A 143,143-nucleotide genomic window follows, 5' to 3' on the forward strand; every position below is an offset into this window, starting at 1 on the left:
TAGCAGAGGCCCAGTGATGTTGGTCAAGGATCCAGCCTGCAGGGACTCAGGATGGCTCGCAGGGGATAGTTGGATCTCTGGAAGGGGCCCAGATCTCCAGTAGAGGACAGCTCCAGGAAGTTCCCTGAAGGTGGCAGGATTGTTGGCTCTACCCCCATTCCTAGTGCTCAACTATCATGGTGGGACAGTGGGCAGAGTAAGGCACAGGGTAGGGGAGGGCAGCCTCTTGGTGGCGGTGAGTGGGTATATATCAGAGCACCAGGAGCACTCTCACTGGGGACAGGACACAGGGGTAGCGAGATCCGGAACCAATCCAGGGATTTCCCAGGGAAGGGTGTGTGTGTGTGTGTGTGTGTGTGTGTGTGTGTGTGTGTGTGTGTGTGTGAAGGGATTCAGCCTGAACTAGTCCCAGACTCACCTCCAGCAGAGGCCTGGCAATGGGGGTCAAAGATCACATAGGCTGGGAGTCAGGATGTTCCCCTGCAGAGAGGCAGATCTAGCTGTGGCCTCTCCCGTGAGGCCTCTTTAGCCAAGACCCTATGATGGGGGTCAAGGATACAGCATGCAAGGACTCAGAATGGCCACGAAGTGATAGGTAGATCTCTGGGAGGAGCCTGGAACTCCAGTAGAAGATCGGTATAGGGGGTCAGAGGCCAGGCAGTTGGGGATTCCAGGTGGTTCAGTGTGGATAGACAGGTCTAGTGTGCTCAGAAAAGCTCCAGGAAGTTCCACCCACAAATTTTTCTTATACGTATGAGATTAGACTGACATAGATGCTTCATCTTCAATTAAGTCATGGACCTGCAGAACATGGCATTTAAATGTGGTCTATTGACAAGAGACACTATTGCTTTTGAAAGCACCATGCACTTTCCTGAAATTATGTTGGACACTATTGTTGCTTTTTCTGGAGTCCAACCCTGCTTCAGCTTATGGCTTTTTGGACAAATATCTGCCCCTACCTCGACAACTGATTTGGACCTTTGTGATTGCAGGAGACAAACACAGAGGACAGCTGAAACTTGACAAGTCATGGTGAGACAGCCTTTCTACCTCCAATCTTTTGTTTTGGTCTGTCAGGTACCATTAGGCCTTAGCCAAAATTGGCTTACCAACATTACTGTTAGACCTTGAGTGACTGTCCAGGTAGGCTACTATTTCTGTCCTCGCTGTACTTCCTGTCTACCCTAGTATTATCTTCCTTTTCAGGTCTTTGATGAGGTTGAAGATTAAACTACCACAACTATTATGCTCTATTCCTAGTTACATATATTAGGTACTAAACTTAAACTTTCCAGCATAGGAATACTCTATTGTAAACTCCATTATTCCTTCACCCTAGTACTAGATATGTAGGACGTCTTAAGTTTGTATGTTCTTAATTACCCTTTCTTATAGCACACTTGTTTTTCACTGTTTTATATATAGTATTGTATCAAGCCTTGTTTTCAGTTTGTTTTTCCTTCTGGCCTGGTCCCACAGCTGCGCTAGCCCCAAATAACACACAGCTATGCTGTATTAGATAAAATGCTGTTGGCCTGTTACCAGCATTTCTTATTAGTTAGCTCTGTCTTAAATATCAACCCATTTATATTAACCTAAATATGTCCATGTTGTCTCATCTTACCGGAGAGAGACAGCCTGGCGTCCTACCCTATAAGTCCTCTATCTTGAATCCCCCCCTCCGCATTTATTCCTCTCTTCTCCTAGTCTCCTTGTCCGGCCAATCTTGCTTTCCTATTGGCCAATAGTGCTTTATTTATTAACCAATAAAAGAAACATATTTACAGAATGACACCTCCCATCATCTCCTCTTTTCTGTCTAAATAAAAAGGAGGATTTTAACTATAACACTGTAAAATATATAACAAAACAGCTATCAAATAAGAACTACAGTTAATAGTATTTAGTCCATTAACACTTAGCAAAATTAAGAGAAAACATTCCATCATCTATCCTATTTTTGTGAGTCTTAACTCCTATATGTAATTTATCTTTAGTCCTTACTAAGGAAATCTCTAACCATACCTAGCTATCTTCAACTCCCTCAAACATGACAGAAGGATAATATATAAACTCTAGAAATGACATTGACAACTTGCCTGGAACCCAAAGTTCTTCTGTAATGGTCCATCTTCAGCCCATATTCCATAGTGTGTTTGTCAGACTCCTCAGCAAAGCAGGAAACTTTAAACTGTACTATCGTATTGGAAGATTATCAGTCACTGTTGTGTGTGTCCTGCAGATGTGTAGCAGACTCTTCCATGAAGCATGAATCCAGTAGCAATTCCATCTTGTATCCACAGTCACTTTTCTCTGGGTCCTACATGTCCTGTTTATATAGAATAAAGTCAAACAGTCCAGACAAGAGCACTATCTTTCCCAAATGGCTCATCTTGCCATATTATAGGCAAATGCCATAACAAGTTTCTTTGATACGCATCTTCCATTCTGATTGCCAGGAGCAGCTATGTCTGTAGAAACAGAAATAGAAATCTGTTTCCTAAGTAACCTGTCCTTGGACTTAAATTTTCAAGTCAAAGCACTTTTAAAATACATGAATTGAATTAATCCAGCAGTATTTCTTTTAACAATTGTTGTTATTTTCTCAGGAGTCAAGCAATTTAAAGATGACATAATAGCATATAGAATCCAGAATCTTTTTTTGCTTTCCATCTTTACGTGGTTTTTTTTTATTACTCTATTTATTCTTCTTTTATATATTACTTTTTGAGACATGGTTTCTCTGTGTAATTTTTATCTGTTCTGGAATCAACTCTGTAGACCAGCATTACTATGAAATAACAGAGATATGCTTGCCTCAATCTCCCGAGTGCAGGAATTAAAGTTATGTTCCACCATAAACAGCTATACTCTTTTTATTATTATTATTATTATTATTATTTTAAACCACTTTTCCCTTTTTTCATTACTAAGCCTATGTATATTTTAAAATACATTATAAACCCTTATTGGTTTTCATTTTTTATTAATTATTTATTTTTTATTTTACATGTCTATCCCAGTTCCCTCTCCCTCTCTCCAGCCCTCCCTCTTTCCCACCTTCTTACACTCTCTGACCCCACACATGCACCCTGACCACCATCCCCTCCCATCCCACCACCCTAATAACACATGTACGGCAATGCCATCCAGGTGCGGTTATGTAAATCTGTCAAGTCATTTGAAGTAGGGACTAGGACTTCTCTCCTGTCTTGAGGTTAAGGCAGTAACCCTCCATGGGGGATGTGTTCACAAGGTCATTTTGTACCAGGGATACATCCTAGTTCCACTGTCTGAGGTCCCTTAGACTGATCAGTCCTTCTGGCTAAGACCCATATTCAGGGGGCCTGAGTCAGTCCCATGCTGGTTTCCCAGCTCTTCAGTCTGGGGGCCCAATACCTCCTCCTTGTTCAGGTCAGTTGTCTATATGTGATTCTGCAACCTGGTCTTGTCCTTTCCATATGCACCTGGGTTCTAGTTCAAATCAGTGTTTAGTTATGGGTGTTTGCTTCTGTTTCCAACAGGTACTAGGTGAGAGCTCCATGATGGTGGATAAGTTAGTTGGTGATCCCATTATCAGAGAAGGGCATTTATGGTAGCATTTCCACGGATGCTCAAATTGTCAGTTGGCAGCAGTTTTGTAGGTCTCTAGACCTTTCTTTATGTACAGTTTTCTCTTCAAACCAATAATGGCTCCCTCTTTTATGTTCATTATTTTTCTCTTTCTTTCTCTCTCTCTCTCAATCTCTTATATTCTCACTCTATCTTTCTTCTGTCTTCTACTACTACTCAATCTTCCTAGTCCCATGTGCTTTCCTCTCCACCCCTTCTCTTTCTCTCTCCATTCACTGCCCTCCCACTTCCCATGTGCTCTGGGGGACTTGTCCCTTCCCCCTTTTGTGAGGGACTTTATATGAATCTCTTAGAATGCACCTTGTATCCTAGTTCCTCTGGTGATGTGAATTATAGGCTGGTGATCCTTTGATGGAGGTCTAAAATCTAGACTACATACCATGTTCTTACTTTGTGACTGGGTTACCTCATTCAGGATGGTTTCTTCAAGTGCCATCCACTTGCCTGCAAATTTCAAGATTCCATTATATTTTCTGCATAGTAATATTCCATTCTGTAGATGTGCCAAAACTTCTTTATCCATTCCTCAGTTGAGGGTCATCTAGGTTGCTTCCAGGTTAGTCATATTACAAATAATGCTATTATGGACATAGTTGAGCACATGTCTTTGTTGCATGGATGTGCAACATTTGATTATATACCTAAGAGGGTGATTGCCATGTCCGTGGTAAACTAATTCCATTTTCCTGATTAACCACCATACTGATCTCCAAAATGGCTGTACAAGTTTGTACTTGCACCAGCAGTGGAGGAGTGTTCCCTATTCTCCACACCCTCTCCAGCATAAGTTGTCATTAGTGTTTCTAATTTTAGCCATTCTAGCAGGAGTAAGATGATATCTCAAAGTTTTTTTGATTTTCATTTCCCAGATATCTAAGTATGTTGAGCACTTTCTTAACTGTCTTTCAGCCTTTTTGACTTCCTCTATTATGAATTCTTTCATAAGTTCTGTACTCCTTTTTTCAAAAGGGTTATTTGATGTTTTGTTTACTGGTTCTTGAGTTCTGTGTATATTTTGCAGATCAGCCCTTTGTCAGATGTAGGATTGGTGAAAATCTTTTTCCAGTCTGCGGGCTGCCATTTGGTCTCGTCCACTGTGTCCTTTGCCTTACAGAAGGTTCTAAGTTTGAGGAGGTCCCATTTATTAATTGTTGATATCATGGTCTGTGCTCCTGCGTTATATTCAGGAAGGAATCTCCTATACAAATTTGTTCAAGGATCCATCCAAAATTCTCTTCTAAGAGATTGAGTGTGGCTGGATTGAGGTTGAGGTATTTGATGCATTTCAACTTCAGTTTTGTGCATGGTGACAGTCTTCTATACACCCTCATACAATTGTGCCAGCATCATTTGTTGAAGATGCTTTCCTCCCCCCATTTTATTCTTTTAGCTGTTTTGTTGAAAAATCAGGTGTTCATACATGTGTGGTTTTATAACAGGATTTTCTATTCGATTCCATTTGTCTACCTGTCTATTTTTGTGCCAATACCAGGCTGTTTTCAGAACTGTACTCTGTAGTAGAGCTTAAAGTCAGGTATGGAGATGCCTCCAGAAGTTCTTTTATTGTATAGGTTTGTTTTGGCTATCCTGGGTCTTTTGTTTCCCATATAAAGTTGATTATTATCCTTTCAATGTCAGTGAAGAATTGTGGTGGGATTTTCTTTATTTTTTTATATTCCAATTCCTTCTCCCTCCATCCCTACCTTCCTCCCTCCATCACTTTTACAGTCTCTGCTCTCTCACATGCACCCTACCCACACTCCCTTCTGTCCCCCTACCCCAATTCCACATGTAGGGTCATACCATCGACATGGGGTGATGCAGAGCTGACAGGTCATTTGAAGTAGGGACTGGGGCTCCTCTCCTATCTCTAGATTAAGGCAGTAACCCTCCATAGGGGATATGTTCACAAGGTCCTTTTGTGCACCAGGGATACTTCATGGTTTCACTCTGAGTGCCACAGAATGACTGTCTCACTACAATTCCCTTTTTAGTCTAAAGAAAAGATTTACACTTAATACAAAACTATATACAAAACTGAATATCAAGTGGTGTACTCTAAGAAAAGGAAAATGAACAACAAAGTGACCTACACATTTAGTCCTAGGGTGAAGGCGTAACGGAGTTAACAATGCAGTTGTCCTAAGCTGGAAAACACAAGTCTAATACTTTGCATATCTAACTAGAAAGAGAGAATATTACTTGTGATCGTTTAATCTTCTAACTCAATAAGACCTGACAAGGAAAAATAACGATACCAGAGTAGACAGGAAGTATGGAAGGGCAACATCCAAAAGGTACATCAAGGACAGAAATAACAAGCTACCAGGACAGTAACCCTAGCTCCCACAGCAACGTTGGTACATCCAGTTTTGGCTAAGGCCAAGAGAACTTGACAGAACAAAAACAGGGAGGTAGAATGGCTGTCTTACCCTGACTTGGCAAGGTCTAGCAGTCTTCTATATTTGTCTCCTGCAAGCACATAGGACTGCATTTCCAAATCAGTGGTCAAGGATCTGTTACCAACAGGCCATTAGCTGAGGCAAGAATGAACTCCATCAGGAGCAACAACAGTGTCCAACATATTTTTGGGAAAGTGCACGGTGCTCTCAGGAGCAACAGTGTCTCTTGCAAATGCAGTACTAATGTTAAAACATTTAAATGCCATGTTCTGCATGTCTATGAAGTGATTGAAGATTAAGCATCTATATCCGACTAATCTCATAGGTACAGGAAATATGAGTGAAGATAATATGTAATACTCAGGAACGTAGCTAAAAAACTGACTAATACTTCCCTGAGTAAAGCAGGAACAAATACTTAAACAATATAACTATATACATATACATACCTATAAATCCCTAAAATAGAGGTAGAGTAGAAATGTCAAGACAAGAGGTAGAACTATAAAGGGCAGCATGATAAATATCCCAAATTTTATCAATATACAAAATGTCTTGAATACAATAAAATAATACATACCTAGAATATGGTAAAAATAATGTCCATAAAACATCATAAGTGGAAATATTTCACACAATATAACAAAATATAAATGTAATTTTACATAGCTTATCACATAAAATAATACATAACAATGTAAGCTGTAAAATACTATCTCATTCTTACTCAAATTCACAAGAAAATAGGCTAATCTTCATATATTCCATCCAAACCATACCTTTCCCAAGCATTCCCTATTCCTGTCTAAAAGATAAAGCCGAGTGTAGCATCACCTTCCATATCCAACCCTAACTAAAAGCAACCCAAATAAGATGACTATTATCCCAAAATTCCAAGAGTAGAGAAAGGGGCCATCGTTATCTTAAGGTTACTTGCTGCTGAAATGGGATGATGTATGCTCTAATGGATCCTGTAGGAAAAAAATTTTTAGTAACAAAATTTCTCAATAGAATTTGCTGTGACATATGTAGCTAGTGACTGAGTGGCAGAAAATGCTTGACTGTAGTTCTATTTGAAACTCTGGCCAGGGTGTGTTAACAAGGAGCAGCATTACAGCTAGCTAGTCATGAGTTGTCTTGAGCAAAACAGTCTCAAACCGGTTTTAGGGTGATATTTGTATTTCAGATGCATCAGGTTGAATCAAGTGGAAACGATGATGTAGGGCCCCATCTTCTTTCCAGAGAGTTCAAAGACTGCTGTTAGGAATCGTTATTATTCCTTGTGGAAAAGTTACACATCAATATTAAAGTAAAATTTTCAAGTTTTAAGGTATCCATTAGGGAAAGACAACAATAAGCATTAAAGGGTATGTGAGAAAATAAGGATTTCAAGGAGAAAATTGCGTAGAAGAAATGAGTCCCCAGATTTTGTTTTCTTCTGCCTTACAACAATTGGCTTCTTGATTTAGGCAGAAACCATGAATTTAATCTTAACAACATGCTTGAATTTAGAGAAGGAAAGCCAATCCAACTCCAAAGCCAGCATTGGTTTACATAAATTGGGACTTCAAGAATACTAGATAGTAGAAAGAAATAGATTTCTGTATAGAAAGAGTTTGCTACAATTAATTTTTTTTAAAACCATATATCAGATTCTGCTTCCTTAAGTGATTGTTTCTGAAGAGCCGTCTTCTCTTCTGTAGGTACCTATACATTCAGTGTCTTTTGGCTGTTTGATGACAGGTTTTCTCTGTTTTCCTGTAAGAACAAGAAGAGAATACTTCCCCTACCTTTGAGAGGTCACCGCACATCTCATGGGACCTAATTTGCTGGATGAATTGTAATTTCTCTGCATTAAGATGTTTCTCTTGTTCAACTTGGATCTTGGTTATCTTAGATGGTATCCATAGTTTTTCTTCTCCTGTAGATACAAATGCAAAACCCCTACCCCAATGTAACATATATCCTGTTTTCCATTCTGAGGTCAATACATCCTTGAAGTACACTGTCTGATTTAGTTCAAAAGTTTTTTCTATTGTCCAGTGTCTTTCTGCAGCTGTTTTTCCTTTTTCATCAGCATTAAGAAATTTTAATGTTAATAAAGCATTATGTAATCTGTATTTGGGTGTCTTTGTTACTTTTACTTGTTTATGGAGCATTTCTTTTAAAGTACAATTGGATCTCTCAACCACTGCTTGTCCTGTAGGATTGTGTGGTATACCAGTTATGTGTTTTATGTTATAAAACTCAAAAATTGTTTCAATTGGCTGGAGACATATACTGCAGCATTGTCAGTTTTTATTTGCACAGGTATGCCCATAATGGCCATCACTTCTAACAGGTTTGTGATAACAGAATCAGCCTTTTCAGTGCTCAGAGCAGTGGCCCATTGAAACCCTGGAAATTTATCTATAGTGTGATGTGCACATTTTAATTTTCCAAATTCTGCAAAATGAAAAACATCCATTTGCCATATTTCATTCCCATGTATACCTTTAGGGTTACTGCCTGGTGGTAAAGGAGTTTGCTAATAGAATGAGCAAGTAGGACATTTCCTTACTATTTCCTTGGCTTGTTCCCATATGATAGAAAAATCCTTTTTTTAAACCTTTGCTGTTCACGTGGTGGTGTTTCTTATGAAATTCTGAGGCTTTTATCACACTTCCTATCAATAAATGATCAATTTCATCATTGCCTTGTGCTAGAGGACCTGGCAGACATGTATGGAATCTGATGTGATATATATATATATATATATATATATATATATATATATATATATATATGTTGAGTCCTCTTTCTGTCAGTAACTTGTAATTGTATAAAAAATGAAGTTAGTTCTGTATTGGCAGGAATAAATTCTGCAGTCTCAATGTGTAAAATGAATCTCTGCACATTGATAGTCAGTAACTATATTGAGGGGATCTGTAAAATCCATAAGTACCATTAGAACGGCATACAACTCTGCCTTTTGTACAGAAATGTAAGGGCTTTGAACCACTTTGCTAATTTTTCCTGATTTATATCCTGTGTTACCTGATTTGTTTTTTTCTTACAGTGCATGAAAGGATCCAGATCGCTTTTTTATGAATTTGATACTCTAAGTTTTGGAATAGTTATTGCTAATCATTCCCAAAAAGTTACTGCAATCTCTCTGCCAATATTCGTTATTTTTCCATAAGGAGGATCTTTCCTCATTAGTTAAAGGTACTATAATTTCTAAAGGGTCCCTTCCTGTTAGCTGATGAAGTATTAATTTACCTTTTTAATCAAATCAGAGATCTTTTCTGTATATGTTTTTCGTTTTTTATTCTGTTTATGTGGTAGGAATATCCATTCTAATATGATATCTCATGTCTGCATCAAAATCCCTGAAGGACATTCTCTAGATGGTAATATAACCAGAATACAGTCTAGGTTTGGATCCATACGGTCCACATGTGCTTCTAGTATCCTCTTTTCTACGCATTCTAATTCCTTCTCAGCTTTAGTTGATAGTATTCGTGGACTGTTCAAGTCCTTATCTCCTTTTAGGGCCATTTTCAAGTTCTTCAAATCATGCCCTTCTACTCAAATAATGGTTTGTATTAGAGAAATCTCTCCTATAATTTTTGAAGATAATTAAGAGTCTGGTAGCGATCTCTTCTGATCTGTACTTTTTGTGGTCTAATTTTGTGTAGACATATTTTGTATCCTAAATAGTTGATAGACTCCCCTTTTTTATTTCTTTAGGTGCAATTTGTAATCCCCAGTGAGGTAAAACTTCCTTTACCTTCTCAAACATTTTTTTCTAATATTTCTCCTTTAGAGTCAGCTAACAATATATCATCCATATAATGAGAGATTACGGATTGTGGAAAATGTTTACAAATTATTTCTAGCAGTTTTTGTACAAAATATTGGTACAGGATGGGGCTATTAACATTCCCTGTGGCAAAACCTTCCATTGATATCTCTTCACTGGTTGAGAATTATTGTAATTAGGTATCCTGAAGGCAAATTTCTCTTTATCTTGTCCTTGTCAATGTATAGTGAAGAAGTAATACTTTAAGTCAATAACTATAATAGGGGATTCTTTGGGTGTCAAAGAAGGCAAGGGCCTTCCATGCTGTAGAGTGCCCATTGGCTGGATAACTTTATTGATGGCTCTCAGGCCTTTAAGCATTCTCCATTTACCAGATTTCATTTTGATCACAAACACATGAGAATTCCAAGGGCTGGTTGATTCCTAGATATGTCCAGAATTTAGCAGTTCCTGAACCAGGCTTTCTAAAGCTTCTAACTTTTCAGAGGTCATAGGCCATTGTCCTCCCCAGACAGGTTCCTCTGTTAGCCATTTTAAAGGTAGGGCTTTTGGTTCCTCTTTTTGTTCAGCACTTGTATTCTGTTTTTGTACAGCCTGGATATTTGGAATCTGTCTTGTATAGTACTTTATAATATTTTTCCACAGTCATGAGGCCGTTTATGGTTACTATCTAATACTGGAGGAATGTTAATCTGTGTATTCCATTTTTGTAATAGATCAAGACTCCATAAATTTATCACTACATCAGCCACATATGGTCTCAACCTTCCTCTCTGTTCTTCTGGTCCTATACATTCAATCCATGTCGTGCAAAATTTTACCTGAGATAGGGTTCCAATCACTAAGTATTGAACATTTACCTCATGCAGGGGCCATCTTCAAGGCCAAGATTTATTAGATAGAATAGTTACATCTGCCCCTGTGTCCAGTAATCCGTCAAACAGTCTATTATTGATCTTAACTATCAATCTAGGCCTATGACAATTTATAGCAGTTTGCCAAAATATACATTTTTTTATTTCCTTCTGTCATGTTTGATCCAATTTCAGTCACTAGTTTGTCATCCAGAGTGGTATGAGTTTTTAATATAGGCACAGAAATTTCTACTTGTCCCGTGGGAGATGTTCCTCCACTGTGAATGGCAATGTTCAGATCACCTGTGACATTGGGGCCATGAAGTCATCCCCCAAGGAGTTTCCTGATGGTAAAGGGATTCCTTGCTAGTCTATGGTCGATCTAAACTCATTTGTCCAGTGTCTGCCTTTGCCACACCTTCTACATAACCCAGCAGGCTGAGGTCTTCTGTTTGATTCATTCCTGGGAGTGTTATTTCTAGGGAAGCTTTGACTACAATATCTTTTTAGATGTCGTATCTTAACACAGTTATAACATCTGACATTTTGATATCTCCTCAAATGTTTAGAGATGGCTTCCCCTACCCAAGCTTCTATGTCACCATACTTAAGACCTATGTTATCTTGATGTCTTCTCAGACCATTAGGTTTGGCTTCTCCTACCCATGCTTCAGTCTTATTGTCATTATATTCAATGTTGTCTGTATATAGGACCCATTCATCCAAGGATGCTGATCACATTTTTAAAGGCCAAAGCACCTTTTTGCATTGAGGATTCACATTCTCATAAGCTAAAGATCCAATGAGGATTCACCTAGAATCTATGTCTGCTACCTCTAATTGTACTGCCCTAGATAATCTTTCTAGAAACACAATAAAGCTTTCTCTAGGTCTTTGCCTTATCTTGGTATAGGAATCTATCCTCTCCCCTAATTCATGAACCTTATTCCAAGCATTCAGAGCTGCTGTAGAGACAAAATATGTTCATCATAGGCAGCTTGGGTTTTTGGGTCAGCATAATTTTGTGTCACCAAGAATTTTATCTTGAGGAGCTTTATAACCATTCTTTAAGCTCTGAAGTTCAAGAGCTTTTTCTTCCTCTCTCCATAAAGCCCTCTCTTTTAATTGAGAGGAGTTTTCAAGTACAGCTGATATCAATTGATCTCAATCCTTAGGGGTTACCTTGTTATGCCTTGCCCATGACTCTACTAATTGCTTCACATATGGTGAATGCACGCCATGAGAGACTACTGCTTCCTGTATGCCTTTTAAATCTTTCATACGTATTGGTTCCCACTGATATGCAATGACACTTTTTGGGTGTTTTTTCATTGCTGGTTTTTCATTAATAGATACAGGGAAAGCTCCCCTGACCGTAAATGGCATGGAAAATTTTAAGTCTTTTTCATGCCCTGTTACCTGTATTTCTTCTTCTTGTTTATCAGACTGAAGGTCTTCTAGAGCCTGAAATCCATTCACCATTGTTTCTTTGAGTGTCTGAACTTCTTGAATCAAATAACTTTCTAGCGCCTTCATTGCATCAGTCAGTTTCTTACTTTCTCCAACTAGAAATGATTCCATGTTTTTAATCTTCTCATCCTTAGATATTATCTGAATGGCATGTAAACTGCCTTCCAGAAACAATGTTCTATATGCTAGCTTGCCATTATCCTCAGACATGGCAGAGGTTCTATCATCTAGTCTTTCTGTCTGATGTTCCAGTTTTTTAAACTTATTAGTAGCTTCCTTCGATCAGGAACGAGTTGTTTCTGCTAGCGTGTTAATGCATTGCATTGTTTCTGTTCTGGTTATTGAGGTATCAGACATGAAACAAATTCTGTTTTCAATATTTTGAACCTTTCTTTCTATGCTTTTTATTCTGTCATGTTCAACGTTTTGAATCCTTGTTACTAAGTCTCCTATGGTTTGTACAAGTTCCTTATTGTTTGCTGTAATCTCAAAACATTTCTTTAAGAATATCATGTTAATGATGAAACTGTTTACTATTACAAAACAAAAGTACATATGGTCCAGTCATAAGATTCTTCTGCTATAATCTGTTCTATATACGAAGTAAAAATAATTCCTAAAGTCCTGTAAAAATATCTGCCATCGTTATTGAACAATTGATCTCAGATAGTTTATCAGCTTAAATTGCAAAGGATGTTACAATTACCTTAGGTGTAATTCTACTCTCCTGGAACTTTGATGCTTTTAGTTGTAGATCTCAGCTTGTGGTAGGTATGCCTGGAGTTATACCACAAAATAGCGCCTAGCCACCGAGGACCATCTTATCCCGGTTCTGCCCGGAAGTGTACTGCCAAATATCATCTGGCAGCAGATGATCCTTCTGATACCGGTCCCTGTAGAATAGCTCTAAGCAAACTATGGTAATCGAAATTATGTTAGACCAATGAGTAAAAGGATTCTTGTGGAATTGATGGGACCGAAGGCTAACCTCGGAAAAATGCACAAGCAGGGCGGGTGCCAATTAGATTTCTGTGAATACAGTGGGCAGTGCGGAAATGGGCAAGTATAAGGATCAGGATAAACAAATAGGCCGAATAGATGTTTATTCAGGGAGAAATAACTTACAACCTAGACAGATGAACACCAGCAAATTCCACCAGATGCTCTCCTGTCTGAGTTCTGCCTTCAAGAGAGCTTTTCCTGGCTCTTCCTCTAACTTCCTTCCACAGGTCACTTCTGCCCATGGCTCCACCCCCTAATGGGCGTGGTCAGTGACACAGAATGACTATCTCACTACATCAGTGGAAAAGCATTTATCATGTAAAAGGCTTGGGACCAGAATTAAATCTCCAGAAAACATATAAGAACGAGCAGAAATGCCGGGGATTGGTGACTCTCTCATCCCAGCACACAGAAGACAGAGGCATATGGATCTCTGTGAGTTCAAGTCCAGCCCCATCTACAGTGTGTGTTCCAAGACAATCTTGTTATCTATAGAGAAAATCTGTCTCAAAAAAAGAATTAGTGGAAACAATCAACATCATAAAGCTGTCCCATGACTGCCATATGCATAGCATGGCAAAGTGAATGTTCCTCTACTATACAAATACAGCAGTAATAACCTTAAATTTATAAAACTATTCAGTGTTTTAAAAATTTTAAAGTTCATAAAACATGAGATCTTTATTGTTATTGGTATTTTTTTTTGTATTTGCATTTATCATTTAGCTTTATACCCAGCCCAAAATTTTGCATTTTCTGTCAGTGTTGGTTAGTTAATTCAGGCCTGACCCGACTTTGTGCTAGTTGTAAGTACAGAAGTTAATGGGCTACTAAAGGTACCACACTAATTTAATTCCTGAATGCAGATCTCCTTGCATCCCCTTCCCAAATTCTGTTCAATTTCTTTGCAATAATAAAAAAAGGTCTCACCTGGCTGTGGTGGTACTTACCTTTATTCTCAGCATTTGGGAGGCAGAGACAGGCATGGTCTACTAAGTGACTTCCAGGAAACCCAGGAATGTTACAGAGAAACTCTGTCTCAAAATACAACAACAACAAAAACAAACAAACAAAAATGTCTTATTTGTAGCTCCAGATGGCCTGGAATTCAGGGATCTGTCTGCCCACAAATGCTGTAAATAAAGGTTTGTGACAGAGTACTCCATATACTCAATACTCTATCATCTCACATACATGAAAGAAGAGCACAATTATTACATATACATACATACATACATACATACGTACATATAGACATACACACATATCTTATAAGGAACACACAGTGAGGGGGTACAGCATGCCTTCCCTCACCCCTAATGATATATTGACAATGGTTTTTAAGGGAGGGAGATTTTATCTTAAGTAGTATGGCTATTGGAAATTTGTCCTTATTCCTATAAATAACCCTTCATCTATGATCTGGTAAGCAACCCTGATTGAAAGACCTCTAGGTCAACTCCCTCAAAAAATATTAGATGGGATAGTTGGCAAGAGGAAGGGAATCAGCAGTTGTGGAAATGTAATGAGGGAGTAATAGGTTGAATGTGAACCAAAAATCATGTACATGCATGAAAATATGATACCGAGGCAGGGAGTGGTGGTGGCACACACATTTAATCCCAGCTCTTTGGAGGCAGATGTTGGTGTATTTTGTGTTCATGGCAAGTGTAGTCTATAAAAAGAGTTCCAGGACAGACAGCTAGGGCTAGATTACACTGAGAATCCCTATTTCAAAAACCACAAAGAGAGAGAGGAGAAAGAATCACTATTTGATTATATATTATAATATTGATATAGATTATATTATATTATGAAAATGTTGTTTTATTGATCTCCAGTGGATGATCTTATACATGGCAGAGAGTGTCCAAGGCTTAGAAAATTACCATTTTTCACTATTTAGTAAACAGGGACGAACAACTCATAAAATCATTTTAATACATGCATCTGATTAGGAGGAGTCTGTGCAGAAGTAATTGGTGTCTATGGTAAGTTTCTGGTTTGGGTGTGTTATGTGGTGTGTGCATGTATAAGTGTTCCTTTGGGTAGCAGAAAGCACATGTGTACATGTGCAAGAGATTATAACAGGTGTGTCCAATTATTCATTCGTTTGAAACAAGGTTTTACTATGTAGCTCTGATTGCCCTGGAACTCACTCTACAGATCAGCCTGGCCTTGAAATTGTAGATATTCACCTACCTCTGCCTCCCAAGTGCTGGCTTCTACATTGTATCTTGAGATAGGAACCCTCACTGAACTTGGAGCTCATAAATTACTTAGAATGGCTGGCCATGGGACCTCAGGATCCTCTTGTCCCACAGCCCAAATTCTGAGTACTGCAATTAGAGGCAGGGGTGATAACAACCTGAAATCTAGTCCTCATGCTTGTTCAGCAGGCACTTTACTGATTCATATACCCAGCCTTCTAATTTTTACTCTAATAAATGTATTTTTCACAGAGAAAAGCTTCATATACAAGTTGATTTACAAACTGAGGGGCAAATCTTCTAAAAGAAGAAGAAAAAAAAATGAACAAAGCTCCAGAAAACACTCCCTAAGGTAATACTGGTTGTAAGATAAGTTATTTTTATGCCTTTTGAAACATAGGAAGTACAGTAAGTATGTATTGAGCCTTTAGTATAGCAACTGACTATCAGAGTATATGAGTTGTCTCTGTCTGCCACAACTATCAGAGATTAGTTTGCTTAACACAAGAGAAATTTATCTAGTTATACTTCTGGATAATAGAAGGTGTCTTGCATAGAGTTGGGTTGCTCCTGACTTCTACATCATCCACTGTTGTTCTGTCTTCACATAATCTTTCCTCTGAGTCTCTGTCCTAATTACTATCAGTCCTGTTGCATTTGGACTACCCTAATGACCATATTTGAACCCAACCATTTTTAAATTTTTGTTAAATTTTTTTTTACATTCTAATCACAGTTCCTGCTCCCTCTTCTCTTCCTGCTCCCTCCACTCCCCATTTCTCCCATCTGCTCCAAGGAGAAGGTAAGGCCTCCCCTAGGAAGTCTACTAACTCTGTCCCACCATCTCTTTGAGGGAGGACTAAGGCACCTCTACAACCCCACACCAATGTGTCTAGACAGAGCAAGGCATCTCTCCATATAGAATGGGCTCCACTAAGTCAGTTTGTGCATTAGGCTTAGATTTGGACCCACTATCAGTGTTCTCATATATTGTCCCATTATTATCTGTTTTAAAGGAGTCTAGTTCAGTCTTATGCATGTTCCCTATTTGTCAGATCTGAGTCAGTGATCTCACATTGACTCATGTCTTGATTCTGTGGGATTTCCCATCATGACCTTGACACCTTTGTTTATATTATCACTCCTCCCTCACTGCTTGTACTCCAAGAATTGGCCTATTGGTTAGTTGAGGATTTCTGCATCTGCTTCTATCTATGTTGTACCTAAGTCATGAGGATCCCCAAAGACCACCAGGGAGAGACAGACACACTGACGTAAATGCATAAGGTTTATTGTTTATTCAACCTTGATTGGGACCTCATCTAGCTGGTTGATGCAGCAGCCACCAGAGAAAGTGAGTTCCCTGTCTACTGTCAGGTGTTCAAAGGCACAAATTGCAGAACTATCAGTAGGTACGGGTTAGTTTCTGATTGATACATATTTGGGGAACAATCAGGGGAAATTTTCAAAGTCATATTTTGGCATGAAATACCTGTGTACCAAATATTTTCATTGGCCACTGCTGAGAGGGAACATTCTGTGATTTCTATCGTTTTGTCTTGTTAATTGCAAGTGGTCTGTTGTTCATAGATACCAATAGTTTTCTTAATTGTACTCTGGAGAGTATAGGGGAGGTTTTGGTTTCCCCTGGAGTTTCTTTTGTGGCCAAACAGTTCACAGGATCCAAGAATCTAGAAGGCTGGTGGCGAGGAATAGGGGTGGTCTGGAGTTTCTTTGTAATCAGTTTCAGCCCTAGGCTCTAGGAGGCCAGGGGATCTGAAGTTTCTTTGTGTCATATGCTGAATCTGAGGCCTATATATATTTTCTGTAGCCTGTCATGGCTGTTAAAGAAGGGGGCTGTGTGAGAGTCTGATCCCTTTATTAGTTTACCCTTATCATCTATTTCTGGAAGAGAGTTCAAGCTTCTCTGGGCTTATAGATTGCAAGCTGTGTATCTTTTGCTTTATTTCTGGTATCCACTTATGAGTGAGTACATACTATATCTGTCTTGTTTTGGTGAACCCACTTCCCTTAAAGACAGTCTCCAGATAATAACAATGAGGTATGGGTAATAGAGTTAAGATTTCACAGTAAATTGTAAGATAACATTTGAACCTATAGCATAAGGGAAACTTTTACAAAAGTGCTATGTACTTTAATACCTTCTATTTAGTAATAGTATTAAATATCTTTTATTTACTTCTATCAGGTAGTACTCAATGTTATTTTATTTATTCATGTCAATGTCCAATATACCTATAGGTTAATATTATTCACATGTGTAGTGATGAGAGGACTGGGATATTAAGATGTTTAACTTAACCACCTTTACTTCTGCTTAAGAGGTTTACTCCATATTGAAACCATGGTAATGTATGTGGTTGGTTCCAAAGAACTGTTCATAGTATACCCTATCAACAAAATGTTGATATTCCCAGTCCTTCTTCCAACTTCAGGCATCACAACCTCCAATTTTAGACCAGGTCTTTGCTTCTTTTACTTTTTAGTGTGTATGTTTCTAAAGGAACTCTCAGTTGGTTTCCATTCACTCAATCTGTATTCATGTGGTTTCAGCTCTCAGAAGGGTGATGACAATGGAAAGAGTGTATCTTTAGGATATTTATTTTATTTAAGATTAACACCAATGATTTGAGATAAATAACTTGTCTTTGATTCTGGGTCAGTTAGAAGAGAAATAGAAACCCTAACCTTTAATCCCTAACCTCTAACCCCTAAACTTAAACCCTCACCCTAACCCTGAATGTGGACCCTCACCCTGAACTTGAACCCTCACCCTGAACCTTAACACTCACCCTGAACCTGAACCCTCATCATGAACCTAAACCCTCAAACGAACCTTGAACCTTCTCCCTTACCTTGATCCTCAACACTCACACTGAACCTGAGCCTCACCCTGAACTTGACCCTCACCCTGAATTTGAACACTCCCCCTGAACCTGATCCATGATCTGGAATCTGAACATGAATCCTAAATCTGACCCTGACCCTCACGCTGAACCTGAACCCTGAAATAGAATCCTTATCCTGAACCTAAATCCTCAACATGAACCTTGATCCTTCACCTTCACCCTGATCCTGAACCCTCACCCTCAACCTGACACTCATCCTAAACCTGAACCTGAACACTCACCCTGAACATGAACACTCACCCTGAACCCAGAAACTGAACCCTGAAACTGAACATGAACCCTGAATCTGACACTGACCCATGCTCTGAACCTAACCCTTACCCTGAAACTGATCCTAATGCTGAACCTGAACCCTCACTATGAAACAGAACCCTCATCTTAAAACTGAATCCTCATCTGAAACTTGATCCCTCACGCTTACTCTGAACCTTACCCTAACCGGGATCCTGAACCTAAACCTGAACCCACACCATGAACCTGAACCAGAACCCTTAACCTGAACCCTGAAAATGATCCTGAACCTGAACTAACCCTCACCCTAAATCTGAACATGACCACTGAACCTGAACCCTGACCCTGAATCCTCACCCTGAACTGATACTGAACCAGAACCCTGAACCTGATACTGAACCTGAACCCTCATCCTGAACCTTAATCAGAACCTAAAACTGACCTTGAACCTGAAACCTGATCCTGAAACCTCACCCTCACCCTGAAGTGGTCCTGAATATGAACCTGAACCCTGAACATGAACCCATAATCTGAACCTGAACCTGAACCCTGACACTCACTCTGAACCCGAACCTAACCCTGAACCTAACTCTAACCCAACACTAAACCTAACCTATCCCTTATCCTAACTCTAACCCCTTACCCTAATCCTAGCCCTAATCATGAACCCTAAACCCTAACCCTAACCCCTAACCATACCTGAACACTAACCCTTACCCAACTCTGAATCCAAATCCTGAACCCTGAACTCTAACCCTAACATCTAACCCTGACCCTGAACCCTAAACCTCACCTTCACCCCTACACCTAACACTAACCCCAACCCTAACTTTAACCTAGAGTCTAACCATAACCCTTAAAAAAACACCCTTAGTCTATTCCTAACCCTGAGTGTTGGAAGCCGGCATTCTGCTGACCCTGTGCCCCAAATGATGGGCAGGACACACATGGTCATATTATTGCTATATCACTCATTAAAGGGCTAAGTAGGGGACTCAGTTAAGCATGCACGAATTTCCCTTTTAAAGCAAGCACTGCACACCCCCACTCACTCTCTCTCCTGCTTTTGGTTGGCCACCAGCTACCCCCCTTTCTCTTCTCTCCACCAATAAACTGCACGTGGGCACAAAGAGCCTCCTCTTTGTGTTTCATTAGCAATAGCTGCAGTATGAGAGCAACATTTTGGTGCTGTGGAACTTATTCAGGTCCTCCTCGAGGACTCAACAGCAGTCGGTTGGTGAACAGCCAGCAAGAGGCAGTCAGGAACCCTGATTCCGAACAAGCAGTCCACTTCCATCCACCCATTTACTGGGAATACCATCCCACACTGGCTACAATTCAGTAAGGTACCTTTTGCGTTTTTTATTGTAACTCTTTTCCTTAGGGTCTGGTGCATTTCCCACTGGTGAGTTAAAATACTGCCCAGGGAGGGTGGTATATCAGATTCCGGCTTCAAGCCTTCCTGCCTTCAGACTGCTGAGTCCTCATCCACCTCCGATGGCCCTGGCAATGTTTTCATCAAATAATGCTCTGTCATCCTTGCTTAACGGGCACCTTGCCCTTGGCTAGATTCTTGAACTGAGGAGTTCCAATCCTGACTGGCCAGTTTTGTTTCACCCATGGAAAATAAATCAACCAAGGAAATACTCCTACCCACTCCACCGGGATGCCTAGTAGAAAGTTTAAAACCCTTTCACTTAATGCCACTTGTGAAGGAACCAAGACTCGTTTACCTTTATACTGAGAAATGACCTAGATGTCCCATAGAATAAGTCAAATTGGCCACATAATGGCTCTCTATATCCCGATATCTTATGAGATCTTTCAAATTACTGACAGTGAACAGGTAGATGGAAGGAGTTACCATATATCCAAGCTTTCCTCTATCTCTATGCTAAACACTCTCTTTCCTTGTCCTCCTCTCCATCTCATGTCCTTCGAGCCATGAAAGTTGAACCTAAAGAAACATCCTCCAACTTAGACCCTACTAACGACCACCACTACATACCTTCAACATCCAAATACCTCTTCTGCTTCTTTCTCTTCAACTCCTTCGTCTCCAATGCCAGGTTGCTCTAAAGGCCAAATTCTCACACCTACTTTCACACCCCCTGTTACCAACAGCAGTTGGTTGCATTGTTTCTGTTCTGGTTATTGAGGTATCAGACATGAAACAAATTCTGTTTTCAATATTTTGAACCTTTCTTTCTATGCTTTTTATTCTATCATTTTCAACGTTTTGAATTCTTGTTACTAAGTCTCCTGTGGTTTGTACAAGTTCCTTATTGTTTGCTGTAATCTCAAAGCATTTCTTTAAGAATATCATGTTAATGATGAAACCCATTGCTATTACAAAATAAAAGTACATATTGGTCCAGTCATAAGATTCTTCTGCTAAAATCACTTCTATATATGAAGTAAAATAATTTCTAAAGTCCTGTAAAAATATTTGCCATCGTTATGGAACAATTGATCTCAAATATTATATCAGCTTAAATTGCAAAGGATGTTACAATTACCTTAGGTGTAATCCTGCTGTCCTGGAACTTTGATGCTTTTAGTTGTAGATCTCAGCTTGTGGTAGTTACAACTGTAGGTATACCACAAAATAGCGCCTAGCCGCAGAGTCCCATCTTATCCCAGTTCTGCCCGGAAGTGTACCGCCAAATATCGTCAGGCAGCAGATAATCCTTCTGATCCCGTTCCCTGTAGAATAGCTCTTAACAAACTATGGTAATTGAAATTATGTTAGACAAATGAGTAAAAGGAGTCTTGTAGAATTGCTGGGATCACAGGGCTAACCTTGGGAAAATGCACATGCAGGGGGTGTGCCAAGTGGCTTTCTGCGAATACAAAGTGCAGTGCGGAAATGGGCAAGAAATGAGAAGCAGTGAGAGCCTTCTCAGGCCCTCTTTGGCTGCAAAGATCTACTTTGCCAAAAGGAAGAGGCAAATGTCCCAAAGCTGTGGTGAATCCAATTGGTTAGGCAAGGGACCCTGTCTGTTGGGGATGGCGGGGGAAGGGCTTCTGCCACCTAGTTGAAACCCAGGTCCCCTAAAAATCCTATTCTTGCTTCTGACACCAGATATTGTTGTTAAATAAGAATCAGGATAAACAAATAGGCTGAAGAGATGTTTATTCAGGGAGAAATATGTTACAACCTATACAGATGAACACCAGCAAATTCCACCGGATGCTCTCCTGTCTGAGTTCTGCCTTCCAGAGAGCTATTCCTGGCTCTTCCTCTGACCTCCTTCCACAGGTCACTTCTGCCCATGGCTCCACCCCCTAATGGCTGTGGTCAGTGACACAGAATGACTATCTCACTAAATCAGTGGAAAAGCATTTATCATGTAAAAGGCTGGGGACCAGAATTCAATCTCCAGAAGACATATAAGAATGATCAGAAATGCCAGGGATTGGTGACCCTTTCATCCCAGCACACAGAAGACAGAGGCATATGGATCTCTGTGAGTTCAAGGCCAGCCACATCTACAGTGTGAGTTCCAAGACAACCTTGTAATCTACAGAGAAACTCTGTCTCAAAAAAAATTAGTGGAAAGAATCAACATCATAAAGCTGTTCCATAACTTCCATATGCATAGACTGGCAAAGTGAATGTTCCCCTACTATACATAAACAGCAGTAATAATCTTAAATTTATAAAACGATTCAGTGTTTTAAAAATTTTAAAATTCATAAAACATGAGATCTTTATTGTTATTGGTGATTTTTTTGTATTTGTATTTGTTGTGAGTGTGTGGTTGTGCACATGCCATCAGCATGTAGAGATCATGGGACAACTTGCTTGAGTTGGTTTGATTATTCTACTGTGTGGCTTCTGAGAATCAAACTGAGATTGCTGGGCTAGACATGTCTTTTCCCTCAAAGTAATAGTGCTGTTCTCAGGAATGAACTGTGTATGTCAGTGTATTTTCACAAGGTCAAAAAGTTAAACATACCTTATTGTGACTTGGTGTGAAAGTGAAGGCCTGTAATCTCAGCATGTGGAAACCTGAGCCAGGAAGATCTCAAGTTCTAGGCCAGTGAGACCATCTTAAATGTATTTTATTGTTTGTATAATTTGAGTACTGTATTGAAAGTGAAAAATTGGCTGTGTTTTATACTTCCAAAATAGAGTCCACTGAGTGCATATTGCTCTTGTCCCATTGTGAATATGAAAAATCATGGAGTTTGTATATAATAACACTGCACCAAACACTTAAAATGACAAAGATGTTAAATATAGTGCAATAATTTAGTGGTATTTTACTACAGTAATCCTGGAAAAGGAAGTTGGGCATGGTGAGAACACCTGTAATCTCAGCACCTGAAACAGAGTTTGGAGGATCATGACAGGTCTTTTTTGGCCACATAGTACAAGACAAGCAATACATAACTTCCTATTCGCCCTTCTTTCATAGCAGTCCTAGGTGATCCTCTTTAGATTATTTTCTGTTTTCTATAAGCTAGTTCTTTTTTGACAAGTTTTTCTCAGTGTAATAGCCCTGGCAATCTTGGAACTCACTTTGTAGGCCAGGTTGGCCTTAAACTCCCTGCTCTTCTGCCTCACATGTGCTAGAATTAAAAGTCTATGCCACAACTCCAGGATTACTGTATTGCATGTAAATTTAATCATTTGTCAGTCCTATTATCTTCTAATTTCCTTACCATCCTTTGACTTTACTATAGTCATATCTTATTTCATACAGGAAAAAAAGAGACAATTCTCCTTTGACTTGAAAAGAACTGCACACTCAAGTAGAATTTCTCAGACAACAGAAAAAGGCTCAAAATGAGAAACTTAGGCTACTCCATGAACAAGATAGGGAACTCTATAAAATTCTCTGTATGCCTTTATATGATGTGGAGAGCACCTCTGCCCCCACCTTAGAAGAGCTGGACCTGTTCCAAAAACATGTGGCAACTTTGAGGGAAACAAAGATATGCTGCCTGCATACATTCTGCCCTAAAACATAATAATTTTGTTTATTTTAAGAATCTAGGCATGAACAGTTTGTCAACATTAATAACCTAATCATATTGTATATGAAATTATTAGAACCCACTCCTGATACAAGGTTTGAAAAAGATGTAGTGTGTGAAGTTCACAGTGTCTTTTCTTTGTCATTGAAGAACACTGAAGCACTGCAGAAGTAGTTATAGCAGGAAATATGTGCTCAAATTACTAGTATTCATCAGCTTGGAAAAAATGACAGCTTTTTCCTGAGTTCCAAATAAAGCGCCAGTGTCAATTAAGGGAGGCAAAGGCAGGAATCTCTTGAGTTTGAGGCCAGCCTTGTTCACAGAGTGTGTTTAGGGACAGACAGGGCTACACAGGCAAACCTTTTCTTGAACAAACAAACAAAATAGGCACAGTGGAGGGAGCGAACAGTTGAAGACAAAGAACCAAAGAACAATACATAATGCATCTGTTTGGTTTGTGTGTGTGTGTGTGTGTGTGTGTGTGTGTGTGTGTGTGTATGTGTGTGTGTGTGCACGTGTGTGTGTGAGAGAGAGAAAGAGAGAGAGAGCATATATATCAAAGTCAATTCTATTCCAAGTGTCCATCTTATTAATCAAGTTCTCACTGAAGAAGGTAGGCTTTTCATCCACTGAACCTTACATATATGTCTCACATTTCCAGTGCTAAAGTGTAGTTGGATTTTCTTGTCAGACTTACTTGGAATCATCAGTCTTCAAATAATGACACAGTGACCTGTGTGGTGGTGGTTCACCTTTAATCTCAGGAAACAGAGGCGGGTGGTTCTCTATGAGTTCAGGTATAAAGGAAGGGTTTGGAAAAAAAAAGGAAAACAACACATTTTGGAGAAGTCCATCAATTTTTATGCTTTTACTCCATTCCTACTAATGTGGCTTGCTTTAATTCCTCTCTTCCTTCCTCTTGTTTAAAGTTTGTTTTTGATTTATTCCTATGCAATGTTTTGAGACAGGTTTTCTCTTTAGATTTGGAAACTGTCCTGTTCCTATGCCATTTTAAATAATAGGATTAAAAAAAAACTTTTCACAATATAGGGTTAGTTACTTGGAACACCAAACACAAGAAAAATGGTTCTGAACCTTCCAAATGCCGCAACCCTTTAATACAGTTCCTCAAGTTATGGTGACCCCCAACCATAAAATTATTTTGTTGCTATTTCATACCTGTAATTTTGCTCTTATGTATCCAAAGTAAATATCTGATATGCAGGACATCTCATATATGAACCCAACAGGTGTAGGCACACAGGTTGAGAATCACTACACTAAAGGAATTTGTATGAAAAAAGCAAACAATACCCAAACTGCCAAAACCCCAGTACTTAATTTATATATTGCAGTGTAGTACAAAGAAAATCTGCTTCATTTTCATAGTGCAGAGATTATATGGTTAAGAAACTATTATGAAGTACATAATGAAGTTGTCCTGAAGTGGAAACTCCTTCTAGAGTTTGAGGTAAACTTCTCTGTGTATCTCTATAATGAAATTAGCCATCACGCAGCATGCCAAGTGTGGTAGCCCATACCTGTAATCCTGGCATTTTGCAGAAAAAGGATGTCTTTGGCTCTACATTGGCCTGGGCTTCAAACTGACAGGAGAAACCATTAACTTTAGAGAAGTCAGACTCAGTGGAAAAAAAATAAATGAGATTTGCATACAGTTAGTTCCTATGGTTGCTTATTCCTGCTGACAAGCAGAGAAGGCATAGATCGAAATAAAAAAGGATTGTCCCTGGTAGACACACCCACATTTAAGATGGCATCAAAGAGGTTAGTGCCACGTGCAGTTATTTATAGGCTATTCCAATCAGGCACTGTGTCAAGAATGTTACTGATTAACTGCCCCTAGTTTTGAGTAGCAAACAAAATTTATAAAATGTACACATTGTTATGTATATGTTAAATATGACAAACTTAAAAGTTAAAACAGATTTCTTTTTGAATGGTACTGAGGATTGAACCCAGGGACTCAGACATGTTGTATCATTTAGCTTTATCCCCAGCCAAAAATTTTGCATTTTCTCTCAGTGTTGATAAGTTAATTCAGGCCTGACCTTGCGCTATTTTTAAGTACAGATGTTAATGGGTTATTAAAGTACCTCACTAATTTAATTCTTGAATGCAGAGCCCCTTGCATCCCCTTCCCAAATTCTGCTCAATTCCTTTGTAATAATAATAATAATAAAAGGGCTCACCTGGCTGTGGTGGTACATGCCTTTACTCTCAGCACTTGGGAGGCAGAGGCGGGCATGGTCTACTAAGCGAGTTCCAGGAAAACCAGGACTGTTACAGAGAAACTCTGTCTCAAAATACAACAACAACAAAAACAAACAAACAAACAAAAATGTATTATTTGTAGCTCAAGATGGCCTGGAATTCAGGGATCTGCCTGGCTACAAATGCTGTAAAAAAAGGCTTGTGACAGAGTACACAATATACTCAATACTCTGTCATCTAATATACAAGAAAGAAGAGCACACCTATTACATATACATACATACATACACACATATCTTATAAGGAACACACAGTGAGGGGGTACAGCAGGCCTTCCCCCTCCCCTAATGATATATTGACAATGGTTTTTAAGGGAGAGAGATTTTATCTTAAGTAGTATGGCTATTGGAAATTTGTCCTTATTCCTATAAATAACCCTTCATCTATGATCTGGTAAGCAACCCTGATTGAAAGCCCTCTGGGTCAACTACCTCAAAAATATTAGATGGGATAGTTGGCAAGAGGAAGGGAATCAGCAGTTGTGGAAATGTAATGAGGGAGTAATAGGTTGAATGTGAACCAAAAATCATGTACATGCATGAAAATATGATACCGAGGCAGGAAGTGGTGGTGGCACACACATTTAATCCCAGCTCTTTGGAGGCAGATGTTGGTGTATTTCTGTGTTCATGGCAAGTGTGGTCTATGGATTGAGTTCCAGAACAGACAGCTAGGGCTAGGATTATACTGAGAATCCCTATTTCAAAAACCACAAAGAGAGAGAGAGGAGAAATAATCACTATTTGATTATATATTATAATATTGATATAGATTATATTATATTATGAAAATTTTAGTTTTCTTGATCTTCAGTGGATGATCTTATACTTGGCAGAGAGTGTCCAAGGCTTAGAAAATTACCATTTTCACTATTGAGTAAACAGGGACACACAACTCATAAAATCATTTTAGTACATGCATCTGATTAGGAGGAGTCTGTGCAGAAGTAATTGGTGTCTATGGTAAGTTTCTGGTTTGGGTGTGTTATGTGGTGTGTTCATGTGTAAGTGTTCATTTGGGTGTCAGGAAGCACATGTGTACATGTGCAAGAGATTATAACAGGTGTGTCCAATTGTCCGTTCTTTTGAAACAAGGTTTTACTATGTAGCACTGATTGCCCTGGAACTCACTCTACAGATCAGCCTGGCCTTGAAATTGTAGATATTCACCTGCCTCTGCCTCCCAAGTGCTGGCTTCTATCTTGTATCTTGAGATAGGAACCCTCACTGAACTTGGAGCTCATAAATTACTTAGAATGGCTGGCCATGGGGCCTCAGGATCCTCTTGTCCCACAGCCCAACTTCTGAGTACTACAATTAGAGGCAGGGGTGATAGCGACCTGAACTCCAGTCCTCATGCTTGTTCAGCAGGTACTTTACTGATTCATATACCCAGTCTTCTATGTTTTACTCTAATAAATGTATTTTTCACAGAGAAAAGCTACATATACAAGTTGATTTACAAACTGAGGGGCAAATCTTCTAAAAGAAGAAGAAAAAAAAAATGAACAAAGCTCCAGAAAACACTCCCTAAGGTAATTCTGGTTGTAAGATAAGTTATTTTTATGCCTTTTGAAACATAGGAAGTACAGTAAGTATGTATTGAGCCTTTAGTATAGCAACTGACTATCAGAGTATATGAGTTGTCTCTGTCTGCCACAAGTATCAGAGATTAGTTTGCTTAACACAAGAGAAATTTATCTAGTTATACTTCTAGATAATAGAAGTATGAGCTCAAGGTGTCTTGCAAAGTTTTGGGTCGCTCCTGACTTCTACGTCATCCACTGTTGTTCTGTCTTCACATCATCTTTCCTCTGGGTCTCTGTCCTAATTACTATCAGTCCTGTTGCATTTGGACCTACCCTAATGACCATATTTGAACCCACCCATTTTTAAATTTTTCTTAATTTATTTTTTTTAACATTCCAATCCCAATTCCTGCTCCCTCTTCTCTTCCTGCTCCCTCCACTCCCCAAATATCCCATCTGCTCCATGGAGAAGGTAAGGCCTCCCCTAGGAAGTCTACTAACTCTGTCCCACCATCTCTTTGAGGCAGGACCAAGGCACCTCTACACCCCAACACCCATGTGTCTAGACTGAGCAAGGTATCTCCATATAGAATGGGCTCCAATAAGTCAGTTTGTGCATTAGGGTTAGATTTGGACCCAGTATCAGTGTTCTCATATATTGTCCCATTATTATCTGTTTTAAAGGAGTCTAGTTCAGTATTATGCAGGTTCCCCATTTGTCAGATCTGAGTCAGTGATCTCACATTGACTCATGTCTTGATTCTGTGGGATTTCCCATCATGACCTTGACACCTTTGTTTATACTATCTCTCCTCCCTCACTGCTTGTACTCCAAGAACTTGGCCTATTGGTTAGTTGAGGATTTCTCTATCTGCTTCTATCTATGTTGTACCTAAGTCATGAGGATCCCCAAAGACCACCAGGGAGAGACAAACACACGGATGTAAATGCATAAGGTTTATTGTTTATTCAACCTTGATTGGGACCTCTTTTAGCTGGCTGATGCAGCAGCCACCAGAGAAAGTGAGTTCCCCGTCTACTGTCAGTTGTTCAAAGGCACAAATTGCACAACTATCAGTAGGTACGGGTTAGTTTCTGATTGATACATATTTGGGGAACAATCAGGGGAAATTTTCAAAGTCATATTTTGGCATGAAATACCTGTGTACCAAATATTTTCATTGGCCACTGCTGAGAGGGAACATTCTGTGGTTTCTATGGTTTTTGCTTGTTAATTGCAAGTTGTTTGTTGTTCATAGATACCAATAGTTTTCTGAATTGTATTCTGGAGACTACAGGGGAGGTTTTTGTTTCCCTGGAGTTTCTTTTGTGGCCAAACAGTTCACAGGAACCAAGAATCTGGAATGCTGGTGGTGGGGGAGAGTGTTGGTCTAGAGTTTCTTTGTGTTCAGTTTCAGCCCTAGGCTCTAGGAGGCCAGGTGATCTGAATTTTCTTTGTGCCATATGCTGAATCTGAGGCCTATATATCTTTTCTGTAGCCTGTCATGGCTGTTAAAGTAGGTGGCTGCGTGAGAGTCTGATCCCTTTATTATTTTACCCTTATCATCTATTTCTGGAAGAGAGTTCAAGCTTCTCTGGGCTTATAGATTATAAGCTGTGTATCTTTTGCTTTATTCTGGTATCCACTTATGAGTGAGTACATACTATATTTGTCTTGTTTTGGTGAACCCACTTCCCTTAAAGACAGTCTCCAGATAATAACAATGAGGTATGGGTAATAGAGTTAAGATTTCACAGTAAATTGTAAGATAACATTTGAACCTATAGCATAAGGGAATCTTTTACAAAAGTTCTATGTACTTTAATGCCTTCTATTTAGTAATAGTATTAAATATCTTTTATTTATTTCTATCAGGTAGTACTCAATGGTATTTTATTTATTCATGTCAATGTCAACATCTATAGAACATTCCATCCGAAGACAAAAGAATATACCTTCTTCTCTGCTCCACATGGAACCTTCTCTAAAATTGACCCCATGCTAGGTGGCATAACAAACCTCAACAGATTCAAGAGAATAGGTATAGTCCCCTATATCTTATCAGACGACCATGCTTTAAAATTGGAATTCAACACAACGAAAATAGCATAAAACCTGCAAACTCATGGAAACTGAACAATATGAAATTGCACCACACCTGGGTCAAAGAAGGAAGAAAGAAAGAAATTAAGGACTTTCTGATATTCAGCTATAATGATGACACCACATTCCTGAACTCATTGGACACCTTGAAAGCAGTGCTATGAGGGAAATTCATTGTAGTAAGTGCCCATATGAAGAAAGCAGGATAGTCACATAAGAGAATTAACAGTGTAAATGATAGTCTTAGAACGGAGAGAAGCTAACTCACCCCAGAGGAATAGACACCAAGAAATAATCAACTTGAAGGCTGAAATCAAGAAAATAGAAACCAGGAAAACAATACAAAAACTCAATGCAATGAACAGTTAGTTTTTTGAGAAAATCAAAAAGATAGACAAACCTTTATCCAAATTAACGAAAAAGCACAGAGAGGACATGCAAATTAACAAAATCAGAAACAAAAAGGGAAACATAACAATGGACACAGGGAAAATCAAGACAATTTTCAAGTCACACTTTGAAAATCTGTATTCCACAAAAATTGAAAATTCAAAGGAAATGGACACATTTCTGTATAACTATCACTTTCAAAAATTAAATCACGAATAGACAAAAAGCTCAAATAGACATATAACCCACAATGAAATAGAAGCAGTCATCGAAAGCCTTCCAACCAAAATAATTCCAGGGCCAGGTGTATTCAGTGCAGAATTCTAACTGACATTCAAGTAATACCACTACTCCTTAAACTGTTCCACAAAATAGAAACAGAAGGTTCATTGCCAAACTCTTTTATGAGGCCACGATAACCTTAGTACCCAAGCCTCACAAAAATACAACAAAGAAATAAAACTGCAGTCAAATACCCTTGATAAACATAGATCCAAAACTACTAAATAAAATTCTGACAAACCGAATTCAAGAATACATCAGAGAAATCATCCACCATGACCAAGTATCCTTCATCCCTGGATTACAGGGATGGTTTAACAATGAAATTCTAACAACGTGATCCACCATATTAACAAACTGAAAAAGAAAAACCATATGATTTTCTCCCTAGATTCTGTAAAAGCCTTCAACACAATTAAACACCCTTTCATGATAAAGGTCTTGGAGAGATCAGGGATAACAGGTATATACCTAAACATAGTAAGAGTAATATACAGCAAACCAACTGCCCACATCAAACTGAATGGAGAGAAATATAAACCAATTCCTCTAAATTTAGGAAGAAGACAAGGATGCATTCTCTCTCTCCATATCTCTTCAATATCATGCTAGAATTTCTAGGAAAAGCTATAAGAAACCAAAAGGAGATCAAGGGGATCAAAATTGGAAAGGAAGAAGTAAAATTGTCTCTATTTGCAGATGATAAGATAGTTTACATAAGCAACCCAATAAACTCTACCAGGGAACTCCTACAGCTGATAAACACCTTCAGCAAACTAGCAGGATATAAGATAAACCCAAAAAATCAGTTGTCCTATTCTTTTTCAGAAGACAAAAAGACAGAGAAAGAAATTACAGAAATATCACCCTTTACAATAGCCACAAGCAACATAAAGTATGTTGGTGTAATGCTTACCAAACAAGTAAAAGACCTATATAATAAGAACTTTGTGGCTGTAAATAAAGAAATTAAGGAAGATATCACAAAATCGAAAGATCTCCCATGCTCTTGGATAGGTAGGATAAATATGTAAAAATGGCAATTTTGCCAACAGCAATCTACAGATTCAATGCAATCCCCATTAAAATCCCACCACAATTCTTCACTGATATTGAATGGATAATAGTCAACTTTATATGGAAAAACAAAAGTACCAGGATACCAAAAACAAACCTAGACAGTAAAAGAACTTCAGGAGGCATCACCATTCCTGAATGTAAGCTCTATGACAGAGCTATAGTTCTGAAAACAGCCTGGTATTGGCATAAAAATAGACAGGTAGACCAATGGAATCGAATTGATAATCTTGACATTAACCCACACACCTATGAACACCTGATTTTCGACAAAACAGCTAAAATTATACAATGGGGCAAAGACAGCATCTTCAACAAATGGTCCAGGCACAATTGGATGAGGGTGTGTAGAAGACTGCACATAAACCCATGTCTGTCGCCATGCACAACACTGAAGTCCAAGTGAATCAAAGACCTCAACATCAATCCAGCCACATTGAACCTCTTATAAGAGAAAATCGGAGGTACCCTAAAACAAATTTCTGTAGGAGACCACTTCCTGAACATAACTCCAGGGGCACAGACACTGAGAGAAAAATTAATAAATGGGACCTCTTCAAACTTAGAAGCATTGTAAGGCAAAGGACACATTGGACAAGACCAAAAGGCAGCCCACAGACTGGGAAAAGTTTTTCACCAATCCTTTATCTGACAAAGGGCTGATCTCCAACATATACAAAGAACTCAAGAAAATAGTCAACAAAACACTAAATAACCCTATGAAAAAATGGGGTACAGAACTAAAGAAAATATTCTCAATAGAGGAAATCAAAAAGGCTGAAAGACACTTAAGAAAGTGCTCAACATCCTTAGCTATCAGGGAAATGAAAGCCCAAAGAACTTTGAGATAGCATTTTACTCCTGCTAAAATTAGAAACACCAATGATAACTCATGCTGGAGAGGCTGTGGAGAAAGGGGAACACTCCTCCACTGCTGGTGGGTGTGTAAACTCGTACAGCCATTTTCAGATCAGTATGATGGTTCCTCAGGAAAATGGGAATTAGTTGACCACAAGACCCAGCAATCCCTATCTTAGGCATATATCCAAATGATCCACATCCATGCAACAAAGACATATGCTCAACTATGTTCATAGCATCACTATTTGTAATAGCATCCTGGATACCCCTCAATTGAAGAATGGATAATGAAGATGTGGCACACCTACACAATGGAATACTACTCTGCAGAAAAATATAATGGTATCTTGAAATTCACAGGCAAGCAGATGGCACTTGATGAAACCATCCTGAATGAGGTAACCCAGTCACAAAAAGAGGAACATAGTATGTACTCACTCATATATGGATTTTAGTCCTAGAACAAATAATCACGAGCCTATCATTCACACCACCAGAGGAACTAGGATACAAGGTGTATTCTAAGAGATTCATAAAAAGTCCCTCACATATCCGTAAAGGGACTAGTCCTACAGAGAACAGGGGAAGTTGGGGGACAGCAAAAGGAGAGAGAATTAGGAGAAAGAGAGGGGGATGAAATAAAACACATGTGACTAGGAAGATTCAGCCCTTTTAGGAATAGATGAGAGGAGAGAGAGAGACAAGGAGAGAGAGATTGATAGGGAGAGAGAGAGAAAACATAAAAGAGGAGAAGGTGTCAATATTGGTTTGAAGATAAAATTGAAAACAAAGAAAGTTCTAGAGAACTACAAGAATGCCGCAAACTACCAATTTGAGCATCCATGGAAAGGCTACTATAAATGCCCTTCCCGGATAGTGTGATCAACAACTAACTTATCCATGGAGCTCTCATCTAATACCTGTTGGAAACAGGAGCAAACACCCATAACTAAACATTGAGTTGAAATAGAACCCAGATGCAGATGAAGAGGACAAGACCAGGCGGCAGAAAAACATAGAGACAGCTTACCTGAACAAGAAGGAGCTAACGGGTCCCCAGACTGATAACTGGGAAGCCAGCATGGGACTTACTCGATCCCCTGGGAATATGGGTCTCAGCCAAAAGGACTGAGCAGTCTAAGGGACCTCAGACAGTGGAGCCAGGATGTATCCCTGGTGCACAAAAAGACTTTGCAAACACAACCCCTATGGAGGGATAACTGTCTTAACCTAGAGACAGGAGAGAAGCCCTAGTCCCTACTTCACATGACCTGTAAGATCTACATGTCCCCCCAACTGGATGGCATTCCCCGTATATATGGAATTTGGATGGGGGTGATGGGAGGGGAGGGTGGTTTGGGTGCATGTAAGAGGGCAGAGAGGGTAAAAGGGAGGGAGGGAAGGAGGGAAGGATGGAAGAGGAACTGGAACTGGGATCGAAATGTAAAATAATAAATTAAATAAAAAAATAATAAAAAAATTACAAGTAGCCGATGATGGCCAAGGCCTTCCGATTGGCCTCAGAGTCTGTCCAGGACCCCTTGCCCTCCAGGGCTCAAGGATCATGTTTTAAATATGGTCAGGAAGGACATTGGGCCGGAAATTGCCCTAAACCCCTTGTGCTACTCCAACTGTGTCCAAAAATGCTAGGAAGAGGGTTATTGGTCAACATACTGCCCCTGTGCCCCATTTGGCAAAAGGACATCAGATATGACCTCTTCTCTATCTGACTTCCTAGTCCTGGGCATGTACAATGATGAGTGAAGGGGCCCCAGCTCTCTTCCCACTCTCATCTCTGATAGGGAGCCCTGGGGAGAAATGAAAGTATCAAGGCAATCCATCTCCTTCCTTTTGGACACTGGTGCCAGGTACTCAGTCCTGAGGGAGTTTTAGGGATCCACTCCCCCTTCTGGTCTTCCTATTGTCGGGGTAGGGGGACAGCCTTCCCTACCTCATCAGACCCCACCACTCAGTTGTATTTTTAGGGGAATTCCCCTCACTCATTCATTTCTAGTTATACCCACTTGTCCTGTGCCCTTACTGGGAAGGGATCTTTTAGCCAAGGTAGAAGCTTCTATTTCTTTTGCACCCCCATTTGCCTAACCCCACACTCGTCAGCGGCCCCTCTTCTCCTCCTTCTAGCCACTCACCCTACTGATTCTAATACATCATTTTCTCTGCCAGCTTCTGAGGTAGACCCCAAGTCTGGAACACCAAAAACCCTTCTGGGTCTAGACACCATTCTCCAATTGTCATTCAGCTACAGAACCCCTAGAGGTACATCACTCAAACCCAGTACCCACTCCTACTCCAGAGCCTTAGAGGACTTAAACCTATCATCTCTGACCTCCTAAGGAAAAAGTTACTCTATCCTACATCCTCTCCCTTCAACAACCCTATACTAGCAGTTAAAAAACCTAATGGGAACTATCGGCTGGCTCAGGATCTCTGACTCATTAACTCTGCAGTGGTCCCCCTACATCCTGTGGTACCTAATCCTTACACACTTCTTTCTACTATCCCCTCAGTTACCTCTCGTTTCTCAGATTTGGATCTTAATGATGCCTTTTTCTCTATCCCTCTAGATCTAAGTCTCAAAATGTCTTCGCTTTCATCTGGACTGGCCCTGATACCTATGCCTCCACACAGCTCAACTGGACAGTCCTACCTCAGGGATTCCGGGACAGCCCATACCTATGTGGCCAAGCTCTGGCTTCTGACCTGCTCTCTGTCTCTCCCCAAATCCAAACTCATACAGTATGTAGACATTCTACTTTGCAGCCCTTCCTTAGAAGTTAGACAGGATAACACCTCTGCTCTTCTAAATTTCCTTTCCAACAGATACAGAAAAAACCTAATCCAGTCTCTTGAAGTTCCTTCTACTAAAGAGGAATAGCTGGCTTCTTATGCTCCTGGATCTCCTCTTACTCTTTCCTTGCTCACCCTCTACATGAGGCAGCTCTTGGTTCTCTTTATGAACCCCTTCTTAACCGTGTTAATAAGCCTTTCCAGAAACACAAACAGGCTATTCTTTAGCTCTTCATCTTCCAGACCTATTTTGTCCTTTTTCCTTCTATGCAGCAAAAAAGGAGGGATATGCCCTTGGAGTTCTAGGACACCACCACCAGCTGGGACCTTCCTTTCCACCTGTAGCATAATTGTCAAAGAAACTTGACTTAACTGCCCAAGGATGGGCACCCTGCATGTGTGCTTTAGCAGCTGCTGAGATCCCCGTTCGTGAGTCAAAGAAAACAATCTTTGAGTCACCCATCACTGTCTTCTCCCACCATAACCTGACCCATCACTTAACTTATAAATGCTTACAAACTCTACCTCCTTTCTGAGTTCTTTCCCTCCAGGTGGAACTAATAGTAGATGCCACACTCACTTTCCAATCCTGCCCACCCATCAATATCTCAAATCTCCTACCTCAATCTAATACTAACTATTCCCCATGTCATTCATGTATTGAAACTCTAGAGGAACTATTTCCCCATCCTTCACACATACAGGAGGGCACACTACCTCAGATCACATATGCCTGGTACACAGATGGCAGCTCCATTTCACATGAGGGGACCCGTAGAGCAGGATATTACAAAGTATCAGATCCGATACCATGGTGGTGTAGGCACAGGCACTCTCTTCCCATACTAATAACCAGCAGACTGAATTAATAGACCTTACTCATGCCTTCCAATTAGCACAGGGGCAAACCCTAAATGGTTACACAGACTCCAAACATGCCTTTCAGATCCTTCAGTTCAATGCTGCTATGTGGAAAGAGAAGGTGCTACTTACTACAAAAGGAGAATACATAACTAACTCAGGTCATATTATGGCCATGTTAAAGGCTTCCCACCTCCCCAAAGCTATAGGGATTATTCGCTGTGGGTCTCATCAGACTGACAGCTCCATTAACTCTAAGGCAAACAACCAGGCTAATCAAGCAGCTAAAGCTGCAGCCCTCAGAAGCCCACACTCACCACACCCACCACATCCTCACAGTCACCTAATACTTGACAAATTAAGTCCTATTTACACTAGCTCTTTCATCCTTACAGCAAGGCTCTTTCTCGTTTTGTCAAGGCTCACCTCCAGCCCACTCCTGAGGTCTTACATTTCTTATAAACTATCACTGCCTCTTGTAAAACCTGTCAGATGTCAGACCCTAACTCCAGGTATCATAGCTTCACTTTCCTACCCACCAGGCCAGGGGCTCTCTCCCAGGGACTAATTGGCAACTTGACTTTACCCACCTACAGCCAGACAGGTCAAGTATCTCCTGGTATTGGTTGATACCTTCACAGGGTGGGTAGAAGCTTTTCGAACTACTAGCAAGAAAGCTCAGACAGTCTCTGACACCCTTCTCAGGGAAATCATTCTGCGGTTTGGAATCTCAGCTTCTCTTCAGTCAGAGAATGGCCCTGAGTTTACCTCTCAGATCTCACAAATCTTATCTAAAGCTCTAAACATCACTTGTCAATTCCATATTCCCCATCACCCCCAGTCTTCAGGAAAGATAGAGTGAACTAATGGTTCTTTAAAAAATATTCTTGTTAAAATGTCACAGGAACTTCACCTTGACTGGATAAAGCTCTTGCTTCTGGCTCTATTCAGACTTATGGTCACTCTCCCAAATTGTCACCTCTCCCTTACCTGCTTACACCCTTACTTCATCATCTCCATTACCTCCTATGGAACTTTACTGACTACTCCCTGCCTCTACCATGAGCCAACCCCTGTATATCCCCAATTAACATCTGGGACGAGGTCCTTTTCTCTCTGCCAGACCAACATCCCTCTCCCCTTTCCCCTAAATGGCAGGGCCCCTTCAAGGTAATTCCTATCACTCCAATAGCTGCTAAGCTTGGGGGCCTTTCTCTCTGGATTCATTTATCTCACCTCAAACCCTTTACTTCTCCACCCAAAACTCATCCCTCATATATGGCAACTACAACATGACCCTGTCCCCTTTCGCTTCGAGGACACTGTCTCCTATTCGAGAAGATTAAGGATTCACTCCTGTAACCTCACCATGCCAGATTGGGAACCTCATGCTTTCCTTCCTGTTCTCAGGCTGACCTAAACTCTCCTACTTCCAAATACACCCCACTCATCAAGCCTCTCTCTCTATATCCCTCAATAACTCATTCAAAACTTCTAATCTAACCAATTAGCTGTTGTTACAGGAACACCAGCCAAAAACTATGGATCTAGAGACACAAATCATCAAACACTTGTGCCTCCTAAGTATAGGTAATATTTCTAACATGGGTCTGCTGCTAATGTGTCTAATATTTATGTTTTCACAAACCCAAAGGAGTCTTGTAAGTTCCACGGAACCAAATTGGACCCACTTAAACGGGTCAGATTTACTCCAAATAAATATTACTCAACTTCTTCCTGGCCTTGGGACTTCCTTCCCTTGTCTTGGGAACCCCTCGGGAGCCCCTCCCTCATCTTGCAATTCTCCCATTAAGTACCAGGACCTAAGAAAACAAACATTTTTTTTTCTAAAATTAACCTTGTTCTCTGCACTCACGAACATCTTACCAGGCCTCAAAAAGATGCCAGAGTCAGGACTGCGATGAAACACCCAGCTATAAGGACATGGCAGCACCCAAGCTTTCTCAGATGGCCCAAAGATGATTAACACCTACAAGTCAGCAAGAAGCAGTCTTGAGCACTCTACATCCTTATTCCCTCACCTGCCTTGCCCACCCTCCCACCTTTTTAATAAGAGTTGGGAATGTTGGAAACTGGTATTCTGCTGACCCCACCCTCTAACCATGGGCAGCACACACATAGCCATGCCATAGCTATATCACTCATTACAGGGCTGAGCAAGGGACTGTTATGCATGCCCAAGTTTCCCTTTTAAATCAAGTGCTGCATACACCCACTTTCTCTCTCTCCTGCTTTAGGGTTGGCATCCATCTACCCCCTTTCTCTTCTTTTCACCAATAAACTCCACATGGGCTTGCTGAGTCTCATATTTTGTTTTAGTTTTGATAGCTGCATCAAGAGAAATACACTGAGTCTAACCTTTAGTCTCACCCTAACCCTGAGTCAAAGCTAACCCTAGGTCTAAACCTAAGGCTAAACCTGAGGCTAACCCTGACCCTGAGAGACTAACTGTAACCCTAAATATAACCCTGACTCTAGCCCTGAGTCTAAACCTAACCCTAAACATAGTTTCTCAAAGTAAAATTTCCATTCATCTTACCTTGACGTTTTGACATCATTTCTCCTCTTCAAGGCTGAGATCTTCGAAGAGATTGCTGCAGAGGAATGGTTCAGGGAACTGACCTTGTCTTCCACCCATTGTTCCTTGTTTGGTCTTCTGATTAAATACTCACAAGTCAGGCTATTTCCCACCTTCAGTGCCTTGGCATGTGTTCTACAAAGAAAAATAAAATGAAATTACAAATCTGAATGGAATTGATATGCACAGGTGGCAGCCCAAGCCCCTCTTTGACATCCTGAGCCTGACTTTTATTTGATGTGTCAGGTGGAACAAGTTGTGCACTGGCTGCTGTTGTAATAGTATGCACATGTTTGTTTGGGGAAGACAGCACAGGTGAAAAACTGAGCTCCATGTCCCCTGATCCAATGCACCTGAGCAGAGGACTGGGAAGGGAAGAGCATGAGGAGTGAGAGGAGGCAGACCATAGACAAGGGGCAGAAGGGGGAGAGGAGACAGGGAAAGACTAGGAGGACATCAGAGAGACAGGGGAAGGGAATTGGGTGAGAGAAGCTCCTGGGAACATCAGTACTGGTACCACAAGTGTTCAGTCCTCAATTATAAACTAACAAAATGCAAAAAGATGACAGTATAAATTTATACTGTGTTGCTCCTTTCTTAAATGACAATACAATTACAATTTGAATAGAAGACAATACTCTACTGATTTTATAAGCTCGTCTGAGCTCTAGTCAGCTGTCTCAGAAGGAAAAATGTCTGTGTCAGAGTTTCCAATATGTGTTCTTTTATGAATTTGTAGACTACTGTCCTGTGAAAAGGCTTTACCTTGCACAGTTCTCTTTCATGAACTTGGAGGACACCTGTGAAAAAGGTTCTCTCCACATTGATTACATTCATAGGGTTTCTTTAATGTATGGATTATTTTATGCATTAGAAGATGACTATGATAAGGAAAGGCTTCCCCACATTTCTAACATTCATAGGATTTCTCTCCATGATGTGTTCTTTCATGTATTTGGAGACTACGGTCCTGTGTAAAGGCTTTGCCACATTGATTAAATTCATGGGATTTTTTTCCAGTATGGATTCTTTCATGCTTTTGATGATTATGATATTTATAGGCATTAACACTTTGAGAATATTCAGAATATTTCTCTCCAGTATGACTTCTTTCATGCCTGAAATGATAAATGGCACAGTTATAAATTTTAACACATCCATTACACTGCTGAATATGTCTGTATGAATTAACTTTCTGTTCCTCATACACATATAGTATATAGAATGTTTCCCCACAACAATCACCCTTGGCTCTTGACTCTAACTACCTCTCTTCTCTCTAAACTTTTCAAAATCACAGTATATGAATAACACAAGCTTTATTATAACCTATTTGCTTATTACAAGTATTTGGACATGTATTTATCACTTATTCAATGTGTGTACCTTTTGTAATATGAATGGTATGAACCTAAATGTATTGGCAGTTCTACAGTGGAGCTATCATGGTGCTATGATTAGAATGGTGATATCTGTTAAGGCATTGTTCCCTTTTCTTCTCTCTTAAAATAATGTCTTGCAAACACAATTCATCTACATGACACTAAAGTATTTGGTTTTGTGAGAATTGAATAATTATTAATGCATATTAATCACTTTAATTACACTGCTGCTTTCTTCAAAACCTATAGATAACTTAAAATTTCTTCTGTGGCATAGCTGTATTAGATTGTACATTCAAATTATCTTCTGTGTAGCCTAAAATATAGTGCCAAATATGTCTAAAATTCTGCAAAATTTAAGTTATTATCTTCAGTGAATCTTAGAACCGTTCCTGACTTATTCACACCATCCTTCCTCAGTTTCTATTGTAATTATAGAACAGCATCAATAACCAAGAAACAGTCGTCCCCTTATTTTAAATGTGAAGGAAAATTCATAGGCTTACAAGGAAGGGGTATGAGACGCCTTGGAGGCAGAAAAGATAGGTTCAAATAATGTAATTATAATTAACAATGTTAAAAAGTTAAAACAGGTTTTATGGCTAGTCCAGAGACTAGGGATTTGTATTAGAGCACACCACGTACTACTCACATTATTTCTCTCAGGGCTGTTATCTTAAACCTGGAAAAGACAGTTATGTTAAGCAGAGCAACACCATTTTATCCTTTTTTTCAATTTAGGTTGAAATGCTGTGACAGTAATTTGGTTTCATAAGTTCTGTTCTTTTTCTAAATTCCTGACTGCCTGATTCATGCAACTGAGAAATAACCAGACAGGACATTTATGGAACATCTAAAATTGATTACATGTTTCCACATTACTAATGTAAACTACTATTACAGCAGGAAGTCTTTCTTAGTTCTTCTTGCCCCACACTTTCTGTGCTGTGACTACACCTGCTTTACAGTTTGTGAATGAAATTCTTATAGTGGTTCCTACTTCATTTGTAAATTCAGAATAAAATCTAGAGAACTTGAGAAGGTATTCCTTTCCTGGTTATTTTTCCTTCCCAGGGATCAGTCATGGCCCAGCCTGGAAGGAGTTACATGGCTGTGACTGTCTTTCCAGCACTGGACAGCAGAAGCAGGATTAGGTGTTCAAAGCAATTCTCAACTACATAGAGTGAGGCAAGCCTGAGCTATAAGAGACATTGATCCAAATCAGTGATTCTCAACCTTCCCCCAAAGGGAGCTGTGAACCCACAAGTCGAGAATCACTGATCTAAACTGATACAAATAAATAAATAAATAAAAGCACTTAAGCAAAAAAGGGAATGAAATTCTTAAACCAGGAAACATTGGAAAACAGAGACAAAGGGATTATGGCAATGATGCATTTACAGAAAACAAAATTTTAAAAATGTTATCAAAAATTGATTTTTTTTAAATAAAAGAAATAAAAATAACTGAAAGAACACTTACCTATGTTGACTTTGAAACAGAGTGGGCACTTCTCTGGTAGGGAGAATGCCAATAAAACATTTTGTGACTTTGTCCCATGTGAAAAGTTAGCTACTGTGTGCTGTAAACTGACACATGGAGTGTTGCAGCCAATGGCTTGTGTCTCAAAAGTCTGAGTTAACTTACATCTGTCAGCCAGGATTGTACATATTTGCATAAGAGAGTAGGCTAATTGGAAACTTAATATTTAGTAGTTCAACCTATCCTCCCTAAACTGTAAACCACAAATTCTGTCTGTCTTTATGCACATGGAAGGAATACATGCAAGGAAATTACAGAGTCACTCACCATGACTCAACAGGTCCTTCTTTATGCTTGAGACCCCTCCTGACCTCACTGCCTTAGACTTCAGTCTGTGCTCTACACATTGTCTACTCTGCTTCCCCCTGCAGTGTATCCATGACACTGTATTGTCTACGATGTTTCCCTATGCAGAGTACCCAGGACACAGTATTGTCAACTCTGTTTCCCTCTGCAGTATACAATGTATTGTCTACTGTTTCTCTCTGCAGTGTACACAGTACATTGTATTGTCTACTCTGTTTCCTCCTGCAGTTTACACAGTATACTGTATTATCTACTCTGTTTCCCTCTGCAGTATACACTGGACACTGTATTGTCTACTCTGTTTCCTCCTGCAGTGTACCCAGTACACTGTATTGTCTACTCTGTTTCCCTCTGCAATGCACACAGTACACTCTATTGTCTACTGTTTCCCTCTGCAGTGTACATAGTACACAATTCCACCTCTTCTGATCTGAAGGGAGAAGCCATGCTCCACACACAAATCCTCTTCTGTTAATAAAATGGACAGCCCACTATGTGAGTCAAACTGGAAATGTTGGAATTCCATGATGCAGCAGACATGTAATGCAAGAATTTAGGGTGGTTAGTCGGGAGCTTAACGAGGGCAAAATACTATGGGACTACAGACAGGGTTCAAGTCCACCTCAATTAATATAGGAATTTGTCTCAAAACCACTTTCCAAATAGAATGGAATTAATTAATATAACTTTATGGCACATTGGAACTAAATGTTGGTTGTGTCCCTGAAAATTGCCCTTGAACAGCAGGTTAGAGGCCTTTGATAAGGAGGTCTCTTTTGTTAAGGGAAGGTAAAGGCTGATTAATCCCGGAGAACAAACATTTACATTTTATCATACTAATCTCTAACAGGTATGATTAGCATATTTATCTGATGAGTATTTGGGATACAACACTCCCTTACCTAAATTCAAGTTTGTGTCACTTAATACCATCAATTCTACACTTCTACATCCACAGTTTACCAATGGCCCACTACTCTCTACACTGGAGATAGTAGCATTAATTAAAATTTGTCTTAATAATAAAAACCAGGAGTCAGATATAGGGTTTAATGATGAGTAGCAGAGCAGCTAGCCCCTAGGTCTCACTTCTACTGAATCCTCAGACAAAAGGGCTGATCCTGTCCTTAGGAACCTTCAGAATGAATACATGGGATTCTATCTCCTCCCACCTTATATTCCTCTCTCAGCCCAGCCATACTACCCCTATCTCCAACTCGCAAGTACTGGAATTTAAGACTTGAGCCACCACAAACGACTGGCTGTTTCTCTTTTAATTGAATCAATCTGGTATGGCCCAGATTGGCGTTGAACAGAAAGATCTACCTGTCTCTGTTGCTGGGACCTTTGTTCTCTGCTAACGTTGTCGTCCCTTGAGATGTGCTGCAGGGAAGGAGGAAAATGCCACTAGTGGATGGCAACTGACAGCAATAGATGGAGAACCTGAGGGATGGGGGAATACTGGGGATGGAGAAAATAGCACTCTGCTAGCAAGGTCTTTTCGGTCTCCAAAGCCTGAAGAAGTTCTTACTGGGGATTCTGACGTCCAGCCTAAGGGTGCCATGCTGTAGCATGGGAACATTCTAGACAAGTAGTCATCAGACTCCGGATTCGTCCCTCAGCTGATCAAGCTTATTTGAGGTGTGCTGGTCCTTTCTCCCTTTCCCTATTCTACCTGGGGAACTGCTGGGTGGTGCCAAGCATGGACGACTCCTAGCTTCTGGTCTATCTGGCTGCCTGCATGCCTCAAGTCTCTGCTCAAGGATGCAGGCTCAGCAGCAGTGGGGGCTTGACTTGTATGCTCTCGAAGCCCAGCCCGCAGGGCTGAGGACTGAGCCAAAAGCCAGATTGTATATATATATTGAATTGCCAGGAGTACTGCCGGCTGGCAATGGGCCTTGATACCTATATACACTGCCTTCACTTTTGCCCAACACACACACACACACACACACACACACACATACACACATACACACAGGATCAGTGACAATCATAAGCCTTCTGCCCCACCGCAAATACAAACACACACAGGTGAAAGCACATGAGTACCAGCTGGAAAATCCTCTTGTTGATTTGACACTCTTAAGACCAGTGAAATCTCTGCTTTCTCAGTGATTCTTTTGTTTGTCTGTGTGTTTGCTTGTTGTTAGTCTTTTGTGGCAGTTTTTTTTTTCTGTGTATCAGCCCTGTCCTGGATGTCACTTTGTAGAAGAGGTCTTGCCAGGAACACATGTAGCTCCGCGGCCTAGTCTTCTTCTGGAGACTGTGATTAAGTGTGCAGGAGACCACCACGAATCTCACGGTCATTCTTCGTGCATCTGGAAAATGAGCAGTGGGTAACCACTCTCTCCCTGCCAGCCACCTGCTCGCCACCTTATCTGGAGGTTACTCACTTGCACCACAAGAGGTCTTTTCTACTTCTTCTTTTTTTTTTTTTTTAGAGTTTTTATTTTTTTTTATTTAATTTTATATAACAAAGTCCAATTAAATGAAAACAAACATTTATACACAATATTTGGGAATTTTGGCGTCGTTCTTTCCAAACTATTTCCTGCTGGTAAGTGGCGCTGTCTTGGGGGATTCGAAGAAGATTCAGATATCCTAGCTGTAGTCTATAGGGCTGTTTTGTCCAGCTGTTTGGAATGTAGGATCATCTTGTACTCTGTTTCAGGCCGTCTGGCGTGATCAAACCACATTAGTCTGGAAGGAATCCACATCTTTTCATTTTCTGTGGAAACAAAAATAGAAATCCTTTACCCCAGTAACTTGTTCTTCAACTTAAATTTTGGAGTCAAAGCGTTTTTTTTTTTTTTTTTTTAATTTATTATTTTACATGTCGATCCCAGTTCCCTCTCCCGCCCTCCTTCCCTCCCCCTCCAGACCTCCCTCCCTCCTTCCCTCCCTTTTGCCCTCTCTGCCCTCTCACATGCACTCTAAACACCCTTCCCTCCCAACCCCCCACCACAATTCCATATGTAGGGGAATACCATACAGTTGGTCATGTAGATCTGACAAGTCCTGTGAAGTAGGGAATAGGGCTTCTCTCCTATCTCTAGAATAAGGCAGTTATCCCACCATGGGGGATATGTTTGCAAAGTCCTTTTGTGCACCAGGGATACATCCTGGCTCCACTGTCTGAGGTCTCTTAGACTGTTCAGACCTTCTGGCTGAGACCCATATTCAGGGGGGTCCGAGTCAGTCCCCTGTTGGCTTCCCAGCTATCAGTCTAGTGGCCCTTAGCTCCTCCTTGTTCAGGTAAGCTGTCTCTATGTACTTCTACCACATGATCTTGGCTTCTCCATCTGCTTCTGGGTTCTAGTTCGACTCAGTGTTTACGTATGGGTGTTTACTCCTATTTTCAAAAGGCATTAGTTGAGGACTCCATGGAGAAGTTAGTTGTTGATCTCACTCTCCGGGAAGGGCATTTATGATAGCCTTTCCACGGTAGCTGAGATTGTTAGTTTGGAGCAGTCTTGTAGTTCCCTCGACCTTTCTTTGTGTTCAACTTTATCTTCAAACCAATATTGGTTCCCTCTTTTATGTTCTCTCTCTCTGTCTCTATCTCTATCTCTCTGTCTCTCTGTCTCTCTCTCTCTCTCTCTTTCTTATTTTCCATTCCTAACCAGGCTCCATCCTCCTGGTCACACATGCCTTCCTCCCCTCCCCCTCTTTTTCTCCTACTTCTCACTCCATTAGCTGTCCTCCCCCACATTACCTGAGCTCTGGGGGATTGTCCTTTCCCAGTTCTGTGAGGGACTTTATATGAATCTCTTAGAATACAACTTGTATCCTAGTTCCTCTGGTGATGTGAATTATAGGCTGGTGATCATTTTATCTAGTTCTAAAATCCATATATGAGTGAGTACATACTGTTTTTCTCTTTTTGTGACTGGGTTACCTCATTCAGGATGGTTTCTTCAAATGCCATCCACTTGCCTGCGAATTTCAAGATTTTTTTGTGCAGAGTAGTATTCCATTGTGTAGATGTGCCACATCTTCATTAACCATTGTTCAATTGAGGAACATCTAGGTTGCTTCCAGATTCTTGCTATTACAAATAGTGCTGCTATGAACATAGTTGAACAGATGTCTTTGTTGCATTGATGTGAATCCTTTGGGTATATGCCTAAGAGGGGGATGGCCGGGTCCTGTGGTAAACTAATTCCCATTTTCCTGAGGAACCGCCATACTGATCTCCAAAATGGCTGTATGAGTTTGCACTCCCACCAGCAGTGGAGGAGTGTTCCACTTTCTCCACATCCTCTCCAACATAAGTTATCACTGGTGTTTCTAATTTTAGCCATTCTGGCAGGGGTAAGATGGTATCTCAAAGTTGTTTGATTTGCATTTCCCTGATAGCTAAGGATGTGGAGCATTTTCTTAAGTGTCTTTAAGCCTTTTTGGTTTCCTCCATTGAGAATTCTTCTTTCAGTTCTGTACCCCATTTTTAATAGGGTTATTTGGTGTTTTCTTGACTAGTTTCTTGAGTTCTTTGTATATTTTGTTGATCAGCCCTTTTTCGGATATAGGATTAGTGAAAATCTTTTCCCAGTCAGTGGGCTGCCGTTTGGTCTTCTCAACTGTGTCATTTGCCTTACAGAAGCTTCTAAGTTTGAAGAGGTCCCATTTATTAATTGTTTCTTTCAGTGTCTGTGCCCCCAGAAATTATGTTCAAGAAGGGGACTCCTATACCAATTTGTTCAAGGGTACCTCCTACTTTCTCTTCTAAGAGATTCAATGTGGCTGGATTGATGTTGAGGTCTGTGATCCATTTGGACTTGAGTTTTGTGCATGGCGACAGACATGGGTCTATATGCAGTCTTCTACACACCCTCATCCAATTGTGCCAGCACCATTTGTGGAACATGCTGTCTTTGCCCCATTGTATAATTTTAGCTGTTTTGTAGAAAATCAGTTGTTCATAGTTGCTTGGATTAATATCAGGATATTCAATTCGATTCCATTGGTCTACCTGTCAATTTTTATGCCAATACCAGGCTGTTTTAAGAATTATATCTCTGTAGTAGAGCTTAAAGTCAGGAATGGTGATGCCTCTTGAAGTTCTTTTACTGTATACAGTTGCTTTGGCTATCCTGGGTCTTTTGTTTTTCCAAATAAAGTTGATTATTATCCTTTCAAGGTCGGTGAAGAATTGTGGTGGGATTTTAATGGGGATTGCATTGAATCTGTAGATTGCTTTTGGTAAGATTGCCATCTCCCAACCCTGAAGTTATATTTACTGGGGATTCTGCCGTCCAGCCTAAGGATGCCATGCTGTAGCATGGTAACATGCTAGACAAGGAGTCTACGGCCTCCGGATTCCTCCCTCAGCTGGTCAAGCTTATTTGAGGTGCGCTGGTCCTTCCTCACTTTCCCTATTCTACCTGGGGAACTGCCGGTGGCGCCAGGCATGCACGGCTCCTGGCTTCTGGTCTATCTGGCTGCCTGCATGCCTCAAGTCTCTGCTCAAGGATGCAAGCTCAGCAGCAGTGGGGGCTTGACTTGGCTGCTCTCCAAGCCAAGCCCGCAGGGCTGTGGGCGGAGCCAAGAGCCGGAGTGTATATATATTTTGATTTGCCAGGAGTACTGGAGGCTGGCAAAGGGCCTTGATACCTCCTCGTGGAGAGGTGGTCTTGTGGAGACTTGCAAGAGCAAGAACAGGGAGGTCCTGGGAAGGCGTCCTTCCTGGTCTGGATGGCAGGAGTCAGCAGTGTGGGGAACAGTCCCGTGGCCCGGGAATCCCGGGCATCCCGGCGCAGAAAGATCATCTGGAATGGTATGCAGAAAGAGGCCCTCGTGAGAGCTTTCGCCAAGAGCCCTTACCCAAGCTTCAGGGCCAGGGAGCAACTGGCCAGGGAAATCGGCTTGCCAGAGTCGCGGGTCCGGGTGTGGTTTCAGAACCGCCGAAGTCGCACAGGGCTGGTGAGGCAAGGCCCGAAGCCCTCGACAGCCCTTAGTGTCGCAGAGCCCCTGCAGCCTCACGAAGAGTCCGGTGCCAGGCTGCAAGGTAGAAGAAGCAACCCGTCGGGACGCAGAAGGCTTCGCACTCGACTCAGCTCCACACAGTTGATCATCTTAAGACAAGCTTTTGAGAGGCAGCCCTACCCGGGCTTTGCTGCCAGGGAGGAGCTCGCCCAAAGGACCGGTTTGCCTGAAGACACCATCCACATATGGTTTCAGAACAGAAGAGCACGCCACCGAGCTGCTGGCAAGGCCAGAGTTCCAGGTCAAGACTCCCCTTCCTGCCCTGCTCGCAATGCACCACTGCCTGCCAGGGAGACTCAGCTTACCCAGGACAGCTTGTTGCCACGGTCTGCTGCACGAGATGTGGGCACACGGGATTTGACTCTCACCTGCCCACCAACCTCCTCCGGAATCTCCTGGACAGCAGCGCCACAGCCCTCCTCTCCAGCAGACCGGCCAGAGGCACGTGCAGTTGCAAGGCTCTCTCCTGATCCCATGCTGGCAGGAAAACAAACTGACCAAGAGGCGAGGGACACTCTGGATCTCTATGACCCGTGGGAGCAGATTCAGCCAAGCCTCGAGGGCCCTCTTGACGAAGAAGAATACCAGGCTCTCCTGGATCAGCTCTGAAGCACACACAACAAGGCTTCATTTTCTCATCGGGGACGGCGCTCTTGGCCAGACACGAAAGCCTTTACACGCAACCCCACACAAAGGACACCATGGACCTCCCAATCTCCTGGGCCGGGAGCCCATGGACAGGGAACACCTGGCTACAAACAACCCAACAATTCAACCTGGACTTAGAAGCTGGGAGGAGATGGCCTGCCCACGAGACCCAGAACTAGAAAATTTGCCTGGCAGGAGGCAATTGTCCCGGAGACTGCTGCGAAATTTTTCCAGGGGAAGACAGGGACAGACCTCAACAAGGCGGCAGACTTAGGAAAACCCTGGACAGGCTCCTCAGACAAGATACTGCCTGAAGTGCATCCCAGCAGGACTCTGAGGGCAACACCTCAGCCCTACACTCTGTGGGCCTCGATGGAACACTCCGGCCAAAGGAGCCTTTGTTCTCTGCTAACTTTGTCGGCCCTGGAGTTGTGAAGCAGGGAAGGAGGAAAATGCCACTAGAGGATGGCCACTGCCAGCAATAGATGGAGCACCTGAGGGATGGGGGAAGACTGGGGATGGAGAAAATAGCGCTCTGCTAGCTAGATTCAGTGCCCTGGACACACTTGATCCAATTCTGAATGTGAAGTCGAATAAATCTGAATGAACAAACACAAAGAGACATAACTTGAAAAATGGACTCGATCAATGTGTGTTCCATGTGAAATACTTTAATTTTCCTCCCTTCTCTATTACTAATTTTTCTTAAATCCTTTCCTTTTTTGTTTATTCTTTTATCTCTCTCTCTCTCTATTTTGTTTTTTTTTTTTTTTAATTTTTGGTTTAGATTTTTGGTTTTGTTTTGTTTTTTTCTTTTGTTTTCCCTTTTTTTGTAGAGGTTGGGTCTTCTTGATCATTCCTCTTTAAAAATATTTTTTTCACACACAAAACCCAAATACACTGCCTTCACTTTTGCCCAACACACACACACACACACACACACACACACACACACATACACACATACACACAGGATCAGTGACAATCATAAGCCTTCTGCCCCACCGCAAACACAAACACACACAGGTGAAAGCACATGAGTACCAGCTGGAAAATCCTCTTGTTGATTTGACACTCTTAAGACCAGTGAAATCTCTGCTTTCTCAGTGATTCTTTTGTTTGTCTGTGTGTTTGCTTGTTGTTAGTCTTTTGTGGCAGTTTTTTTTTCTGTGTATCAGCCCTGTCCTGGATGTCACTTTGTAGAAGAGGTCTTGCCAGGAACACATGTAGCTCCGCGGCCTAGTCTTCTTCTGGAGACTGTGATTAAGTGTGCAGGAGACCACCACGAATCTCACGGTCATTCTTCGTGCATCTGGAAAATGAGCAGTGGGTAACCACTCTCTCCCTGCCAGCCACCTGCTCGCCACCTTATCTGGAGGTTACTCACTTGCACCACAAGAGGTCTTTTCTACTTCTTCTTTTTTTTTTTTTTTTTTAGAGTTTTTATTTTTTTTATTTAATTTTATATAACAAAGTCCAATTAAATGAAAACAAACATTTATACACAATATTTGGGAATTTTGGCGTCGTTCTTTCCAAACTATTTCCTGCTGGTAAGTGGCGCTGTCTTGGGGGATTCGAAGAAGATTCAGATATCCTAGCTGTAGTCTATAGGGCTGTTTTGTCCAGCTGTTTGGAATGTAGGATCATCTTGTACTCTGTTTCAGGCCGTCTGGCGTGATCAAACCACATTAGTCTGGAAGGAATCCACATCTTTTCATTTTCTGTGGAAACAAAAATAGAAATCCTTTACCCCAGTAACTTGTTCTTCAACTTAAATTTTGGAGTCAAAGCGTTTTTTTTTTTTTTTAATTTATTATTTTACATGTCGATCCCAGTTCCCTCTCCCGCCCTCCTTCCCTCCCCTCCAGACCTCCCTCCCTCCTTCCCTCCCTTTTGCCCTCTCTGCCCTCTCACATGCACTCTAAACACCCTTCCCTCCCAACCCCCCCACCACAATTCCATATGTAGGGGAATACCATACAGTTGGTCATGTAGATCTGACAAGTCCTGTGAAGTAGGGAATAGGGCTTCTCTCCTATCTCTAGAATAAGGCAGTTATCCCACCATGGGGGATATGTTTGCAAAGTCCTTTTGTGCACCAGGGATACATCCTGGCTCCACTGTCTGAGGTCTCTTAGACTGTTCAGACCTTCTGGCTGAGACCCATATTCAGGGGGGGTCCGAGTCAGTCCCCTGTTGGCTTCCCAGCTATCAGTCTAGTGGCCCTTAGCTCCTCCTTGTTCAGGTAAGCTGTCTCTATGTACTTCTACCACATGATCTTGGCTTCTCCATCTGCTTCTGGGTTCTAGTTCGACTCAGTGTTTACGTATGGGTGTTTACTCCTATTTTCAAAAGGCATTAGTTGAGGACTCCATGGAGAAGTTAGTTGTTGATCTCACTCTCCGGGAAGGGCATTTATGATAGCCTTTCCACGGTAGCTGAGATTGTTAGTTTGGAGCAGTCTTGTAGTTCCCTCGACCTTTCTTTGTGTTCAACTTTATCTTCAAACCAATATTGGTTCCCTCTTTTATGTTCTCTCTCTCTGTCTCTATCTCTATCTCTCTGTCTCTCTGTCTCTCTCTCTCTCTCTCTTTCTTATTTTCCATTCCTAACCAGGCTCCATCCTCCTGGTCACACATGCCTTCCTCCCCTCCCCCTCTTTTTCTCCTACTTCTCACTCCATTAGCTGTCCTCCCCCACATTACCTGAGCTCTGGGGGATTGTCCTTTCCCAGTTCTGTGAGGGACTTTATATGAATCTCTTAGAATACAACTTGTATCCTAGTTCCTCTGGTGATGTGAATTATAGGCTGGTGATCATTTTATCTAGTTCTAAAATCCATATATGAGTGAGTACATACTGTTTTTCTCTTTTTGTGACTGGGTTACCTCATTCAGGATGGTTTCTTCAAATGCCATCCACTTGCCTGCGAATTTCAAGATTTTTTTGTGCAGAGTAGTATTCCATTGTGTAGATGTGCCACATCTTCATTAACCATTGTTCAATTGAGGAACATCTAGGTTGCTTCCAGATTCTTGCTATTACAAATAGTGCTGCTATGAACATAGTTGAACAGATGTCTTTGTTGCATTGATGTGAATCCTTTGGGTATATGCCTAAGAGGGGGATGGCCGGGTCCTGTGGTAAACTAATTCCCATTTTCCTGAGGAACCGCCATACTGATCTCCAAAATGGCTGTATGAGTTTGCACTCCCACCAGCAGTGGAGGAGTGTTCCACTTTCTCCACATCCTCTCCAACATAAGTTATCACTGGTGTTTCTAATTTTAGCCATTCTGGCAGGGGTAAGATGGTATCTCAAAGTTGTTTGATTTGCATTTCCCTGATAGCTAAGGATGTGGAGCATTTTCTTAAGTGTCTTTAAGCCTTTTTGGTTTCCTCCATTGAGAATTCTTCTTTCAGTTCTGTACCCCATTTTTAATAGGGTTATTTGGTGTTTTCTTGACTAGTTTCTTGAGTTCTTTGTATATTTTGTTGATCAGCCCTTTTTCGGATATAGGATTAGTGAAAATCTTTTCCCAGTCAGTGGGCTGCCGTTTGGTCTTCTCAACTGTGTCATTTGCCTTACAGAAGCTTCTAAGTTTGAAGAGGTCCCATTTATTAATTGTTTCTTTCAGTGTCTGTGCCCCAGAAATTATGTTCAAGAAGGGGACTCCTATACCAATTTGTTCAAGGGTACCTCCTACTTTCTCTTCTAAGAGATTCAATGTGGCTGGATTGATGTTGAGGTCTGTGATCCATTTGGACTTGAGTTTTGTGCATGGCGACAGACATGGGTCTATATGCAGTCTTCTACACACCCTCATCCAATTGTGCCAGCACCATTTGTGGAACATGCTGTCTTTGCCCCATTGTATAATTTTAGCTGTTTTGTAGAAAATCAGTTGTTCATAGTTGCTTGGATTAATATCAGGATATTCAATTCGATTCCATTGGTCTACCTGTCAATTTTTATGCCAATACCAGGCTGTTTTAAGAATTATATCTCTGTAGTAGAGCTTAAAGTCAGGAATGGTGATGCCTCTTGAAGTTCTTTTACTGTATACAGTTGCTTTGGCTATCCTGGGTCTTTTGTTTTTCCAAATAAAGTTGATTATTATCCTTTCAAGGTCGGTGAAGAATTGTGGTGGGATTTTAATGGGGATTGCATTGAATCTGTAGATTGCTTTTGGTAAGATTGCCATCTCCCAACCCTGAAGTTATATTTACTGGGGATTCTGCCGTCCAGCCTAAGGATGCCATGCTGTAGCATGGTAACATGCTAGACAAGGAGTCTACGGCCTCCGGATTCCTCCCTCAGCTGGTCAAGCTTATTTGAGGTGCGCTGGTCCTTCCTCACTTTCCCTATTCTACCTGGGGAACTGCCGGTGGCGCCAGGCATGCACGGCTCCTGGCTTCTGGTCTATCTGGCTGCCTGCATGCCTCAAGTCTCTGCTCAAGGATGCAAGCTCAGCAGCAGTGGGGGCTTGACTTGGCTGCTCTCCAAGCCAAGCCCGCAGGGCTGTGGGCGGAGCCAAGAGCCGGAGTGTATATATATTTTGATTTGCCAGGAGTACTGGAGGCTGGCAAAGGGCCTTGATACCTCCTCGTGGAGAGGTGGTCTTGTGGAGACTTGCAAGAGCAAGAACAGGGAGGTCCTGGGAAGGCGTCCTTCCTGGTCTGGATGGCAGGAGTCAGCAGTGTGGGGAACAGTCCCGTGGCCCGGGAATCCCGGGCATCCCAGCGCAGAAAGATCATCTGGAATGGTATGCAGAAAGAGGCCCTCGTGAGAGCTTTCGCCAAGAGCCCTTACCCAAGCTTCAGGGCCAGGGAGCAACTGGCCAGGGAAATCGGCTTGCCAGAGTCGCGGGTCCGGGTGTGGTTTCAGAACCGCCAAAGTCGCACAGGGCTGGTGAGGCAAGGCCCGAAGCCCTCGACAGCCCTAAGTGTCGCAGAGCCCCTGCAGCCTCACGAAGAGTCCGGTGCCAGGCTGCAAGGTAGAAGAAGCAACCCGTCGGGACGCAGAAGGCTTCGCACTCGACTCAGCTCCACACAGTTGATCATCTTAAGACAAGCTTTTGAGAGGCAGCCCTACCCGGGCTTTGCTGCCAGGGAGGAGCTCGCCCAAAGGACCGGTTTGCCTGAAGACACCATCCACATATGGTTTCAGAACAGAAGAGCACGCCACCGAGCTGCTGGCAAGGCCAGAGTTCCAGGTCAAGACTCCCCTTCCTGCCCTGCTCGCAATGCACCACTGCCTGCCAGGGAGACTCAGCTTACCCAGGACAGCTTGTTGCCACGGTCTGCTGCACGAGATGTGGGCACACGGGATTTGACTCTCACCTGCCCACCAACCTCCTCCGGAATCTCCTGGACAGCAGCGCCACAGCCCTCCTCTCCAGCAGACCGGCCAGAGGCACGTGCAGTTGCAAGGCTCTCTCCTGATCCCATGCTGGCAGGAAAACAAACTGACCAAGAGGCGAGGGACACTCTGGATCTCTTTGACCCATGGGAGCAGATTCAGCCAAGCCTCGAGGGCCCTCTTGACGAAGAAGAATACCAGGCTCTCCTGGATCAGCTCTGAAGCACACACAACAAGGCTTCATTTTCTCATCGGGGACGGCGCTCTTGGCCAGACACGAAAGCCTTTACACGCAACCCCACACAAAGGACACCATGGACCTCCCAATCTCCTGGGCCGGGAGCCCATGGACAGGGAACACCTGGCTACAAACAACCCAACAATTCAACCTGGACTTAGAAGCTGGGAGGAGATGGCCTGCCCACGAGACCCAGAACTAGAAAATTTGCCTGGCAGGAGGCAATTGTCCCGGAGACTGCTGCGAAATTTTTCCAGGGGAAGACAGGGACAGACCTCAACAAGGCGGCAGACTTAGGAAAACCCTGGACAGGCTCCTCGGACAAGATACTGCCTGAAGTGCATCCCAGCAGGACTCTGAGGGCAACACCTCAGCTCTACACTCTGTGGGCCACGATGGAACACACCGGCCAAAGGAGCCTTTGTTCCCTGCTAACTTTGTCGGCCCTGGAGTTGTGAAGCAGGGAAGGAGGAAAATGCCACTAGAGGATGGCCACTGCCAGCAATAGATGGAGCACCTGAGGGATGGGGGAAGACTGGGGATGGAGAAAATAGCGCTCTGCTAGCTAGATTCAGTGCCCTGGACACACTTGATCCAATTCTGAATGTGAAGTCGAATAAATCTGAATGAACAAACACAAAGAGACATAACTTGAAAAATGGACTTGATCAATGTGTGTTCCATGTGAAATACTTTAATTTTCCTCCCTTCTCTATTACTAATTTTTCTTAAATCCTTTCCTTTTTTGTTTATTCTTTTATCTCTCTCTCTCTCTCTATTTTGTTTTTTTTTTTTTTTTTTAATTTTTGGTTTAGATTTTTGGTTTTGTTTTGTTTTTTTCTTTTGTTTTCCCTTTTTTTGTAGAGGTTGGATCTTCTTGATCATTCCTCTTTAAAAATATTTTTTTCACACACAAAACCCAAATACACTGCCTTTACTTTTGTCCAACATACACACACACACACACACACACAGGATCAGTGACAATCATAAGCCTTCTGCCCCACCCCAAACACAAACACACACAGGTGAAAGCACTTGAGTACCAGCTGGAAAATCCTCTTGTTGATTTGACACTCTCAAGACCAATGAAATCTCTGCTTTCTCAGTGATTCTTTTGTTTGTCTGTGTGTTTGCTTGTTGTTAGCCTTTTGTGGCAGTTTTTTTTTTTTTTTTTTTTTTTTTCTGTGTATCATATCTGCCCTGTCCTGGATGTCACTTTGTAGAAGAGGCCTGGCCAGGAACACTTGGAGCTCTGCGGCCTAGTCTTCTTCTGCAGACTGTGATTAAGTGTGCAGGAGACCACCACGAATCTCACGGCCATTCTTCTTGCATCTGGAAAATGAGCAATGGGTAACCACTCTCTCCCTGCCAGCCACCTGCTCGCCACCTTATATGGAGGTACCTCACTTGCACCACAAGAGGTGTTTTCTATCTCCCAACCCTGAAGTTGTTCTTACTGGGGATTCTGATGTCCAGCCTAAGGGTGCCATGCTGTAGCATGGGAACATGCTAGTAGTCTACGGCCTCCGGATTCCTCCCTCAGCTGGTCAAGCTTATTTGAGGTGCGCTGGTCCTTCCTCACTTTCCCTATTCTACCTGGGGAACTGCCGGTGGCGCCAGGCATGCACGGCTCCTGGCTTCTGGTCTATCTGGCTGCCTGCATGCCTCAAGTCTCTGCTCAAGGATGCAAGCTCAGCAGCAGTGGGGGCTTGACTTGGCTGCTCTCCAAGCCGAGCCCGCAGGGCTGTGGGCGGAGCCAAGAGCCGGAGTGTATATATATTTTGATTTGCCAGGAGTACTGGAGGCTGGCAAAGGGCCTTGATACCTCCTCGTGGAGAGGTGGTCTTGTGGAGACTTGCAAGAGCAAGAACAGGGAGGTCCTGGGAAGGCGTCCTTCCTGGTCTGGATGGCAGGAGTCAGCAGTGTGGGGAACAGTCCCGTGGCCCGGGAATCCCGGGCATCCCGGGCGCAGAAAGATCATCTGGAATGGTATGCAGAAAGAGGCCCTCGTGAGAGCTTTCGCCAAGAGCCCTTACCCAAGCTTCAGGGCCAGGGAGCAACTGGCCAGGGAAATCGGCTTGCCAGAGTCGCGGGTCCGGGTGTGGTTTCAGAACCGCCGAAGTCGCACAGGGCTGGTGAGGCAAGGCCCGAAGCCCTCGACAGCCCTAAGTGTCGCAGAGCCCCTGCAGCCTCACGAAGAGTCCGGTGCCAGGCTGCAAGGTAGAAGAAGCAACCCGTCGGGACGCAGAAGGCTTCGCACTCGACTCAGCTCCACACAGTTGATCATCTTAAGACAAGCTTTTGAGAGGCAGCCCTACCCGGGCTTTGCTGTCAGGGAGGAGCTCGCCCAAAGGACCGGTTTGCCTGAAGACACCATCCACATATGGTTTCAGAACAGAAGAGCACGCCACCGAGCTGCTGGCAAGGCCAGAGTTCCAGGTCAAGACTCCCCCTTCCTGCCCTCCCTCGCAATGCACCACTGCCTGCCAGGGAGACTCAGCTTACCCAGGACAGCTTGTTGCCACGGTCTGCTGCACGAGATGACGGCACACGGGATTTGACTCTCACCTGCCCACCAACCTCCTCCGGAATCTCCTGGACAGCAGCGCCACAGCCCTCCTCTCCAGCAGACCGGCCAGAGGCACGTGAAGTTGCAAGGCTCTCTCCTGATCCCATGCTGGCAGGAAAACAAACTGACCAAGAGGCGAGGGACACTCTGGATCTCTTTGACCCATGGGAGCAGATTCAGCCAAGCCTCGAGGGCCCTCTTGACGAAGAAGAATACCAGGCTCTCCTGGATCAGCTCTGAAGCACACACAACAAGGCTTCATTTTCTCATCGGGGACGGCGCTCTTGGCCAGACACGAAAGCCTTTACACGCAACCCCACACAAAGGACACCATGGACCTCCCAATCTCCTGGGCCGGGAGCCCATGGACAGGGAACACCTGGCTACAAACAACCCAACAATTCAACCTGGACTTAGAAGCTGGGAGGAGATGGCCTGCCCACGAGACCCAGAACTAGAAAATTTGCCTGGCAGGAGGCAATTGTCCCGGAGACTGCTGCGAAATTTTTCCAGGGGAAGTCAGGGACAGACCTCAACAAGGCAGCAGACTTAGGAAAACCCTGGACAGGCTCCTCAGACAAGATACTGCCTGAAGTGCATCCCAGCATGACTCTGAGGGCAACACCTCAGCTCTACACTCTGTGGGCCACGATGGAACACACCGGCCAAAGGAGCCTTTGTTCCCTGCTAACTTTGTCGGCCCTGGAGTTGTGAAGCAGGGAAGGAGGAAAATGCCACTAGAGGATGGCCACTGCCAGCAATAGATGGAGCACCTGAGGGATGGGGGAAGACTGGGGATGGAGAAAATAGCGCTCTGCTAGCTAGATTCAGTGCCCTGGACACACTTGATCCTATTCTGAATGTGAAGTCGAATAAATCTGAATGAACAAACACAAAGAGACATAACTTGAAAAATGGACTCAATCAATGTGTGTTCCATGTGAAATACTTTAATTTTCTTCCCTTCTCTATTACTAATTTTTCTTAAATCCTTTCCTTTTTTGTTTATTCTTTTATCTCTCTCTCTCTCTTTTTTTTTTTTTAATTTTTGGTTTAGATTTTTGGTTTTGTTTTGTTTTTTTCTTTTGTTTTCCCTTTTTTTGTAGAGGTTGGATCTTCTTGATCATTCCTCTTTAAAAATATTTTTTTCACACACAAAACCCAAATACACTGCCTTTACTTTTGTCCAACATACACACACACACACACACACACACACACAGGATCAGTGACAATCATAAGAATTCTGCCCCACCCCAAACACAAACACACACAGGTGAAAGCACTTGAGTACCAGCTGGAAAATCCTCTTGTTGATTTGACACTCTCAAGACCAATGAAATCTCTGCTTTCTCAGTGATTCTTTTGTTTGTCTGTGTGTTTGCTTGTTGTTAGCCTTTTGTGGCAGTTTTTTTTTTTTTTTTTTTTTTTTTCTGTGTATCATATCTGCCCTGTCCTGGATGTCACTTTGTAGAAGAGGCCTGGCCAGGAACACTTGGAGCTCTGCGGCCTAGTCTTCTTCTGCAGACTGTGATTAAGTGTGCAGGAGACCACCACGAATCTCACGGCCATTCTTCTTGCATCTGGAAAATGAGCAATGGGTAACCACTCTCTCCCTGCCAGCCACCTGCTCGCCACCTTATATGGAGGTACCTCACTTGCACCACAAGAGGTGTTTTCTATCTCCCAACCCTGAAGTTGTTCTTACTGGGGATTCTGATGTCCAGCCTAAGGGTGCCATGCTGTAGCATGGGAACATGCTAGTAGTCTACGGCCTCCGGATTCCCTCCCTCAGCTGGTCAAGCTTATTTGAGGTGCGCTGGTCCTTCCTCACTTTCCCTATTCTACCTGGGGAACTGCCGGTGGCGCCAGGCATGCACGGCTCCTGGCTTCTGGTCTATCTGGCTGCCTGCATGCCTCAAGTCTCTGCTCAAGGATGCAAGCTCAGCAGCAGTGGGGGCTTGACTTGGCTGCTCTCCAAGCCGAGCCCGCAGGGCTGTGGGCGGAGCCAAGAGCCGGAGTGTATATATATTTTGATTTGCCAGGAGTACTGGAGGCTGGCAAAGGGCCTTGATACCTCCTCGTGGAGAGGTGGTCTTGTGGAGACTTGCAAGAGCAAGAACAGGGAGGTCCTGGGAAGGCGTCCTTCCTGGTCTGGATGGCAGGAGTCAGCAGTGTGGGGAACAGTCCCGTGGCCCGGGAATCCCGGGCATCCCGGCGCAGAAAGATCATCTGGAATGGTATGCAGAAAGAGGCCCTCGTGAGAGCTTTCGCCAAGAGCCCTTACCCAAGCTTCAGGGCCAGGGAGCAACTGGCCAGGGAAATCGGCTTGCCAGAGTCGCGGGTCCGGGTGTGGTTTCAGAACCGCCGAAGTCGCACAGGGCTGGTGAGGCAAGGCCCGAAGCCCTCGACAGCCCTAAGTGTCGCAGAGCCCCTGCAGCCTCACGAAGAGTCCGGTGCCAGGCTGCAAGGTAGAAGAAGCAACCCGTCGGGACGCAGAAGGCTTCGCACTCGACTCAGCTCCACACAGTTGATCATCTTAAGACAAGCTTTTGAGAGGCAGCCCTACCCGGGCTTTGCTGTCAGGGAGGAGCTCGCCCAAAGGACCGGTTTGCCTGAAGACACCATCCACATATGGTTTCAGAACAGAAGAGCACGCCACCGAGCTGCTGGCAAGGCCAGAGTTCCAGGTCAAGACTCCCCTTCCTGCCCTCCTCGCAATGCACCACTGCCTGCCAGGGAGACTCAGCTTACCCAGGACAGCTTGTTGCCACGGTCTGCTGCACGAGATGACGGCACACGGGATTTGACTCTCACCTGCCCACCAACCTCCTCCGGAATCTCCTGGACAGCAGCGCCACAGCCCTCCTCTCCAGCAGACCGGCCAGAGGCACGTGAAGTTGCAAGGCTCTCTCCTGATCCCATGCTGGCAGGAAAACAAACTGACCAAGAGGCGAGGGACACTCTGGATCTCTTTGACCCGTGGGAGCAGATTCAGCCAAGCCTCGAGGGCCCTCTTGACGAAGAAGAATACCAGGCTCTCCTGGATCAGCTCTGAAGCACACACAACAAGGCTTCATTTTCTCATCGGGGACGGCGCTCTTGGCCAGACACGAAAGCCTTTACACGCAACCCCACACAAAGGACACCATGGACCTCCCAATCTCCTGGGCCGGGAGCCCATGGACAGGGAACACCTGGCTACAAACAACCCAACAATTCAACCTGGACTTAGAAGCTGGGGAGGAGATGGCCTGCCCACGAGACCCAGAACTAGAAAATTTGCCTGGCAGGAGGCAATTGTCCCGGAGACTGCTGCGAAATTTTTCCAGGGGAAGTCAGGGACAGACCTCAACAAGGCAGCAGACTTAGGAAAACCCTGGACAGGCTCCTCAGACAAGATACTGCCTGAAGTGCATCCCAGCATGACTCTGAGGGCAACACCTCAGCTCTACACTCTGTGGGCCACGATGGAACACACCGGCCAAAGGAGCCTTTGTTCTCTGCTAACTTTGTCGGCCCTGGAGTTGTGAAGCAGGGAAGGAGGAAAATGCCACTAGAGGATGGCCACTGCCAGCAATAGATGGAGCACCTGAGGGATGGGGGAAGACTGGGGATGGAGAAAATAGCGCTCTGCTAGCTAGATTCAGTGCCCTGGACACACTTGATCCTATTCTGAATGTGAAGTCGAATAAATCTGAATGAACAAACACAAAGAGACATAACTTGAAAAATGGACTCAATCAATGTGTGTTCCATGTGAAATACTTTAATTTTCTTCCCTTCTCTATTACTAATTTTTCTTAAATCCTTTCCTTTTTTGTTTATTCTTTTATCTCTCTCTCTCTCTATTTTTTTTTTTTTTTTTAATTTTTGGTTTAGATTTTTGGTTTTGTTTTGTTTTTTTCTTTTGTTTTCCCTTTTTTTGTAGAGGTTGGATCTTCTTGATCATTCCTCTTTAAAAATATTTTTTTCACACACAAAACCCAAATACACTGCCTTTACTTTTGTCCAACTACACACACACACACACACACACACAGGATCAGTGACAATCATAAGCCTTCTGCCCCACCCCAAACACAAACACACACAGGTGAAAGCACTTGAGTACCAGCTGGAAAATCCTCTTGTTGATTTGACACTCTCAAGACCAATGAAATCTCTGCTTTCTCAGTGATTCTTTTGTTTGTCTGTGTGTTTGCTTGTTGTTAGCCTTTTGTGGCAGTTTTTTTTTTTTTTTTTTTTTTTTCTGTGTATCATATCTGCCCTGTCCTGGATGTCACTTTGTAGAAGAGGCCTGGCCAGGAACACTTGGAGCTCTGCGGCCTAGTCTTCTTCTGCAGACTGTGATTAAGTGTGCAGGAGACCACCACGAATCTCACGGCCATTCTTCTTGCATCTGGAAAATGAGCAATGGGTAACCACTCTCTCCCTGCCAGCCACCTGCTCGCCACCTTATATGGAGGTACCTCACTTGCACCACAAGAGGTGTTTTCTATCTCCCAACCCTGAAGTTGTTCTTACTGGGGATTCTGATGTCCAGCCTAAGGGTGCCATGCTGTAGCATGGGAACATGCTAGTAGTCTACGGCCTCCGGATTCCTCCCTCAGCTGGTCAAGCTTATTTGAGGTGCGCTGGTCCTTCCTCACTTTCCCTATTCTACCTGGGGAACTGCCGGTGGCGCCAGGCATGCACGGCTCCTGGCTTCTGGTCTATCTGGCTGCCTGCATGCCTCAAGTCTCTGCTCAAGGATGCAAGCTCAGCAGCAGTGGGGGCTTGACTTGGCTGCTCTCCAAGCCGAGCCCGCAGGGCTGTGGGCGGAGCCAAGAGCCGGAGTGTATATATATTTTGATTTGCCAGGAGTACTGGAGGCTGGCAAAGGGCCTTGATACCTCCTCGTGGAGAGGTGGTCTTGTGGAGACTTGCAAGAGCAAGAACAGGGAGGTCCTGGGAAGGCGTCCTTCCTGGTCTGGATGGCAGGAGTCAGCAGTGTGGGGAACAGTCCCGTGGCCCGGGAATCCCGGGCATCCCGGCGCAGAAAGATCATCTGGAATGGTATGCAGAAAGAGGCCCTCGTGAGAGCTTTCGCCAAGAGCCCTTACCCAAGCTTCAGGGCCAGGGAGCAACTGGCCAGGGAAATCGGCTTGCCAGAGTCGCGGGTCCGGGTGTGGTTTCAGAACCGCCGAAGTCGCACAGGGCTGGTGAGGCAAGGCCCGAAGCCCTCGACAGCCCTAAGTGTCGCAGAGCCCCTGCAGCCTCACGAAGAGTCCGGTGCCAGGCTGCAAGGTAGAAGAAGCAACCCGTCGGGACGCAGAAGGCTTCGCACTCGACTCAGCTCCACACAGTTGATCATCTTAAGACAAGCTTTTGAGAGGCAGCCCTACCCGGGCTTTGCTGTCAGGGAGGAGCTCGCCCAAAGGACCGGTTTGCCTGAAGACACCATCCACATATGGTTTCAGAACAGAAGAGCACGCCACCGAGCTGCTGGCAAGGCCAGAGTTCCAGGTCAAGACTCCCCTTCCTGCCCTCCTCGCAATGCACCACTGCCTGCCAGGGAGACTCAGCTTACCCAGGACAGCTTGTTGCCACGGTCTGCTGCACGAGATGACGGCACACGGGATTTGACTCTCACCTGCCCACCAACCTCCTCCGGAATCTCCTGGACAGCAGCGCCACAGCCCTCCTCTCCAGCAGACCGGCCAGAGGCACGTGAAGTTGCAAGGCTCTCTCCTGATCCCATGCTGGCAGGAAAACAAACTGACCAAGAGGCGAGGGACACTCTGGATCTCTTTGACCCGTGGGAGCAGATTCAGCCAAGCCTCGAGGGCCCTCTTGACGAAGAAGAATACCAGGCTCTCCTGGATCAGCTCTGAAGCACACACAACAAGGCTTCATTTTCTCATCGGGGACGGCGCTCTTGGCCAGACACGAAAGCCTTTACACGCAACCCCACACAAAGGACACCATGGACCTCCCAATCTCCTGGGCCGGGAGCCCATGGACAGGGAACACCTGGCTACAAACAACCCAACAATTCAACCTGGACTTAGAAGCTGGGAGGAGATGGCCTGCCCACGAGACCCAGAACTAGAAAATTTGCCTGGCAGGAGGCAATTGTCCCGGAGACTGCTGCGAAATTTTTCCAGGGGAAGTCAGGGACAGACCTCAACAAGGCAGCAGACTTAGGAAAACCCTGGACAGGCTCCTCAGACAAGATACTGCCTGAAGTGCATCCCAGCATGACTCTGAGGGCAACACCTCAGCTCTACACTCTGTGGGCCACGATGGAACACACCGGCCAAAGGAGCCTTTGTTCCCTGCTAACTTTGTCGGCCCTGGAGTTGTGAAGCAGGGAAGGAGGAAAATGCCACTAGAGGATGGCCACTGCCAGCAATAGATGGAGCACCTGAGGGATGGGGGAAGACTGGGGATGGAGAAAATAGCGCTCTGCTAGCTAGATTCAGTGCCCTGGACACACTTGATCCTATTCTGAATGTGAAGTCGAATAAATCTGAATGAACAAACACAAAGAGACATAACTTGAAAAATGGACTCAATCAATGTGTGTTCCATGTGAAATACTTTAATTTTCTTCCCTTCTCTATTACTAATTTTTCTTAAATCCTTTCCTTTTTTGTTTATTCTTTTATCTCTCTCTCTCTCTATTTTTTTTTTTTTTTTTAATTTTTGGTTTAGATTTTTGGTTTTGTTTTGTTTTTTTCTTTTGTTTTCCCTTTTTTTGTAGAGGTTGGATCTTCTTGATCATTCCTCTTTAAAAATATTTTTTTCACACACAAAACCCAAATACACTGCCTTTACTTTTGTCCAACATACACACACACACACACACACACACAGGATCAGTGACAATCATAAGCCTTCTGCCCCACCCCAAACACAAACACACACAGGTGAAAGCACTTGAGTACCAGCTGGAAAATCCTCTTGTTGATTTGACACTCTCAAGACCAATGAAATCTCTGCTTTCTCAGTGATTCTTTTGTTTGTCTGTGTGTTTGCTTGTTGTTAGCCTTTTGTGGCAGTTTTTTTTTTTTTTTTTTTTTTTTCTGTGTATCATATCTGCCCTGTCCTGGATGTCACTTTGTAGAAGAGGCCTGGCCAGGAACACTTGGAGCTCTGCGGCCTAGTCTTCTTCTGCAGACTGTGATTAAGTGTGCAGGAGACCACCACGAATCTCACGGCCATTCTTCTTGCATCTGGAAAATGAGCAATGGGTAACCACTCTCTCCCTGCCAGCCACCTGCTCGCCACCTTATATGGAGGTACCTCACTTGCACCACAAGAGGTGTTTTCTATCTCCCAACCCTGAAGTTGTTCTTACTGGGGATTCTGATGTCCAGCCTAAGGGTGCCATGCTGTAGCATGGGAACATGCTAGTAGTCTACGGCCTCCGGATTCCTCCCTCAGCTGGTCAAGCTTATTTGAGGTGCGCTGGTCCTTCCTCACTTTCCCTATTCTACCTGGGGAACTGCCGGTGGCGCCAGGCATGCACGGCTCCTGGCTTCTGGTCTATCTGGCTGCCTGCATGCCTCAAGTCTCTGCTCAAGGATGCAAGCTCAGCAGCAGTGGGGGCTTGACTTGGCTGCTCTCCAAGCCGAGCCCGCAGGGCTGTGGGCGGAGCCAAGAGCCGGAGTGTATATATATTTTGATTTGCCAGGAGTACTGGAGGCTGGCAAAGGGCCTTGATACCTCCTCGTGGAGAGGTGGTCTTGTGGAGACTTGCAAGAGCAAGAACAGGGAGGTCCTGGGAAGGCGTCCTTCCTGGTCTGGATGGCAGGAGTCAGCAGTGTGGGGAACAGTCCCGTGGCCCGGGAATCCCGGGCATCCCGGCGCAGAAAGATCATCTGGAATGGTATGCAGAAAGAGGCCCTCGTGAGAGCTTTCGCCAAGAGCCCTTACCCAAGCTTCAGGGCCAGGGAGCAACTGGCCAGGGAAATCGGCTTGCCAGAGTCGCGGGTCCGGGTGTGGTTTCAGAACCGCCGAAGTCGCACAGGGCTGGTGAGGCAAGGCCCGAAGCCCTCGACAGCCCTAAGTGTCGCAGAGCCCCTGCAGCCTCACGAAGAGTCCGGTGCCAGGCTGAAAGGTAGAAGAAGCAACCCGTCGGGACGCAGAAGGCTTCGCACTCGACTCAGCTCCACACAGTTGATCATCTTAAGACAAGCTTTTGAGAGGCAGCCCTACCCGGGCTTTGCTGTCAGGGAGGAGCTCGCCCAAAGGACCGGTTTGCCTGAAGACACCATCCACATATGGTTTCAGAACAGAAGAGCACGCCACCGAGCTGCTGGCAAGGCCAGAGTTCCAGGTCAAGACTCCCCTTCCTGCCCTCCCTCGCAATGCACCACTGCCTGCCAGGGAGACTCAGCTTACCCAGGACAGCTTGTTGCCACGGTCTGCTGCACGAGATGACGGCACACGGGATTTGACTCTCACCTGCCCACCAACCTCCTCCGGAATCTCCTGGACAGCAGCGCCACAGCCCTCCTCTCCAGCAGACCGGCCAGAGGCACGTGAAGTTGCAAGGCTCTCTCCTGATCCCATGCTGGCAGGAAAACAAACTGACCAAGAGGCGAGGGACACTCTGGATCTCTTTGACCCATGGGAGCAGATTCAGCCAAGCCTCGAGGGCCCTCTTGACGAAGAAGAATACCAGGCTCTCCTGGATCAGCTCTGAAGCACACACAACAAGGCTTCATTTTCTCATCGGGGACGGCGCTCTTGGCCAGACACGAAAGCCTTTACACGCAACCCCACACAAAGGACACCATGGACCTCCCAATCTCCTGGGCCGGGAGCCCATGGACAGGGAACACCTGGCTACAAACAACCCAACAATTCAACCTGGACTTAGAAGCTGGGAGGAGATGGCCTGCCCACGAGACCCAGAACTAGAAAATTTGCCTGGCAGGAGGCAATTGTCCCGGAGACTGCTGCGAAATTTTTCCAGGGGAAGTCAGGGACAGACCTCAACAAGGCAGCAGACTTAGGAAAACCCTGGACAGGCTCCTCAGACAAGATACTGCCTGAAGTGCATCCCAGCATGACTCTGAGGGCAACACCTCAGCTCTACACTCTGTGGGCCACGATGGAACACACCGGCCAAAGGAGCCTTTGTTCCCTGCTAACTTTGTCGGCCCTGGAGTTGTGAAGCAGGGAAGGAGGAAAATGCCACTAGAGGATGGCCACTGCCAGCAATAGATGGAGCACCTGAGGGATGGGGGAAGACTGGGGATGGAGAAAATAGCGCTCTGCTAGCTAGATTCAGTGCCCTGGACACACTTGATCCTATTCTGAATGTGAAGTCGAATAAATCTGAATGAACAAACACAAAGAGACATAACTTGAAAAATGGACTCAATCAATGTGTGTTCCATGTGAAATACTTTAATTTTCTTCCCTTCTCTATTACTAATTTTTCTTAAATCCTTTCCTTTTTTGTTTATTCTTTTATCTCTCTCTCTCTCTATTTTTTTTTTTAATTTTTGGTTTAGATTTTTGGTTTTGTTTTGTTTTTTTCTTTTGTTTTCCCTTTTTTTGTAGAGGTTGGATCTTCTTGATCATTCCTCTTTAAAAATATTTTTTTCACACACAAAACCCAAATACACTGCCTTTACTTTTGTCCAACATACACACACACACACACACACACACACACAGGATCAGTGACAATCATAAGAATTCTGCCCCACCCCAAACACAAACACACACAGGTGAAAGCACTTGAGTACCAGCTGGAAAATCCTCTTGTTGATTTGACACTCTCAAGACCAATGAAATCTCTGCTTTCTCAGTGATTCTTTTGTTTGTCTGTGTGTTTGCTTGTTGTTAGCCTTTTGTGGCAGTTTTTTTTTTTTTTTTTTTTTTTCTGTGTATCATATCTGCCCTGTCCTGGATGTCACTTTGTAGAAGAGGCCTGGCCAGGAACACTTGGAGCTCTGCGGCCTAGTCTTCTTCTGCAGACTGTGATTAAGTGTGCAGGAGACCACCACGAATCTCACGGCCATTCTTCTTGCATCTGGAAAATGAGCAATGGGTAACCACTCTCTCCCTGCCAGCCACCTGCTCGCCACCTTATATGGAGGTACCTCACTTGCACCACAAGAGGTGTTTTCTATCTCCCAACCCTGAAGTTGTTCTTACTGGGGATTCTGATGTCCAGCCTAAGGGTGCCATGCTGTAGCATGGGAACATGCTAGTAGTCTACGGCCTCCGGATTCCTCCCTCAGCTGGTCAAGCTTATTTGAGGTGCGCTGGTCCTTCCTCACTTTCCCTATTCTACCTGGGGAACTGCCGGTGGCGCCAGGCATGCACGGCTCCTGGCTTCTGGTCTATCTGGCTGCCTGCATGCCTCAAGTCTCTGCTCAAGGATGCAAGCTCAGCAGCAGTGGGGGGCTTGACTTGGCTGCTCTCCAAGCCGAGCCCGCAGGGCTGTGGGCGGAGCCAAGAGCCGGAGTGTATATATATTTTGATTTGCCAGGAGTACTGGAGGCTGGCAAAGGGCCTTGATACCTCCTCGTGGAGAGGTGGTCTTGTGGAGACTTGCAAGAGCAAGAACAGGGAGGTCCTGGGAAGGCGTCCTTCCTGGTCTGGATGGCAGGAGTCAGCAGTGTGGGGAACAGTCCCGTGGCCCGGGAATCCCGGGCATCCCGGCGCAGAAAGATCATCTGGAATGGTATGCAGAAAGAGGCCCTCGTGAGAGCTTTCGCCAAGAGCCCTTACCCAAGCTTCAGGGCCAGGGAGCAACTGGCCAGGGAAATCGGCTTGCCAGAGTCGCGGGTCCGGGTGTGGTTTCAGAACCGCCGAGTCGCACAGGGCTGGTGAGGCAAGGCCCGAAGCCCTCGACAGCCCTAAGTGTCGCAGAGCCCCTGCAGCCTCACGAAGAGTCCGGTGCCAGGCTGCAAGGTAGAAGAAGCAACCCGTCGGGACGCAGAAGGCTTCGCACTCGACTCAGCTCCACACAGTTGATCATCTTAAGACAAGCTTTTGAGAGGCAGCCCTACCCGGGCTTTGCTGTCAGGGAGGAGCTCGCCCAAAGGACCGGTTTGCCTGAAGACACCATCCACATATGGTTTCAGAACAGAAGAGCACGCCACCGAGCTGCTGGCAAGGCCAGAGTTCCAGGTCAAGACTCCCCTTCCTGCCCTCCTCGCAATGCACCACTGCCTGCCAGGGAGACTCAGCTTACCCAGGACAGCTTGTTGCCACGGTCTGCTGCACGAGATGACGGCACACGGGATTTGACTCTCACCTGCCCACCAACCTCCTCCGGAATCTCCTGGACAGCAGCGCCACAGCCCTCCTCTCCAGCAGACCGGCCAGAGGCACGTGAAGTTGCAAGGCTCTCTCCTGATCCCATGCTGGCAGGAAAACAAACTGACCAAGAGGCGAGGGACACTCTGGATCTCTTTGACCCATGGGAGCAGATTCAGCCAAGCCTCGAGGGCCCTCTTGACGAAGAAGAATACCAGGCTCTCCTGGATCAGCTCTGAAGCACACACAACAAGGCTTCATTTTCTCATCGGGGACGGCGCTCTTGGCCAGACACGAAAGCCTTTACACGCAACCCCACACAAAGGACACCATGGACCTCCCAATCTCCTGGGCCGGGAGCCCATGGACAGGGAACACCTGGCTACAAACAACCCAACAATTCAACCTGGACTTAGAAGCTGGGAGGAGATGGCCTGCCCACGAGACCCAGAACTAGAAAATTTGCCTGGCAGGAGGCAATTGTCCCGGAGACTGCTGCGAAATTTTTCCAGGGGAAGTCAGGGACAGACCTCAACAAGGCAGCAGACTTAGGAAAACCCTGGACAGGCTCCTCAGACAAGATACTGCCTGAAGTGCATCCCAGCATGACTCTGAGGGCAACACCTCAGCTCTACACTCTGTGGGCCACGATGGAACACACCGGCCAAAGGAGCCTTTGTTCTCTGCTAACTTTGTCGGCCCTGGAGTTGTGAAGCAGGGAAGGAGGAAAATGCCACTAGAGGATGGCCACTGCCAGCAATAGATGGAGCACCTGAGGGATGGGGGAAGACTGGGGATGGAGAAAATAGCGCTCTGCTAGCTAGATTCAGTGCCCTGGACACACTTGATCCTATTCTGAATGTGAAGTCGAATAAATCTGAATGAACAAACACAAAGAGACATAACTTGAAAAATGGACTCAATCAATGTGTGTTCCATGTGAAATACTTTAATTTTCTTCCCTTCTCTATTACTAATTTTTCTTAAATCCTTTCCTTGTTTGTTTATTCTTTTATCTCTCTCTCTCTCTCTATTTTTTTTTTTTTTTAATTTTTGGTTTAGATTTTTGGTTTTGTTTTGTTTTTTTCTTTTGTTTTCCCTTTTTTTGTAGAGGTTGGATCTTCTTGATCATTCCTCTTTAAAAATATTTTTTTCACACACAAAACCCAAATACACTGCCTTTACTTTTGTCCAACATACACACACACACACACACACACAGGATCAGTGACAATCATAAGCCTTCTGCCCCACCCCAAACACAAACACACACAGGTGAAAGCACTTGAGTACCAGCTGGAAAATCCTCTTGTTGATTTGACACTCTCAAGACCAATGAAATCTCTGCTTTCTCAGTGATTCTTTTGTTTGTCTGTGTGTTTGCTTGTTGTTAGCCTTTTGTGGCAGTTTTTTTTTTTTTTTTTTTTTTCTGTGTATCATATCTGCCCTGTCCTGGATGTCACTTTGTAGAAGAGGCCTGGCCAGGAACACTTGGAGCTCTGCGGCCTAGTCTTCTTCTGCAGACTGTGATTAAGTGTGCAGGAGACCACCACGAATCTCACGGCCATTCTTCTTGCATCTGGAAAATGAGCAATGGGTAACCACTCTCTCCCTGCCAGCCACCTGCTCGCCACCTTATATGGAGGTACCTCACTTGCACCACAAGAGGTGTTTTCTATCTCCCAACCCTGAAGTTGTTCTTACTGGGGATTCTGATGTCCAGCCTAAGGGTGCCATGCTGTAGCATGGGAACATGCTAGTAGTCTACGGCCTCCGGATTCCTCCCTCAGCTGGTCAAGCTTATTTGAGGTGCGCTGGTCCTTCCTCACTTTCCCTATTCTACCTGGGGAACTGCCGGTGGCGCCAGGCATGCACGGCTCCTGGCTTCTGGTCTATCTGGCTGCCTGCATGCCTCAAGTCTCTGCTCAAGGATGCAAGCTCAGCAGCAGTGGGGGGCTTGACTTGGCTGCTCTCCAAGCCGAGCCCGCAGGGCTGTGGGCGGAGCCAAGAGCCGGAGTGTATATATATTTTGATTTGCCAGGAGTACTGGAGGCTGGCAAAGGGCCTTGATACCTCCTCGTGGAGAGGTGGTCTTGTGGAGACTTGCAAGAGCAAGAACAGGGAGGTCCTGGGAAGGCGTCCTTCCTGGTCTGGATGGCAGGAGTCAGCAGTGTGGGGAACAGTCCCGTGGCCCGGGAATCCCGGGCATCCCGGCGCAGAAAGATCATCTGGAATGGTATGCAGAAAGAGGCCCTCGTGAGAGCTTTCGCCAAGAGCCCTTACCCAAGCTTCAGGGCCAGGGAGCAACTGGCCAGGGAAATCGGCTTGCCAGAGTCGAGGGTCCGGGTGTGGTTTCAGAACCGCCGAAGTCGCACAGGGCTGGTGAGGCAAGGCCCGAAGCCCTCGACAGCCCTAAGTGTCGCAGAGCCCCTGCAGCCTCACGAAGAGTCCGGTGCCAGGCTGCAAGGTAGAAGAAGCAACCCGTCGGGACGCAGAAGGCTTCGCACTCGACTCAGCTCCACACAGTTGATCATCTTAAGACAAGCTTTTGAGAGGCAGCCCTACCCGGGCTTTGCTGTCAGGGAGGAGCTCGCCCAAAGGACCGGTTTGCCTGAAGACACCATCCACATATGGTTTCAGAACAGAAGAGCACGCCACCGAGCTGCTGGCAAGGCCAGAGTTCCAGGTCAAGACTCCCCTTCCTGCCCTCCTCGCAATGCACCACTGCCTGCCAGGGAGACTCAGCTTACCCAGGACAGCTTGTTGCCACGGTCTGCTGCACGAGATGACGGCACACGGGATTTGACTCTCACCTGCCCACCAACCTCCTCCGGAATCTCCTGGACAGCAGCGCCACAGCCCTCCTCTCCAGCAGACCGGCCAGAGGCACGTGAAGTTGCAAGGCTCTCTCCTGATCCCATGCTGGCAGGAAAACAAACTGACCAAGAGGCGAGGGACACTCTGGATCTCTTTGACCCATGGGAGCAGATTCAGCCAAGCCTCGAGGGCCCTCTTGACGAAGAAGAATACCAGGCTCTCCTGGATCAGCTCTGAAGCACACACAACAAGGCTTCATTTTCTCATCGGGGACGGCGCTCTTGGCCAGACACGAAAGCCTTTACACGCAACCCCACACAAAGGACACCATGGACCTCCCAATCTCCTGGGCCGGGAGCCCATGGACAGGGAACACCTGGCTACAAACAACCCAACAATTCAACCTGGACTTAGAAGCTGGGAGGAGATGGCCTGCCCACGAGACCCAGAACTAGAAAATTTGCCTGGCAGGAGGCAATTGTCCCGGAGACTGCTGCGAAATTTTTCCAGGGGAAGTCAGGGACAGACCTCAACAAGGCAGCAGACATAGGAAAACCCTGGACAGGCTCCTCAGACAAGATACTGCCTGAAGTGCATCCCAGCATGACTCTGAGGGCAACACCTCAGCTCTACACTCTGTGGGCCACGATGGAACACACCGGCCAAAGGAGCCTTTGTTCCCTGCTAACTTTGTCGGCCCTGGAGTTGTGAAGCAGGGAAGGAGGAAAATGCCACTAGAGGATGGCCACTGCCAGCAATAGATGGAGCACCTGAGGGATGGGGGAAGACTGGGGATGGAGAAAATAGCGCTCTGCTAGCTAGATTCAGTGCCCTGGACACACTTGATCCTATTCTGAATGTGAAGTCGAATAAATCTGAATGAACAAACACAAAGAGACATAACTTGAAAAATGGACTCAATCAATGTGTGTTCCATGTGAAATACTTTAATTTTCTTCCCTTCTCTATTACTAATTTTTCTTAAATCCTTTCCTTGTTTGTTTATTCTTTTATCTCTCTCTCTCTCTCTCTCTTTTTTTTTTTTTAATTTTTGGTTTAGATTTTTGGTTTTGTTTTGTTTTTTTCTTTTGTTTTCCCTTTTTTTGTAGAGGTTGGATCTTCTTGATCATTCCTCTTTAAAAATATTTTTTTCACACACAAAACCCAAATACACTGCCTTTACTTTTGTCCAACATACACACACACACACACACACACAGGATCAGTGACAATCATAAGCCTTCTGCCCCACCCCAAACACAAACACACACAGGTGAAAGCACTTGAGTACCAGCTGGAAAATCCTCTTGTTGATTTGACACTCTCAAGACCAATGAAATCTCTGCTTTCTCAGTGATTCTTTTGTTTGTCTGTGTGTTTGCTTGTTGTTAGCCTTTTGTGGCAGTTTTTTTTTTTTTTTTTTTTTTTCTGTGTATCATATCTGCCCTGTCCTGGATGTCACTTTGTAGAAGAGGCCTGGCCAGGAACACTTGGAGCTCTGCGGCCTAGTCTTCTTCTGCAGACTGTGATTAAGTGTGCAGGAGACCACCACGAATCTCACGGCCATTCTTCTTGCATCTGGAAAATGAGCAATGGGTAACCACTCTCTCCCTGCCAGCCACCTGCTCGCCACCTTATATGGAGGTACCTCACTTGCACCACAAGAGGTGTTTTCTATCTCCCAACCCTGAAGTTGTTCTTACTGGGGATTCTGATGTCCAGCCTAAGGGTGCCATGCTGTAGCATGGGAACATGCTAGTAGTCTACGGCCTCCGGATTCCTCCCTCAGCTGGTCAAGCTTATTTGAGGTGCGCTGGTCCTTCCTCACTTTCCCTATTCTACCTGGGGAACTGCCGGTGGCGCCAGGCATGCACGGCTCCTGGCTTCTGGTCTATCTGGCTGCCTGCATGCCTCAAGTCTCTGCTCAAGGATGCAAGCTCAGCAGCAGTGGGGGGCTTGACTTGGCTGCTCTCCAAGCCGAGCCCGCAGGGCTGTGGGCGGAGCCAAGAGCCGGAGTGTATATATATTTTGATTTGCCAGGAGTACTGGAGGCTGGCAAAGGGCCTTGATACCTCCTCGTGGAGAGGTGGTCTTGTGGAGACTTGCAAGAGCAAGAACAGGGAGGTCCTGGGAAGGCGTCCTTCCTGGTCTGGATGGCAGGAGTCAGCAGTGTGGGGAACAGTCCCGTGGCCCGGGAATCCCGGGCATCCCGGCGCAGAAAGATCATCTGGAATGGTATGCAGAAAGAGGCCCTCGTGAGAGCTTTCGCCAAGAGCCCTTACCCAAGCTTCAGGGCCAGGGAGCAACTGGCCAGGGAAATCGGCTTGCCAGAGTCGAGGGTCCGGGTGTGGTTTCAGAACCGCCGAAGTCGCACAGGGCTGGTGAGGCAAGGCCCGAAGCCCTCGACAGCCCTAAGTGTCGCAGAGCCCCTGCAGCCTCACGAAGAGTCCGGTGCCAGGCTGCAAGGTAGAAGAAGCAACCCGTCGGGACGCAGAAGGCTTCGCACTCGACTCAGCTCCACACAGTTGATCATCTTAAGACAAGCTTTTGAGAGGCAGCCCTACCCGGGCTTTGCTGTCAGGGAGGAGCTCGCCCAAAGGACCGGTTTGCCTGAAGACACCATCCACATATGGTTTCAGAACAGAAGAGCACGCCACCGAGCTGCTGGCAAGGCCAGAGTTCCAGGTCAAGACTCCCCTTCCTGCCCTCCTCGCAATGCACCACTGCCTGCCAGGGAGACTCAGCTTACCCAGGACAGCTTGTTGCCACGGTCTGCTGCACGAGATGACGGCACACGGGATTTGACTCTCACCTGCCCACCAACCTCCTCCGGAATCTCCTGGACAGCAGCGCCACAGCCCTCCTCTCCAGCAGACCGGCCAGAGGCACGTGAAGTTGCAAGGCTCTCTCCTGATCCCATGCTGGCAGGAAAACAAACTGACCAAGAGGCGAGGGACACTCTGGATCTCTTTGACCCATGGGAGCAGATTCAGCCAAGCCTCGAGGGCCCTCTTGACGAAGAAGAATACCAGGCTCTCCTGGATCAGCTCTGAAGCACACACAACAAGGCTTCATTTTCTCATCGGGGACGGCGCTCTTGGCCAGACACGAAAGCCTTTACACGCAACCCCACACAAAGGACACCATGGACCTCCCAATCTCCTGGGCCGGGAGCCCATGGACAGGGAACACCTGGCTACAAACAACCCAACAATTCAACCTGGACTTAGAAGCTGGGGAGGAGATGGCCTGCCCACGAGACCCAGAACTAGAAAATTTGCCTGGCAGGAGGCAATTGTCCCGGAGACTGCTGCGAAATTTTTCCAGGGGAAGTCAGGGACAGACCTCAACAAGGCAGCAGACTTAGGAAAACCCTGGACAGGCTCCTCAGACAAGATACTGCCTGAAGTGCATCCCAGCATGACTCTGAGGGCAACACCTCAGCTCTACACTCTGTGGGCCACGATGGAACACACCGGCCAAAGGAGCCTTTGTTCTCTGCTAACTTTGTCGGCCCTGGAGTTGTGAAGCAGGGAAGGAGGAAAATGCCACTAGAGGATGGCCACTGCCAGCAATAGATGGAGCACCTGAGGGATGGGGGAAGACTGGGGATGGAGAAAATAGCGCTCTGCTAGCTAGATTCAGTGCCCTGGACACACTTGATCCTATTCTGAATGTGAAGTCGAATAAATCTGAATGAACAAACACAAAGAGACATAACTTGAAAAATGGACTCAATCAATGTGTGTTCCATGTGAAATACTTTAATTTTCTTCCCTTCTCTATTACTAATTTTTCTTAAATCCTTTCCTTTTTTGTTTATTCTTTTATCTCTCTCTCTCTCTATTTTTTTTTTTTTAATTTTTGGTTTAGATTTTTGGTTTTGTTTTGTTTTTTTCTTTTTGTTTTCCCTTTTTTTGTAGAGGTTGGATCTTCTTGATCATTCCTCTTTAAAAATATTTTTTTTCACACACAAAACCCAAATACACTGCCTTTACTTTTGTCCAACATACACACACACACACACACACACACAGGATCAGTGACAATCATAAGCCTTCTGCCCCACCCCAAACACAAACACACACAGGTGAAAGCACTTGAGTACCAGCTGGAAAATCCTCTTGTTGATTTGACACTCTCAAGACCAATGAAATCTCTGCTTTCTCAGTGATTCTTTTGTTTGTCTGTGTGTTTGCTTGTTGTTAGCCTTTTGTGGCAGTTTTTTTTTTTTTTTTTTTTTTTTCTGTGTATCATATCTGCCCTGTCCTGGATGTCACTTTGTAGAAGAGGCCTGGCCAGGAACACTTGGAGCTCTGCGGCCTAGTCTTCTTCTGCAGACTGTGATTAAGTGTGCAGGAGACCACCACGAATCTCACGGCCATTCTTCTTGCATCTGGAAAATGAGCAGTGGGTAACCACTCTCTCCCTGCCAGCCACCTGCTCGCCACCTTATATGGAGGTACCTCACTTGCACCACAAGAGGTGTTTTCTATCTCCCAACCCTGAAGTTGTTCTTACTGGGGATTCTGATGTCCAGCCTAAGGGTGCCATGCTGTAGCATGGGAACATGCTAGTAGTCTACGGCCTCCGGATTCCTCCCTCAGCTGGTCAAGCTTATTTGAGGTGCGCTGGTCCTTCCTCACTTTCCCTATTCTACCTGGGGAACTGCCGGTGGCGCCAGGCATGCACGGCTCCTGGCTTCTGGTCTATCTGGCTGCCTGCATGCCTCAAGTCTCTGCTCAAGGATGCAAGCTCAGCAGCAGTGGGGGGCTTGACTTGGCTGCTCTCCAAGCCGAGCCCGCAGGGCTGTGGGCGGAGCCAAGAGCCGGAGTGTATATATATTTTGATTTGCCAGGAGTACTGGAGGCTGGCAAAGGGCCTTGATACCTCCTCGTGGAGAGGTGGTCTTGTGGAGACTTGCAAGAGCAAGAACAGGGAGGTCCTGGGAAGGCGTCCTTCCTGGTCTGGATGGCAGGAGTCAGCAGTGTGGGGAACAGTCCCGTGGCCCGGGAATCCCGGGCATCCCGGCGCAGAAAGATCATCTGGAATGGTATGCAGAAAGAGGCCCTCGTGAGAGCTTTCGCCAAGAGCCCTTACCCAAGCTTCAGGGCCAGGGAGCAACTGGCCAGGGAAATCGGCTTGCCAGAGTCGCGGGTCCGGGTGTGGTTTCAGAACCGCCGAAGTCGCACAGGGCTGGTGAGGCAAGGCCCGAAGCCCTCGACAGCCCTAAGTGTCGCAGAGCCCCTGCAGCCTCACGAAGAGTCCGGTGCCAGGCTGAAAGGTAGAAGAAGCAACCCGTCGGGACGCAGAAGGCTTCGCACTCGACTCAGCTCCACACAGTTGATCATCTTAAGACAAGCTTTTGAGAGGCAGCCCTACCCGGGCTTTGCTGTCAGGGAGGAGCTCGCCCAAAGGACCGGTTTGCCTGAAGACACCATCCACATATGGTTTCAGAACAGAAGAGCACGCCACCGAGCTGCTGGCAAGGCCAGAGTTCCAGGTCAAGACTCCCCTTCCTGCCCTCCTCGCAATGCACCACTGCCTGCCAGGGAGACTCAGCTTACCCAGGACAGCTTGTTGCCACGGTCTGCTGCACGAGATGACGGCACACGGGATTTGACTCTCACCTGCCCACCAACCTCCTCCGGAATCTCCTGGACAGCAGCGCCACAGCCCTCCTCTCCAGCAGACCGGCCAGAGGCACGTGCAGTTGCAAGGCTCTCTCCTGATCCCATGCTGGCAGGAAAACAAACTGACCAAGAGGCGAGGGACACTCTGGATCTCTATGACCCGTGGGAGCAGATTCAGCCAAGCCTCGAGGGCCCTCTTGACGAAGAAGAATACCAGGCTCTCCTGGATCAGCTCTGAAGCACACACAACAAGGCTTCATTTTCTCATCGGGGACGGCGCTCTTGGCCAGACACGAAAGCCTTTACACGCAACCCCACACAAAGGACACCATGGACCTCCCAATCTCCTGGGCCGGGAGCCCATGGACAGGGAACACCTGGCTACAAACAACCCAACAATTCAACCTGGACTTAGAAGCTGGGAGGAGATGGCCTGCCCACGAGACCCAGAACTAGAAAATTTGCCTGGCAGGAGGCAATTGTCCCGGAGACTGCTGCGAAATTTTTCCAGGGGAAGTCAGGGACAGACCTCAACAAGGCAGCAGACTTAGGAAAACCCTGGACAGGCTCCTCAGACAAGATACTGCCTGAAGTGCATCCCAGCATGACTCTGAGGGCAACACCTCAGCTCTACACTCTGTGGGCCACGATGGAACACACCGGCCAAAGGAGCCTTTGTTCTCTGCTAACTTTGTCGGCCCTGGAGTTGTGAAGCAGGGAAGGAGGAAAATGCCACTAGAGGATGGCCACTGCCAGCAATAGATGGAGCACCTGAGGGATGGGGGAAGACTGGGGATGGAGAAAATAGCGCTCTGCTAGCTAGATTCAGTGCCCTGGACACACTTGATCCTATTCTGAATGTGAAGTCGAATAAATCTGAATGAACAAACACAAAGAGACATAACTTGAAAAATGGACTCAATCAATGTGTGTTCCATGTGAAATACTTTAATTTTCTTCCCTTCTCTATTACTAATTTTTCTTAAATCCTTTCCTTTTTTGTTTATTCTTTTATCTCTCTCTCTCTCTATTTTTTTTTTTTTTTAATTTTTGGTTTAGATTTTTGGTTTTGTTTTGTTTTTTTCTTTTGTTTTCCCTTTTTTTGTAGAGGTTGGATCTTCTTGATCATTCCTCTTTAAAAATATTTTTTTCACACACAAAACCCAAATACACTGCCTTTACTTTTGTCCAACATACACACACACACACACACACACACAGGATCAGTGACAATCATAAGCCTTCTGCCCCACCCCAAACACAAACACACACAGGTGAAAGCACTTGAGTACCAGCTGGAAAATCCTCTTGTTGATTTGACACTCTCAAGACCAATGAAATCTCTGCTTTCTCAGTGATTCTTTTGTTTGTCTGTGTGTTTGCTTGTTGTTAGCCTTTTGTGGCAGTTTTTTTTTTTTTTTTTTTTTTTTCTGTGTATCATATCTGCCCTGTCCTGGATGTCACTTTGTAGAAGAGGCCTGGCCAGGAACACTTGGAGCTCTGCGGCCTAGTCTTCTTCTGCAGACTGTGATTAAGTGTGCAGGAGACCACCACGAATCTCACGGCCATTCTTCTTGCATCTGGAAAATGAGCAGTGGGTAACCACTCTCTCCCTGCCAGCCACCTGCTCGCCACCTTATATGGAGGTACCTCACTTGCACCACAAGAGGTGTTTTCTATCTCCCAACCCTGAAGTTGTTCTTACTGGGGATTCTGATGTCCAGCCTAAGGGTGCCATGCTGTAGCATGGGAACATGCTAGTAGTCTACGGCCTCCGGATTCCTCCCTCAGCTGGTCAAGCTTATTTGAGGTGCGCTGGTCCTTCCTCACTTTCCCTATTCTACCTGGGGAACTGCCGGTGGCGCCAGGCATGCACGGCTCCTGGCTTCTGGTCTATCTGGCTGCCTGCATGCCTCAAGTCTCTGCTCAAGGATGCAAGCTCAGCAGCAGTGGGGGCTTGACTTGGCTGCTCTCCAAGCCGAGCCCGCAGGGCTGTGGGCGGAGCCAAGAGCCGGAGTGTATATATATTTTGATTTGCCAGGAGTACTGGAGGCTGGCAAAGGGCCTTGATACCTCCTCGTGGAGAGGTGGTCTTGTGGAGACTTGCAAGAGCAAGAACAGGGAGGTCCTGGGAAGGCGTCCTTCCTGGTCTGGATGGCAGGAGTCAGCAGTGTGGGGAACAGTCCCGTGGCCCGGGAATCCCGGGCATCCCGGCGCAGAAAGATCATCTGGAATGGTATGCAGAAAGAGGCCCTCGTGAGAGCTTTCGCCAAGAGCCCTTACCCAAGCTTCAGGGCCAGGGAGCAACTGGCCAGGGAAATCGGCTTGCCAGAGTCGAGGGTCCGGGTGTGGTTTCAGAACCGCCGAAGTCGCACAGGGCTGGTGAGGCAAGGCCCGAAGCCCTCGACAGCCCTAAGTGTCGCAGAGCCCCTGCAGCCTCACGAAGAGTCCGGTGCCAGGCTGCAAGGTAGAAGAAGCAACCCGTCGGGACGCAGAAGGCTTCGCACTCGACTCAGCTCCACACAGTTGATCATCTTAAGACAAGCTTTTGAGAGGCAGCCCTACCCGGGCTTTGCTGTCAGGGAGGAGCTCGCCCAAAGGACCGGTTTGCCTGAAGACACCATCCACATATGGTTTCAGAACAGAAGAGCACGCCACCGAGCTGCTGGCAAGGCCAGAGTTCCAGGTCAAGACTCCCCTTCCTGCCCTCCCTCGCAATGCACCACTGCCTGCCAGGGAGACTCAGCTTACCCAGGACAGCTTGTTGCCACGGTCTGCTGCACGAGATGACGGCACACGGGATTTGACTCTCACCTGCCCACCAACCTCCTCCGGAATCTCCTGGACAGCAGCGCCACAGCCCTCCTCTCCAGCAGACCGGCCAGAGGCACGTGAAGTTGCAAGGCTCTCTCCTGATCCCATGCTGGCAGGAAAACAAACTGACCAAGAGGCGAGGGACACTCTGGATCTCTTTGACCCATGGGAGCAGATTCAGCCAAGCCTCGAGGGCCCTCTTGACGAAGAAGAATACCAGGCTCTCCTGGATCAGCTCTGAAGCACACACAACAAGGCTTCATTTTCTCATCGGGGACGGCGCTCTTGGCCAGACACGAAAGCCTTTACACGCAACCCCACACAAAGGACACCATGGACCTCCCAATCTCCTGGGCCGGGAGCCCATGGACAGGGAACACCTGGCTACAAACAACCCAACAATTCAACCTGGACTTAGAAGCTGGGAGGAGATGGCCTGCCCACGAGACCCAGAACTAGAAAATTTGCCTGGCAGGAGGCAATTGTCCCGGAGACTGCTGCGAAATTTTTCCAGGGGAAGTCAGGGACAGACCTCAACAAGGCAGCAGACTTAGGAAAACCCTGGACAGGCTCCTCAGACAAGATACTGCCTGAAGTGCATCCCAGCATGACTCTGAGGGCAACACCTCAGCTCTACACTCTGTGGGCCACGATGGAACACACCGGCCAAAGGAGCCTTTGTTCTCTGCTAACTTTGTCGGCCCTGGAGTTGTGAAGCAGGGAAGGAGGAAAATGCCACTAGAGGATGGCCACTGCCAGCAATAGATGGAGCACCTGAGGGATGGGGGAAGACTGGGGATGGAGAAAATAGCGCTCTGCTAGCTAGATTCAGTGCCCTGGACACACTTGATCCTATTCTGAATGTGAAGTCGAATAAATCTGAATGAACAAACACAAAGAGACATAACTTGAAAAATGGACTCGATCAATGTGTGTTCCATGTGAAATACTTTAATTTTCTTCCCTTCTCTATTACTAATTTTTCTTAAATCCTTTCCTTTTTTGTTTATTCTTTTATCTCTCTCTCTCTCTATTTTTTTTTTTTTAATTTTTGGTTTAGATTTTTGGTTTTGTTTTGTTTTTTTCTTTTGTTTTCCCTTTTTTTGTAGAGGTTGGATCTTCTTGATCATTCCTCTTTAAAAATATTTTTTTCACACACAAAACCCAAATACACTGCCTTTACTTTTGTCCAACATACACACACACACACACACACACACAGGATCAGTGACAATCATAAGCCTTCTGCCCCACCCCAAACACAAACACACACAGGTGAAAGCACTTGAGTACCAGCTGGAAAATCCTCTTGTTGATTTGACACTCTCAAGACCAATGAAATCTCTGCTTTCTCAGTGATTCTTTTGTTTGTCTGTGTGTTTGCTTGTTGTTAGCCTTTGTGGCAGTTTTTTTTTTTTTTTTTTTTTTTTTTCTGTGTATCATATCTGCCCTGTCCTGGATGTCACTTTGTAGAAGAGGCCTGGCCAGGAACACTTGGAGCTCTGCGGCCTAGTCTTCTTCTGCAGACTGTGATTAAGTGTGCAGGAGACCACCACGAATCTCACGGCCATTCTTCTTGCATCTGGAAAATGAGCAGTGGGTAACCACTCTCTCCCTGCCAGCCACCTGCTCGCCACCTTATATGGAGGTACCTCACTTGCACCACAAGAGGTGTTTTCTATCTCCCAACCCTGAAGTTGTTCTTACTGGGGATTCTGATGTCCAGCCTAAGGGTGCCATGCTGTAGCATGGGAACATGCTAGTAGTCTACGGCCTCCGGATTCCTCCCTCAGCTGGTCAAGCTTATTTGAGGTGCGCTGGTCCTTCCTCACTTTCCCTATTCTACCTGGGGAACTGCCGGTGGCGCCAGGCATGCACGGCTCCTGGCTTCTGGTCTATCTGGCTGCCTGCATGCCTCAAGTCTCTGCTCAAGGATGCAAGCTCAGCAGCAGTGGGGGCTTGACTTGGCTGCTCTCCAAGCCGAGCCCGCAGGGCTGTGGGCGGAGCCAAGAGCCGGAGTGTATATATATTTTGATTTGCCAGGAGTACTGGAGGCTGGCAAAGGGCCTTGATACCTCCTCGTGGAGAGGTGGTCTTGTGGAGACTTGCAAGAGCAAGAACAGGGAGGTCCTGGGAAGGCGTCCTTCCTGGTCTGGATGGCAGGAGTCAGCAGTGTGGGGAACAGTCCCGTGGCCCGGGAATCCCGGGCATCCCGGCGCAGAAAGATCATCTGGAATGGTATGCAGAAAGAGGCCCTCGTGAGAGCTTTCGCCAAGAGCCCTTACCCAAGCTTCAGGGCCAGGGAGCAACTGGCCAGGGAAATCGGCTTGCCAGAGTCGCGGGTCCGGGTGTGGTTTCAGAACCGCCGAAGTCGCACAGGGCTGGTGAGGCAAGGCCCGAAGCCCTCGACAGCCCTAAGTGTCGCAGAGCCCCTGCAGCCTCACGAAGAGTCCGGTGCCAGGCTGAAAGGTAGAAGAAGCAACCCGTCGGGACGCAGAAGGCTTCGCACTCGACTCAGCTCCACACAGTTGATCATCTTAAGACAAGCTTTTGAGAGGCAGCCCTACCCGGGCTTTGCTGTCAGGGAGGAGCTCGCCCAAAGGACCGGTTTGCCTGAAGACACCATCCACATATGGTTTCAGAACAGAAGAGCACGCCACCGAGCTGCTGGCAAGGCCAGAGTTCCAGGTCAAGACTCCCCTTCCTGCCCTCCTCGCAATGCACCACTGCCTGCCAGGGAGACTCAGCTTACCCAGGACAGCTTGTTGCCACGGTCTGCTGCACGAGATGACGGCACACGGGATTTGACTCTCACCTGCCCACCAACCTCCTCCGGAATCTCCTGGACAGCAGCGCCACAGCCCTCCTCTCCAGCAGACCGGCCAGAGGCACGTGCAGTTGCAAGGCTCTCTCCTGATCCCATGCTGGCAGGAAAACAAACTGACCAAGAGGCGAGGGACACTCTGGATCTCTATGACCCGTGGGAGCAGATTCAGCCAAGCCTCGAGGGCCCTCTTGACGAAGAAGAATACCAGGCTCTCCTGGATCAGCTCTGAAGCACACACAACAAGGCTTCATTTTCTCATCGGGGACGGCGCTCTTGGCCAGACACGAAAGCCTTTACACGCAACCCCACACAAAGGACACCATGGACCTCCCAATCTCCTGGGCCGGGAGCCCATGGACAGGGAACACCTGGCTACAAACAACCCAACAATTCAACCTGGACTTAGAAGCTGGGAGGAGATGGCCTGCCCACGAGACCCAGAACTAGAAAATTTGCCTGGCAGGAGGCAATTGTCCCGGAGACTGCTGCGAAATTTTTCCAGGGGAAGTCAGGGACAGACCTCAACAAGGCAGCAGACTTAGGAAAACCCTGGACAGGCTCCTCAGACAAGATACTGCCTGAAGTGCATCCCAGCATGACTCTGAGGGCAACACCTCAGCTCTACACTCTGTGGGCCACGATGGAACACACCGGCCAAAGGAGCCTTTGTTCTCTGCTAACTTTGTCGGCCCTGGAGTTGTGAAGCAGGGAAGGAGGAAAATGCCACTAGAGGATGGCCACTGCCAGCAATAGATGGAGCACCTGAGGGATGGGGGAAGACTGGGGATGGAGAAAATAGCGCTCTGCTAGCTAGATTCAGTGCCCTGGACACACTTGATCCTATTCTGAATGTGAAGTCGAATAAATCTGAATGAACAAACACAAAGAGACATAACTTGAAAAATGGACTCAATCAATGTGTGTTCCATGTGAAATACTTTAATTTTCTTCCCTTCTCTATTACTAATTTTTCTTAAATCCTTTCCTTTTTTGTTTATTCTTTTATCTCTCTCTCTCTCTATTTTTTTTTTTTTTTAATTTTTGGTTTAGATTTTTGGTTTTGTTTTGTTTTTTTCTTTTGTTTTCCCTTTTTTTGTAGAGGTTGGATCTTCTTGATCATTCCTCTTTAAAAATATTTTTTTCACACACAAAACCCAAATACACTGCCTTTACTTTTGTCCAACATACACACACACACACACACACACACAGGATCAGTGACAATCATAAGCCTTCTGCCCCACCCCAAACACAAACACACACAGGTGAAAGCACTTGAGTACCAGCTGGAAAATCCTCTTGTTGATTTGACACTCTCAAGACCAATGAAATCTCTGCTTTCTCAGTGATTCTTTTGTTTGTCTGTGTGTTTGCTTGTTGTTAGCCTTTTGTGGCAGTTTTTTTTTTTTTTTTTTTTTTTCTGTGTATCATATCTGCCCTGTCCTGGATGTCACTTTGTAGAAGAGGCCTGGCCAGGAACACTTGGAGCTCTGCGGCCTAGTCTTCTTCTGCAGACTGTGATTAAGTGTGCAGGAGACCACCACGAATCTCACGGCCATTCTTCTTGCATCTGGAAAATGAGCAGTGGGTAACCACTCTCTCCCTGCCAGCCACCTGCTCGCCACCTTATATGGAGGTACCTCACTTGCACCACAAGAGGTGTTTTCTATCTCCCAACCCTGAAGTTGTTCTTACTGGGGATTCTGATGTCCAGCCTAAGGGTGCCATGCTGTAGCATGGGAACATGCTAGTAGTCTACGGCCTCCGGATTCCTCCCTCAGCTGGTCAAGCTTATTTGAGGTGCGCTGGTCCTTCCTCACTTTCCCTATTCTACCTGGGGAACTGCCGGTGGCGCCAGGCATGCACGGCTCCTGGCTTCTGGTCTATCTGGCTGCCTGCATGCCTCAAGTCTCTGCTCAAGGATGCAAGCTCAGCAGCAGTGGGGGCTTGACTTGGCTGCTCTCCAAGCCGAGCCCGCAGGGCTGTGGGCGGAGCCAAGAGCCGGAGTGTATATATATTTTGATTTGCCAGGAGTACTGGAGGCTGGCAAAGGGCCTTGATACCTCCTCGTGGAGAGGTGGTCTTGTGGAGACTTGCAAGAGCAAGAACAGGGAGGTCCTGGGAAGGCGTCCTTCCTGGTCTGGATGGCAGGAGTCAGCAGTGTGGGGAACAGTCCCGTGGCCCGGGAATCCCGGGCATCCCGGCGCAGAAAGATCATCTGGAATGGTATGCAGAAAGAGGCCCTCGTGAGAGCTTTCGCCAAGAGCCCTTACCCAAGCTTCAGGGCCAGGGAGCAACTGGCCAGGGAAATCGGCTTGCCAGAGTCGAGGGTCCGGGTGTGGTTTCAGAACCGCCGAAGTCGCACAGGGCTGGTGAGGCAAGGCCCGAAGCCCTCGACAGCCCTAAGTGTCGCAGAGCCCCTGCAGCCTCACGAAGAGTCCGGTGCCAGGCTGCAAGGTAGAAGAAGCAACCCGTCGGGGACGCAGAAGGCTTCGCACTCGACTCAGCTCCACACAGTTGATCATCTTAAGACAAGCTTTTGAGAGGCAGCCCTACCCGGGCTTTGCTGTCAGGGAGGAGCTCGCCCAAAGGACCGGTTTGCCTGAAGACACCATCCACATATGGTTTCAGAACAGAAGAGCACGCCACCGAGCTGCTGGCAAGGCCAGAGTTCCAGGTCAAGACTCCCCTTCCTGCCCTCCTCGCAATGCACCACTGCCTGCCAGGGAGACTCAGCTTACCCAGGACAGCTTGTTGCCACGGTCTGCTGCACGAGATGACGGCACACGGGATTTGACTCTCACCTGCCCACCAACCTCCTCCGGAATCTCCTGGACAGCAGCGCCACAGCCCTCCTCTCCAGCAGACCGGCCAGAGGCACGTGAAGTTGCAAGGCTCTCTCCTGATCCCATGCTGGCAGGAAAACAAACTGACCAAGAGGCGAGGGACACTCTGGATCTCTTTGACCCATGGGAGCAGATTCAGCCAAGCCTCGAGGGCCCTCTTGACGAAGAAGAATACCAGGCTCTCCTGGATCAGCTCTGAAGCACACACAACAAGGCTTCATTTTCTCATCGGGGACGGCGCTCTTGGCCAGACACGAAAGCCTTTACACGCAACCCCACACAAAGGACACCATGGACCTCCCAATCTCCTGGGCCGGGAGCCCATGGACAGGGAACACCTGGCTACAAACAACCCAACAATTCAACCTGGACTTAGAAGCTGGGAGGAGATGGCCTGCCCACGAGACCCAGAACTAGAAAATTTGCCTGGCAGGAGGCAATTGTCCCGGAGACTGCTGCGAAATTTTTCCAGGGGAAGTCAGGGACAGACCTCAACAAGGCAGCAGACTTAGGAAAACCCTGGACAGGCTCCTCGGACAAGATACTGCCTGAAGTGCATCCCAGCATGACTCTGAGGGCAACACCTCAGCTCTACACTCTGTGGGCCACGATGGAACACACCGGCCAAAGGAGCCTTTGTTCTCTGCTAACTTTGTCGGCCCTGGAGTTGTGAAGCAGGGAAGGAGGAAAATGCCACTAGAGGATGGCCACTGCCAGCAATAGATGGAGCACCTGAGGGATGGGGGAAGACTGGGGATGGAGAAAATAGCGCTCTGCTAGCTAGATTCAGTGCCCTGGACACACTTGATCCTATTCTGAATGTGAAGTCGAATAAATCTGAATGAACAAACACAAAGAGACATAACTTGAAAAATGGACTCGATCAATGTGTGTTCCATGTGAAATACTTTAATTTTCTTCCCTTCTCTATTACTAATTTTTCTTAAATCCTTTCCTTTTTTGTTTATTCTTTTATCTCTCTCTCTCTCTATTTTTTTTTTTTTAATTTTTGGTTTAGATTTTTGGTTTTGTTTTGTTTTTTTCTTTTGTTTTCCCTTTTTTTGTAGAGGTTGGATCTTCTTGATCATTCCTCTTTAAAAATATTTTTTTCACACACAAAACCCAAATACACTGCCTTTACTTTTGTCCAACATACACACACACACACACACACACACACACAGGATCAGTGACAATCATAAGCCTTCTGCCCCACCCCAAACACAAACACACACAGGTGAAAGCACTTGAGTACCAGCTGGAAAATCCTCTTGTTGATTTGACACTCTCAAGACCAATGAAATCTCTGCTTTCTCAGTGATTCTTTTGTTTGTCTGTGTGTTTGCTTGTTGTTAGCCTTTTGTGGCAGTTTTTTTTTTTTTTTTTTTTTCTGTGTATCATATCTGCCCTGTCCTGGATGTCACTTTGTAGAAGAGGCCTGGCCAGGAACACTTGGAGCTCTGCGGCCTAGTCTTCTTCTGCAGACTGTGATTAAGTGTGCAGGAGACCACCACGAATCTCACGGCCATTCTTCTTGCATCTGGAAAATGAGCAATGGGTAACCACTCTCTCCCTGCCAGCCACCTGCTCGCCACCTTATATGGAGGTACCTCACTTGCACCACAAGAGGTGTTTTCTATCTCCCAACCCTGAAGTTGTTCTTACTGGGGATTCTGATGTCCAGCCTAAGGGTGCCATGCTGTAGCATGGGAACATGCTAGTAGTCTACGGCCTCCGGATTCCTCCCTCAGCTGGTCAAGCTTATTTGAGGTGCGCTGGTCCTTCCTCACTTTCCCTATTCTACCTGGGGAACTGCCGGTGGCGCCAGGCATGCACGGCTCCTGGCTTCTGGTCTATCTGGCTGCCTGCATGCCTCAAGTCTCTACTCAAGGATGCAAGCTCAGCAGCAGTGGGGGCTTGACTTGGCTGCTCTCCAAGCCGAGCCCGCAGGGCTGTGGGCGGAGCCAAGAGCCGGAGTGTATATATATTTTGATTTGCCAGGAGTACTGGAGGCTGGCAAAGGGCCTTGATACCTCCTCGTGGAGAGGTGGTCTTGTGGAGACTTGCAAGAGCAAGAACAGGGAGGTCCTGGGAAGGCGTCCTTCCTGGTCTGGATGGCAGGAGTCAGCAGTGTGGGGAACAGTCCCGTGGCCCGGGAATCCCGGGCATCCCGGCGTAGAAAGATCATCTGGAATGGTATGCAGAAAGAGGCCCTCGTGAGAGCTTTCGCCAAGAGCCCTTACCCAAGCTTCAGGGCCAGGGAGCAACTGGCCAGGGAAATCGGCTTGCCAGAGTCGAGGGTCCGGGTGTGGTTTCAGAACCGCCGAAGTCGCACAGGGCTGGTGAGGCAAGGCCCGAAGCCCTCGACAGCCCTAAGTGTCGCAGAGCCCCTGCAGCCTCACGAAGAGTCCGGTGCCAGGCTGCAAGGTAGAAGAAGCAACCCGTCGGGACGCAGAAGGCTTCGCACTCGACTCAGCTCCACACAGTTGATCATCTTAAGACAAGCTTTTGAGAGGCAGCCCTACCCGGGCTTTGCTGTCAGGGAGGAGCTCGCCCAAAGGACCGGTTTGCCTGAAGACACCATCCACATATGGTTTCAGAACAGAAGAGCACGCCACCGAGCTGCTGGCAAGGCCAGAGTTCCAGGTCAAGACTCCCCCTTCCTGCCCTCCTCGCAATGCACCACTGCCTGCCAGGGAGACTCAGCTTACCCAGGACAGCTTGTTGCCACGGTCTGCTGCACGAGATGACGGCACACGGGATTTGACTCTCACCTGCCCACCAACCTCCTCCGGAATCTCCTGGACAGCAGCGCCACAGCCCTCCTCTCCAGCAGACCGGCCAGAGGCACGTGAAGTTGCAAGGCTCTCTCCTGATCCCATGCTGGCAGGAAAACAAACTGACCAAGAGGCGAGGGACACTCTGGATCTCTTTGACCCATGGGAGCAGATTCAGCCAAGCCTCGAGGGCCCTCTTGACGAAGAAGAATACCAGGCTCTCCTGGATCAGCTCTGAAGCACACACAACAAGGCTTCATTTTCTCATCGGGGACGGCGCTCTTGGCCAGACACGAAAGCCTTTACACGCAACCCCACACAAAGGACACCATGGACCTCCCAATCTCCTGGGCCGGGAGCCCATGGACAGGGAACACCTGGCTACAAACAACCCAATAATTCAACCTGGACTTAGAAGCTGGGAGGAGATGGCCTGCCCACGAGACCCAGAACTAGAAAATTTGCCTGGCAGGAGGCAATTGTCCCGGAGACTGCTGCGAAATTTTTCCAGGGGAAGTCAGGGACAGACCTCAACAAGGCAGCAGACTTAGGAAAACCCTGGACAGGCTCCTCGGACAAGATACTGCCTGAAGTGCATCCCAGCATGACTCTGAGGGCAACACCTCAGCTCTACACTCTGTGGGCCACGATGGAACACACCGGCCAAAGGAGCCTTTGTTCTCTGCTAACTTTGTCGGCCCTGGAGTTGTGAAGCAGGGAAGGAGGAAAATGCCACTAGAGGATGGCCACTGCCAGCAATAGATGGAGCACCTGAGGGATGGGGGAAGACTGGGGATGGAGAAAATAGCGCTCTGCTAGCTAGATTCAGTGCCCTGGACACACTTGATCCTATTCTGAATGTGAAGTCGAATAAATCTGAATGAACAAACACAAAGAGACATAACTTGAAAAATGGACTCGATCAATGTGTGTTCCATGTGAAATACTTTAATTTTCTTCCCTTCTCTATTACTAATTTTTCTTAAATCCTTTCCTTTTTTGTTTATTCTTTTATCTCTCTCTCTCTATTTTTTTTTTTTTTAATTTTTGGTTTAGATTTTTGGTTTTGTTTTGTTTTTTTCTTTTGTTTTCCCTTTTTTTGTAGAGGTTGGATCTTCTTGATCATTCCTCTTTAAAAATATTTTTTTCACACACAAAACCCAAATACACTGCCTTTACTTTTGTCCAACATACACACACACACACACACACACACACAGGATCAGTGACAATCATAAGCCTTCTGCCCCACCCCAAACACAAACACACACAGGTGAAAGCACTTGAGTACCAGCTGGAAAATCCTCTTGTTGATTTGACACTCTCAAGACCAATGAAATCTCTGCTTTCTCAGTGATTCTTTTGTTTGTCTGTGTGTTTGCTTGTTGTTAGCCTTTTGTTGCAGTTTTTTTTTTTTTTTTTTTTTTTCTGTGTATCATATCTGCCCTGTCCTGGATGTCACTTTGTAGAAGAGGCCTGGCCAGGAACACTTGGAGCTCTGCGGCCTAGTCTTCTTCTGCAGACTGTGATTAAGTGTGCAGGAGACCACCACGAATCTCACGGCCATTCTTCTTGCATCTGGAAAATGAGCAGTGGGTAACCACTCTCTCCCTGCCAGCCACCTGCTCGCCACCTTATATGGAGGTACCTCACTTGCACCACAAGAGGTGTTTTCTATCTCCCAACCCTGAAGTTGTTCTTACTGGGGATTCTGATGTCCAGCCTAAGGGTGCCATGCTGTAGCATGGGAACATGCTAGTAGTCTACGGCCTCCGGATTCCTCCCTCAGCTGGTCAAGCTTATTTGAGGTGCGCTGGTCCTTCCTCACTTTCCCTATTCTACCTGGGGAACTGCCGGTGGCGCCAGGCATGCACGGCTCCTGGCTTCTGGTCTATCTGGCTGCCTGCATGCCTCAAGTCTCTGCTCAAGTATGCAAGCTCAGCAGCAGTGGGGGCTTGACTTGGCTGCTCTCCAAGCCGAGCCCGCAGGGCTGTGGGCGGAGCCAAGAGCCGGAGTGTATATATATTTTGATTTGCCAGGAGTACTGGAGGCTGGCAAAGGGCCTTGATACCTCCTCGTGGAGAGGTGGTCTTGTGGAGACTTGCAAGAGCAAGAACAGGGAGGTCCTGGGAAGGCGTCCTTCCTGGTCTGGATGGCAGGAGTCAGCAGTGTGGGGAACAGTCCCGTGGCCCGGGAATCCCGGGCATCCCGGCGCAGAAAGATCATCTGGAATGGTATGCAGAAAGAGGCCCTCGTGAGAGCTTTCGCCAAGAGCCCTTACCCAAGCTTCAGGGCCAGGGAGCAACTGGCCAGGGAAATCGGCTTGCCAGAGTCGAGGGTCCGGGTGTGGTTTCAGAACCGCCGAAGTCGCACAGGGCTGGTGAGGCAAGGCCCGAAGCCCTCGACAGCCCTAAGTGTCGCAGAGCCCCTGCAGCCTCACGAAGAGTCCGGTGCCAGGCTGCAAGGTAGAAGAAGCAACCCGTCGGGACGCAGAAGGCTTCGCACTCGACTCAGCTCCACACAGTTGATCATCTTAAGACAAGCTTTTGAGAGGCAGCCCTACCCGGGCTTTGCTGTCAGGGAGGAGCTCGCCCAAAGGACCGGTTTGCCTGAAGACACCATCCACATATGGTTTCAGAACAGAAGAGCACGCCACCGAGCTGCTGGCAAGGCCAGAGTTCCAGGTCAAGACTCCCCTTCCTGCCCTCCTCGCAATGCACCACTGCCTGCCAGGGAGACTCAGCTTACCCAGGACAGCTTGTTGCCACGGTCTGCTGCACGAGATGACGGCACACGGGATTTGACTCTCACCTGCCCACCAACCTCCTCCGGAATCTCCTGGACAGCAGCGCCACAGCCCTCCTCTCCAGCAGACCGTCCAGAGGCACGTGAAGTTGCAAGGCTCTCTCCTGATCCCATGCTGGCAGGAAAACAAACTGACCAAGAGGCGAGGGACACTCTGGATCTCTTTGACCCATGGGAGCAGATTCAGCCAAGCCTCGAGGGCCCTCTTGACGAAGAAGAATACCAGGCTCTCCTGGATCAGCTCTGAAGCACACACAACAAGGCTTCATTTTCTCATCGGGGACGGTGCTCTTGGCCAGACACGAAAGCCTTTACATGCAACCCCACACAAAGGACACCATGGACCTCCCAATCTCCTGGGCCGGGAGCCCATGGACAGGGAACACCTGGCTACAAACAACCCAACAATTCAACCTGGACTTAGAAGCTGGGAGGAGATGGCCTGCCCACGAGACCCAGAACTAGAAAATTTGCCTGGCAGGAGGCAATTGTCCCGGAGACTGCTGCGAAATTTTTCCAGGGGAAGTCAGGGACAGACCTCAACAAGGCAGCAGACTTAGGAAAACCCTGGACAGGCTCCTCGGACAAGATACTGCCTGAAGTGCATCCCAGCATGACTCTGAGGGCAACACCTCAGCTCTACACTCTGTGGGCCACGATGGAACACACCGGCCAAAGGAGCCTTTGTTCTCTGCTAACTTTGTCGGCCCTGGAGTTGTGAAGCAGGGAAGGAGGAAAATGCCACTAGAGGATGGCCACTGCCAGCAATAGATGGAGCACCTGAGGGATGGGGGAAGACTGGGGATGGAGAAAATAGCGCTCTGCTAGCTAGATTCAGTGCCCTGGACACACTTGATCCTATTCTGAATGTGAAGTCGAATAAATCTGAATGAACAAACACAAAGAGACATAACTTGAAAAATGGACTCAATCAATGTGTGTTCCATGTGAAATACTTTAATTTTCTTCCCTTCTCTATTACTAATTTTTCTTAAATCCTTTCTTTTTTGTTTATTCTTTTATCTCTCTCTCTCTCTTTTTTTTTTTTTTTTAATTTTTGGTTTAGATTTTTGGTTTTGTTTTGTTTTTTTCTTTTGTTTTCCCTTTTTTTGTAGAGGTTGGATCTTCTTGATCATTCCTCTTTAAAAATATTTTTTTCACACACAAAACCCAAATACACTGCCTTTACTTTTGTCCAACATACACACACACACACACACACTCAAACACACACACAGGATCAGTGACAATCATAAGCCTTCTGCCCCACCCCAAACACAAACACACACAGGTGAAAGCACTTGAGTACCAGCTGGAAAATCCTCTTGTTGATTTGACACTCTCAAGACCAATGAAATCTCTGCTTTCTCAGTGATTCTTTTGTTTGTCTGTGTGTTTGCTTGTTGTTAGCCTTTTGTGGCAGTTTTTTTTTTTTTTTCTGTGTATCATATCTGCCCTGTCCTGGATGTCACTTTGTAGAAGAGGCCTGGCCAGGAACACATGGAGCTCTGCGGCCTAGTCTTCTTCTGCAGACTGTGATTAAGTGTGCAGGAGACCACCACGAATCTCACGGCCATTCTTCTTGCATCTGGAAAATGAGCAGTGGGTAACCACTCTCTCCCTGCCAGCCACCTGCTCGCCACCTTATATGGAGGTACCTCACTTGCACCACAAGAGGTGTTTTCTATCTCCCAACCCTGAAGTTGTTCTTAATGGGGATTCTGAGGTCCAGCCTAAGGGTGCCATGCTGTAGCATGGGAACATGCTAGTAGTCTACGGCCTCCGGATTCCTCCCTCAGCTGGTCAAGCTTATTTGAGGTGCGCTGGTCCTTCCTCACTTTCCCTATTCTACCTGGGGAACTGCCGGTGGCGCCAGGCATGGACGGCTCCTGGCTTCTGGTCTATCTGGCTGCCTGCATGCCTCAAGTCTCTACTCAAGGATGCAAGCTCAGCAGCAGTGGTGGCTTGACTTTGCTGCTCTCCAAGCCGAGCCCGCAGGGCTGTGGGCGGAGCCAAGAGCCGGAGTGTATATATATTTTGGATTGCCACGAGTACTGGAGGCTGGCAAAGGGCCTTGATACCTCCTCGTGGAGAGGTGGTCTTGTGGAGACTTGCAAGAGAAGAACAGGGAGGTCCTGGGAAGGCGTCCTTCCTTGTCAGGATGGCAGGAGTCAGCAGTGTGGGGAACAGTCCCGTGGCCCGGGAATCCCGGGCATCCCGGCGCAGAAAGATCATCTGGAATGGTATGCAGAAAGAGGCCCTCGTGAGAGCTTTCGCCAAGAGCCCTTACCCAAGCTTCAGGGCCAGGGAGCAACTGGCCAGGGAAATCGGCTTGCCAGAGTCGCGGGTCCGGGTGTGGTTTCAGAACCGCCGAAGTTGCACAGGGCTGGTGAGGCAAGGCCCGAAGCCCTCGACAGCCCTAAGTGTCGCAGAGCCCCTGCAGCCTCACGAAGAGTCCGGTGCCAGGCTGCAAGGTAGAAGAAGCAACCCGTCGGGATGCAGAAGGCTTTGCACTCGACTCAGCTCCACACAGTTGATCATCTTAAGACAAGCTTTTGAGAGGCAGCCCTACCCGGGAGGAGCTCGCCCAAAGGACCGGTTTGCCTGAAGACACCATCCACATATTGTTTCAGAACAGAAGAGCACGCCACCGAGCTGCTGGCAAGGCCAGAGTTCCAGGTCAAGACTCCCCTTCCTGCCCTCCTCGCAATGCACCACTGCCTGCCAGGGAGACTCAGCTTACCCAGGACAGCTTGTTGCCACGGTCTGCTGCACGAGATGACGGCACACGGGATTTGACTCTCACCTGCCCACCAACCTCCTCCCGAATCTCCTGGACAGCAGCGCCACAGCCCTCCTCTCCCGCAGACCGGCCAGAGGCACGTGAAGTTGCAAGGCTCTCTCCTGATCCCATGCTGGCAGGAAAACAAACTGACCAAGAGGCGAGGGACACTCTGGATCTCTTTGACCCATGGGAGCAGATTCAGCCAAGCCTCTAGGGCCCTCTTGACGAAGAAGAATACCAGGCTCTCCTGGATCAGCTCTGAAGCACACACAACAAGGCTTCATTTTCTCATCGGGGACGGCGCTCTTGGCCAGACACGAAAGCCTTTACACGCAACCCCACACAAAGGACACCATGGACCTCCCAATCTCCTGGGCCGGGAGCCCATGGACAGGGAACACCTGGCTACAAACAACCCAACAATTCAACCTGGACTTAGAAGCTGGGAGGAGATGGCCTGCCCACGAGACCCAGAACTAGAAAATTTGCCTGGCAGGAGGCAATTGTCCCGGAGACTGCTGCGAAATTTTTCCAGGGGAAGTCAGGGACAGACCTCAACAAGGCAGCAGACTTAGGAAAACCCTGGACAGGCTCCTCGGACAAGATACTGCCTGAAGTGCATCCCAGCATGACTCTGAGGGCAACACCTCAGCTCTACACTCTGTGGGCCACGATGGAACACACCGGCCAAAGGAGCCTTTGTTCTCTGCTAACTTTGTCGGCCCTGGAGTTGTGAAGCAGGGAAGGAGGAAAATGCCACTAGAGGATGGCCACTGCCAGCAATAGATGGAGCACCTGAGGGATGGGGGAAGACTGGGGATGGAGAAAATAGCGCTCTGCTAGCTAGATTCAGTGCCCTGGACACACTTGATCCTATTCTGAATGTGAAGTCGAATAAATCTGAATGAACAAACACAAAGAGACATAACTTGAAAAATGGACTCAATCAATGTGTGTTCCATGTGAAATACTTTAATTTTCTTCCCTTCTCTATTACTAATTTTTCTTAAATCCTTTCCTTTTTTGTTTATTCTTTTATCTCTCTCTCTGTCTCTTTTATTTTTGGTTTAGATTTTTGGTTTTGGTTTTTTTTTTTTTTTGTTGTTTTCCCTTTTTTTGTGGTGTTGGATATACTTGATCATTCCTCTTTAAAAATATTTATTTTTCACACAAAACCCAAATACACTCCCTTCACTTTTCCCCAACACACATACACACACACACACACACACAGGATCATTGACATTCATAAGTCTTCTTCCCCCCTCCAAACATAAACAAACACAGGTGCAAACACTTTAGTGCAAGCTGGCAAATCCTCTAATTGATTTGACTCTCTCAAGGCCAATGAAATCTCTGCTTTCTCAGTGATTCATTGTTTGTTTTTGTGTTTCTTTCTTTCTTTCTTTTTTTTTTTTTTTTTTTTTTTTTGGTCTTTGTGGCAGTTTTTTTTTTTTGTGTGTATCAGCCCTATTCTACATGTCATTTTGTAGAAGAGACCTGACCAGGAACACATGGAGCTCCTCGGCCTAGTCTTCTTCTGGAGTCTACCTTTAAGTGTGCAGTCGACCTCCAGGAAGTGCATGGTCGTTCTTCTTGCATCTGGAAAATGAGCACTCAGTAACTACTCTCTCTCTTCCTCCCACCTGCTTGCTACCTTATCTGGAGGTTCCTCACTTGCACCTCAAGAGGTCTTTTCCATCTTTCAACCCTGAAGGAGTTTACTCAAGGTTCTGACGTCCTGCCTAACTGTGCCATGCTGTAGGATGGGAACATGGTAGACAAGACTACGATCTCTGGATTTGTCTCTCAGCTCGTCACCCTTATTTAAGATGTGTTGGTCCTTCTTCCCTTTTCCTATTCTTCCTGGAAAACTGCAGGGTGGAGCTCATGCGAAGTAGAGGGGTCAGAGAATGGAAAGAGAAGGAGGAGAAAATGAGGGGGATGAAATGAAAATAGGTGCGACTTAGAAGATTGAGCCTGGATAGGAATAGAAGACAGGAAATACAGAGATAAAGAGACAGAGAGAGAGAGTGTGTGTGACAGAGAGAACATAAAAGTGGGAGCCAATATTGGTTTAAAGATAAAATTGAACACCAAGAAGGGTCTAGAGAACTACAAGACTGCTGCCAAAGAACAATTTGAGCTTCCTTGGAAAGCCTACCATAAATGCCCTTCTCACAGAGTGAGATCAACAACTAACTTATCCATGCATCCTTCAACTAATGTCTGTTTGAAACAGGAGCAAACTCCCATACATAAACACTGTGTCGAAGTAGAACCCAGATGCAGATGGAGAGGACAAGACCAGGCAGCAGAAACACATAGAAACAGCTTTCCTGAACAAGGAGGAGCTAAGGGGTCACAAGACTGATAGTTGGGAAGCCAGTTAGGGACTGACTCAGGCACCCCTGAATATGGACCTCAGCCAGAAGGACTGAGCATTCTAAGGTACCTCAGACAGTGGAGCAAGGGTGTATCCCTGGTGTATAAAAGGGCTTTGCAAACACATTCCCCGTGGAGGGATAATATCCTTAATCTAGAGACAAGAGAGAAACCCTAGTCCCTACTTCACATGACCTGTCAGATCTACATTTCCCCAACTGGATGGCTTTCCCCTACATATGGAATTGCGGTGGGGGATCGGAGGGGACGGTGTTCAGTGTGCATGTGAGAGGGTAGAAAGGGAAAAAGGGATGGAAGGAGTGAGGGAAGAAGGGACACAGGGAGGGAGGGATATGGAACTGGGATGGACATGTAAAATAATAAATTAAATAAAAAAATTCTTTGACTCTAAAATTTAAATTCAAGGACAAGTTGCTGGGGAAAAGGATTTCTATTTTTTTTTTTCCACAGAAAATGAAAAGATGTGGATTCCTTCCAGACTAATGTGGTTTGATCAAGCCAGATCACCTGAAACAGAGTACCAGGTGATCCTACATTCAAAACAGCCTTACATACTACAGCCAGGATTTCTTAAACTTCTTTGAATCCCTCATGACAGAGCCCCTTACCAGCAGGAAGTAGTTTGGAAAGAATAACGTCCAAATTCCAAATTGTTGTCTATAAATGTTTGTTTTTATTTAAATCGACTTGGTTATATAAAATAAATAATAAAATATTAAATTATATATTTATTTTAGAACAAGAACACAAATCATTTTACTGGTAGTCTTTTAAATAAGCATTGATATTTGCCTGCCTAATATCCTTGTGGTAAACAGGATCTATGTAATTGGCCCAAAAATAATGATGGACGCTATGCAAGAGAGTAAAATTTGTATTATGACCAGGTACAGGAATCCCTTACTATGGCATCAAGACAACCTTCAACAAATACTTTAGATTACATGCTAAAAATAAGAGATAAAATAAAGGTTTGTATAAATTTCTTAAGTTGCAAAAAGTGCAGGATGCTCTTCCACAGGACCTGAACTTAATTCCCAGCAACTACACATCAGCCTATTTCCATATAATTGAACTTCAAGGGCCTCTGATGGCTTATTCTGGCAATCTCAGTCATCATACATGCATGTGATACACAGAAATATGATGCTACTGATGCCAGAGTCATTGGATGTCTGCCAAAGGAAGCTGCTAACAATGAGAGATACAAGCTCCAGAGAGAGAAGTGCCTTGAAGTACCCCAAAATTAAGATGATGAGAACAAAACACTCTGTGCTGGTATAGGAGCCAGTCTTAACCACTGAGACACCATCACTCCAGCCACTGGAACCACAGAATTATTGGAAAATTGTAAAATGTATTTATATATATTTATGTTTGGAGCACTGGCAGTTTTTATTATTAATAATGCCAATTAAAACTTTACTTCGATTTTAATGTGTTTGATTAAACCTACATATACCCTTATATTTGTCTATACCCAGATGTTTTGGCACATACCTCTTCTAATTAAACAAACATGATTGTTTAACATTCCCCATCAATAAGAATGCATGTGTAAAACTACCATGTTTATGGAAATGGTAATAATCAATATATGAGCTACAATCTAGAATAGAATCAATTGGATATAACTTACTGAAAATATTAGTATTTAATTTGCCTTCTTTACAAAATGCTTTTCTGAAATTCTAATTGCGTTAAGCTTCTATCTGAGCAACAAAAGAATCACATAAGTAACAGCAGTTACTCAAGTATGAATGAGAAGAAATGACTACCATGAAAATTTCCAGATTCCCTTGAATTTCCACAGGTTCTAGTGCAAGCTAGAGGTTCATGTGCAGGCTATTGGGGACAAGAATACAAGTCTGATATCATCTTATTTCTACTTTCAAAACTGTAATTCGTGAAAATCTGCTCTTGGGGTAAGGTAAGAAGGAAAGACTTTCTGAGCCTAAACATTTCTCAAGTTCCAAGATATAAGTAAATGTCAGTGGATATTGAAAACCTGAAGGGCACACAAAGAAATCCAATAGCTCCAACCACTATTTTGATATGCCAACACTGACACCATAATAGTTGATCTCATAAATAAATTTTGACGTTGAAAAATAGACTTTAAGCTAAATAGGATTAAAATAAAGAACATCACCAACAATGTCTGGTTTATATGTACTATCTGGGCAACTAGCCAAGATCTCAATACAGTGGAGACTTTCTGTGAATCAGCCTTTGTGTGGAGCAAAACTTAATACTTAGTATCCCCATTACGATACCAACTTAATGTTTCAATAGATACATTTCCTGTAATGACAACAAATTGAATTGGCTCCCCCCCCCCAAAAAAAAACACCCTCATCATTCTCCTACAAGCTTTAGACTATGGACCAATGCAGAGAGCAGACAATTAGGACAAATGGGCTTGTTCTCATCGAGCATTTAAAACAAGTTTAACTGCATAGGAACATGTGATGCCCAAGGGGAAATTATGATGTTAAAGACACTAATCACTTTTATTTTAAAATGCAAATTAGGAGAGAATTTCAGGATTTGACCAATAAGTAAATTGATTTTATATTTTCCACATGATCAAAAGGAACTCTTACCTAGATGAAACACATGAAAATACTTTAGTGTTTGATTGCAGCAGTCCCAGAGTTGGGCAAATTTGCTTTCTGTAACACAGTGAATCGGCAGTCAGTGAAGTGGCTTGATTCACAGATCCTATTCTAGGAGAATCAGGCATAGAAGAAAGCAGCCCATGACATACGAGCAGGCCTGGGACAGGCTCCGTTTTCCACATATGTGTAGTGTTTATTGTTTGGCAATCCTAAGTCATTTTACTATCTGAAATGTTATCTTTAATCATGGTAGTAACACTCTACCTCCAAAACCTTCTAAGACAAACACAGTTCACACTGATCAAAATAGACACATTTAAAACAGATATACACCAGCTTGTATGGCCACAGGCTTTGAATACAAGAGCTTGAAAAATATAGGGATGGGGATCTCTGACTGTAGGAGGCCAACCTTATCAATAGAGTGAATTGCATGACTGGCACCATATCTAATATGAAACACAATCTCAAGGAAAATATTAAAAATATATTAAAGAACACAAAAAAAGTATGCATTTTTTTTGTTAAAAACACAGACATAGGAAAATGGTTGAGGCAAGAATATTTTCAAAATGACCAAAATCAACGCATTGATGGAAAAGTAAAATACATACATAATAAGAATCCAATAATATTTTAAGAATGAAAATCTGAAATAGTGTACTTACAGTAAGTCCTTACCATGGCAGCAAAGCTAAATTCAACACATACATCAGATGGCTCATCTAATATAATCCCCATAAAAGGTCTGGTTAAATGGCTTCAATGATGAAAGTTGCAGGCTGGAGTTCAGGTTCATGATGCTAGGGAGAGGAAGCCAAGTATGGTGGGATTTCTTCTCTAGTTTCTAAAGTGGAATTTGTGGAAAATCGTCTCTTGGGGAAAGGTACGATGGAAAGGCCCTCTGTACCTCAACATTTCGCAAGTTCCAAGAGATATGTAAAGGTCGGTTGATTTTGAACCCTGCAGGGCACAATTTCAAAATCAATGGCTCTATCCCTTATTCTGATAATTCAACACTTACCCCATAATACTTGACATTTAAAAATGAACTTTTAGCTACATAAGATTAATAAAAAAAACACCATCTCCAACACCTGGTTTATATGTCCAATCTTGGCAGCCAGGCAAGAACTTAATACAGTAGAAACTTCCTGTAAGCAGGTTTTCAATGAACCAAACCTTTTATATTAATATGCCCATTATAATACCAACGTGGTACACTATGAGACATATTTCCTGTAATAACAACAACAAAATTCCCTCCACAAAACTCATATCATTAGCCTCCAAACCTTAGACTAGGGTCCAAGGCAGAGTGCAGACACCTAACACAATTGAGAAATTTCTTTTTTATTTTAATTTATGTTATTTCTTTTTTATTATTATTATTTAATATTAGTATTATTATTTTAGTTGTCCATTCCAGTTTCCTCTCTACTCCTCCCTCTTACCCTCTTTCCCCCCTCACATGAACCCTGACCATCCTTTCCTCACATCTTTCCACACCCATTCTATATGTAGGGCTATACTATCCACGTGGGGTCATTTAAATATGTCAGGCTCCGTTTTCCACATGTGTGTTGTGTCCATTTATTGATAATCCTAAGTCATTTTACTATCCCAAATTCTATCTTTAGTAATGGCAATAACACTCTACCTACCAAGCTCTCAAAGACAAACACAGTTCACGCTGATCAAAATACACAGTTTTAAAATAGATATATAACAGGAGTTGGGTTCACAGGCCTTAAATACATGAATTAAGGTAGCAGAGGTTTGTACATCTCTGCCAGTAAAATGCTACCCTCAAAATGAAGCCACACTTGTCAATATAAATAATTCAATGATTGGGACCATAAATAATGGGAAACACTATCGCGAGGGGAATATAAATAGATACTTTTAATCAAAAGCACACATAGGAAAATGGTTTAAGTGAAGACATTTTCAAAAAGTCCATAATCTAGGCTATATTTGAAAAGTAAAATACACAAATATTAAAATTCATATAAGATTGGTAATTCATGAAGTAGGAGATATTAAGTTTCTTTCTCCTGTATGTTTAGTTTAGATATTTTTTCTTTGCTCAGAAATGGGATTTTTGCTTACATTTATGTCTGCATACTATACTCATTCAATGTTCTAATGGGACATAATAGGGCATTGGATCTCTTGAACTGGAGATAAGAAGGGTGGATAGCCACCACAAGAAAGCTGGGAATCAAAACCTGTTCCTATAGAAGAGCAGCCATTGCTTTTTGCCTTTTCCAGATATGAGGTTTTTCAAGGCTCATTTTGCTCATAGAGCCCACAGTGGGTTTGAAAACATCATGCTCCTGCCTCACATTGCATCATACTTGGAACATATGACCAATCAATCCTGGCTTGGGATCTGTACATTTTCACAAAAGGTTACAAGTCAATAATGAAGGTGTTAATGCTACGTGCAAGTGTAATTAATAAGTATCCCAAAGTGCAAAGGTCAAGACTTGTTCTAATAAGTCCAAGAAACCACTTGAGTACCCATAGGTAGAATCCAATTTCCAATATTTACCCCAGGATATTGTTTGGTGGCCCTCTTCCCAGATTTCAATGTGAAGGACTGGCTCATCTAGACAGAAAAATTAAACCAGGAAAATTCATGAGTTCTAAGTTTTTTCTAGACCATTTCCAGATCCAAATGACATTGATTGATATGTTGCACTCCCCATGGGGGGATGTAGTACATGTTGACAAGAATAAAAAATTATCATCATTATGGTGCCAAAATCACCGAAATAGAGATGGAGAGATTTCAATAGAACACAAATGTTTTTGAAGTGTGCTAGTGATATTTACAGCTTGCCATGTCCACCTTAAAAGAACAAATCCAAATGCAGCTTCTACTAACTGGATTCTTGTTATGGCAACTTTCCCTCAGTATATAACATGTGCTATTATGTAAAAAGTACCCTTACACATAACTCAACAAATGCACAATGAAAACTTAAATTTCTGAATCTTAATTTTTCTTCCTGCCCATTGCTTTTTTAACTAAAACAGGTATAATTTTTTTGCTGATTCATTGCATAATGAATGATATTGAAGAAGTCCTGACAGATTATATCTACTAAATGTGAATTGATGAAGTAAGATAATTTATTAAGATCAAGGATAGAAATTATTTAATTGGTAATCTGCCTGCCTCATACAGTTCTCTGGTAAATAGGATCTATGTAAATGGCAACAATACAATGACATAACTATGGAACAGGAAAAAGTTTGTATTATGGCCAGATATAGGCAACCATTACTATAGCACCAATACTAATACTTCAGACAATCATTAGATCACATTCCTAAAAAATGCACAGCATGAAAGGTCTGGATGAGTGAGTTCAGTGGTTAAGGGCACAGCCTGCTCTTCCTTAGGACCTGTGCTTAATTCCCAACAACTACACATCAGCTTACAACCATGTGTAATTCCACTTCCAGGAGCTCTGATGCCCAATTCTGGCCTTCTCATGCATCCCACATGAATGTGATGCACAGTAACAAGATGGAAGGGATGCCACAGTCATGGAATATCTGCCAAGGATAGCTGCTACGAAAGCATGAAATTAGGCAAGAGGAGAAGTGCCTTGCCCTGAAGCTCTATATGGATGCTGGTAACAAAGCCCAAGTTCTCTCGTCTGGTGGAGGAGCTAGTCTTAACCACTGATCCACCATTTCTCCAGCAAAAGAAACTTCCCTTAGGAACTAGAGAGTTACTGATACATGTAAAAAATTACACTTGAATGGAACCATATTTATGGGAGACTGGCTGGTTTTAATATTAACAATGCCAAATAAAACTTTATTAATTTAAAATTTGATTGATTATAGCTACAGTTACCTTTACATTTGTCTACAACCAGATATTTCTCCAAATCCCTGGTCTAAAAACACAGACGTTAGTGTTAAGATAACACCAATACTAAGACTGCTTGCATAACTACCAAGACCATTTAAGAGATAAGAATCAAAGTAAAAGATATTATCCACAATGAAATAAAATGGAAATAACTTACTCAAAAGTTTAGTATTTAAATAATCCTTCTTTACAAAACACTATTCTGAAAATATAATTGCATAAAGATTACATCTGAGCATCAAAAAAAAAAAATCACATAGGGAACAGAAATTGCCAGGTCTCCGTGTGTTTCAGGAGGCCCTGGTGCAAACTGCAGGTTCAGATGCAGGTTGCTGTGATGGGCAATTGTTTCTTGAGGGGGCTCATATCTACATTCATGATATGGAAATGAGGACATTTTTCCTCTTGTGGTAATGCAAGATGGAATGGCACTTCCACATGTCACACGTTCCAAGAGATGAGTTTATTGCAGTTAAATAAGGATAAGGATAAACAAATAAGTCAAATAGATGTTTATTTAGGGAGAAATAACTTACAACCTAGACAGATGAACACCAGGAAATTCCACCCGTTGCTCTCCTGTCCCAGTCCTGCCATCAAGAGAGCTTTTCCCCACTCTTCCTCTGACCTCCTTCCACAGGTCACTTGCCCCCATGGCTCCACCCCCCATTGGGCGTGGTCAGTGCCACAGAAGGACTATCTCACTACAATTCCCCATTTAGTCTAAAGAAAAGATTTAGCTTAATACAAAATTATATACAAAACAGTGAATAAGAAGTGTTCTCTAAATAAAGGAAAATCGAGAATTAAATGACCTACATATCTAGTCCTAGGGTGAAGGCATAACAGAGTTTATATTAGAGTTGTCCTAAGCTGAAAAACAAAAGTCTAGTACCTAATATATCTAACTAGGAAGAGAGCATAATAGTTGATAGTTTAATCTTCAAACTCATCAAGACTTGAGAAGGAAAATAACGATACTAGAGTAGACAGGAAGTGCAGATGGGCAAATTCCAAAATGTGCAGCAAGGACAGAAACAGCAAGCCATCTGGACAGTCACCCTAGTTCTAACAGCCACATTGGTATACCTAGGTTTGGCTAAGACCAAGAGAACTTGACAGACGACAACAACAGCTGTGATGTAGAATGGCTGTCTTACCCTGACTTGGCAAGGTCCAGCAGTCTTCTATATTTGTCTCCTGCAAGCACATAGGACTGCATGTCCAAATCAGTGGTCAAGGTGGAGGCAATTCTTTGCCCAACAGGCCATTAGCTGAGGCAAGAATGAAGTCCAGCAGGAGCAACAATAGTGTCCAACATATTTTCAGGAAAGTGCACAGTGCTGTCAGAAGCAACAGTGTCTCATGTCAACGGAGTACTAATATTAAAACATTTAAATACCATGTTCAGTGTGCTGATGAAGTGATTGAAGATTAAGCATCCATATCTGACTAATCTCATAGGTAAAGGAAACATGAGAGAAGACAATCTGTAATACTCAGGAATTTAGCTAAAAAACTGATTAAAACTTCCCTGAGTAAATCAGGAACAAATACTTAAACAATATAAATATATACATATACATACATATAAATCCGTAAAATAGAGGTGGAGTAGAAATGTCAAGACAAGAGGTAGTATTATAAAGGGCAGCATGATAAATATCCCAAAGTGTATCAATATACAAAAAGTCTTGAATACAAGAAAATAACACATACATAGAATATGGTAAAAAAACAAAGTGCATAAAACATGGTAAGTCCATAGATTTCACACAGTATAATAAAATATAAACTTAATTTTTACATAGCTTAACTCATTGAAGAATAAATAACAATGTAAGCTGTAAAGTACTATCTCATTTTTACTTAAATTCACAAGAAAATAGGATAATCTACCTATATCCCATCTAAACCATACCTTTCCCAATGATTCCCTATTACTGTCTAAAAGATTAACCCGAGTGTAAGCATAACCATCCATACCCAACCCTAAATACTAAAACCAACACAAAGACAATGACTATTATCGCAAAATTCCAAGGGTAGGGAAAGGGGGTATCGTTATCTTAAGGTTACTTCCTGCTAAAATGGGACGATGATTGCTCCAATGGATCTTGTAGGAAGAAAATTTTTAGCAACCAAATTTCTCAACAGAACTGGCTGTGATATATGTAGCTAGTCACAGTGTAGCATATAATTCTTGACTGTAGTTCTATTTGAAACTCTGCCCAGCATGTAATTAAAAGGTGCACCATTACAGCTAGCTAGTCATGAGTTGTCTTGAGCAAAACAGTCTCAAACCGGTTTTAGGGTGATGTTTGTATTCCAGATGCATCAGGTTGAATCAAGTGGAAATGATGATATGGGGCCCCATTTTCTTTGGGAGAGTTCAAAGACTGCTGTTAGGAATCAGTATAATTTGTGGTGGAAAAATTACACATCAACATCAAAGTAAAATTTTCAAGTTTTAAGGTATGCATTAGGGAAAGACAACAATAAACATTAAAAAGTATGTGAGAAAATTAGGATTTCAGAGCTAAAAATTGCGTATAAGAAATGAGACCCCAGATTTTGTTTTCTTCTGCCTTACACCAATTGGCTTCTTGATTTAAGGCAGAAAACATGAATTTAATCTTAACAACATGCTTGAATTTAGAGAAGGAAAGGCAAATCTAACTCCAAAGCCAGCAATGGTTTACATAAATTGGGAATTCAGAAATACTAGATAGTAGAGAGTAATAGATTTCTGTATAGAAATAGTTTACTACAATTAAATATTTTTTTATCATATATCAGATTCTGCTTCATTAAGTGATTGTTTCTGAAGAGCTGTCTTCTCTTCTGTAGGTGCCTACATGTTCAGTGTCTTTGACTGTTTGATGACAGGTTTTCTCTGTTTTCCTGTAAGAACAAGAACAGAACACTTCCCCTACCTTTGAGAGGCCTGCCCACACCTCATGGGACCTAAATTGTTGGATGACTTGTCATTTTTCTTCATTAAGATATTTCTCTTGTTCAACTCAGATCTTGATTAACTTAGATGGTATCCCTAGTTTATCTTCTTCTGTAGATACAAATGCAAAACCCCTACCGCAATGTAACACATATCCTGCTTTCCATTCTGAGGTCAGTATATCCTTGAAATACACTGGCTGATTTAGTTCAGAATTTTTTTCTATTGTCCAGTGTCTTTCTGCAGCTGTTTTTCCTTTTTCATCAGCATTAAGGATGTTTAATGTTAATAAACCATTATATAATATGGGTTTGGGTGTCTTGGTTCTTCCTGCCTGTTTATGGAGCATTTCTTTTAAAGTACGATCGGATCTCTCAACCACTGCTTGTCCTATAGGATTGTGTCATATACCAGTTATGTGCTTTATGTTATAATACTCAAAAAAATGTTTCAGTTTGCTGGAGAAATATGCTGGAGCATTGTCAGATTTGATTTGTGCATGTATGCCCATAATGGCCATTACCTCTAATAGGTGTGTGATAACAGAATCATCCTTTTCACAACTCATAGCAGTAGCCAATTGAATATTTGAAAATGTATCTATAGTGTGATGTACATATTTTAATTTTCCAAATTCTTCAAAATGAAACATCCATTTGCCATATGCCATTCCTATGTATACTTTTAGGGTTACTGACTGGTGGTAAAGGAGTTTGGTTATAGAATGAGCAAGTAGGAAATTTCCTTACTATTTCCTTGGCTTGTTTCCAAGTGTTAGAAAAATACTTTTTTAAACCTTTGCTGTTCACGTGGTGTTTGTTATGAAACTCTGAGGCTTCTAGCACACTCCCTATCAATAAACGATCAATTTCATCATTGTCTTGTGCTAGAGGACCTGGCAGAACCGTATGGGATCTGATTTGTGTTATATATATATAGGATGAGTCCTCTTTCTGATAGTATTTTGTAACTGTATAAACAATGAAGTTAATTCTGTATTTTCAGGAATAAATTCTGCAGTCTCAATGTGTAAAACGACTCTCTCTCTGTGTATTGAGAGTCAGTAACCATATTGAGGGGTTCTTTAAAATCCATAAGCACCATGAGACTGGCATACAATTCTGCCTTTTGTACAGACTTGTAAGGGCTTTGAACCACATGCTAATTTTTCCTGATTTATATCCTTCATTACCTGATTTGTTTGCATCAGTGTAGAAAGTATGAACTCCAGAAATAGGTGTTTGTCTTACAATGCATGGAAGGATCCAAATAATTTTCTTTATGAATTTGATTCTCTCAGTTTTGGGATAATTGTTGCTAATCGTTCCCAAAAATTTACTGCAAGCATTCTGACAATATTCGTTATCTTTCCATAAGGAAGAAATTTCCTCATTAGTTAAAGGTACTATAATTTTTGCTGGGTCCTTTCCTATTAGCTGACAAAGTCTAAATTTACCTTTTATAATCAAGTCAGAGATCTTTTCTATATATGTTTTTAGTTTTTTATTCTGTTTATGTGGTAGGAATATCCATTGTAATATGATATATTCTCTCTGCATCAAAATCCCTGAATTATATTGTCTAGATGGTATTATATCCAGAATACAGTCTAGGTGTCAATCCACACGGTCCACATGTGCTTTTAGTATCTTCTTTTCTACCCATTCTAATTCCTTCTCAGCTTCAGCTGATAGTATTCATGGACTATTCAAGTCCTTCTCTCCATTTAGGGCCATTTTCACGTTTTTCAAATCATGCCCTTCTACTCCAATAATGGTTTGAAGTTGAGAAATCTCTCCTAGTAATTTTTGAAGATCATTAAGAGTCTGGTAGCATTCTCTTCTGATCTGTACTTTTTGTGGTCTAATTATTGTAGACCTATTCTATATCCTAGTTGATAGACTATCCCTTTTGTATTTTTTCAGGTGCAATTTGAAATCCCCAGCGAGGTAAAACTCCCTGTACTTTCTCAAATAATATTTCTCCTTTAGAGTCAGCTAACAATATATCATCCATGTAATGATAGATAATAGATTGTGAAACCTGTTTACGAATTACTTCTAGAGGTTTTTGTACAAAACATTGGCACAGGGTGGGGCTATTTAACATTCCATGTGTCAAAACCTTCCATTTATATTTCCTCACCGGTTGAGAATTATTGAAATTAGGTACCCTGAAGGCAAATTTCTCTTTATCTTGTTCTTGTAAAAGTATAGTGAAGAAGCAATCCTTTAAATGAATATCTATAATAGGCCATTCTTTGGGTATCAAAGAAGGCAAGGGCATTCCAGGCTGTAGAGAACCCATTGGCTGGATAACTTTCTTGATGGCTCTCATCTGTAAGCATTCTCCATTTACCAGCTTTCTTATCACAAGTACAGGAGAATTCCAAGGGCTGGTTGATTCCTCGATATGTCCAGCATTTAGCTGTTCCTGAACCAGGCTTTCTAAAGCTTCTTACTTCTCAGAGGTCATAGGCCATTGTCCTAAGAAGACAGTTTCCTGTGTTAGCCATTTTAAAGGTAGGGCTTTTGGTTCCTCTGTTTGTTCAGCACTTGTATTCTGTTTTTGTGCAGCCTGGCTATTTGGTATCTGTCTGGTTTAGTACTTTATAATATTTTTTCCACAATCATGAGGTCGTTTATGGTTCCTACCTAATACTGGAAGAATGTTAATCTGTGAATTCCATTGCTGTAATAGACCATGACCCCATAAATTTATCACTACATAAGCCACATATGGTCTCAACCTTCCTCTTTGTCCTTCTGGTCCTATACAATCAACCCATCTCGTGCTTTGTTTTACCTGAGACAGGGTTCCAATCCCTAAGAATTGAACATTAACCTCATGCAGGGGCCATCCTGGAGGCGAAGATTTATTAGATATGATATTTACATTCACCCCTGTGTCCAGTAGACTCAAAAACACTCTATTGTTCATCTTAACTATCAATCTAGGCCTATGACTATTTATACTGGTTTGCCAAAATATACGTTTTTTTTTTTTTTATTTCCTTCTGTCATGTTTGATTCAACTTTCGTCACTAGTTTGTTATCCAGAGTGGCATGAGTTTTAATACTAGGCACAGCATTTTCTAATTGTCCTGTGGGAGATTGTCTTCCACTGTAACAGGAAATGTTTGGTCCACCTGTGAGGTGGGGGCCTTCCAGAGGCCACCCAAGGAGTTTCCCGATGGTAAAGGGTTTCCTTGCTTGTCTCTGGTCGATCTACACTCATTTGTCCATTGTCTGCCTTTGCCACACCTTCTACATAACCCAGGAGGCTGAGGCCTTCTGTTTGATTCATTCCTGGGAGTGTCATTTCTAGAGAAGCTTTGCCTAAAATTTCTTTTTAGATGTCGTATCTTAACACAGTTATAACATCTGACATGTTGATATCTCTTCAAACCTTTGATGATGGCTTCTCCTATCCAAGCTTCTAGGTCACCATGGTAAGAAACTCTGTTATCTTGATGTCTTCTCTGAACTTTAGATTTGGCTTCTCCTACCCATGCTTCAGTCTTATTGTCATTATACTCAATGTTGCCGGTATATAGGACCCATTCATCTGAGGGTGCTGTTCGCATTTTTAAAGGCCAAAGCACCTGCTTGCATTGAGGATTCACATTCTCATAAGCTGAATATTCTATGAGTATTCGCCCAGAATCTTTGTCTGCTACCTCTAACTGTACTTACCTAGATAATCTTTCTAGAAAGTCACTAAAGCATTCCCTAGGTCCTTGCCTTTTCTTGGTATAGTGTTCTATCCTCTCTCCTTACTCAAGAATCTTATGCCAAGCATTCAAAGCTGCTGTACTGCATAGAGACAAGATATGTTCATCATAGGCAGCTTGGGTTTCTGTGTTACCATAGGCACCCTCAACAATGTTTTTATTTTGGGGAGCTTTATAAACTTTCTTTAAGTCCTGAAGTTCAAGAACTTTTGCTTCCTCTCTCCATAAAGCCCTCCATTCTAATTGAGAGGAGTTTTCAAGAACAGCTGATATTAATTGATCCCAAACCTTAGGGGTTACCTTGTTATTCCTTGCCCATGATTCTACTAATTGCTTCACATAAGGTGAGTGCATGCCATAAGAGACTACTACTTCCTTTATACCTTTTAAATCTTTCATACATATTGTTTCCCACTGATATGCAACGACACCTTTTGGGTGTTTTTTCGTTGCTTATTTTTCATTAATAGATACAGGGAAAGGTCCCCCTGACCCTAAATGGTGTGGAAAATTTTAAGTCTTTTTCATGCCCTGTTACCTGTAGTTCTTCTTCTGATGTATCAGACTGAAGGTCTTCTAAAGCCTGAAATCTATTCACAATTGTTCTTTGATTGTCTGAACTTCTTGAATCAAATAATTTTCTAGAGACTTCATTGCATCAGTCAGTTTCTTACGTTCTCCAACTACAAATGATTCCATGTTTTTAATCTTCTCATATCCTTAGATATTATCTGAATGGCATGTAAACTGCCTTCTAGAAACAATGTTCTATATGCTAGCTTGCCATTATCCTTAGACATGGAAGAGATTCTGTCATCTAGTCTTTCTTTCTGATGTTCCAGGTTTTTTAAACTTATTAGTAGCTTCCTCCGACCAGGATCGAGCTGTATCTGCTAGCGTGTTAATGCATTGCATTGTTTCTGTTCTGGTTATTGAGGTGTCTGACATGAAACCAATTCTGTTTTATACTTGGTCATTTTCATGTTCCACGGTTGGTATTCTACCTGTCAGCTCTCCAATGTAAACTTCAATAATCTAAACCTTTTTTTCTAAGCATTCTATGTTTCGAATTCTATCATTTTCAATGTTTCAAATCCGTCTTACGATGTCTCCTATGGTTTGTACAAGTTCCGTATTGATTTTTGTAATCTCAAACCATTTCTTTAAGACTATCATGTTAATGATGAAACCCATTGCTATTACAAAATAAAAGTACATATTGGTCCAGTCATAACTTTCTTCTGCTAAAATCCCTTCTATATATGAAGTAAAATAATTCCAAAAGTCCAGCATTATAAAATTATCTGCTGTGGTTATGGAACAATTGATCTCAGATATTATAGTAGCTTCAATTGCAAAGGATGTTACAGTTACCTTAGGTGTAATTCTGCTGTCCTGGAACTTTGATGCTTTTAGTTGTAGATCTCAGCTTGTGGTAATTATGCCTGGAGGTATACCACAAAATAGCGCCTAGCTGCCAAGGCCCATCTGATCACTGTTCTGCCCAGAAGTTTACCGCCAAATACCGTCTGGCAGCATATGATCCATCAGATTCTGGTCCTTGTAGAATAGCTCTTAACAAACTATGGCAAGTGAAATTTTGTTAAAAGGAGACTTGTGGAATTGCTGTGAACACAAGACTAAGGGCAGGAATACGTGCAAGCAGGGCGGGTGCCGAGTGCCTCTGTGCAAATGCAAAGTGCAGTGTGGAAATGGGCAAAAAATGAGATGTGGTGAATGCCTTCTCAGGTCTGCTTTGGCAGCAAATATCTCCTTTGCACTAAGGAAGAGGAAAATGTCCCAAAGCTGTGGTGAGTCTACCTGGTTATGCAAGCGACCCTGCCCTTTGGGGAAGGTGGGGGAGGGGACCTGGGGAAACCCAGGTCCCATGAAAATTTTAATCCCGCTTCTGACACCAGATATTGTTGTTAAATAAGGATCAGGATAAACAAATAGGCCGAATAGATGTTTATTCATGGAAAATAACTTACAATCTAGACAGATGAACACCAGGGATTGTCAGGCCAGCAAGAGAGCTTTTCCCTGCTCTCTCTCTGACCTCCTTCCAAAGGTCAATTCTGCCCATTGCTTCAAGACCTTTATCATGAAAAGATGTTAAATTTTCTGAAAGGATTTTTCAGCACCTAGTGAGATGATTACATGTTTTTTTTATTTTTCAGTTTGTTTATATGGTGGATATCGATGATAGATTTTCATATGTTGAACCATCCCTGCAACACAGGGATGAATCCTACTCAGTTATGCTAGATTATTTCTATAATGTGTTCTTGGATATTGAGCATTTATACGTCAATGTTCATGAGGGATATTGGTCTGTAGTTTTCTTTCTTAGTTGTGTCTTTGTGTGCCTTGGGTCCCAAGGTGAATGTAGCCTCATAAAAAGAATTTGGTAGTGAATTTTTTGTTTCTATTGTGTGGAACATTTAGAGGAGTATTGGTATTAGCTCTTCCTTGAATTTCTGGTAGAATTCTGCACTGAAACCATCTGAGCCTGGGCTTTTGTTGTTTAGGAGGTTTTTGAAGATTGCTTCTATTTCATTAGGGAATACCGATTTATTTTAGTTGTTTATCTGTTCTTGATGTAATTTTGGTAAGTGATAGTTATTCAGAAATTTGTCCATTTCCTTTTAATTTTCTAGTTTTGTGGAGTACAGGTTTTCAAAGAATTACCTGAAACTTGTCTGGATTCCTCGATGTTCATTGTTATGTTCCCCTTTTTAGTTTCTGATTTTGTTAATTTGCATGTTATTTCTCTGCTTTTTGGTTAGTGTAGAGAAAGGTTTGTCTATCTTGTGGACTTTCTCAGAAAACCAACTCTTGGTGTTGGTGCATTAATTTTTTTTTTCTATTGTTTTCCTGGTTTCTAATTAATTGACTTCAGCCCACAAACTGATTATTCCCTGGCATCTTTTCCTCCGGGGTGATTTTGTTTCTTTTTGTTTTAAGGCTTTCACTTTCACTTTTAATTCTCTAATGTGACTATCATCTGTTTTGTTCTAAGGCTTTCAGTATTGCTTTAAATGCTATAATGTGACTATCCTCTGTTTTCTTCATATGGGCACTTACTGCAATTAACTTCCCTTGCAAAACTGCATTGTTAAGATTCCATGGGTTTGTAGGGTATTTGTGATTGGAATAACCTTTTCCCAAGCATTTACCCTTAGGAAATGCCTCTCTCTGCATCTTAGATGTGTTTCTTGTATGCAGCAGAAGGATGGGTTCTGTCTTGGTATCCATTATGTTAGCCTGTGTCTTTTTATATGCAAGTTAAGGCCATTAATGTTTAGGAAAATAAGGACCATTGATTGTTAATGCTTGTTTATTTTAGATTTGTTGTTGGCAATGGTATTGTGAAAATATTTGCCCTACTTACTCCTTGCGTTCTAGGAAAGTGGCATTATGTATTGTTTGTGAGTTTGTTATCATAGTTAATTTCCTTCTGGAGTTTTCCTTCCAAATCTTTCTGTATGGCTGGCTTCACAGATAGATATTGTGAAAATCTGGCTTTGTCATTAAATATTGTGTTTCCTCTGTCTATAGAGATTGAGTGTTTTGCTGTGTATAGTAGCCTGGGTTGGCATTTATGGACTCTTAGTACTTGTAGAACATCTTTCCAGGACCTTCTTGCCTTGACATTTTCCATGGAGAAATCAGGTGTGATTTGATAGATCTGCCTTTAAATGTTAACTGGCCTTTTTCCATTCCTGCATTTTTTTTATTCTCTATATTTTATTTTTGATTATCATGTGTTGAGGGGTCTTTTTTTTCTTCAAATATGTTTTCTGCACCTGTTTAGTGTTTTCTTTCTTTTTTTTTTTTTCTTGGCTTTCCAAACTTTCGTTAAGACGTTTCTTCCATTTTTTGTTTGTTTTTTCTTCCATATCTTTTCTTTTCCTTTTTTTTAATAACCAAGTCCACTTAAATGAAAACAAACATTTATAGACAATATTTGGGAATGTAGGCCTTGTTCTTTCCAAACTACTTCTGGCTGGTTAGGGGTGCTGTCATGGGGGATTCTAAGAAGATGCTGAAATCCTGGCTGTAGTCTGCAAGGCTCCTTTGTTCAGCTGTTTTGAATGTAGCATCACCTGGTACTCTGTTTCAGGTGGTCTGGCTTGATCAAACCACATTACTTTGGAAGGAATCCACCGCTTTTCATTTTATGTGGGAAAAAAATAGAAATCCTTTTCCCCAGTAACTTGTCCTTGGTATTTTCCTTGCAATACCTTATGTGGGGCTGGAGTTGTAGATACATATGGGGAAAATCTGTTTTTGTCATTAAATATCTTGTTTTCTCCATCTATAGTGATTGAGAGTTTTGCAGGATACAGTAGCTTAGGCTGGCATTTGTGTTTTCTTAATACGTGTAGAACATCTATCCAAGACCCTTTGAACTTGAGGGTTTCCATGGAGAAGTCAGGTGTAATTTTGATAGGTCAGCCTCTGTATGTTACCTGTCCTTTTTCTGTCACTGCTCTTAATATTATTTCGTTATTCTGTATGCTAGGTGTTTTGATTATTATATGTTGAGGGGTCTTTTTTCGTTGGTACAGCATATTTGGGGTTTGGAATGCTTCAAGTACTTTCTTGTACTTCTTCAGATTTGGAAACTTTTCCTTGATGATTTTGTTGAATATGTTTTTGGCACCTTTGAGCTGGGCTTCCTCACCTTCCTCTATGCCTATTATTCTTAGATTTTGCTTTTTCACGGTGTCCCACATTTCCTGGATGCTTTGTGTTAAGGATTTGTTTGGATTTATGATGTTCTTTGGTCGATAAATCTATTTCTTCTAGTTTATCTTCTGCATCTGAGATTCTCTCTTCCATCTCTTGAATTCTGTTGGTTATGCTTGTGTCTGTAGTTCCTGATCTTTTGCCTGATCTATTTCCAGCATTCCTTGGGTTTTTATTGCCTTCATTTTCTCTATTTTAGTTTTCAAATCTTGAACCATTTTCTTCAACTGCTTCATTGTTTTTTCTTGGCTTTCTGTACTTTCTTTACTTTCCTTAAGAAATTTGTTCATGTCTTCCACTTTTTTGTTTGTTTTTTTCTTCCATTTCTTTAAGGGATTTTCTCACATCTTCTTTGATAGCCTCTATCATTTTTATGATGGTAATTTTTAAGTTGTTCCCTTCTGCTTCCTCTGCTTTGTTGTTGCGTTCCATTCTAGTTGGGGTAGATTCCCTAGATTCTGGTGCTGTCATGCTTGTCTTCTGTTGTTAGGTATATTCTTGTGTTGCCATCTACCCATAGCTTCTTCCAGTAGGTGTTGGTGAGGTCTCTCCCTCTCTCTATGGTAAATCTCCGGTGGGCTTATGTGGGCCAGAGTTTCAATATCTGTAGCTCTGGGTGGCCCAAGCTCTGTAGGAAATTTCTCCGCAGACAAGGGCCTGGGAATGGGATCAGGGATGAGGATCCAGTAGAAGATTCTGGCGGGAACTCAGAGTGGTCCTGAAGAGATAGGTGGGACTCAGGGAGGGGCCCAGGGATCCAGCAGAAGAATGGAGGTGGGGTCAGAGACCAAGCAGATGGAAACTACGGGTGCTCCTTTGTGAATAGGCAGGTCTCCTGTGTTCAGATTTGCTCTGTGAATTCCCCCGAATTAGTGTGGACTTTAACCAATGGCTCTAGCCAATGGCTGGCAGAAGCGGCCAAGAGCTGGGATGGTACTTGGGATATTTCTGCACTGACAGATCTCAGTGAGAACTGGCACTCTCCAGCTGAGGTCTCTTTCTGTAGCAGAGGCCCTGCTTTGGGGTTCAAGGATCTTACACGCAGGGACTCAGAGTGGACCAGCACAGATAGGCAGATCTTTGGGAGGGGCCCGGGACTCCAGCAGAAGACTGGAGGTGGGGGTCAGAGACAAAGCAGGTGGAAATTACAGGGGGTCCCGTATGGATAGGCAGGTCTCCTTGTTCAGAGTTGCTCCAAGAAGACCCCAAGATGTCCTCAAAGTAGTTTGGACTGTTGGCTCCACCCTCTGTCCCAGAGCTCAATCAGAGCAGCGGGATATTGGGCAGGGTAGGGCACAGGGTAGAGGGGGCAGGCTCATGGTGGGGATGGGTGGGGGTGTATCAGAGCTCCAAGAGTGCTCTCAATGGGGACAGGACACAAGTTTCTTCCATTTCTTTAAGGAATTTTCTCACATCATCTTTGAGGGCCTCCATAATTTTTATGATCTTGTTTTTTATGTCGTTCTCTTCTGATTCATTTGCTTTGTGGTGTTGGGGGGGTCTAGTTATTGTAAAGTCCCTAGATTCTGGTGGTGTTATGCTTGTCTTTCTATTGTTAGGTGTTTTCTTTTTTGCCTCTTCCCATTACTTCTTCCAGTAGGTGCAGTTCTGGGTGTCCAAGCTCTCTAGGAGGTCTCTCCGCAGGCAGGGGACAGGCTATGATGGTCAAAGTTCAGACTCCAGCAGAGGACCACTGACAGGTGTGAAAGATCCTGCAGGCTGGGAATCAGGATGTTCTAGCGCTGATAGGTGGATCTAGCTGGGTCGTGGCAGTCTCCAGCTGAGGCCTCTTTAGCAGAGGCCCAGTGATGTTGGTCAAGGATCCATCCTGCAAGGACTTAGGATGGCCCGCAGGGGATAGTTGGATCTCTGGAAGGGGCCCAGATCTCCAGTGGAGGACAGCTCCAGGAAGTTCCCTGAAGGTGGCAGGATTTTTGGCTCTACCCCCTGTCCCAGTGCTCAATTATCATGGTGGGACAGTGGGCAGAGTAAGGCACAGGGTAGCGGAGGGCAGCCTCTTGGTGGGGGTGAGTGGGTATATATCAGAGCACCAGGAGCACTCTCGCTGGGGACAGGACACAGGGGTATCGAGATCCGGGGAAAATCCAGGGAATTCCCAGAGAAGGTTATGTGTGTGTGTGTGGAAGGGGATTCAGTCTGAACTGGTCCCAGACTCACCTCTAGCAGAGGCCTGGCAATGGGGGGCCAAAGATCACATATGCTGGGAGTCAGTATTTTCTACTGCAGACAGGCAGATCTAGCTGGGGCCTGGCACACTCCAGCTGAGGCCTCTTTAGCAGAGCCCCTATGATGGGGGTCAAGGATATAGCATGCAAGGACTCAGAATGACCACAAAGGGATTGGTAGATCTCTGGGAGGAGTCTGGAACTCCAGTAGAGGATCAGTGGTGGGGGCCAGAGCTCAGGCAGTTGGGGATTCCGGGTGGTTCAATGTGGATAGACAGGTCTAGTGTGCTCAGAACAGCTCCAGGAAGTTCAACCCACAAATTTTTCTTATACCTATGAGATTAGAATGACATAGATGCTTCATCTTCAAACATCTGCAGGTCCATGGACTTGCAGATCATGGCATTTAAATGTTTAAAGAGTAGTAGTCTATTGACAAGAGACACTATTGCTCTTGACAGCAATTATGTTGGACAGTATTGTTGCTTATTCTGGAGTCCAGCCCTGCTTCAGCTTATGGCTTTTTGGACAAAGAACTGCCCCTACCTCAACAACTGATTTGGATGTACTGACCTTTGTTCTTGCAGGAGACAAACACAGAAGACAGCTGAACTCTGCCAAGTCATGGTAAGACAGCCTTTCTACCTCCAATGTTTTGTTTTTGTCTGTCAGGTACCACTAGGCCTTAGCCAAAACTGGCTTACCAACATCGCTGTTAGACCTTGAGTGACTGTCCAGATAGGCTACTATTTCTGTCCTTGCTGCACCATTTGGAAGTTGCCCATCTGTACTTCCTGTCTACCCTAGTATTATCTTCCTTCTCAGGTCTTTGATGAGGTTGAGGATTAAACTACCACAACTATTATGCTCTATTCCTAGTTACATATATTAGATACTAAACTTAAAATTTCCAGCATAGGAATACTCTATTGTAAACTCCATTATTCCTTCACCCTAGGACTAGATATGTAGGACGTCTTAAGTTTGTATGTTCTTAATTATCCTTTCTTAGAGCACACTTGTTATTCACTGTTTTATATATAGTTTTGTATTAAGCCTTGTTTTTAGTATGTTTTTCCATCTGGCCTGGTCCCACAGCTGCACAAGCCCCAAATAACACACAGCGATGCTGTATTAGATTGTCAGTCACTAATGTCTGTGTCCTGGAGATGTCTAGCAGATTCTTCCATGAAGCATGAATCCAGTAGCAATGTCCATCTTGTCACTTTTCTGTGGGTCTTATATGTACAGTTTATATAGAATAAAGTCAAACAGTCCAGACAAGAGCACTATCTTTCCCAAATGGCTCATCTTGCCATATTATAGGCAAATGCCATAACAAGTTTCTGTGATGTCCATCTTCCATTCTGATGCAGATGGTATTGCCAGGAGCAGTTATGTCTCACTGTCAAGAAAAACCCTAAACCATTTTAAATGCCATATTCTGTAGGTTTTTGAAAGGTTTGAAGAATGCCTATCCATCTGAAATACAACTCTAGAAAACCTAACTAACCTAATATGTTTTGACTATTATAAGTAACTATCTAAAATTATACAAATTATACAATTTGTATACAAAAATTATACAAAACTAAATTATACATTCCTAAATGAGCTATATAAACACAATCCCTAACCAAGAGGAGGAACATACTTAACACAAAATTGACATTAAATTGTATCAATAAATGAAAATCCATTTCAAAACAAAGTGTTCATGTCTATACCATAATCCCATTTTTACCTTTAAAAAAATTGAGTGTCCTTCTTTACAAACTGCTTCTTGCTCATAGGGGGAGCTGTCATGGGTATCCTAACAATACACAGATATCTTGGCTGTAGTCTGCAACGCTGCCATGTCCCAGCATCTTTGAATGTTGAATCACCTGGGACAATGCTTCAGGGGGTATTGCTTGATCAAACCACCTTATTCTGGAAGGAATCCATAGATTTCATTTTCTGTGGAAACAGAAATAGAAATCTATTTCCTAAGTAACCTGTCCTTGAACTTAAATTTTTAAGTCAAAGCACTTTTAAATATACATGAATTGAATTAATCCAGCTGTATTTCTTTTAACAATTGTTGTTATTTTCTCAGGAGTCAAACAAATTAAAGATGACATAATAGCATATAGAATCAAGAATCCTTTTTTGCTTTCCATCTTTACGTGGTTTCTTAATTACTCTATTTATTCTACTTTTATGTTTTACTTTTTTTGGTCTGGTTTATTGCTTTATTTCACCTGACTTAAAATTTAGATATATTGTTTTAAAAAATATTCACCAAAGATAAGGAACAAATCAGTAAACCAGATTTACCCACAAATCTCAAAACTTAATCTCTTCAAACAAGAATTCATTATGAAATAAGAGATTTAAAGCAGTTATGGTTTTATAGCTTCAAAGCTGTTCCTGTTGACATTATTTGTCACTGAGAATAAGACCCTGCTGAGACTTTAAATTCCAGTTGGAATTAAAATCATCAGGGATCAATAAGTAATTCCCAGTGAGTGCTCAGCATTTCATTTCACACATATATAACTTATTTTCTTTTTTTATTTAATTTTATTTAATTTTTTATTAATGTTTATTTAACTTTATATAACAAAGTCCAATTAAATGAAAACAAACATTTATACACAATATTTGGGAATTTGGGCGTCGTTCTTTCCAAACTACTTCCTGCTGGTAAGAGGTGCTGTCTTGGGGGATTCGAAGAAGACACGGTTTCTCTGTGTAGTTTTTATCTGTTCTGGAATCAATATTGTATACCAGCATTACTTTGAAATAACAGAGATATGCTTGCGTCAGTCTCCTAAGTGCAACAGAGATATGCTTGCGTCAGTCTCCTAAGTGCAGTAATTAAAGTTATGTTCCACCATACCCACCTACTCTCTTTTTATTATTATTATTATTTTAAACCACTTTTCCCTTTTTTTCTCAACTAAGCCTATGTATATTTTAAAATACACTATAAACCCTTGTTTGTTTTCATTTTTTTATTTTAATTATTTATTTTTTATTTTGTATGTCAATCCCAGTTCCGTCTCCATCCCTCCAGCCCTTCCTCTTTCATTCCTTCTTACTTTCTGACCCCACACATGCACCCTGACCACCATCCCCTCCTCTCCCACCACCCTAAAGCACATGTAGGGCAATGCCATTCAGGTGTGGTCATGTAAATCTGTCAAGTCATTTGAAGTAGGGACTATGACTTCTCTCCTGTCTCGAGATTAAGGCAGTAACCCTCCATGTAGGATGTGTTCACAAGGTCATTTTGTACCAGGGATACATCCTGGTTCCACTGTCTAAGGTCCCTTAGACTGATCAGTCCTTCTGGCTGAGACCCATATTCATTGGGCCTGTATCGGTCCCATGCTGGTTTCCCAGCTCTCAGTCAGGGGGCCCATTAATTCCTCCTTGTTCAGGTCAGCTGTCTATGTGTGTTTCTGCAACTTGTAACCTCCATATGCATCTGGGTTCTAGTTCAAATCACTGTTTAGTTATGGGTGTTTGCTTCTGTTTCCAACAGGTACTAGATGAGAGTTCCATGGTGGTGTATAAGTTAGTTGGTGATCCCATTATCTGGGAAGGGCATTTATGGTAGCCTTTCCACGTATGCTCAAATTGTCAGTTGGCAGCAGTTTTGTAGTTCTCTAGATATTTCTTTATGTAAAGTTTTCTCTTCAAACCAATAATGGCTCCCTCTTTTATGTTCATTATTTTTCTATTTCTTTCTCTCTCTCTCAATCTCTTATTTTCTCACTCTCTCTTTCTTCTGTCTTCTACTCCTACCCTAACTCAATCTTCCTAGTCCCACGTGGTTTCCTCTCCACCTCTTCTCTTTATCTCTCCATTCACTGCCCTCCCACTTCCCATGTGCTCTGGGGAACTTGTCCCTTACCCCTTTTGTGAGGGACTTTATATGAATCTCTTAGAATGCACCTTGTATCCTAGTTCCTCTGGTGATGTGAATTATAGGCTGGTGATCCTTTGATGGAGGTCTAAAATCTAGACTACATACCATGTTCTTACTTTGTGACTGGGTTACATCATTCAGGATGGTTTTTTCAAGTGCCATCCACTTGCCTGCAAATTTCAAGATTCCATTATTTTTTCTGCATAGTAATATTCCATTCTGTAGATGTGCCACAACTTCTTTATCCATTCCTCAGTTGAGGGTCATCTAGGTTGCTTCCAGGTTAGTCATATTACAAATAATGCTGCTATGGACATAGTTGAGCACATGTCTTTGTTGTATGGATGTGGATTATATGCCTAAAAGGGGGATTGCCGGGTCCTGTGGTAAACTAATTCCCATTTTCCTCATTAACCACCATACTGATCTCCAAAATGGCTGTACAAGTTTGTACTCGCACCAGCAGTGCAGGAGTGTTTGCCTTTCTCCACATCACATCCTCTCCAGCATAAGTTTTCACTAGTGTTTCTAATTTTAGCCATTCTAGCAGGAGTAAGATGATATCTCAAAGTTGTTTTGATTTTCATTTCCCTGATATCTAAGGATGTTGAGCACTTTCTTAACTGTCTTTCAACCTTTTTAACTTCCTCTATCATGAATTTTTTCTTAAGTTCTGTACTCCATTTTTCAATAGGGTTATTTGATGTTTTGTTTACTAGTTCTTGAGTTCTTTGTATATTTTGGAGATCAGCCCTTTGTCAGATGCAGGGTTGGTGAAAATCTTTTCCCAGTCTGTGTTCTGCCATTTGCTCTTGTCCATTGTGTCCTTTGCCTTGCAGAAGGTTCTAAGTTTGAGGAGGTCCCATTTACTAATTGTTGATCTCATGGTCTGTGCTTCTGAGTTATATTCAGGAAGCGATCTCCTATACCAATTTGTTCAAGAATACATCCAACATTCTCTTCTGCTAGATTGAGTGTGGCTGGATTGAGATTGAGGTATTTGATGCATTTGAAGTTCAGTTTTGTGCATGGTGACAGTCTTCTACACACCCTCATCCAATTATGCCAGCACCATTTGTTGAAGATGCTTTCCTCCCCCATTGTATTCTTAATCAGGTTTTCATACATGTGTGGGTTTATAACAGGATTTTCTATTTGATTCCATTGGTCTACCTGTCTATTTTTGTGTCAATACTTTGCTGTTTTCAGAACTATACTCTGTAGTAGAGCTTAAAGTCAGGGATGGTGATGCTTCCTGAAGTTCCTTTATTGTATAGGTTTGTTTTGGCTATCCTGGGTCTTTTGATTCCCCATATGAAGTTCATTATTATCCTTTCAATGTCAGTGAAGAATTGTGGTGGGTTTTTTTTATATTTTTATATCCCAATTCCATCTCACTCCCTCCCTACCTTACTACCCCCCCTCACTTTTACACCCTCTTCCCTCTCACATGCAACCTACACACCCTCCTCTCCCACCCCCTAACCCAATTCCACATGTAGGGTCATACCATCGACATGGGGTCATGTAGAGCTGACAGGTCATTTGAAGTAGGGACTGGGGCTTCTCTCCTATCTCTAGATTAAGGCAGTAACCCTCCATGGGGGATATGTTCACAAGGTTCTTTTGTGCACCAGTTATACATCCTGTTTTACTGTCTGAAGTCCCTTACACTGCTCAGTCCTTCTGTCTGAGATCCATATTCAGGGTTGCCTGAGTCAGTCCCATGCTAGATTCCCAGCTATCAGTCTGGAGGCCCAGTAGTTCCTCCTTTTTCAGGTCAGCTGTCTCTATGTGTTTTTGCACATATGTGGTCTTGTGCTCTCCATATGCATCTGTGTTATAGATCAACTCAGTGTTTTAGTATGGGTGTTTGCTTCTGTTTCCAACAAGTACTAGATGAGGGCTCCATGGATAAGTTAGTTGTTCATCTCACTAGCCGGGAAGGGCATTTATGGTAGTCTTTCCACAGATGCTCAAATTGTTAGTTGACGGAAGTCTTGTAGCTCTCTAGACCTTTCTTTATGTTCAGTTTTCTCTTCAAAAAAATAATGGCTCCCTGTTTTATGTTCTGTCTCTCTCTGTGTGTGTGTGTCTGGCTCTCTGTCTCTGTCTGTGTCTCTCTGTCTCTCTCCTGTCTTCTATTCCTACCCAATATTGGTTTTAAAGAGCAAATTTTGGTGGGATTTTAATGGGGAATACATTGAATCTGTAGACTGCTTTTGGGAACATTACCATTTTTACTATGTTTATCCTATCTAAGAACATGGGAGAGCTTTCCATTTTCTGGTATCTTTTTTAATTTCTTTCTTTGGAGCCACAAAGTTTTTGTTATATAGGTCTTTTACTTGCTCTGTAAAAGTTACCCCAAGATACTTTATGTTGTTTTTGGCTATTGTAAAGGGTGATGTTTATCTTATTTCATTTTTGGCCTCTTTGTCATCTGATTGTAGTTGGCTACTGATTTTTTTTTGAGTTTATCTTGTATCCTGCTAGTTTGCTGAGAGTATTTATCAGCTGTATGTGTTCCCTGGTAGAGTTTATGGGGTCGCTTATGTAAACTACCATATCATCCACAAATAGAGACAGTTTGACTTCTTCCTTTCCAATTTTGATCCCCTTGATCTCCTTTTGGTGTCTTATATCTTTAGCTAGAACTTCAAGTACGATATTGAAGAGATATGGAGAGAAAGGGCAGCCTTGTCTCATTCCTGATTTTAGAGGAATTGTCCTAATCTTCTCTCCATTCAGTTTGACGTTGGCTGTTGCTTTGCTCTTATTTTGTTTAGGTATGTACCTGTTGTACCTGTTCTCTCAAAGACATTTATCATGAAAGAGTGTTGGGTTTTTTTTTTGAAGGCGTTTTCAGCATCTAGGGAGATAATCATATGGTTTTTCTTTTTCACTTTGTTTATATGGTGGAATATGTTGATAGATTTTCTTATGTTAAACCATCCTTGCAATCCAGGGATGAAGCCTACTTGGTCATGGTGGATGATTTCTCTGATGTATCCTTGAATTTGGTTTGCCAGTAATTTATTGAGTATTTTTAGGTTGATGTTCATCAGGGATATTGGTCTGTAGTTTTATTTCATATTTGTGTCTTTGTGAGGTTTGGGTACCAAGGTTATTTTGGCCTCATAAAAAGAGTTTGGCAGTGAATCTTCTGTTTCTATTGTGTGGAACAATTTTAGGAGTATTGGTATTAGTTTTTCGTTGAATGTCAGTTAGAATTCTGCAGTGAATCCACCTGGCCCTGGGCTGTTTATTTGGTTGGAAGACTTTCAATGATTGCTTGTATTTCATTTCCTGTTATAGGTCTATTTACGTTTTTGTTGGTTCTTGATTTAATTTTAGAAATGGTAGTTATCCAGAAATTTGTCCATTTCCTTTGAAATTTTAATTTTTTGGGAATGCAGGTTTTCAAAGTATGACCTGAAAATTGTCTTGATTTTCTCTGTGTCCATTTTTATGTTCTCCTTTTCATTTCTGATTTTGTTAATTTACATGTTCTCTCTCTTCTTTTTCATTAGTTTGGATAAAGGTTTGTCAATCTTGGTCATCTTCTCAAAAAAACTACCTCTTTGTTGCATTGATCTTTTGTATTGTTTTCCAGGTTTCTATATTATTGATTTCAGTCTTCAAGTTGATTATTTCCTGGTGACTATTCCTCTGGGGTCAGTTTACTTCTTTTGTTCTAAGGTTTTCAGTTGTGCTGTTAATTCTCTAATATGACTATCCTCTGTTTGGTTCATATGGGCTCTTAGTGCTATAAACTGCCCTCGTAGCACTGCTTTCAAGGTGTTACATTAGTTTGGGTATGTTGTGTCCTCATTCTCGTTGAATATTAGAAAGTCCTTAATTTCTTTCTTTATTTCTTCTTTGACACAGGTATGTACAATTGCACATTGTTCAGTGTCCATGAGTTTGTAGAGTTTCTGCAATTTGTGTTGTTGTTGAATTCCAATTTTAAAACATGGTGGTCTTATAAGATACAGGGGACTTGTATCTGTTCTGTTAAGGTTTGTTATGCCACCTACTATGTGGTAGATTTTAGAGAAGTTTCCATGTGGAGCAGAGAAAAAGGTATATTCTTTTGAAGTTTGGATGAAATGTTCTATAGAGATATAATTTCTGTTAGTTCTTTTGTTTCTTTGTTGACTTTCTAATTGATGGTCCTGTCTAGTGGTGAGAATTGTGCGTTGAAGTCTCCAACTATAAGTGTGTCAGGTTTTCTGTTTGGTTTGAGTTTTAGTATCGTTTCTTTTACAAATGTGGAGCCTTTGTATTTGGGGCATAGATGTTCAGAAATGAGACTTTGTGTTCAGGGATTTCTCCTGCTATGAATATGAAATAAGCATCTTCATCTCTTTTGATTAATTTTTTTTGAAGTCTAACTTGTTAGATATTAGGAAAGCTACGCCTGCTTGCTTCTTCCTTCCATTTGATTGGAAGATGTTTTCTCAACCCTTTACCCTGAGGTCTATGTTTGAAGCTTAGATGTGTTTCTTGTATGTAGCAGAAGGATGGATTCTGTCTTCCTATCCTTTGTGTTAGCCTGTGTCTTTTTTATGTAAGTTAAGACCATTAATGTTGAGTGTGAGTAAGGACCATTGATTGTTGATGCTTGTTTGTTTTATATTTGTTGTTGGCAATGGTATTGTGAATATATTTGGTCTGCTTTATCCTTGGTTTCTGTTGCCTACGTCTTTGTGGGCATAGTTAACTTCCTTGGGTTGGAGTTTTCCTTCCAATACTTTTTGTAGGGCTGAATTTATAGTTATGTATTGGGAAAATCTGGATTTGTCATTAAATATCTTGTTTTCTCCATCTATAGTGATTGCGAGTTTTGCTTGGAACAGTAGCCTGGGCTGGAGGTCTTGGACTCTTAGTACTTGTAGAACATCTATCTAGGACCTTCAGGCCTTGAGGTTTTCCATGGAGAAGTCAGGTGTAATTTTGATAGGTCTGCCTTTATATGTTACCTGTCCTTTTTCCTTCACTGCTCTTAATATTCTTTCATTATTCTGTATGATAGGTGTTTTGATTATTATATGTTGAGGGTTCTTTTTTCTTTGGTCCAGCCTATTTGGGGTTTGCTATGCTTCTTGTACTTTGATGGGCATGTCCTTCTTCAGATTTGGAAAGTTTTCCTCGATGATTTTGTTGAATATGTTTTTGACACCTTTGAACTGGGCTTCCTCTCCTTCCTCTAAGCCTATTTTCTTAAGTTTGGCCTTTACACTGTGTCCCATATTTCCTGGGTGTTTTGTGTTAAAGATTTGTTGGATTTATGATTTTCTTTGATCGATGAATCTATTTCCTCTAGTTTAATTTCAGTGCCTGTAATTCTCTCTTCCATCTCTTGAATTCTGTTGGTTATGCTGTAGTTCCAAATTGTTTGCCCAGTTTTTCTATTTCCAGTACTCCTTCGGTTTGTGTTGCCTTTATTTCTCTATTTCAGTTCTCAAGTCTTGAACCATTTCCTTCACCTGCTTAATTGCTTTTTTCTTAGATTTCTGTACTTTCTTTCCTATACTTAAGAATTTTTTTTCATTTCTTCCAATGTTTTGTTTGTTTTTGCTTCTATTTCTTTACTGGATTTTCTCACATCTTCTTCCAGGGCCTTTATTATTTTTATGATGTTAATTTATAAGTCGTTCCCTTCTGCTTCTTCTGCTTTGTTGTGTTCCAGTCTAGTTGGTATAGATTCCCTAGATTCTGGTGGTGTCATGCTTGTCTTTCTGTTGTGAGGTATTTTCTTGTATTGCCGTCTCCCCATATCTTCTTCCAGTAGGTTTTGTTGGGGTCTCTCCCTCTCTCTTTAGTACTTCCCCAGTGGAATTAGGGGGGTCATAGATTCGATGTCTGTAGCTCTGGGTGGTCCAAGCTCTCCAGGAGGTCTATCCTCAGGCAGGGACCCAGCAATGGTGGTCAGTTATCAGGCTCCAGCAGAATACTGGTGATGGGGTCAAAGATCCCTAAGGCTGGGACTCAGGATGTTCCTTGTGCCTATAGGCTGATCTAGCCTGAGACAGACACTCTCCAGCTGAGGCCACTTTAGTAGAGGCCCTCTGATGGGGGTCAAGAATCCTGCTGTCAGGAACTCAGAGTGGTACTGCAGAGATAAGCAGATCTCTGGGAGGGGCCCAGAATTGTAGTAGAGGACCAGGTTAAAATTACAGGTGTTCCTGCGTGGATAGGCAGGTATCCTGAGTTCAGAGCCACTCCTGGAAGTTCTCAGAGTGTGTCTGGTAGGTTGGCTCCACCCTCTGTGCCAGTACTTAACCAGAGCGGTGGGGCAGTTGGCAGTGTAAAACACAGGGTAGGGAGAGGGCAGGCTCTCTGTAGGGAGTAGGTGGGGGTGTATCAGAGCTCCAAGATCACTCTCGATGAAGACAGGACACATGGGCAGTGGGATCCGGGGCCAACACAGGGAATTCCTTGGAAAGGGTGTAGCGGAGAGTCCACCCAAATTGGTCCCAGACTCACCTCTAACCAAGGCCTGGTGATGGGGGACAAAGACTGGGCTGATACTCAGCATGTTTCTGCACCAGCTCTCATACAACCCAATACATTGTTAGCAGTGCTTCTTAAAAGCTGTGTGAGTTTTTGCAACTTATACTGCATCAGGATACATCCCTTATGGAGATGTGCAAGTCTCTGTCTCTACCAAAATGCTATTACCAAGAAGTCTTGCTTGTCTTTGTTCTTTTTTTCTAAAATCCTTTCTTAAGCTTTTATTGAGTTTTAAGTGGAAGATTTCATTAGCCATGATGAAGGTGAAGGTGACATTATGTTCAGTATGTTTTTCCTTCCATCCTGGTCTCACAGCCTCATAAGCCCCAAATAACACACAAAGAAACTGTAGTAGATAAAATGCTGTTGGCCTGCTACTAGAATTTCTTATTAGCTAGTTAAGTCTTAAATATTAACTTATTGTTATTGACCTAATTATTTCCACGTGGTCATATCTTTCCGGAGAGAGAGACAGCACAGCATCCTACCCTGTACTTCTTCTATCTTGAATCTCCCCTTACTTCTTCCTATTTCCTCCTAGTCTCATAGTTCTATCAATCTTGCTTTCCTATTGGCCAACAGTGCTTTATTTATTAATCAATTAATGAAACATATTTACAGAATGACATGTCCGTTCAAAGTCTAAATCTTTTCTTTAGACTAAAAGGGGAATTGTAGTGAGATATTCACTTTGTCAACACCTGCGGAAGTAGCCAAGACCATTGGGGGGTGGGAACAGGGGCAGACATTATATGGGGGGACTGGGCCTGGGGAAGGCACACAGAGCAACGTGGGGACAGAAGATCATCAGGAGGCATCCTTGCTAACAGGAACCTGCTGGTGTTCATCTGTCTATGTTGTAAGTTATTTCTCTCTTAAAAAAAATCTATTTGGCCTATTTATTTCTCCTGATACTTATTAAACCACAACATTAAAAATGTTACTTTTAAATGACTTTTATTTCCTATATGTTCTTTTAGATAAAAACATAACATTATGAACTTAACTTAGGTAATATAAATCATCATGGTGTCTTTAATTTATCAAGCCTTATGACCAGGCTTTGTTACTTCAGTTTGACAGGAATATGTGAAGTAAACACAAGAACATGATATCTTATTCCCTTGTCCTGTTTGTGGAGAAGATGAATTCGAGAGAATTTGAACAGATCTGCCCCCAGCAGCTAATGGAGGGGGTGGTAAGTTGTGAGGTTGACATACATTTTCAGCGTGAAGTGAACCTGGGGCTGAGTAAGGGCTGTGACTTTGTGTTTCCTTTATTTGTCCCCTTTCCTCCTTAGACACAGAATATAAATCATCCCTGCTTTCTTATTCAACAGTTATGCACTCAATAATATTAATGTCATCCTGCCAGTTCCCATCAGGAAATATATTTTAAATTTAGTGTAGAATAAGAGGGACCCAAGATTTAGATTAATCCCTATTCAGGTGGCATACTGAGGATTCAGGTTTGGACTAACTGCTGGAAATCTAAACTGTGTTCTATTCTGTTTTCCTTTCTCCATCGAAGCAAAAATCACGACTGGGTGAGAAAATCCACATAATAATGTATTTCCCATAAGATACTGCTTTGAGATGATCCTCCTTGATGGAAAAATACTGGTGCAGGATGCAGGCTGTGTGGCATGTAGGAACAACCCCCTGGGGTGGAATTAAAACTAGAATCTAGCCTTTGCCTGCTAATGAGAATGCCTGAGTGGGTCATCTGAAGAGCCCAGCATGCCAGAGCTGTTTGGGGGAAGTGGGGAAAGAGGCATTCTCACTAGCAGTGAGACCAGTTCAAACTGACATGGAGTTTTAAGTGTATTGTCTTTCTTTGTGGCTATCTTTTGGTGTTACCATTTAACTTGAATTGGAAAGTGGCTTGATTTCCTTGCAAGTTAAAAAAACTCAAAGTGCAGAATTTTTTATTTATCATTTCAAGATTCCAAGGCACTGCTTTTGGGAGTGTCCTGTTTGCAACTGAACCAGACCCTTGGGCCAGTTTGTGCACTTCCAAAATAATGGTGCTCTTGCGCTGAAGCTATACAAATGCCTTCTGAAAATAGTGGATGAAGTAGTGTGACTTTACCATTTAGTATGTATGACCTTAAAGTTATTGACTCCATAATTTGTAAGAGTTTTGGTTAAGTGATTATTGATTTTGATAATATTTTCTACACCTAGATATTACACTTCAAGATAATGGGAATAGAATACAAACACTTAATGAATAGCACTGTGGATACACATTCAAAAAAGGCCAAGGATTCCACATTATCTAAAGTGAATGACATTATACTTAAGATTTTCTGGGAAAATCAGAACCTTTAAATCACCAGCTTCTTAAATTTTCAGTTTTCCAAACAAGGAACTACAAATAAGTGAGGGAAATAAAGTCTGAGTGCAAAAATAATTGACTAACACACTTGCTCCTCTGGATATTCTTTATTTTTCATCCCTTTTGTATGCTCTCCTGCTGTTGTGTTTCTGTTTCTATCTCTGCATTTCTTTGTCTCTCTAATTCTTGTCTTCTTCTCCCTGTCTTTTCTGTTTCTGTTGTCTCTCTAGCTCTTGTTTTCCACAAGTTCTTTTTGCAATACCATGTGAGGCTTGAGTTTTTCAGGGTCAGTTAGGCAAATAAGATTTACACACAGACTAATAAACTAAAACTTCCAGCAGAAACTTTTAGCATTAATTAATTAGGACTGTAGGTCAAAGAGATGGTCTGTTTTCTGAATTGCCCAAGAAACAAAACCTGGTATCTTCCAGTGCTCGGGCCTCAGTGGAAACACAGGCCTACCGGAAAGTTTACTTTTCCATGAGGATGATTAAATGTGCTGACTACCTTTGTTTTATCTTCTCAGAGGACACAGGAGGGAGCACTAAATCTCTGAGCTAAAGTTTTGAGATAATACAAGACGTTTGAGAATCTTTTTTGCAGGGTTAGTTTAGGTTATTGCATTCTCTATCCTCCAGTGAGGTAAAGTCAAGTGCATGCTTCTTATATTTTCTACCAATCTAGACAGCTATTAATCAACAATTTTGATGTGTAGAATTTTATCTTTTTGGATATTTGAGAATGACTTAGATGGGATGCATTTGCCTGGGCCCTAAACACTGACCAAATGCCTGCCAAAAAAGATGATTTCAAGAAGGCAGATCTCTGTAATTGTAATAGACAGAGTAATAAGGATCTGAATGTGGGAAACAAGCCTCACACATAACAAAGGAATATAATTAGTAAACTAGGACCCGTTAATCGAGAACAGGTTCTACACAGAGATGGAGGAGTGTTACAGTAAAACTACAAATGCATGCGAGAAATTTCTCCCCAGTAAATGATCAGATGGTGGTGAACTGTAGGAAGTAAACTCATAGTGTGTAACAGAAAGCAATAAGCTACCGGAAGAATTGACATCAAGACTCAGCCAATTGATTCACATTATATTGCCATGTACAGCTTTGCACCTTATAGCTGACAGTTGTAAGCCACCATGTGGGTTCTGGGAATTTAACCTGCCATCAGGAAGGGCATCCAATGGTTTTAATTTCTGAACACTCCATGTAGCCTGTAATGATATCTTTTAAGTTTAACCTCTCTTTGAGGTACTAGTTGTAATTTAAGAATCAAGCTCGGTGTTTTGGTGCACATATGCAATCCGAGCACTCTGGAGACTGAGAAGAATCATGGATTTAGGACTAATCTAGGCTATATTAGTGAGACCTGTGTCAATGCTTTTTTTTTTTTTAACATCCCATCCAACTATGGCCTGTATTCATAAGTGATCATTGGGCCTTAAGTATGCTAGGTAAGGGCTTTACCACTGAGCTACATGCCCAGCCCTTGTTTTGTTTTCTTTACATTTTTGATTTGTCAAGACCAAGTTTCTCTGTACAGTACTGTCTGTCTTGGAATTCAGTCCATAGACCAGGCTGGCTTTGAACTCAGAGAGATCCACCTGCCTCTGCCTCCTGAGTGCTGGGATAAAAGGCTCTCATTCTATTTTCCAACTTGGTCTCAGCCTCTCCAATGCAGGCATTAGAGGCAGAAGAAACCATAGCCACCTCTTAGCCATCCATTTCCAGAGGCTTTTTATACGCAAGCTCTTATGTTAGGACATTTTTTTTCTTTTATAAAAAACATATGTAAAAGTCATTGGGTCACTTCAGGGAACTTCCTGGAGTTGTTCTGAGCACACTAGACCTGCCTGTCTATGGGACCAGGTGGGATCCCCACCTCCCTGATCTCTAATACCCACTGCTGGAGGGACTGGCACCTCCCAGAGATCAGCCTATCCCCTCAGGGCCATCCTGAATCACTGCAGGCTGGATCCTTAACCCCCATCATAGGGCCTCTGCTAAAGAAGCCTGAGGTGGGGATTGCCAGGCCCCCACTAGATCTGCTTATAGGCACCAGAACATCCTGAGGCCCAGTCTACAGGATCTTTAACCCCCACAGCCAGGCCTCTGCTAGAGGTGATTCTGGGAACAATTCCAGTAGAATACCCCCCCTCTCTCACACACACACATGCTTTCCTGGCAACTCCCTGGATTTTCTCTAAATCTCACTACCCCTGTGTGCTATCCCCAGCTAGAGCCCTCCTGGTGCTCTGATACACACATTCTCCCCAACCAAGAGCCTGCCCTCCCTGTACCCTGTGCATTACCCTGTCCATTGTCCCACATCTCTGGTTAAGCACTGGAACAGAAGGCAGAGCCAACAATACTGCCACCTTCTGTAACTTCCTGGAGCTGTCCTAAGCACACTAGATGTACCTATCCATATGGGAACATCAGGAATCCCTGCATGATCTCTGACCACCAACAATGGTCATCTGCTGAAGTTCTAGGCCCCTACCAGAGATCAGCCTATCCCCTCAGAGTCATCCTGAATTTCTGTGGGTTGGATCCTTGAACCCCATTGCCTGGCCTCTGCTAAAGAGGACTCATCTGGAGATTCCCAGGACATGGCTAGTTCCGCCTATCATGGAAAGAACTTCCAGAGTCCTAACCTGGGGGATCTTTCACACCCATCATCCAGCCTCTACTTGAGCCTGATCTTTGAGCCCAATTGCTGGGCCCCTGCCTGAGGAGAGACCTCATAGAGATCTTGAACCACCCAGAGCTACAGACATGAAACTTCTGACCCACCTAATACTACCAGGGGAATAGCAGAGAGAGAGAGAGAGAGACCCCACCAGCACCCCCTGGAAGAAGTGTTGGGGAGATGGCAGTACAAGAAAACACCTAACAATAGAAAAACAAGCATAACACCACCTTTATCTAGGAACTCTACAACAACTTGACCTCAACACCCAAAAGTAGATGAAGCAGAAGAGAACGACTTAAAAATATCTTCATAAAAATGATAGAGGACCTCAAAGATGATGTGAGAATATAACTTACAGAAATGGAAGAAAAAACAAACAAAAAATTGGAAGAAATGAAGAACATATGAAAAGCCAAGAAAAAACAAGTAAACAGGTGATGGAAACAGTTCAAGACTTGAAAACTGAAATAGAGACAATAAAGAAAACACAAACTGAAGGAATGCTGGAAATAGAAAATCTGGGCAAATGATCGGGAAATACAGACACAAGCATAACCAACAGAATACAAGAGACAGAAAAGAGAATCTCAGGCACAGAGGAAGTTAAACTAGAGGAAATAGATCCATCAACCAAAGAAAATTGTAAATCCAACAAATCCCAAAGCACACAAAGAAACAATTAAGTAAAAACTGCAGACCAATATCCCTCATGAACATTGATGCAAAAATACTCAATAAAATACAGGCAAACTTAACCCAAGTATACATCAGAGAAATCATCCACAATGACCACATAGGCTTCATCCTTGCGTTGCAGGGATGGATTAACATACTAAAATCTGTCAACATGATCCACCATATAAACAAACTGAAAAAGAAAAACCAAATTATCATCTTCCTCTACTACAGAGCTGTGGTCCTGAAAACAGCCTAATATTGGCAAAAAATATACAGGTCGAACAATGGAATTGAAGTAACAATCCTGACATTCACAAACACACACACACACAACTATGAACGCCTGATTTTTGACAAAACATCTAAAAATATACAATGGGAGTAGGAAAGCATCTCAGCAAATGGTGCTGGCACAACTGACTGATGGTGTGTAGAATACTACAGATAGACCCATGTCTATTACCATGTACAAAAGTCAAGTCCAAATGGATCAAAGAACTCAACATAAATTCAGCCACACCGAACCTCTTAAACGAGAAAGTGGTGGTTACCCGTGAAGAAATTGGTAGAGGAGACTGCTTCCAGAACATAACTCCAGTAGCAAAAACACTTAGAATAACAATTAATAAATGGGACCTCCTCAAACTGAAATGCTATTGTAAGATAAAGGACACATTTGACAAGACCAAACAGCAGCCCACAGATTGGGAAAATATCTTCACCAATCCTACATCTGACAGTGGGCCAATCTCCAAAATATAAAAAGAATTCAAGAAATTAGTCACCAAAATTAGTCACCCGACCAGCAGAACCAAGTTATTTGTGGGTCGAGATGGGCTAGAATCTGAAAAAAATGGGAGAGAATATAGGAAGGAGACAAAGCAATGCTTTTCAAAGTCTAACTTTATTAGGCACAAATAGGAGTTTTTAAATCAAATCAGGTTAGAATTGGGAAGGTGTAACTGTGCCAACTCTGAGGCTCTGGTAATCATCCCAGGCCATAAACATCAGAACATAAATGTCTGGTTGTCTCAGTTCCTGATATCGGGTTCATCTAGGTTCCTGGGGTGAGTGGAATAGACTGCTTGTTAAGCAGTTTTCTACTTTACCAAGATAAGGCTAAATTAGAGTTTTAAGGTGTAAGTAATTCTGCAAGACTCAAGGCCAGCTCACAACAGCAAAACACCAAATAATCCTGTTAAAAAAAGCAGGGGGGGGTACAGAACTGAATAGAGAATTCTCAATAGAGTATATCCAAAAGCGTGGAAGACATAGCTATCAGGGAAATGTAAATCAAAACATCTTTGAGATACCATCTTACTCCTGCCAGAACGGCTAAAATTAGAAACATCAATGACAACTTATGCTGGAGATGATGTGGAGAAAGGGAATACTCCTCCACTGCTGGTGCGAGTGCCAACTTGTACAGCTATTTTGGAGATCAGTATGGCAGTTCCTCAGGAAAATGGGAATCAGTCTACCACAGGACCCGGCAATCCCTTGTTAGGCATATGCCCAAATGTTTCACATCCATGTAACAGAGCCATGTACTCAACTATGTTCATAGCAGCATTATTTGTAATAGCAAGAACCTGGAAGCAACCTAGATGCCCCTCAACTGAGAACAGATAAAGATGTGGCTCATTTACACAATGGAATACTACTATGCAGGAAAAAAAAATAGAATCTTGAAATCTGCAGGCAAGTGGATGGAACTTGGAGAAACCATCCTGAAGGAAGTTACCCAGTCACAAAAAAGAGGGACATGGTATGTAATCACTCATATATGGATTTTTGACATAGAGCAAAGGCTCACCAGCCTATATTACACACCGCCAGAGGAACTAGGATACAATGAGGATTCTCAGAGTTTCATATAATGTCCTCACAGAAGGGGGAAGGGAAATGCTCTCCAAAGTATGTGGGGAAGCGGGGGCAGTTAGTGGAGAGGGAACTATTAGAAAGAGGAGGAGAGGAAACCATGTGGGACTAGGAAGATTGAATCGGGGGCTGAATAGAAGAGAGAAGAGAGTGAGAGAGTGAGAGAGAAAGAGAGAGATATCATAAAAGAGTAAGCCATTATAGATTGGAAGAGAAAACTGAACCTAAAGAAATGTCCAGAGACCAACAAGACTGACACTAACTAACAATTTGAGCAACAGTGGAAAGGCTATCATAAATGCCCTTCCCAGATAATGAGATCAATGACTAACTTATCCACCATCATGGAGCCCTCATCTAGTTGGTGATGGAAAGTGAAGCAAATACCCACAACTAAACACTGAGATGAACTGTAAGCCAGATGCAGGGAGGGAGGACAAGACCAGGCTACAGAAACACATGGAGACATCTGACCTGAACAAGGAGGAGCTAATGTGCTCCCAGCATGATTGCTCTGCATCCAGCATGGGACTGACTCAGACCCCCTGACCATGGGTCTCAGCTAGAACAGTCTAAGTGACTTCATAAAGTGGAACCAGGATGTATCCCTGATGCACAAAAGGACTCTGCAGACACATCCCCAATGGAGGAATACTCCCTTAACCTAAAGAAATGAGAGAAGTCCTAGTGCCTACTCCAAATGACTTGACAGATTTAGATTACCCCTCCTGCAGGGCATCACTCTACTTGTGGAAGGGGGAGGGTGTTCGGGATACATGTTAGGGTGAGAGAGAAGGAAAGAGAGAGGGAAGGAAGGATGGCAGGAGAGGGAACTGGGATCAATATGTAAAATTTAAAAAAAAAAGAAAATATGCTAAAAATGTCATTGGATATTGGTAAGAATGAATATAATAATTTTGCTTCTGTGGAATTTAGAAGGCACAAAGAATGGATATGGGCTTATTAACCTAGTATGCTTACTCTGATTTTATGCCACTCTAAAGGCCACTGGGAAGCTACTCAATTCAGCTCTTGATAATAGTGCTTTTAATCTTGCAGCAGAGATACTGGCTATCATAAGCAAAAAAGTTAAATATTGATTTTTCAGTGTAGTGCTAGGAGAAGAGTCCATTGTATGTAACTAGAAAACTCTGATTCGCCTTCGGGGAACAGGGAAAATATTTGGGATCATGAGGAACAGCACTGTGATACTGTGAAAGAGCTGTATCTGTGCTGATACTGTGAAAAGAAGAATAGGGTGAGTTGAGTGGTACTGGTCTTTCTACAGTGAGAACAAGAGGTATTAATGTTGGCTGATGCTGCCTTATTTGAGACAGCAGACAGAGAGACATGTGGGGATTTGGATAGGTAATTTAATAGGTAAAGGCATCTGCCATGCCATGATATAAGCCTGAAAACCTGATCTCAATCACCTAAAACCATCCATGTCCATAATATTGTCTTCGCTCCTTATGCTCATTTTATGGCATTTACATTACTCAACCCCACATAATGAGCAAACATAATAATGAGTAATAAAATTAATATTTTGTCAGTCATGCTTGGATAGCACAGGCTCTTCTTGATTTTATTTAAAGCTTTTTCTGCAAAATTTGAAATTACTTGAGTTTAACATCCTAGTTGGTTTTGTTTTATTCCTAGTGGCTCCAAACCTTTTCCAACCGTTTTATCTCTCACACAGGATCTTCTTGATAGGATGATTGCTGGAGAAGAGTGAAGCCTGATGAGACAGGATGGAAAATCTTAACCTGTAATATCCCCACCCCTTTAATGATTTGCAGGACATGCATACCCAGCATGGCCTCTTCATGGATACTTAATCTCTCTGTCTTCTCTGCTCCAGGTTGGCTATCATCTTTCCCTACCCTTCTTTTCCCTACAACAATAAACTCCATGTAGCTTCATTGAGTTTCTTGTTCTTGTTTCATTGCTCACAGTTGGTGCAAAAGAACAATATACATCTGTAAGGAGGATCAGAGTACCCTGTGTAGTTTGAAAAATATGAAGCCATTTCACATGTGTCAGTACAGAGTTCTTGGGGTCTAGGGGGGTCTAAGACAGAGGAATATGTTTTTAATTCAGCAATGCAAATGGAAGGCATTCTTGTAGGAGAAGGAATATATATGAGAAATGTCAAAGGTAGTTACCCTATTGACATGAAATACCTATCAAACTCTTCCTGCTGTATTTCAGTTTTACAGAGCATAATAATGTTTTAACTTTAAGAAAAAGGGAGGCATGGATCTTTATTTGAGAGAGGGGGTAGGTAAATATTGAATAAATTGGCAAATCCATAAAGTCCTTCCAACAAAGCATGAGAACCTCAATCCAATCCTGGTAATTCTTGCTAAATAAGCCATATTTCCATGTCATGGCTTATGTCCTTAACCGCAGCACTTTGGAGGCAGAGGCAGGCAGATCTCAGAAGGTCATCCTGGTGTATAGTGTAAGTTCGAAGACAGCAAGGACATCATATAGGAAACTTGTCTCAAGTGAAAAAAATCATAATGGTGGTATATACTTGTAACCTCAGCATTGGGGAGCCAGACATAGGTGGATATTGGAGGCTTAAGCATCAAATCAATGGGAGACTTTGTTTCCAAAATACTTAAAAGCAAGATAGCAGCTGGAGAAAGGTTGAACAGTTGATAGCATTAACTGCTCTTGCATAGCAGCTTGTTTCAGTTACCAGCATATGTGGTGGCTTACAACTGTCTTGAACTCCTATTCTAAGGAATCAAGCACTGTCTTGTGCATTCAGTGGGCACCAGGTTCACAAGCAGAACACTTCAACACATGCAGAAATGAAGCTCATAGTCTTGTAAGTTAGTCTATAAAACAAAAAAACAAGGTAGATAGTATCACCCAAAAGTTGAACTCTTTTCACCATTCATTTTTTAATATATGTCTGTGCTACCATGCACCCCCACAGAACAAAGTGGGTACAGAAGACACAAGGATACCTAGTGATATAAAGGTGTACCACACAGACTTTGACCTTTGTGGCTCTTTTAATGATCAAAAACTGTATACTACTGAGCCATTCAGAATGGTTCTGAAAATTTGGGACACATAGGGAGCTTTGAAAGATAATGATGACTGGATCTCATGTTCCAATTAGTGATAAAGGAAACACTTACCACCTGAGTCTAGAGATGAAGTAAGTCTAGACATCTGACTGCCTTTGAATAGTAAGGATATTTGATCTATGGATGTGAAGAGCATTCAAGCAGACCATGACATTACAAGAGTTTCTTTAAATTAACATAAATGATTTAGATTTGATACATAAAGTTTCTCTTTTATTCTTATACACTCAATGTGAAATTAGGTACATGAGAAGTTGGGAGTATACTGGTACATCTCTGTTCTTTGAATATATGGCAAACTTTTAACAATTCTAACTGAAACTATATTTGTACAACATACAATTAATACTCACTCCATTCCCTTCTTTATCAATTAAGAATAGAACATGATCTTCTGCACTGATTGTTCACAGTAAAGAGATGTTCACTGGATTATTAGTGTAAATGTTAAGTTAATAAGAACTAGTTATAACATCTTCTAGCTAACCAAAGAAAGCTTTCTGACCCTTGTACAACTCTTACAAACGTGTTCTGGCACTTAATCCAGTCAGATATAATAAAATATATTTCATTAGTGGGAGCATAAAATGAGGACTTTTTGCCAAATTAATGATTTCAGTTTTGAAATATGCAATGAGTTCTGGAGTTAGTGGTCATGATGATTACACTGCTATATTTACAATTGCTTTTTAACTTAGACTTACATTCTAAAAAAGGCATCATAAGTTTTAGAGAATTGTACAGTTGATCAGTTCAATTACTGAAAATTATAGCTGACACTTGTTTATTGTAAATATGCACAAAATTCAGCCTAGAATTGAACACCATCATGTCCAATCTGCAGAATAAAAAAAAGCTGCATACAAAACAGTGAATAACAAGTGTACTCTAAGAAAAGGAAAATCAAGAACAAAATGACCTATGCATCTAGTCCTAGGGTGAAGGCATAACGGAGTTTACAATACAGTTGTCCAAAGCTGGAAAACTTAAGTCTAGTACTTAACATATCTAACTAGGAAGAGAGAGTAATACTTGTGATCGTTTAATCTTCACACTCATGAATACCTGAGAAGGAAAAATAATACCAGAGTAGACAGGAAGTGCAGATGGGCAACTCCCAAATGGTACAGCAAGGACAGAAACAGCAAGCTACCTGACAGTCACCCTAGTTCTCATAGCCACGTTGGTACACCCATTTTTTGGCTAAGGCCAAGAGAACTTGACAGACCACAACTAAAACAGGAAGGTAGAATGGCTGTCTTACCCTGACTTGTCAAGGTTCAGCAGTCTTCTATATTTGTCTCCTGCAAGCAGATAGGACTGCATTTCCAAATAAGTGGTCAAGGTGGGGACAATTCTGGCCCCAACAGGCCATTAGCTGAGGCAAGAATGAACTCCAGCAGGAGCAACAACAGTGTCCAACATATTTCCGGGAAACTGCACGGTGCTGTCAGGAGCAACAGTGTCTCATGCCAATGGAGTATAATGTTAAAACGTTTAAATGCCATGTTCTGCATGTCTATGAAGTGATTGAAGATTAAGTATCTATATCTGACTAATCTCATAGGTACAGGAAACATGAGTGAGGATAATATGTAATACTCAGGAACTTAGCTAAAAAACTGATTAATACTTCCCTGAGTAAAGCAGGAACAAATACTTAAACAATAAAACTTATACATATACATACCTATAAATCCCTAAAATAGATGTAGAGTAGAAATGTCAAGACAAGAGGTAGAAGTATAAAGGGCAGCATGATAAATATCCCAAATTGTATCAATATACAAAATGTCTTGAATACAAGAAAATAACACATACATAGAATATGGTAAAAGTAATGTCCATAAATCATCATAAGTGGAAAGATTTTACACAATATAACAAAATATAAATGTAATTGTACATAGCTAACATAAAATAATATATAACAATGTGAGCTGTAAAATACTATCACCTTCAATACTATTATCCCAAAATTCCAAGGGTAGGAAAAGGGGGCTTCATTATCTTGAGGTTACTTCCTACTGAAATGGGATGATGTTTGCTCCAATGGAACCTGTAGGAAGAAAATTGTTAGCAACAAAATTTCTCAATAGTACTGGCTGTGACATATGTAGCTAGTCACAGTGTAGCAGAAAATTCTTGACTGTAGTTCTATTTGAAACTCTGGCCAGGGTGTAATAAGAAGGTGCACCATTACAGCTAGCTAGTCATGAGTTGTCTTGAGCAAAACAGTCTCAAACCGGTTTTAGGGTGATGTTTATATTCCAGATGCATCAGGTTGAATCAAGTGGAAACGATGATATGGGGCCCCATCTTCTTTCCAGAGAGTTCAAAGGCTGCTGTTAGGAATCATTATTATTCCTTGTGGAAAAGTTACACATCAATATTAAAGTAAAAATTTCAAGATTTAAGGTATGCATTAGGGAAAGACAATAATAAGCATTAAAGGGTATGTGAGAAAATTAGGATTTCAAAGAGAAAATTGCGTACGAGAAATGAGTCCCCAGATTTTGTTTTCTTCTGCTTTACACCAATTGGCTTCTTGATTTAAGGCAGAAACCATGAATTTAATCTTAACAACATGCTTGAATTTAGAGAAGGAAAGCAAATCCAACTCCAAAGCCAGCATTAGATTATATGAATTGGGATTTCAGGAATACTAGATAGTAGAAAGAAATAGATTTCTGTATAGAAATAATTTGCTACAATTAAATATTTTTACCATATATCAGATTCTGCTTCATTAAGTGATTGTTTCTGAAGAGCTGTCTTCTCTTATGTAGGTACATGCATGTTCAGTGTCTTTTGGCTGTTTGATGATTGGTTTTCTCTGTTTTCCTGTAAGAACAAGAACAGAATACTTCCCCTACCTTTGAGAGGCCTGCCCACACCTCATGGGAACTAATTTGTTGGATGACTTGTCATTTCTCTGCATTAAGATGTATCTCTTGTTCAACTCAGATCTTGATTAACTTAGAGGGTACCCATAGTTTTTCTTCTCCTGTAGATACAAATGCAAAACAACTACCCCAACCCAACATATACCCTGCTTTCCATTCTGAGGTCAATACATCCTTGAAGTACACTGGCTGATTTAGTTCAAAAGTTTTTTCTATTGTCCAGTGTCGTTCTGCAGCTGTTTTTTCCATTTTCATCAGCATTAAGCAAGTTTAATGTTAATAAAGCATTATGTAATCTGTTTTTGTGTGTCTTTGTTCCTCTTGCCTGTTTATGGATCATTTCTTTTAAAGTACAATTGGATCTATCAACCACTGCTTGTCCTGTAGCATTGTGTGGTATATCAGTTATGTGAATTATGTTATAATACTCAAAAAAGTGTTTAAATTTGCTGGAGACATATGCTGCAGCATTGTCAGTTTTTATTTGTACAGCTAGGACCATAATGGCAATCACCTCTAACAGGTGTGTGATAACAGAATCAGCTTTTTCAGCGTTCAGAGCAGTTGCCCACTGAAACCCTGAAAATGTATCTATAGTGTGATGTGCATATTTTAATTTTCCAAATTCTGCAAAATGAAAAACATCCATTTGCCATATTTCATTCCTATGTATACGTTTAGGGTTACTGCCTGGAGATAAAGGAGTTTGGTTATAGAATGAGCAAGTAGGACATTTCCTTACTATTTCCGTGGCTTGTTCCCATGTGATAGAAATATCCTTTTTTAAACATTTGCTGTTCACGTGGTGTTTCTTAAGAAACTCTGAGACTTCCAGGGCACTTCTAATCAATAAAAGATCAACTTCATCATTGTCTCTTGCTAGAGGACCTAGCAGACACATATGTGATCTGATGTGTGATATATCTATCTATCTATCTATCTATCTATCTATATCAAGTGAGTCATCTTTCTGTTAGTATCTTGTAATTGTATAAACAATGAAGTTAGTTCTGTATTGTCCGGAATAAATTCTGCAGTCTCAATTTGTAAAATGAATCTCTGCATATTGAGAGTCAGTATCTATATTGAGGGGATCTGGAAAATCCATAAGTACCATGAGAATGTCATACAACACTCTCTTTTGTACAAAATAGTAAGGGCTTTGAACCAGTTTGCTAATTTTTCCTGATTTATATCCTGTGTTACCTGATTTGTTTGCATCAGTGGAGAATGTATGAACCCCAGAAATAGGTGTTTTTCTTACAGTGCGTGAAAGGATCCAGATAGTTGTTTTATGAATTTGATACTCTCAGTTTTGGGATAGTTGTTGCTAATTATTCCCAAAAAGTTACTCCAAGCTCTCTGCCAATATTCGTTATTTTTCTATAAGGAGGAAATTTCCTCATTAGTTAAATGTACTATAATTTCTGCTGGGTCCCTTCCAGTTAGCTGATGAAATATTAATTTACCTTTTATAATCAAATCAGAGATCTTTTCAATATATGTTTTTAGTTTTTTATTCTGTTTATGTGCTAGGAATATCCATTCTAATATGATATCTTCTCTCTGCATCAAAATCCCTGAATTATATTCTCTAGATGGTAATATAACCAGAATACTGTCTAGGTGTTGATACACACGGTACACATGTACTTCTAGTATCCTCTTTTCTACCCATTCTAATTACTTCTCAGCTTCAGCTGATAGTATTCGTGGACTATTCAAGTCCTTATCTTTCAAGTTCTTCAAATCATGCCCTTCTACTCCAATAATGGTTTGTGTTTGAGAAAGCTCTCCAAGTAATTTTTGTAGATCATTAAGAGTCTGGTAGCGATCTCTTCTGATCTGTACTTTTTGTGGTCTAATTTTCTGTAGACCTATTTTATATCCTGAGTAGTTGATAGACTCTCCTTTTTGTATTATTTCAGGTGCAATTTGTAATCCCCAGCAAGGTAAAACTTCCTTTACCTTCTCAAACATTTTTTTTTTCTAATATTTCTCCTTTAGAGTCAGCTAACAATATATCATCCATGAAATGATAGATTATGGATTGTGGAAACTGTTTATGAATTATTTCTAAAGGTTTTTGTAGGAAATATTGGCACAGGGTGGGGCTATTAACATTCCCTGTGTCAAAACCTTCCATTGATATCTCTTCACTGGTTGAGAATTATTGTAATTATGTACCGTAAAGGCAATTTCTCTTTATTTCGTTCTTGTAAAGGTATAGTGAAGAAGTAATCCTTTAAATCAATAACTACAATAGGCCATTCTTTGGGTGTCAAAGAAGGCAAGGGCATTCCACGTAGAGAGCCCATTGGCTGGATAACTTTATTGATGGCTCTCAGGTCTGTAATCATTCTCCATTTACTACATTTCTTTTTGATCACAAATACAAGAGAATTCCAAGGGCTGCTTGATTCCTCAATATGTCCAGCATTTAGCTGTTCCTGAACCAGGCTTTCTAAAGCTTCAAACTTCTCAGAGGTCATAGGCCATTGTCCTACCCAGACAGGTCCCTCTGTTAGCCATTTTAAAAGTAGGGCTTTTGGTTCCTCTGTTTGTTCAGCACTTGTATTCTGTTTTTGTAAGCCTGGATATTTGGTATCTGTCTTGTATAGTACTTAATAATATTTTTTTCCACAATCATGAGGTCGTTTATGGTTTCTGTCTAATACTGAAGAAATGTTAATCTGTGTATTCCATTTTGGTAATAGATCACTACTCCATAAATTAATCACTACATCAGCCACATATGTTCTCAACCTTCCTCTCTGACCTTCTGGTCCCATACATTCAATCCATCTCGTGCAATGTTTTACCTAAGAATTGAACATTTACCTCATACAGGGGCCATCTTCGAGGCCAATATTTATTAGATATGATAGTTACATCTGCCCCTGTGTGGAGTAATCCATCAAACAGTCTATTATTCATTTTAACTATCAATCTAGGCCTATGACTATTTGTAGCGGTTCGCCAAAGTATACGTTTTTTATTTCCTTTTGTCATGTTTGATCCAAATTCTGTCCCTAGTTTGTCATCCAGAGTGGTATGATTTTTTATAATAAGCACAGAAATTTCTACTTGTCCCATGGGAGATGTTTCCACTGTGAATGGCAATGTTCAGATCACCTGTGACGTGAGGGCCTTCGAGAGGCACCCCAATGAGTTTCCTAATGGTAAAGTGTTTCCTTGCTTTTCTCTGGTCGATCTACACTCATTTATCCAGTGTCTGCCTTTGCCACACCTTCTACATTACCCAGGAGGCTGAGGTTTTCTGTTTGATTCATTCCTGACAGTGTTATTTCTAGGGAAGCTTTGACTACAATTTCTTTTTAGATGTCCTATCTTACCACAGTTATATCATCTGAGATGTTGATATCTCCTCAAATGTTTAGAGATGGTTTCTCCTACCCAAACTTTTATGTCATCATAGTTAAGACCTCTGTGATCTTGATGTCTTCTCAGACATTTAGATATGGCTTCTCCTACCCATGTTTCAGTCTTATTGTCATTAATCTCAATGTTGGCTATATATAGCACCCATTCATCCAAGGGTGCTGATCGCATTTTTAAAGGC

General features: G+C 43.2%; 15 protein-coding genes across 15 annotated transcripts; all 15 read left to right on the forward strand.

The window, feature by feature from the left end:
- Positions 1 to 47,255: 47,255 nt before the first annotated feature.
- Positions 47,256 to 48,155, forward strand: LOC127215789 (double homeobox protein 4C-like). Its single transcript, XM_051176283.1, has one exon. The coding sequence runs from the start codon at positions 47,256 to 47,258 to the stop codon at positions 48,153 to 48,155; it is 900 nt and encodes a 299-aa protein (XP_051032240.1).
- Positions 48,156 to 52,880: 4,725 nt separating this feature from the next.
- LOC127215790 (double homeobox protein 4C-like) lies at positions 52,881 to 53,780 on the forward strand. The gene has a single exon (XM_051176284.1). It carries the CDS (start codon positions 52,881 to 52,883, stop codon positions 53,778 to 53,780), a length of 900 nt encoding a protein of 299 aa, XP_051032241.1.
- A 4,746-nt stretch (positions 53,781 to 58,526) lies between these two features.
- Positions 58,527 to 59,426, forward strand: LOC127215791 (double homeobox protein 4C-like). Its single transcript, XM_051176285.1, has one exon. It carries the CDS (start codon positions 58,527 to 58,529, stop codon positions 59,424 to 59,426), a length of 900 nt encoding a protein of 299 aa, XP_051032242.1.
- A 1,918-nt stretch (positions 59,427 to 61,344) lies between these two features.
- LOC127215792 (double homeobox protein 4C-like) lies at positions 61,345 to 62,244 on the forward strand. The gene has a single exon (XM_051176286.1). It carries the CDS (start codon positions 61,345 to 61,347, stop codon positions 62,242 to 62,244), a length of 900 nt encoding a protein of 299 aa, XP_051032243.1.
- A 1,918-nt stretch (positions 62,245 to 64,162) lies between these two features.
- Positions 64,163 to 65,063, forward strand: LOC127215794 (double homeobox protein 4C-like). The gene is made up of 2 exons (XM_051176287.1): positions 64,163 to 64,681; positions 64,764 to 65,063. The coding sequence occupies exons 1-2, from the start codon at positions 64,163 to 64,165 to the stop codon at positions 65,061 to 65,063; spliced, it is 819 nt and encodes a 272-aa protein (XP_051032244.1).
- Positions 65,064 to 66,979: 1,916 nt separating this feature from the next.
- LOC127215795 (double homeobox protein 4C-like) lies at positions 66,980 to 67,878 on the forward strand. Its single transcript, XM_051176288.1, is given in 2 exon segments — positions 66,980 to 67,190; positions 67,193 to 67,878. Coding segments are annotated over 2 exon segments (897 nt in total).
- A 1,915-nt stretch (positions 67,879 to 69,793) lies between these two features.
- LOC127215796 (double homeobox protein 4C-like) lies at positions 69,794 to 70,693 on the forward strand. The gene has a single exon (XM_051176289.1). The coding sequence runs from the start codon at positions 69,794 to 69,796 to the stop codon at positions 70,691 to 70,693; it is 900 nt and encodes a 299-aa protein (XP_051032246.1).
- A 1,916-nt stretch (positions 70,694 to 72,609) lies between these two features.
- On the forward strand, positions 72,610 to 73,509 carry LOC127215797 (double homeobox protein 4C-like). The gene has a single exon (XM_051176291.1). It carries the CDS (start codon positions 72,610 to 72,612, stop codon positions 73,507 to 73,509), a length of 900 nt encoding a protein of 299 aa, XP_051032248.1.
- A 1,918-nt stretch (positions 73,510 to 75,427) lies between these two features.
- Positions 75,428 to 76,327, forward strand: LOC127215798 (double homeobox protein 4C-like). The gene has a single exon (XM_051176292.1). The coding sequence runs from the start codon at positions 75,428 to 75,430 to the stop codon at positions 76,325 to 76,327; it is 900 nt and encodes a 299-aa protein (XP_051032249.1).
- Positions 76,328 to 78,243: 1,916 nt separating this feature from the next.
- LOC127215799 (double homeobox protein 4C-like) lies at positions 78,244 to 79,144 on the forward strand. The gene is made up of 2 exons (XM_051176293.1): positions 78,244 to 78,762; positions 78,845 to 79,144. The coding sequence occupies exons 1-2, from the start codon at positions 78,244 to 78,246 to the stop codon at positions 79,142 to 79,144; spliced, it is 819 nt and encodes a 272-aa protein (XP_051032250.1).
- A 1,915-nt stretch (positions 79,145 to 81,059) lies between these two features.
- LOC127215800 (double homeobox protein 4C-like) lies at positions 81,060 to 81,959 on the forward strand. The gene has a single exon (XM_051176294.1). The coding sequence runs from the start codon at positions 81,060 to 81,062 to the stop codon at positions 81,957 to 81,959; it is 900 nt and encodes a 299-aa protein (XP_051032251.1).
- Positions 81,960 to 83,874: 1,915 nt separating this feature from the next.
- LOC127215801 (double homeobox protein 4C-like) lies at positions 83,875 to 84,775 on the forward strand. The gene is given in 2 exon segments (XM_051176295.1): positions 83,875 to 84,207; positions 84,209 to 84,775. Coding segments are annotated over 2 exon segments (900 nt in total).
- Positions 84,776 to 86,690: 1,915 nt separating this feature from the next.
- On the forward strand, positions 86,691 to 87,591 carry LOC127215802 (double homeobox protein 4C-like). The gene is made up of 2 exons (XM_051176296.1): positions 86,691 to 87,209; positions 87,292 to 87,591. Exons 1-2 carry the CDS (start codon positions 86,691 to 86,693, stop codon positions 87,589 to 87,591), a joined length of 819 nt encoding a protein of 272 aa, XP_051032253.1.
- A 1,914-nt stretch (positions 87,592 to 89,505) lies between these two features.
- On the forward strand, positions 89,506 to 90,405 carry LOC127215803 (double homeobox protein 4C-like). Its single transcript, XM_051176297.1, has one exon. The coding sequence runs from the start codon at positions 89,506 to 89,508 to the stop codon at positions 90,403 to 90,405; it is 900 nt and encodes a 299-aa protein (XP_051032254.1).
- A 1,914-nt stretch (positions 90,406 to 92,319) lies between these two features.
- On the forward strand, positions 92,320 to 93,157 carry LOC127215805 (double homeobox protein 1-like). The gene is given in 2 exon segments (XM_051176298.1): positions 92,320 to 92,726; positions 92,728 to 93,157. Coding segments are annotated over 2 exon segments (837 nt in total).
- The last annotated feature ends 49,986 nt before the right edge of the window (positions 93,158 to 143,143 follow it).

The sequence above is a fragment of the Phodopus roborovskii genome, unplaced genomic scaffold (genome assembly GCF_943737965.1).
Source record: "Phodopus roborovskii unplaced genomic scaffold, PHOROB, whole genome shotgun sequence".
In the NCBI taxonomy this organism is placed as follows: Eukaryota; Metazoa; Chordata; class Mammalia; order Rodentia; family Cricetidae; genus Phodopus; species Phodopus roborovskii.

Bases quoted from the DNA above. Each gene is read 5' to 3' on its own strand.
- LOC127215797 (XM_051176291.1), top strand. From the start codon at position 72,610: ATGGCAGGAGTCAGCAGTGTGGGGAACAGTCCCGTGGCCCGGGAATCC.
- LOC127215794 (XM_051176287.1), top strand. From the start codon at position 64,163: ATGGCAGGAGTCAGCAGTGTGGGGAACAGTCCCGTGGCCCGGGAATCC. The intron at 64,682-64,763 runs GCCAGAGTTCCA...CAGCTTACCCAG, and splicing joins GCCACCGAGCTGCTGGCAAG to GACAGCTTGTTGCCACGGTC.
- LOC127215803 (XM_051176297.1), top strand. From the start codon at position 89,506: ATGGCAGGAGTCAGCAGTGTGGGGAACAGTCCCGTGGCCCGGGAATCC.
- LOC127215791 (XM_051176285.1), top strand. From the start codon at position 58,527: ATGGCAGGAGTCAGCAGTGTGGGGAACAGTCCCGTGGCCCGGGAATCC.
- LOC127215798 (XM_051176292.1), top strand. From the start codon at position 75,428: ATGGCAGGAGTCAGCAGTGTGGGGAACAGTCCCGTGGCCCGGGAATCC.
- LOC127215802 (XM_051176296.1), top strand. From the start codon at position 86,691: ATGGCAGGAGTCAGCAGTGTGGGGAACAGTCCCGTGGCCCGGGAATCC. The intron at 87,210-87,291 runs GCCAGAGTTCCA...CAGCTTACCCAG, and splicing joins GCCACCGAGCTGCTGGCAAG to GACAGCTTGTTGCCACGGTC.
- LOC127215800 (XM_051176294.1), top strand. From the start codon at position 81,060: ATGGCAGGAGTCAGCAGTGTGGGGAACAGTCCCGTGGCCCGGGAATCC.
- LOC127215796 (XM_051176289.1), top strand. From the start codon at position 69,794: ATGGCAGGAGTCAGCAGTGTGGGGAACAGTCCCGTGGCCCGGGAATCC.
- LOC127215790 (XM_051176284.1), top strand. From the start codon at position 52,881: ATGGCAGGAGTCAGCAGTGTGGGGAACAGTCCCGTGGCCCGGGAATCC.
- LOC127215792 (XM_051176286.1), top strand. From the start codon at position 61,345: ATGGCAGGAGTCAGCAGTGTGGGGAACAGTCCCGTGGCCCGGGAATCC.
- LOC127215799 (XM_051176293.1), top strand. From the start codon at position 78,244: ATGGCAGGAGTCAGCAGTGTGGGGAACAGTCCCGTGGCCCGGGAATCC. The intron at 78,763-78,844 runs GCCAGAGTTCCA...CAGCTTACCCAG, and splicing joins GCCACCGAGCTGCTGGCAAG to GACAGCTTGTTGCCACGGTC.
- LOC127215789 (XM_051176283.1), top strand. From the start codon at position 47,256: ATGGCAGGAGTCAGCAGTGTGGGGAACAGTCCCGTGGCCCGGGAATCC.